The 144,179-nt window shown below is 38.2% G+C and overlaps 1 protein-coding gene across 5 annotated transcripts; it reads right to left on the bottom strand.

The window, feature by feature from the left end:
* Window positions 1-7,175: 7,175 nt before the first annotated feature.
* Window positions 7,176-100,679, bottom strand: LOC136871855 (U6 snRNA-associated Sm-like protein LSm6). Of its 5 annotated transcripts, none has more exons than XM_068227227.1 (4): window positions 100,593-100,679; window positions 87,876-87,979; window positions 57,512-57,613; window positions 7,176-7,709 (listed from the first exon to the last, which is right to left on the bottom strand). In XM_068227227.1, the coding sequence occupies exons 3-4, from the start codon at window positions 57,600-57,602 to the stop codon at window positions 7,561-7,563; spliced, it is 240 nt and encodes a 79-aa protein (XP_068083328.1). In that variant the 5' UTR covers window positions 57,603-57,613; window positions 87,876-87,979; window positions 100,593-100,679; the 3' UTR covers window positions 7,176-7,560. The 5 variants fall into 5 exon arrangements, with proteins under 5 accessions (XP_068083328.1, XP_067001596.1, XP_067001597.1 ...); XM_067145495.2 differs by lacking the exon at window positions 100,593-100,679 and adding an exon at window positions 70,938-71,070 and having other exon boundaries at window positions 87,876-87,992; XM_067145496.2 differs by lacking the exon at window positions 100,593-100,679 and adding an exon at window positions 80,803-80,943 and having other exon boundaries at window positions 87,876-87,992.
* Between the last annotated feature and the right edge of the window lie 43,500 nt (window positions 100,680-144,179).

Genomic DNA, 144,179 nt, shown 5'->3' on the forward strand with positions numbered 1-144,179 from the left:
TTTCCTTTTCAGTGAGCAGGAATCACAAAAGTTAGTAAATATGAACCCAGGACTCCCTACGGCAAGAGCCATGCCCAAGTTGCATAAAAACGATATACCTATCAGACCAGCAATCAATTTCCGTAAGAGCCCCACATATAAAACATCACAATACATCCACAGATTCTTAATACAAAACTATGTTTTCTATTCTAACACAACCGTAAAAAACTCTAGCGATTTTTGCAAGAAGATTAAGGACTTAAAACTCAAATCCTCTCATGTAACATGCCCATTCGATATAAAAGATGTATACTAATATTCCCATAGAGAAGACAATTAAAATCATAAAAACTAACTTATTAGAACACAAACGGAAAAGCTTACCCGAAATAGAAGAGTTTATGCAATCCTTAAATTCGTACTTAACCAGAACTACTTTTTATTTAACAAGATATATCAACAAGATGGCCTCCCCATGGGTGCCCCAGCCTCAGGCATACTGGCTGATATATATTTGGATCACCTGGAACATTCTTATATCGTAGACCATATCAAAGGGCTTGATTTGTGGGTACGCTATGTGGATGACACATGCCATAACTGACAAGGATCTCAATGAGTCTTAGTATTTTACACACTCTGAACACCTTAGATCCCAATATACAGTTTACTGTTGAAGAAAAAAATGGTTTCATAAATTTTTTAGACATTACTACAACTAAAAAAGACAACCAATTTTACTTTGGAATCTATAGAAAACCTACATTCACTCCAACTACGATTCATAACAATTCTCTACACCCCGATTCACAGAAAAAATCCACGTATCACAGCTTTATTAAGAGAGCCTTTGAAATCCTGTTAACCAATAGAGAGAGGAATAAAGAACTAACCTTCATCCGACAACAGGCCCTCATTAACGGTTTTAGTTTAAAAACTATTAACGGATTAATCACCAAACGTAAACTACAAACAAATTTATCAAAACAGTCAGAGCAAACAAAAAAGTACGTGAGGCTCACCTTCAACAACCCTAATATTTATGCGATTACTAATTTATTTAAGAAACATGACATCAAAGTAGCGTTCTAAACAAACAACACGAGACATAAGTTTTTCAACCATAATATGGTTAATAAGAACAGTGAAGAGTGCTTCCAGGATTCAGGTGTTTATAAACTGATATGCAACCAGTGCAGGGCCGCATACATAGGGCAATCAGGACGCAATTTCACAAGTTACCTAGAACACGTCAATGCAGAAAAACATAGAAGATTCTGCGCAATGGGAGTACATATGAGCGAGACAGGCCATAGATTTACAGATATTAAACAAGACCTGGTAATTCTCAATAGACTGAACAAGGGAAGACTAATGAACAGTCCAGAAAGTATTCACATATTTCTAGACAAGTCAACTAATAGGGACAAGAACTTAATAAATGAGCAGAGAAACCCCTTATTTGAACACATATTGAGATACATGGAGTTACTAAGAAAGAATTAAACACTCCCAGTGAACGCATTAACCAATCACGAGGCAGATACGTCACAGACAGAAGCCAGATCCCTGCCCGGAACAGCAAATGACGACACGTCCTCGCCCCCCCTCCCTCCTAACCAAGTTAGCTCACAGACTACAGCACACCGCTACAACACAAGGTCGAAGACAGCCGAACCAAACCTACACCCGTAGTACAGGAAGTAAAGCAATCAAACAGGACAATGGTAAGTTTACATTTCCATACCTTCCTATACTAAATAGCCTCCCTAGCCAATTCGTTTCTAGGCGAGCGAAACTAATTCACGCAATCTTTTTCTGCCGGTTACAGGTCGTAATACAGACCATCTAACTTAACAAGTTCTTGAACACCAAATAGCAGACTTCATTCAACAACGGGCCACACTTTTCCACCTAATAAGGGACAAGTGACGGGGAAGAAAACCAGAAGCCGTTTTAAGAAGACAAACTCTTTATAATCAATTCAACAGGAGCAAGTGATTTTATTGAAAAGCTCTCAAGACTTATAGTGAACCTAAGACATTTTAACCCAATAAGTGATTTTAATAAGTTTATTGTCCAACTAACAACCACCCTCAATGCACTCTACCCCCCCCCCCCTCCTCCACCTATACAACATCTACTAACACCTGTTTTTAATATTTTATTGTAAATCATGACATTGATTTTATGCTATTTTTACCTAAGCTCCATGTAAAACAGCTGATGATGATTGCTAAGCAATCGAAACATGTTCTGTGATTATTAATGTTTATATAAATAGCCCAAGGCTAAATAAAAAAGAGAAAGTATCGATTAGGTGGAACCTATTTTCATTTATTGATTGGATATACAGGTTTTACGGGGAACAATTATTTCCAGAGATATTGGATGTTTGTGAATAAAGTAATAATATAGAATATCTCAGTTTTTAGTAATCATATGCTAAAATTGCACAAAACATTAATTCACATATTTTACAACTTTTTATAATGTACAGTTTCTGGATACATGTAATATTAATGGAGATATTTGACATTTACTGTTTTTTCTCCCTTAATATTGCTATACCATTGTAAATTAATGAAAATATATATATTCTAGTGCACTCTCCAGATATCCTTGAACTTAAATGCCAAGTTTCAAGATATTCTGTCATGTTTTCCCATGATGTTCACACATACATCCAAATAGACAAAAAATGAACAGAATCCACTTTTGTCTTTTCTATAACTTACCTAATCCAAAATAAATGCCAAGTATGAGCAAGAAATTTGAAGTGTACATACAAAACTGTAAGGTTATGGATATAGATTGTTTTGGCTGTTTGGAAAGGTTTCTCAGATTGTCATTGTTAACAAGCTGACACTAAAACACACTCCTAGGATTTAAAATTGATCACTGATTAGGATAGATAAGTATATATTTATTAACGAAAATATTTTGAATGACAATAAATAATGCAGTTTTACAAAATATGCAACTTTCTGTTTGCATACTCCTTCCAAATGCATAACTTTTAATAGATAAAAAAAGAAGAAGAAATAGAAGCATACCGCTTAAAGAAAGAATTCAGGATGAGATAATGATTACATAGTTTATAAACAAAGAAGATGCAACAATACTTTTCCCTCATATCATTATAGCAAAATGCATCCCATATCATTATTATTTAATAACTGAATTTTGAGTATTCTGTGTGAGGACTCCACAAAAATACACAAAACTATCTTAGCCAGAAAGTAAATGAATGACAGGGTTATAAGATTATGTTATGAAACTTCAAATTTTCCCTGATATAAGTTAATAGAGTAGGAAGTAAAGATGTTTGACAGTGCTATGGGTTAAATTAACATTCTAATGCTTAACTGCTTAAATTTTTATTCTCAACTAATTATACAAGAAGAATATTTGCTTATGGCAGGAGAAGCTCACTGCCATCTGGCAGATGCCATCAAACTTCTTGGACTCTCTTGCATAATTTCCCATCCTCCAGTGTGCTGTTCATTTAGTCTGGAGTTGGAAGTTATCTATAGTAGCTGTGCTGTAAGTGATGTTTTTTCTTACTAGTTATAAACTAGGAAAACATACATTCTTGTAAAATTATAATGGAGCTCACCAGATTTACTTTGGAACTGCATATTTACCTATAAAATTGTCTGTAAAATAAGTGTAAAACTGATCATGAAAAAAAAAAAAAACATGTGAATTTCCAGGTGTTCGAATTCCACAGAAACACAATTCATCACCTTGTATAAAAAACAGAAAACTGGGTCTTTATAAAGAATGTAAATAGGAAACCAGTTTAAACGTCAAATTGGTGTATGGCTCAGCAAACAAGAGTAAGTCCATCTTCCTGAACCACCTCAAAATTGTTGAAGCTGAAACCAGAAGTGTCAGGAATGCATACCAACCGAGAGGAACAAACTATACTTCCAACATTTACTGTAAGAAGCAAGTATTGTACACTTAATAATAGCCTTTCTTTCTCACCCATCAACTTGCTCAAAGCTGGTAAAATACAGCAAGTAGCTCGTAGCTGGACTACAGTGATATCGACAGCTGGTTATCAAGACCCATAAACTCTCACATCATGCCACTATTCACCTTCACAGAGGAAGGTGTCAGTTGATTAACTATAAAGACATTTTTTACTGTGGCTCACATTTTCATTCATATAAAAATCGTACTACTGGCTAATGACACTGAGGAGCTCCAGTCCTTAGGCAGAGACTTCACATCGACATGCTGAGAACTGAGCCTGGCTATTAACGTTTCAAAAATAAAGATTATGGGTAGTAGATGGGTCCCAGCAACAGCTGTATGTGTTGAAAATATCAAAGTAGAACACGTCAGCGAATACACCTATCTTGGTCAACTTGTCAACATGAAGGGGAATCGCCGAACGAGTTAGTCATGTGGTTAGGGTCGCATAGCTGTGAGCTCACATTTAAAGATAAAAATTTCATGATATTCCGTATTGAACTGTATCACAATTAAAGTGAAATAAGAAATAATGTAGTTCAACCTATTCAATACAAATAAATAAGAAATGTAGTGTTACATTTCTATTTAATTATAAGCGGAATTGGTACCGGTTTCGACCCCAATCTGGGTCATCAGCTGAATAAAATGCAAAAAACAATGCATAGGTAAATAAGAAATTAAAGAGTGAGTCTTTCACAAAAACAGTTCAAGAGGCAAAATATGTTAATGGGGGTTGGCAATGTGCAATTTTAAATTGTAAAATCTAGAAAAAGTAGAAAGTCACTTATAAGAAGTCAGGCGCGATCTTCTGAATAGTAGCACAACACACACAAAGTTCAGCACTGTCTCATAATGTTTACAAGAAGAGGTGAAAAGTTAAATGAACCAGCAAGCATATATTATCAGGCGCGAAGTCACCATATAATTTAATGAATATGAAGTCCCAAAACTGTCTAGAAGTCGAAGACGAGTCGCTTGATGGAAGTGAATTGCTAGCTCCTGAAGATCAGAACAACACACTCAATGTCCGGCACTGTGCTTTCAAATGCCGACGGAACTCTGTGAATAGCTTGATGAACCAGTCTGTAATTGTTTCGGTTGCAAAAATGTGTGTGTGTGTGTATATATATATATATATATATAAATAATACAATTTAATTCAACTGAAGTACGTAAACAGGATCTTGTAGATTCTTGAGAACAGTTGACGTAAAAAACAATTGTGAAGAGAAAAATGGTAAAAAGCGCAATACCGGAAACAAATGAAAAGCGCTACGATCTAGGGTACTTCTCTGCCAATAAACACTAGTAATTTTCCATAAGTCCTCATCCCATCGATCTGGTAGTCTTCCTCTTGGCCTCTGATATTCTCTACGTCTCCACTACTCAAGAACAAGTTATCTTCAAGAAGTAACGCACTGTGCATATATGCTTTTCATTTGTTTCCGGTATTGCGCTTTTTACCATTTTTCTCTTCACAATTGTTTTTAAGAATCTATAAGATCCTGTTTATGTACTTCAATTATATTAAATTGTATTATTTATTTACACACACACACATTTTCGCAACCAAAACAATTACAGACTGGTTCATCAAGCTATTCACCGAGTTCCGTCGGCGTTTGAAAGCACAGTGCCGGACATTGAGCGTGTTGCACTGATCTTCAGGAGCTAGCAATTCGCTTCCATCAAGCGACTCGTCTTTGACTTCTAGACAATTTTGGGACTTCATATTCATTAAATTATATTGTAACTTCGCGCCTGATAACATACGCATGCTGGCTCATTTAACTTTTCACCTCTTCTTGTAAACATTATGAGACAGTGCTGAACTTTGTGTGTGTTGTGCTACAATTCAGAAGATCGCGCCTTACTTCTTATAAGTGACTGACTTTCTACTTTTTCTAGATTTTACAATTTAAAATTGCACATTGCCAATCCCCATTAACATATTTTGCCTCTTGAACTGTTTTTGTGAAAGACTCACTCCTTAATTTCTTATTTACCTATGCATTGTTTTTTGCATTTTATTCGGCTGATGATGACCCACATTGGGGTCGAAACCAGTACCGATTCCGCTTATAATTAGAAATGTAACACTACATTTCTTATTTATTTGTATTGAATAGGTTGAACTACATTATTTCTTATTTCAATTTAATTGTGAGCTCGCATTCGGGAGATAGTGGGTTCAAACCCCACTGTCGGCAGCCCTGAAGATGGTCTTCCATGTTTTATCATTTTCACATCAGGCAAATGCTGGGGCTGTACCTTAATTAAGGCCACGGCCGCTTCCTTCCCACTCCTAGTCCTTTCCTATACCACAATCGTTGTAAGACCTATCGGTGTCTGCGTGACAAAGCAAAAGTAAAAGGCAGAAAGGACTGTCAAAGGACAAAACTTGTTCTTGAGTAGTGGAGCCCTAGAGAATATCAGAGGCCAAGAGGAAGACTACCAGATCAATGGGACAAGGACTTATGGAAGACTACTAGTGTTTATTGGCAGAGAACTGCCCTAGATCATAGCGCTTGGAAAGAACTATTACATAATTATCTTGTTCACAGACTTTAGGAGACCACATCATATAATGACTGAATTGGCTGATGATGATTATGATGATGAAGAAAAGACACTATACAGTGGTTTATGAGTAATGAGTAACAGTGGTTCTATACAAAACAGCAGTTGCACAGTTTGAAAGTGTTTACCATTTTTCAACCTGCCTAACGCACATGCATCCATATAGGCCATCTTCTTATATACACAGAATATTCAGTAATGTTGCCATCATTCTATTTCAGCTCATTGCCCTTATCTTATTGGTTGTGTTTCCCTCTGCACTGTGCGAATGGTAGTGTGTATGACATTCAACACCACACAACACTGAATTGTTTATTGAGGATGAAGAAAACTGCACACAGATTGTGCCACACTAGTAGTGATCAAGGACAGTATACATGTATTATTCAATGCATACAGACAGTCTAATGAGTCGATTTATTCCATGAGAGAACTGGCTGACCTGGTACTCTGCTACCGCTACACCTTAACATAGCTCACATCACATCTCTTTCCAGACACATGCTCACTGGAACTTCTTTCCAGTTATGACCAGTGCTACCTACTGTGTAAACAAATTATACTTTTTAAAACTTGTATAAATACAATGGAAAACGTGTGGGTAAAAATGTAACAAACATTGTAGATATGTTGCAAATTATGTAAAATTTCTGAGTTATCAAGCACTACATATTGTACTTTTAAACATAAAACAATACAGTATCTCCAGGACAGATGAATGAATGGACATACTGTATAACTTGTACTTGAATGGTTTGGGATAGATTGGAGAAACTGTGGAGGAGTTATCAATAGCATACTCTCTTCATTCACCTGCCTTTACATTGCACACACACAAGAGAGACAATTCATGTTTGTTAAGACATTATAATATGGCATGAATTTGTACTAAACAGTAACTTCAATACACAAGCTTACTCCAATTATGAACCACATTTACAAACAAGAATATTTATCAATTAGCTTGAATCCTACCCTAGCAAGGGGTAATGGACAAATTCATCCTTGCAATTAAACTCTTCTCTTCTGGGTACTGATATATAACACATTGTTGCCTCTGATGAAAGCATCTCCATACTTATTCTTAAGCTGTCCGTTCACATATTCTTCAGTCTGTTCCAGAGCAATATTCATGTAGCCATCCAAACACGCTAAAACACCTGGAAAAATTGCAAGCTATATTTTAGAAAATTGTGCAGTAACCTAGTTACAAAAATGGAAAATGATAATAAGAGCAGAGTGTGAGATAAAACTGGACAGATTCTCTAAGCTTATTTGATTAACTATTTCAATTTTTGGCAGTCCATATCTAAATGAAGCAATACACAGTACTAAAAAAATCTAAAATAGAGATAGTGACTCAAAAAAGATCATAAGAGTGTCTGTTTATTTACTTACTGATTAATTAGTTAATTAACTAATTTCATGAGCCAGTTCAATGTATGTAAATTGAGTGCTGGTTAACAAAGCATAAAGCAACCATGTAGTTTGCTTAATGACTATTGACATTCTGATCATAGGTATGAGACCTCTAGTTCTACACGGGATCTGGAACCACAGGGATATGATTTTTCATAATGAAAAATTTCACATGCAGCAACCAGGATGTAACATTGGTTCTCAGCTATCTTACCCCTGAATGCTGGTTCATTCTAGAAATGGTTGGTTGTACCATATCCAGAACAATGCTAAGATCAGTCCTTCCCTTTTCATAAACCATTGCCTGGAAATTTGTATGTTCAAGATCAGTTAGCTCAACAAGTCACCATTTTCTTCTGATATCTGGGGATCAATTCTTATTTTATTTTATTTATTTCTATGGTACAACCATTTACAATAAATTTACATTAAATTATTGTCATACAGAAAATGACTATGTTCCAGATAGAATAAAAAATAGACAGAAGAAAAGATTTAAAAATATACATGAAACATACAAGCAATGTATTTTAGTTAGATATTTAATCAAAATGGGAAAGCCAGTTATTCATTCACAGTTTTATCTGTGGTTACAGACACGTCACAATGGGAACAAATAATATTCTCCTCGCACAGAAATCTTGGTAGAGGCCTATGAAATACCGTAGGTAATTATGGCTATGGTGTTTTATCTTAAAGATGTGTTGAGCGCGAGTGCCTACAGATGCGAATCTGTCGCAAAGAGATTAGGACGGTCAAATGAGCCTTGGAGGAATTTACATTAAAAATGATAGATCAGCAGTCATTATCCCATCAGACAACTCATGAAGGCTAAAATTTGCCTCAAACTCAGAAACAGGAACATCCTTGTAAGTATAGCCAGCTTTTAACTCAAGAATTCTGATATAATGAATGCGACCGATTGCTGAAATCTGGGCATTTATCACACAGAACCAATGAGGTTATCTTAAAAATGAACTTTTTATAGTTATCCTAACACTACTATTTCAGTAGATTAAAAATAAAAAAAATATTGAACACCGCAGGTCTGAAAAACTGATTTTAAGAAAAGCCTCATAGGAGGCTAATCGTTTGTGTGTAATGTACCTATGTTTTTATTCTGCAAATATAAGTAAGTTTGTCTCATATTTTAAGTTCTTGTAATGGTCTGCATTTGGTCTCCAAAAGATCATTGAAAATGTGATTATAAAACTGCTCTTTGAGTGGGATTATTCTGAAAGAAAGAAAAGAAAAAAATCCATTGTGAAGTCAACAAATGAACAAACAACATGTGAGGAATGAGATGAAGGGGTGGTTAGTATTATAATAGCAGAAGCTGTTTGAGGAATTTCAGTGCCATTTTTTTATTTTTCAGTGAAGGGCCATCACCCATCTAGAGAGGTCTCTCTAAGAACTTGAGGCCTAGCAAGGAGTTGATATCTGCAAACATTTCCGAAGTCCTAAATATTTTTAGATTCAGGACATGAAACCTTAGTGAAATTGCCATCACTGGGTTCTCACTAAAGCAGCTGCACTTGAATCCCTGTCAACACATCTGGAATTATTGAAACCTGTAATATGAATTCCACCATTGCATACTGTATTCATATAACAAATTCCAACTTGTAAGTTTGAGAAGTTCCACCTTTGCACCACTTTAAAATCTTACGATTTTTCTTAGATTAAAATAACATTAATTTATTTTAAAATTGGTCTGTTCATGTTTCATTTTTCATAGAAAACATCTTTAGTCATGATCTTGATTTACAATTGAAATATACACAAAAACACAGGTTACATTTTAAGTAAAACACAATTAACAACTTATATTAAAAACAACTTGTCACTGACAAGATGAAAGATCTAAATATCTAAAGAGTCTGAATGGACAAAAGCAGTAATTGCACCTATCTACAAGCAAGGGAACAGAAAGGATTGCAACAACTATCGAGGTAACTCACTGATCAGTGTACGAGGCAAGGTGTTCACTGCTATCTTCCAAGGGAGGGAGCGATCAGTGATTGAGAGTAAACTGGATGAAAACCAGTGTGGTTTCAGACCACAGAGGGGCCATCAGGATCAGATTTTCAGTATGCGCCAAGTAATTGAAAAATGCTACAAGAGGAATAGACAGTTATATTTATGTTTCGTAGATCTAGAGAAGGCATATGACAGAGTACCGAGGGTAAAGATGTTCGCTGTACTGGGGGACTATGGGATTAAGGTTAGATTATTAAAATCAATCAAAGGCATTTATGTTGACAATTCACAGTTTACATGGATCATCTAATGAAAGGTATTAAGTGGCGGGGAGGGATTCTGTTCGGTGAAAATGTAGTAAGCAGTCTGGCCCGTGCTGATGACTTGGTCTTAATAGCAGATTGTTCCGAAAACTTGCAGTCTAATGTCTAGGAATTTGAAAATAGGTGCAATGAGTATGGTATAAAAATCAGCCTATCTAAGAGTAAACTGATATCGAACGAGACCACAGAACTAGTTACAAATACAGGATTGTGGTGACAATGACTTCCAAAAGTGAGGAAAAGGCTTTTGTCTATACAGATCAAAACTGAAAGCTGGTTCTATTCCAACAACTGTTGATGGATTGCCTTTCTATCTTCCAAAGAAATTACCAGTAAATTGAAAAAAACTGACAGAGACTTTGAAAAAGGCTGTTACAGACAACAATGTCGGAAATTTTGAACAGTGTGTATGGGAAATTTCTGGTAAGTTGACGAATATTCAAACTGAAAGTAAAGTGTTTAATTTTAAATTGTTCGATGACAAAAAGAAAATAGTATTATCGACTATGTATGTTCAATTTTATATAGATAGGAATATCTGAACATTTAAATGAAAATGAGGTTAGATATTCAAGAGTTAAGTGAAATTGTAGGGCCATTGCTATTATTAAAGAAGTAGACCCCTCTATGACAATGATTCAATTTAGTGATGAAAACCATAATCCCGTACCTGTAAATACATTACCGAAAACTGAGAAAGCTAACCTTCAGAACCTTTAAGACACTCTTATAAGCAATGCCAGAGAAATTCTAGCTGACCAAGTTGACTTCTTATCAGAACAATTTTCCTTAAATCTCACTTCTAAAAGAAGTTATACCCAAACGATGGTTTCGACAGCATTCCTTATTTATCTACAGTCTAAGTTTTATGAGGCAATTAGGGCCCACAAAATTCTCAAATATTCTTCCTCTGGAGCCAGTTCTTCTGACAAAGTCTATTCACTTTGTTCTTTCCTTAACCAATGTGGCCCTCCCTATCAATGACTTTCTTTTAACGTTTCTGCAATATAGCGTCTGGATTGAATGTCTGCAGGATTCAGATCCACGGACATGATACCAGTCATTAGGACAATTATGCAGTTTAATCTCTCAGACCCGGTTGCCAATGAATGTGTTTCATTTCCCTTCCTTTTGTAAACATGCCACCACCACTATAGGCTGTTCCAGTAGTAGGCCTTGCAGTTTAAGAGATCAAATTATTTTAACGTGGCTATAACTGCTGCTAATAACTCCACCTACAAAATTTCAGGTGCTTTACAGGCACAATCCTTACTTTGCATTTCACAGGATGAACTGAAGTTTCCCCAGCAAACTCTGCCCGAAAGAATGGCAGCAAATGATAATTTACTCACATCACTGAATACATGCAGTCTTTCACATGCAAGGGCCCTATAGAAAGTCTTCTGGAAATCTGACAATTACTAAGATGATTTAGATATGTCAACCAGATCAAAAACTGCAGAGTTATATCTACAGGTAACTCAACATCCCAACCACATTTCAGTTTACAAGTTTGCTGGTGTATCAATTTGATTGATTGATGCTTGTTGTTTTAACGGGCCTAACATCTAGGTCATCGGCCCCTAATGGTACGAAATGAAATTACAAATTAAAAACCCAAAATCCTCCACTGACCACAATTCAAAACGCGAGGACGAAGAATGAATGAATGGATGGATATGAATTTAAAACGATCAGTGGAACCGACCCACAGTGCCTCACATGCACAGAAGCTGGGGTAAAACAATAGTATTACTGACCAAGGAACTGCTTCTATAGCACGATACTGAATCGATGATGCTTGTAGTCGAAAGGAGTCCAAAATCCAAGTCATCGGCCCCTCATAATGGTACTTATCGCTAGAAAAGTAGGACCATGGTATTTGTCATGTTGCGGTACTAACCAAGAGTAGTGTAGACTCGCGGTATTCCACACATTATGGTACTACTCACAGGTAATGAAATTTGCACATGTATTACCACTGACAGGCAACGCAAACCTATGGTGTTCATCACCTAAGTGTACTAACCACAGGGACTCGTACTATCCCGTGATGTTCCTCATATAGTGATTACTAATCACAGGCAAGCCAGAACCATGGATTCTGTCATCCCATGGTGTCGCTCATATAGTGCTACTAATCACCGGTACTGTAAAAGCCATCGCGCTCTCGTTTGCTACTAATCACAAACCTATTTGGTACCTAACATAGTGGTACTACGCACAAAGAAAAGTGACCCATGGTGTTCCCCGCGTGGTGGTACTAATCACAAGGAGTATCATGGTTCTAATATAATCATCCCTTGGTCACCCCTATTAGTCGCCTCTTATGACAGGCAGGGGATACCGTGAGTGTATTCTTTGTCTGCGTCCCCCACCCGCAGGGGGTGCTGGATCAATTTCGGAATAAGAGTAGTCAGACAGGTATATTACACAGGGTAAAATATCCTCTTGAGTCATTGATAGTAGGACTCTCTTCGCGTCACGTTAACCAGGTATTGTAAATCTGCTGTAGCCAGTCTTGAAACAAAAGCTACCAGATTATCACACAAATGAACAAATGACCCAGTTAAAAGGTATTCTGAAATGTTAGCTCCTAACAGTAATCCTATGTTTGGCAGATTCTTCGCTAGACAGAATGATGCATTTCTCAATGAACTCGGGACACAGGATTTGACATTCAACACTTGGAACATGACTACAAATTTTAGCCTGATCTAGCACACTTACAGAGCCTTGAACTTTGACATTTAAACTTCTTAAAATTATGTCATACACATTGTGTTGTTTTTGTCTGGTTTCAATTTTCCCAAAAAGACTGTGGCTCAACACTCCTTCCCAGACAGTTTAATAAGCATCTCTTTCACAACATCTGTAGAAATATAGGACCTTTGTGCTGTACTGCTGAAAAGCGCACACACTACTTTACCATTATGCACAACATTAACCATCACTGTTTGCAAAACATTAGGACATGACTTTTGAAACAAGAGAGCTTGCAACTCCCAACTCTTTTCTTCTTACCCTTAACCCATATATGCCCACAGGGTTGAAAATGACCCACAAGAGTCATTTGCCATCATTTATCCCCATGCATTCACATTTTCGACTTAAAATCATGATTATGTATTTGTCAGCATGTTGGTTATTATTGTGAATATGTGATTGTTGATTTGAAGCTGTATTGCTGTATTACATCGTTCAGCATAGTATTAATGTAGTGTGGCAGAAAATGTAAGTTGACACTTTTGCTGTTTATTATTTTAGCTTGGTTCTTGTGCTGTTACTTACAGTAAAGAATATAGTTAATGACTACATGTCACAAGATTTTTAATTTTACTATATGCTCATGTAATAAAGCGAGATATTTGATATGCATTTCATCAAATATGATCATAATTGCATTATTGCTCAATGATAAGATATAGCTTAGTTTCTTTCCATTATTACTGCAACTTTTTAATATTTGGGGAGAGGGAAGTATCACGGGAATCTATTACCGACTCTGTACTGAAACTTAAAAGTTCTTCTAATATTTCAGGGCTAGTTTCCCAAACAGTCTTACAACTTTTGAGATTTTAGAAGAGCTTGAAAGGTTATATTCCAAACAAGAGGTTTCAACTATTGATGTGGCTATACTACCTCCCGTTGATGAAGGGAATGATAATGACGGTGATTCGGGGGACGAAGACTGTAATGATCCGGACCGTCACAGCCGTTGCCAACTCGAGGCTCTAGCTGAATTGTTTATCAATAAGGAGTGTATAGATCTCGGTAAAGTGTTTCACAATACATGCGAAACTGAAAGCGGGGAAGAAATACAACCTCCTTCTGGGTCTTCCTCTGTTGGAGTTGTAGGTTCTATGCAAGTAGAACCCAGCATTTCTTATAGTGGTAGAAATATGTGCAAAAGTACGTCAAGGAACCGAGAATACTTTGAATGGGAACCTGGGAGCTTGGAAGCCACTCAGATAGCATGGTGTGAACCACATCCTCAAACTATTCTCTCTCTCAACGAGCGTAGTACGCCTCTTTATGCATACTGTAGAATATGCTGCTTCCCAGAACAATAATTTTAGATCCCGCCGTCTTCTGATGATATGTCTTAGGAACTATGTGACAATTGTCATTATGTTAGGGTCGCAAATGCCATATGACGCAACAGGTTTAAGGAGATTATGCATTTCTTTCACGTTATTGATAACGATAATTTGGTCCCCACTGACAGAATGGCTAAAGTCAATCCTCTTGTAAAGGCTTTGAATGAATTATTTTTGTTGTATACCCCTATTGAGAAAAATCTGAGTGTTGATGAAGGAATGAATCCATACTTCGGGAGATAAGGGTGCAAGCAGCACCTCCATGGGAAACCTATACGCTTCGGATTCAAAGCATGGATTATTGCCACAAAACTAGGTTACTGCTTGCAAACAGAGTTATAACTGCTTTCAAACAGAGTTATACCAGGGTAAAAGACACATGAAAGAAAATCCAGAACTCCTACTTGGTGAATCAGTTGTTATGGATCTGGTCTCAAAAGTGCAAACTATGTATCCCAATTCTTCATTTTCAGTCTACTGTGACAATTTCTTTACTTCTCCTCATTTGCTATCATTGCTTCAGACAAAATGTGTAAAGGCAACAGGAACTGTTAGAAAGGACCGTACAGGACACTGCCCACTAAAGGGGTTTGATGTTATGGGCAAGGAGCCTAGAGGAGCATTTGACACCATGATAAACAAGAAACACGGTATCAATGCAATTAGGTGGCATGACAACGTTGTTACTAGAGGCTGTATTTTTTGGTAATAGCGATACGCGCAAATTTTTTTCATATCCTCTTTCTTACCAATATATGAAGTTCTCGAAGTATAACGAAATCTGATTTATTGAGCAAATAATCACGAAATATACCCCATCTGGTACAAAAAATGCAAAATATTATTGAAAAAGAACATCAGAAACGTTTAAATGCTTTCAATTTCAGTTGCTTGATAGTGCTGTATATTCTCTACATGCAAATCAATGCGCACTGTGTATCGGAAGTACGTGTATTCAGTTCCACGATCTTTAAGACAATCGATAAAAATAGATATCTGTTATCAATTACAGCAACAACGATCATGTAGCAAGACCTGTCTTCGATAAAACACTGCGCGTTATATTCTTTGGCAGTGTGAGTTCGCTACTGATGAAACTTAACCAGCAAATGCCCAGCATTTAATTATTAAAATGCCAAAAACTAAAGTCACAACAGTTTTTTTGAGGGCCGAGGAATACAAGAGTGAGGGGTTCCATGTATTTGATGATGCAAAAAGAATACTAATGTGTAAATACTGTAATGTTCGTATTAAGTGGGAACATAAGGACAAGTGCGATAAACACTGCAGGGAATCAGAAACGCATAAAAAGAAGAAGAATGAAGCAAATGAACATAATTCTAAGCGGCAAATAACAATCGACAATACTCTACACATTGCAAAGAAGTTGAAGTGATAGAGAACAATCTGTAGTAGACACAACAAAAGCATTCATGCAAGCTAACATTCCTCTTGAGAAATTGGATAATCCTGGCATGAGGGAGTATATGAACAAGTACATAAAAGGTAAGATAAATAATTCTGTCTTTATTGTAAAACATGACCGTATTTGTAGGCGTATTGTAAACAAATCATGAGGTTGACAGTAATGTTATTTTTACGTCACACTGACTACTTTTATGGTTTTCGGAGACGCGGAGATGTCGGAATGTTGTCCTGCAGGAGTTTTTACGTATCGGTAAATCTACTGACACGGGGCTGACGTATATGAGCCTTTTCAAATAACACCGGACTGAGCCAGGATCGAACCTGTCAACTTGGGTTCAGAAAGCCAGTGCCTTAACCGTCTGAGCTACTCAAACCTGGCCGGGGTATTTGAAGGTAATCAACTATGACAGGCACATGTCGATAGATTTACCAGCATGTAAGAGAACTTCCGCGGGACAAAATTTTGGCAATTCGGTAACTCTGAAAACCGTAAAAGTTGTGAGTGGACGTAAAACCAAACAATTAGCAATTTACTGGTATTCCTGTATTCATTTCTATGCTTTTTTTCTACACGTGCTGGTGATCTTCCACAGGCAAATACTTGCCGCCAAAATTACATTCCACTTGTTAAAGCAGAATATGAAGAGGAAGTGAAAGAAGCTGCGAGAAATAGAAAACTGATAATTCGCTGTGATGAAACTACCAATCAGAAAGGGGAAGTGGTTTCCATAATTCTGTTCCGTATACTTCCTGTAGATGCCCTGCCTTCAAAGTTATACGTTGCTTCAATGAAAATTTTGCAGGATGTTGATTCGCAAGAGTGTTGTCAATCTATAAACAATGCAATTGTGAAGTACTCTGTAGACTACAATGATGTTGTCGGCATATCCTCTGACAGTGCTCCACATGACAATGTGTGTACGTACTCCCAAAGGCTTAATTTCAGATGACTTAGTTCACGTGCAGTGTTGGGCCCACAAACTAGATATCATAACCAAGCTTGTGCCCAGCTACTTCACCAGTCTGAATAAGTGCATAAGTATGACTAAGAAAGCATTCAAAAATATCCGGAAGCGCAAGCATAGGTATTTCAAATTCCTTCGGGAGAAATACAGTTGCGGTGAGAAGACGGTCAAACTTTTCCCAATGCCCGTATTAACCCACTGGGGATCCTGGCTCGATTCAGCTGTCTATTTACAAGAATATCTCTGCGATGTGGTTGAGTACTTTAAAGCGTAAGATGATGTCAGTGACGCTGTAAAATATTTCAAGGATCTAATCAGCAATGAGCGGAAGGCTATATTGTGTGAAGCTACTTGTGCTAAGGAATATTGGTCCTCTGTCTCTCAGTTTGTAACAGTGCTAGAAGGATCACACTATCCCACTGCCCACAAACTCAGAAAGTTAGTTTTAGATGACTACTGTTGCCCTGAACCAGCTTTCAGGAGAAAGAAAAGATAGAGAAGAGAGAAAAATCAAGAATCCGGCAAAAAAATGCACAGGAAAGCTGAAAAAATGATCGAACAGGATCCAGCTAGAAAAATATTTCAAGCCACTGCGGCACTATTTTATCTTCCGAATGTGTTCAGCAATGAAGTGAACTCTACTCTCATGGACAGTGTGAAGAGCATTCCTATTCTTGGTAGCATATCCACGAACAGTTTCAGGGCTATATGGCTTTGCAAAATGCTGCAAAAGCACAACTGGGGGGAGGAGAAAAAAGAAGACCTCGTTAGTGAAGTTTTAGGAGGCTTGATAGAAGACCACAGTGAATTTGCATCCAAGTGCTTGCAAACATTATGGTTTCCGACGTCTAATGTGGACAGCGAGAGGGGCTTCTCTGCTTACACAAAGATACTTCCTGACTGTCGTACAACTTTGCATGCTGAAAATGTTGAAACAATGCTTAGTTTGTACTTTGGGGACAAGTAATTGAACATGTAAAAAAAAATGTAACTATGTATAAATTCATATTACAGGGCAGATTACCTAACGCGTCCCTGTATGTTTGACATAATTTCCCTCACTTTACGCTGTGACTGCAAAGCGTGTTAGACGCATAATAGTTGTGATAATAGATACATGGGAAAAGCCCAGTTGATAAGAGAGGTAAAAATTTTAGTTTTTCCTTGCTTCCGGAAACAAAAATGAAATCCATGAACACATAAATTTCCATTGAAAGAAACACACTACACTGGAAGAGTAGATCACTAAGTGTAGATCTGAATGTCGAAGTAATGTATAACTTGTTCAGAGAAAGGTACCCCGGTATGAAGGTCAGTTATAGTGGCTTCTCTAAAATTCCAAGGAGAATGTTTATAAATTCGGTCAGCCAAACACTGATTGCTGTTGCACATGCGAAAAGCTGAAGCTTAAAATAAAATCACCATATATTAATGATGCTGCTAAACACTGTGCTGTAACAGAGCTTGCTGTACATAATAGAAGAAATAAGAAGTTCTATGCTACATTGAAAGAAGAATACCTGGATGAACTAAAAGGGCATAATAACAATTTACTTTCTTTGTCCTTTGATTACATGATGAACATTTCACTTCCAAAAGTTCCGGTCCTAGAACTTTTTTTTTTTATCGGAGGCAACCGACTGTTAATTTGTTCTGTATTCATGATATAAAGGAAAACAAAGCTGTACTTATATCGTGAGGGACAAACTAGGAAAGGTCACGACAAAGTCTGTTCTTTTTTGTGGGACTATTACAAAATTATGTGCCCGCTCGTATTGAAGAAGTCCATTTGTTCAGTGATAATTGTGCTGGACAAAAATATCACCCTCTTTCCAGGCTGCTTCTGGCATTAACTGACACAAAAAAGATTTTTAAAATTTCAACATTTCTTTCCCACAAGAGAGCGTAGTTTCCTCTCTTCCAATTGTGATTTTAGCATTGTAAAGAGAAAGTCAAGGAAAAGAGATAGAATTTATTCTATGCAACAATTAACAGAGTTGATGATATTCAAAGTAGCACCACACACAAATTCATAGTGACAGAAGTAGATAGTCAATGAAATGTTTAATTTCAAAGAGTTTTGGCATCACCTCTCTATCTCACTTTGTATATGACTCAATGTTACCTGGTTATGTTGTAGCCATGCCATTCATCAACAGTCTAGTGAAAAATACATTAATTGTTGGCCTAAAAAGAAATGTAAGACTACCAAATAAAGTAAGCTATCTGATAAGGTACCCTTAAAAAGGTATAAATAGAACACCTTCACAAAATTAACCAATATGTGGAAAACAGTCACCAGCAATTTTATAAAGACATACTGCAGAGTCCTGGTCTCATCAGTGAAGAGACAGCTGCTAGAGAATCTGCTGAAAATGATTGAAATTCGGGAAACAATACCTTTATTATGCATATTTTCAGCTCGTAAGCTTCATCTTTGAGTAATTAAAATAGAATGGTTGTTATCAAGTTCATAGGAAACAAATGAATACTATTAAAACTTTTGTGACTTGAAATATTTTCCAACATTTGTTAAAACGGCAGAAGTCCAGTGTTTTGAATTGGCAATAAAATTTCAATTTACGAGGTTTTAAGTCACTGGTCATAGCCAGCAAGAAGAAGTACTTCATTCTGAATTAGAAAACAAAATATAAACTCTTAATATATTCATAAAAATCAGTTTTTTGTTAATACTGAAAAGTTTAGTTACTTGGACATCTGCCCTTTTAACAAATGACCATTCAATTGTGTATTTAAAAAAAAATTAAATGCTATTACCAATATATTTTTCATATGTCTGCACAGTACATAATACAAATAATATGTAACACAAGCATGTTTCTGTATAGGCTTTTGGGCTTATGCCGTGTCAAGAAAATAGGGTGAAATTATTAATGTTTCGCAGAAAACTGTGCTCTGCGTCCTCAGAGGAAATCTTGACTGACCACGAGAAAGGCTTCTTAAACAATAACACTTTGAAATTTGGACGTTATAATAGAAGTGGAAATGGTACGTTCATTCGCCACCAGATGGCCCCCAGGACGTGGCACAATGCTAGCGTTCGAAGCGGACGCTGACCGAACCATTACCACCATCACAATCAGATTATGGACACTGACGAGTACAAGAATAAGATCTCGGCTATATTGTCAGAGCCTGTTTACAGACTGAGCTCACGTGACCCCACCACTCTTGTGTCCAACGCCATCGTGAAGCTCTTAAGGCAATCTTCAATCCCAAAATTGGAGGCTAAACATCTGTCCCCAGGGGATGCATTGCCACCTAGATTATATGGACTGCCTAAGATCCATAAAAAAGATGTCCCCACAGACCTATTGTTAGTGCGATAGATTCTCCTACGTATGCTCTGGCTAAATACCTAAGCAAATTGCTTCAGCCACACACAGGATGTACTGAATCATACGTCAGGGACTTTCGGTATTTCGTCAACAAGCTGTCAACCATAACCCTTCAACCTAATGCACTTTTGGAGAGTTTCGATGTGGAGTCCTTGTTCACTACAGTGCCGATTGACTCGGTCATGTCTCTCATCTATAATCACAAAGAATGGGTACTGTCCACCTAATCAATACTTTATTATATCTTGTTACTAAGCAGTACCGGTTTCGACCTTCACAGAGGTCATCTTCAGCTGGTCATAAGATCTAAAGTTAACTTAAAATAATTTTAAAAACATTACTAAATCTAATGAAGAATGTCACATGATGTGAGTGATAAGATTAAAATATACAATATATAAAATATACAATGATATGATGTATCTTCTGGTTTAAAAACAAGCGTCAAAATTCTATGACATGTATGTGTTACATAAATTTCTAGTGTACCGGTACTGTTTGTGAGTAGTAGATAATTTGGTGAAATACAATTTCAACAAGTAAAATGTTTATGGCGTTCTTGAAGTACACTTTGAAGTTCAGTCCATATTGGTGAATCGTTCTATACATTCATTTGTATGTTTATACTAAACATACTGGAACATTCTATGATATGGATGTAATAAAATTTATCAAATAATACATTAAAATACGAAAAAATGTTCACATGATTCTTGTGGTACGTTTTGGAATTATATTAATTTTGTACATTCACAGATATGTTTGTACCAAGCATTCTAGAATATTCAACTATGTATGTTGTTTTTCTTTTAAGTTCATATGATTAAGAATGTTGAATAATGAACATGAAAATATTATGGTGTATCATTAGTTTTCTTGGTACTAATCTCGTTAAAAGATATTGAGTAGGTGTAGATGCTCCCTCTCTGTAGTTTTGTTGTTGGACATTCAGTAATCTGCGAGAACAGAGAAGAATGAAGTATAAGAATTTTCTAAGTGGAATGTCTAATGAACGTGTGGAATAAGTGTTTACTTACATAATCCTGTTGACTGGTCGAATGTGTACTGTTAGGGAGCACGTCGTGTACTGCTCCGTGTACGTCTAGGGCTAGTACTTGCGGTAACGGAGAGGGGAAGTGGAGGGGCATGAGGGGTATTGATTGGGGAAGGTGAGGTAGAGTTGGTAGAGAGGGGAAGTGGAGGTTCAATAGGGGTAGCGATTGGGAGAGGTGGAGCATGGCTGGGCGTGTCTTCGGGAGGTTCCTTGATATATATTGGATTGTTTTTTAACTATTTTTATGTAGGTGTTTTATAGAATCGGGATGACTGTATTAAAGAGGATATTAACTTTATCTGTAATTTCGTTCAAGTTATAATTTGGGTTTGCGTATTGATCTATAGTAATGTAAAATTCTTCGGTTATATTGAGCAGAGGGCCCTTGGGGATCATACTTAAAATCTGCATGTCGTTCTCAATATTTGTAAAATTATGTTTATAATCCTCGTTATGTTGAGCTATAGCCGAAGAGTGATTATGCTTTAAGGCGTTGATGTGTTCTTTGTAACGAATAAAGAAGTTTCTGCCAGTACGTCCGACATAGCTAGCCTCACAACTGTCGCATTTCATTCGATACACTCCTGAACAACTGTACCTATTATTATCATTGACAGATTTGGCGTTATGTAAGATTTTAGCACTGTTGTGTGTGGTTTTGTATGCTATTTTTAGATTGCGTTTTTTGAAAATATTGGTTATGGAATGAACATGGGTATTATTAAATGTAAAAAGTACGTACTCCTTCTTGGAGTCGTTAGTTCTGGTTAGTCTTGATTTGGGTTGATATTTTATCTTTTGAATGATTCTATTGACCATTTCTCTATTAAATCCATTTTGATGGGCTATATCGTAAATCGTGTTTAATTCTTTTTTCAGCTCTTCTTGAGATAGAGGTATATTGAATGCTCTGTGTATCATACTGTGATAAGCTGCCTTTTTGTGAGTGTTAGGGTGGATGGAATCTTTCCTTATTGTATTGGAGGTTTGAGTAGGTTTTCTATATACTTGATATATCAAGTGATCGTGGTGTCTAGTGACAGATATATCTAAATAATTCAAGGTGCAATCATTTTCTTTTTCTACTGTGAATTTTATATGTGGGTCTATTTTAACTGTTCTAAAATATTTGTCTCATTGGTGAATCTATTGTCTATAACAACAAAAACGTCATCTACAAATCTGCACCAGAAAAATCTGTTCTCAATTTTGCTTATTTCTTGGTGCTCTAAATGATCAATGTAGATTTCTGCCAGTATACCTGAAGCACGAGATCCCATAGGAAGACCTTGTTGTTGGTAAACAGTGTTATGGAATTTGAAATAATTATTGTTAATGGCGAATTCGAGTAAAATCATGAACTCTTCTATTTCTAGGATGCTTAAGTTACTGTGCTTTTTAAAATTATTTTCGATTAATTTTATTGTTTTTTGTGTAGGTATGTTAGGGTACATGTTCGTTATATCGTATGATGCTAGACTATGGTACTGCTTGATTTCTAGTTTTTTGGTAATGTTGCAAAATTCTACAGAATTTCGTATTGTTTTCTTGGCTAAAAATGTGTAATGCCTTTTCAGGAATGTTTGAATAAACTGCGACAGTTGTAAGTTGGGCTAGATCTATAGTTTATGATAGGTCTCATAGGTACATTTTCTTTATGAATTTTCGGGAATGCTTTTGCGGTTGGTAGTTTAGGGCTCATTATAGTTAACTTTGCAATTTCTTGTTGGTTTAAAAGAAAGTGAGTATTCTTCAACAAAATTTTCAGATTTTTTTGGATATTAGTGGTGGGGTCTTTATGTTTAATTTGAAAAGTACTATCTTGGAAACACTGTTTGGTTTTGGTTATGTACTCATTTTTGTCTATTATGACAGTAGTGTTGCCTTTATCTGCTTTTGTTACTATTAAATTGTTTTGCTTGATCTTGTCTTTCAGTTTTTTTATATGTGCGGTACTGACGGTATTTCCGTTATTGTTATTATTATTAATCTTGTCAATGTATTGTGGAAGTTTTTTCTTTATTTTGTATCGGACTTCGTCTCGTAAGTCATGCGGGATTTTGTTCAGAGCGTTTTCAGTTTCCGTGACGACGGTCGCGATGTTTTGAAAGGTTGAAGTATTCCCCCAATTATGTTTGGGTCCTCTACTCAATATATCAGTTTCTATTTCATTGAAGTTCGTGTTAGTTAAGTTTATTATAGGCGGGTGAAATATGTGTTTGTCTGCTTTGTTAAGTTCATGAGAGACATTTTCAACGTGAGGATTGTCCTGTGATCTTTGACCATGTGATCGTCTAAGTGCATTTAATTTCTTGTCTAATGCATTTTGTTTCTGGAATGCTATGTCTGCTATTTTTTCTTGTGTCGTTGTTAGGAAGTTATCCCAATAACTCCGCGGTACATCTTGTGAGGCTCTTAAATGTGCTTCATAAAGTTGCGTGTTGAGGAAATGTTTTTTCTGTATAGAAATTTTATTTCGTCTTTTATCCAAATTTTGGTAGTTTTTCTTTGTGTGTTGTGTGTCTGTGTGGTATTCCTATGTTTGTTGTTGTATTTCATGAGAAATTTTGGAGTTAGTTCGTTCGCTAGACATTCCTTCAAGAAAGTAATGCTTTTAATTACACTCGTTACTTTGATCTTTAGATTTTGGTATCTGTATGCATTTCGTTTTGCCTGGTTGGCTTCAATATTGTAATCTATCAGTTTCATGTCCGTAAAGATACTTAGTATCTATAATCACAAAGAATGGGTACTGTCCACCTAATCAATACTTTATTATATCTTGTTACTAAGCAGTACCGGTTTCGACCTTCACAGAGGTCATCTCCAGCTGGTCATAAGATCTAAAGTTAAGTTAAAATAATTTTAAAAACATTACTAAATCTAATGAAGAATGTCACATGATGTGAGTGATAAGATTAAAATATACAATATATAAAATATACAATGATATGATGTATCTTCTGGTTTAAAAACAAGCGTCAAAATTCTATGACATGTATGTGTTACATAAATTTCTAGTGTACCGGTACTGTTTGCGAGTAGTAGATAATTTGGTGAAATACAATTTCAACAAGTAAAATGTTTATGGCGTTCTTGAAGTACACTTTGAAGTTCAGTCCATATTGGTGAATCGTTCTATACATTCATTGGTATGTTTATACTAAACATTCTGGAACATTCTATGATATGGATGTAATAAAATTTATCAAATAATACATTAAAATACGAAAAAATGTTCACATGATTCTTGTGGTACGTTTTGGAATTATATTAATTTTGTACATTCACAGATATGTTTGTACCAAGCATTCTAGAATATTCAACTATGTATGTTTTTCTTTTAAGTTCATATGATTAAGAATGTTGAATAATGAACATGAAAATATTATGGTGTATCATTAGTTTTCTTGGTACTAATCTCGTTAAAAGATATTGAGTAGGTGCAGATGCTCCCTCTTTGTAGTTTTGTTGCTGGACATTCAGTAATCTGCGAGAACAGAGAAGAATGAAGTATAAGAATTTTCTCAGTGGAATGTCTAATGAACGTGTGGAATAAGTGTTTACTTACATAATCCTGTTGACTGGTCGAATGTGTACTGTTAGGGAGCACGTCGTGTACTGCTCCGTGTACGTCTAGGGCTAGTACTTGCAGTAACGGAGAGGGGAAGTGGAGGGGCATGAGGGGTATTGATTGGGGAAGGTGAGGTAGAGTTGGTAGAGAGGGGAAGTGTAGGTTCAAAAGGGGTAGCGATTGGGAGAGGTGGAGCATGGCTGGGCGTGTCTTCGGGAGGTTCCTTGATATATATTGGATTCTGTTTTTTAACTATTTTTATGTAGGTGTTTTTTAGAATCGGGATGACTGTATTAAAGAGGATATTAACTTTATCTGTAATTTCGTTCAAGTTATAATTTGGGTTTGCGTATTGATCTATAGTAATGTAAAATTCTTCCGTTATATTGAGCAGAGGGACCTTGGGGATCATACTTAAAATCTGCATGTCGTTCTCAATATTTGTAAAATTATGTTTATAATCCTCGTTATGTTGAGCTATAGCCGAAAAGTGATTATGCTTTAAGGCGTTGATGTGTTCTTTGTAACGAATAAAGAAGTTTCTGCCAGTACGTCCGACATAGCTAGCCTCACATAAAGAAAATGTACCTATGAGAGCTATCATAAACTATAGATCTAGCCCAACTTACAAACTGTCGCAATTTATTCAAACATTCCTGAAAAGGCATTACACATTTTTAGCCAAGAAAACAATACAAAATTCTATAGAATTTTGCAACAATACCAAAAAACTAGAAATCAAGCAGTACCATAGTCTAGCATCATACGATATAACGAACATGTACCCTAACATACCTACACAAAAAACAATAAAATTAATCGAAAATAATTTAAAAAAGCACAGTAACTTAAGCATCCTAGAAATAGAAGAGTTCATGATTTTACTCGAATTCGCCATTAACAATAATTATTTCAAATTCCATAACACTGTTTACCAACAACAAGGTCTTCCTATGGGATCTCATGCTTCAGGTATACTGACAGAAATCTACATTGATCATTTAGAGCACCAAGAAATAAGCAAAATTGAGAACAGATTTTTCTGGTGCAGATTTGCAGATGACGTTTTTGTTGTTATAGACAATAGATTCACCAATGAGACAAATATTTTAGAACAGTTAAAATAGACCCACATATAAAATTCACAGTAGAAAAAGAAAATGATTGCACCTTGAATTATTTAGATATATCTGTCACTAGACACCACGATCACTTGATATATCAAGTATATAGAAAACCTACTCAAACCTCCAATACAATAAGGAAAGATTCCATCCACCCTAACACTCACAAAAAGGCAGCTTATCACAGTATGATACACAGAGCATTCAATATACCTCTATCTCAAGAAAAGCTGAAAAAAGAATCAAACACGATTTACGATATAGCCCATCAAAAAAGATTTAATAGAGAAATGGTCAATACAATCATTCAAAAGATAAAATATCAACCCAAATCAAGACTAACCAGAACTAACGACTCCAAGAAGGAATACGTACTTTTTACATTTAATAATACCCATGTTCATTCCATAACCAATATTTTCAAAAAACGCAATCTAAAAATAGCATACAAAACCACACACAACAGTGCTAAAATCTTACATAACGCCAAATCTGTCAATGATAATAATAGGTACAGTTGTTCAGGAGTGTATCGAATGAAATGCGACAGTTGTGAGGCTAGCTATGTCGGACGTACTGGCAGAAACTTCTTTATTCGTTACAAAGAACACATCAACGCCTTAAAGCATAATCACTTTTCGGCTATAGCTCAACATAACGAGGATTATAAACATAATTTTACAAATATTGAGAACGACATGCAGATTTTAAGTATGATCCCCAAGGGCCCTCTGCTCAATATAACCGAAGAATTTTACATTACTATAGATCAATACGCAAACCCAAATTATAACTTGAACGAAATTACAGATAAAGTTAATATCCTCTTTAATACAGTCATCCCGATTCTAAAAAACACCTACATAAAAATAGTTAAAAAACAGAATCCAATATATATCAAGGAACCTCCCGAAGACACGCCCAGCCATGCTCCACCTCTCCCAATCGCTACCCCTATTGAACCTCCACTTCCCCCCTCTACCAACTCTACCTCACCTTCCCCAATCAATACCCCTCATGCCCCTCCACTTCCCCTCTCCGTTACCGCAAGTACTAGCCCTAGACGTACACGGAGCAGTACACGACGTGCTCCCTAACAGTACACATTCGACCAGTCAACAGGATTATGTAAGTAAACACTTATTCCACACGTTCATTAGACATTCCACTGAGAAAATTCTTATACTTCATTCTTCTCTGTTCTCGCAGATTACTGAATGTCCAACAACAAAACTACAAAGAGGAAGCATCTGCACCTACTCAATATCTTTTAACGAGATTAGTACCAAGAAAACTAATGATACACTATAATATTGTCATGTTCATTATTCAACATTCTTAATCATATGAACTTAAAAGAAAAACAACATACATAGTTGAATATTCTAGAATGCTTGGTACAAACATATCTGTGAATGTACAAAATTAATATAATTCCAAAACGTACCACAAGAATCATGTGAACATTTTTTCGTATTTTAATGTATTATTTGATAAATTTTATTACATCCATATCATAGAATGTTCCAGAATGTTTAGTATAAACATACCAATGAATGTATAGAACGATTCACCAATATGGACTGAACTTCAAAGTGTACTTCAAGAACGCCATAAACATTTTACTTGTTGAAATTGTATTTCACCAAATTATCTACTACTCATAAACAGTACCGGTACACTAGAAATTTATGTAATAAATACATGTCATAGAATTTTGACGCTTGTTTTTAAACCAGAAGATACATCATATCATTGTATAATTTATATATTGTATATTTTAATCTTATCACTCACATCATGTGACATTCTTCATTAGATTTAGTAATGTTTTTAAAATTATTTTAAGTTAACTTTAGATCTTATGACCAGCTGAAGATGACCTCTGTGAAGGTCGAAACCGGTACTGCTTAGTAACAAGATATAATGAAGTATTGATTAGGTGCACAGTACCCATTCTTGGTGATTATAGATACTAAGTATCAATACGGACATGAAACTGATAGATAGCAATGTCTCTCATTGAACACCTGTACCCTGAGGACATTACTAAGCTATTTTACCACTGCATGATGTCCAGCTATTTCTTGTGGGGTGAGAATTTTTAAGAAGAGACGGACGGAGTGGGTATGGAAAGTTCACTTTCGCCCATAGTGGCTAATTTCTTTATGGAGCATTTTGAGGAAGAGGCTATTGCTTTGGCGCCCATCAAGCCTATGATATGGAGGTATGGTGATGATGCATTTGTGGCCACTAAAATCGCTCACAGTCTGAGTAAAACCAAGGACAACTTGCCCCCCCTTTTACATCCTGGAGTATACGAAATTCCCTGTACATCGGCCAAACATGCCGGTCCATTGGTACCCTATCACAGAACATGAACGTAATATTCGTTTCAACCAACCAGACAAATCGGCAATAGCTGAGCACGCTCTATCATCGGGTCATGATCTCATGTTCCAAGATGCTCAAGCTCTTACTCACACTAGACACTGAAGGTCCAGTATTATACGGGAAGCTGCGGAAATACGTAGAAATCCTAACAATTTCAACAGGGACACTGGCTATCAATTAGGTATTGCCAGCCATTAGGAATTCATGTAGGAAGTTCCCTTCCCTGCCCCCTTCACTCTTGTTATTTCGTCTCGGTGTTTTCCAAATTTGTACGTTCCTCGTCGCCAGATGTTTCATGCCAAGCTTGTGTCTATATCATACACCTGTCTACGTCATATGTTACGCAAACACATTATGTGAACTGCTAAGTCTGATTGTGATGGTTCGGTCAGCTTCCGCTTCTAAGACTAGCATTGTGCCACGTCCTGGGGGCCAACTGATGGCGAATGAACGTACTATTTCCACTTCTATTATAACGTCCAAATTTCAAAGTGTCATTGTTTAAGAAGCCTTTCTCGTGGTCAGTCGAGATTTCTTCTGAGGAGGCAGAGCACAGTTTTCTGCGAAATGTTAAGAATTTCACTTTATTTTCTTGACACGGCATAAGCCCAAAAGTCTATACAGTATCATGTCCATAAGTACGGGCCGTGAAAGCATTAATTGCAACAAGCATGTTTGCTGTGCAATACAATGTAACATTTTGTAAGGTGATAATATGCTTAAGAAAAGACGGCATGACAGTCAACGAGTAAAATTACTTTATACTTTTTTCAACAAACCTCATAATAGTACTGTGTATTATTTCCATTTCTTATGTAATTATGTACTGACTTGTTATCATCAAAACTTTTATAATTATTTTTTAAATACACTGGGACAGTTAAATTAAAAGGGATATGACAGGCATATTTGTCTTCAAAAAGAGACTAAAAATGATCTTTACTCAAAATCTGAACAGCTGTTTTTGAAGAGTGATTACCATAAATAAAAGTACAGTGAGTTAAACAGCTATGAATGTGGGCACAATAAACAGACAACACAGGGATTCAACCAGTACTACAATCTCCTAAACAAAAATATACCTTTGGCTATTCCCTTTGCTAGGAAATGTCTCACTGAAAACTACAAAATTTACAGTAATCAATTTTAACATTAACACATACTGAAATAGTTAAGTGCCAGTTCCATAGTGGAGGGGTAACATGCCTACCTCTAAACCAGAGGCCCTTGGGTTTCATTCACAGACAGTCCAAGGATTTTGATTCTGGACTGAGGATTGAAATGGGTTTGATTCAGCCTCATGAGACTAACTGAGGAGCTGTCTGATATGAGGAGCAGCAGACCAGGTTGCAGACGACAAGCAATATGTCTGAGGCTGTCAACGTGGTGACCACAAGACAATCCAGCACCTGCAGGCCACCTGGCTCAATGGCCCATAAACAACACAGGCAGGGTTGCTTGCTGAAATGGCTGAACACCAGCTTCTATTTTCAACATATTTCAGCCAGCACATCATTATCACAAACAATGGCTATTGCAAAATCTACAAGCAATTACAGTCTAACATATTATTTTCTCAATTAGCTGGCATATCATTAACAGTGAAATACAGAATGCACTGTGTCTCATGGTATGGGCTACGTCAAGTTTGTTACTTTCATTTTTCAGTCATAGTTTCATCCTTGGCTTTGACAATATGAAAGTGACAGATACCCAAGCATTATTAGTAACACCATTCCATAAACAAGCAGTGCCTGCTGTGAATGATGTGAAAATGTTGCCCATTGTGTATGCATTTGAGCGGACTTGGCAGACGGCACTTTCCGGCTCGGAGAGGAAAGTAATCAGAAACCATCTATTACAGTGATGCTGAGGATCCGTCCCATCAATCCATGTAGATATTAAATAATGAAGGTACTAAAACATATCCTTGTGGAACTCCATAAGTGATAACCATATGCCTATAAAAACAGCAATTATGAGGAAGACACTGATATCTACATTCATGTCTACAGATATCTAAAACACAGAATTTCAGTTTACTTATCAGATCAACATGTGACTACAAAGTACCTTAGATAAAAGTGATACAACAAAGACTGCCCTGCATCAGTACCTTTAATAAACTCTTGAACAAACCATGTCAGTCTTACATGTATCTTTTTATCCCTGTAGCAAAGCCAACAAGCAGAAAAAATATCATTAGTTAAAGAATGTATATTAACTGCTCACTTACCAAAGATTCAAAAACTTCGGATTTCAGGGTTTTAATAGAAACAGGGGCCTGATTCATAAAAAAAATACTCTCATAAATACTAGTGCATCTTAGTTCTTTACTGGAGTAATTTACTGGCTTGTGGTTCATAAAACTGCCCAAGTAAAAAAAAAAACCCTACTATAGTAAACATGTTTTACCATGTCTAACTCTTACTCAAATCTTAACTTGAGGAGAACTAGTTTTTACCCTCTCAAACATAGGTCTTATAGCGATGTTGGGATAGGGCAAGGCTAGGATTGGGAAAGAAATTACCACGGTCTTCTTAATTACGGTACAGAGGAGAGTTCTGATCTGTGGATCATGAGCTTGTAAAGAAGAGAGCTTGCTCATTGTGCTGCATGCTCATAGTTGGAATGTGTTGCGCTGGTCTCATAAAGCACTATCAAAATATTCAAATCCCTTTTTCTCAGAAATGAGTGGGAATTACGCCTTAAAATTTGTAATGGTGAAAGTTCTTGCCATGCCCTTCATGTACACTGAAAACTGATCAAATCTGTGGGGACACGCTGGCAACATCTCTTAGTGAAAACATACCTCAATATGATATATGCTTTACTGCAAATACTGTAATCCTAACATCATTAAAACTTGTGAGAAAAAAAAAAGATTTGTCACAATAGATTTTAAGTATTGACTTGATTGTGCATTACTCAATAGATGTTAATTTCTTTTATGACTCGCTATGTAACAGACTTTCGACATTATACCTTGTGCAGGACACGCCACTACACCGGTCGATCAACATCACTAAGGAGGAGCAGGTACCATCAAAGGAAGAACACCAAGTGAACAAACTACGCTGCAACCCAACTCAAAATTATTAGTACATCAATCACGAGGAAGATTAGTTGAAAGGAGGTACAATTTAAGAGTTAAAAGATGTTAATACAGAATCTGAATGAATATTATTGATACTCTAATATTATATATGGGAAAGCAGGTGGGACATTACCCAAACAAAGTGGTGTGCATAACCACAGTCGAGTGTGTTAGAGAGAGGGTAAGGTGACTCATGCATTCAACTAGCACACGTTTGGGACATGCCTCACCTGCTGACCTATACCAAAAGAGCACATATGGAAAATGTTGTAACTAATAAATAAAAATATTTTTTAAAAATCTAGGAAAATAAACATTGCATTTTCCCCAATGATCCTATAATAATCACACTTGCAATCTAAAATACTTGTATCCGAACAGTTTCCTTCCCCGTCTTCCTCTATTCACCACGAGTTCATTTAAACAAGATAAGATTATATTATTTTTCCCATTCCCTTTATGAAAGGATAAAGAAATTACATGCTAACTCCCTTTTCCAAAGAAAGAGATTCCCTTAATTTCTTTATAAAATTACATTTTTAATAAACAAATTTAAAAAAATTCCTTTAAAGTTTCTTAGGAAAACCCGCGAGGTTATCGAAATCAAGAAACATCCGAACAACATAAATTTAGAAGAAGGATATAAAATCAGTAATTCATGGATGCCTATCATTCATAGTTTAAGACATACAGACCACAACATAAACACATGGGCCGCAATCCCATTACATAACAGCGCAGGCAAGCCCCCCCACTACCTGGCTGTGACAGATACTTTCCAGAATACTCACGAGACAGCCAGGGCTTACGTCAGCCAGAAAGGCTAGGATATAAAAGGCCAAGATCAGGGCCACTCTAGTAGTGTAATTTCTGCCTGGGAGACTGATTACCTCAGATTGAGTAGGGGTATTTCAGTCGCCTTGACAAAGAATACTGCAATGTATTCGAAACGTCGGCAAACTGTACGTGATGTGCAGACAAGTACAACACGGTTCAACCCGGAAATTGAATTAAATAAAACTGTTGACAACCTCTGAGAAGTTTGTTTTCAGTGTTCTCTATCTTTCTCAGAACACAATTAACACACCCTGTTCTGCTTTGCAGTTAGAACAGATAAAGGAAGAAAAGTCTAATACACATTCCAAGTTGGGGAAATTATGTCTAATCAAAGAAAACGATTCTGGTAATATTTTCAGTATCTCTAGCTTCATGCAGGTACTGATATATCTTGAAATGACAGCAACTGATCCTAATATCAGTATTAATGTATTCTGAATACTACAACAATCAATCATCTGCATTTAAGGCTGTTGCCCAGATGGCAGATTCCCTATCAATTATTTGCCTACTTGGAAATTTATCGAACATTTCCCTTGATAAATTATTCCAATCCTATATTCCTCATCCTATAAATGAATAATTACCCCAAACTGTACTATTGAATTCCAACTGTATATCCTATGATCTTTCCCGTTTTTAAAAGCCCCACTCAAGCTTAGTCACCAACTAATGTCATCCCATGCCATCTCTCCACTGACAGCTCATATATACTGCTTAGTCGAGCAGCTCTTCTCCTTACTCCTAATTCTTCCAAGCCCAGAATTTGCAACATTATCATAATACTATTTTCTCGGAAATCATCAAGAACAAACTGTATTGCTTTCGTTTGGGTCCTTTCCAGATCTCAGATCAAATAATCCTGGTGTGGGTCTAATACAATGGAACCATACTCTGGCTGGGGTCTTACCAGAGACTTATATGTCCTCTCCTTTACATCCTTACTACCCTTGAATACGCTCATAACCATGTGACGAGATCTGTATCCTTTCTTTACAACCTCAATGATATGCTAACCCCAATAAAGATCATTCTTTATATTAACACCTAGGTACTTACAGTGATCCCATGAGATTCTATCACCGCATCAACACAGTAATTAAAACTGAAAGGACTTTTCCTCTGGTGAAACTTACAACCTGACTTTTCATCTTGTTTACCATCATAACATTGACTGCTGTCCATCTTATAACACTGACGAGGTCTTTTTGCAGTCACTCATAATCCTACAATTTATTTACTACTCCATACATATTAACACCATCTGCAAATAGCTTTATTTGTGATTCCAGTTCTTTACACACATTATTTGTATTTAAGAAAACAAAGATCGAATAATAATAATTTTTCTTATTTTTACAATTTGCTTCACGTCACACTGATATAAATAGGTCTTATGGCAGCGATGGGATAGGGAAGAGCTAGGAGTGAGAAGGAAGCAGCTGTGGCCTTAATTAAGGTGTACAGCTCCAGCATATGCCTGGAGTGAAACTGGGAAACCATGGAAAAACAAGCTTCAGGGCTGCAGTTTGAACCCATTATCTCCCGAATATAAGTCACAGTTGCGGGATCTTAACAGCATGGCCACTTGCTCGGTTCATTTATACATATTGGAGAAAAGTTACCTTGTTATAAAATTCTGACATTTTAAAATTATTTATAAGTACCAATCAATTCACCTTTATTGTTCAACAGGTGATGAACACATTTGCCAATTTTCTTCTTAATGATATAAGGTCCTTGATATAACTTTTTAAAAATTATGAATTTCTTTATTTTCTGTTGAAGAAATATACTTCTTGGCGCTACAGCCCCTGTAGGGCCTTGGGCTTCTGGACAATCCCCAGCCATTCTATTCTGTTGACTGCTTTGGTTCTCCATCTTCTAACTTCAATCCTTCTCAAATCCTCCTCCACAATGTCCAACCATCTGATCCTCTGTCCTCCCCTTATTGTTTCCCATCAAAGACCTTCTTTACGTCCTGTTCTCTGCCATTCTTTCTAGATGTCCCAACCATTGCAGTCTACTACTTTTTATCTCTGCTACTACATCGGTTTATTCTACAGCTCTCTGATTTCCTTATTCCTGACTAGCTGATGTACCTGTGCTTTGCTACGGGATTCTCAGAAATAATGACTCTCTGGTTTTCCTAACTGAAGTCAACATAGGTCATTACCAAAATGTCAGTGAGAATGCAGCGATTAAAAGCAATGTTGTCATATAAAGTACTCGATCAAATGAAAAACCGCACATTTTCTCACTTTTAACGAACAGTACTACACTATAAATAACACTAGTATGTTTTTATTATTCTCCCACCTATTCAATACAATACAATCTTAAAAGTAAGGACTTTTACCTTATCATCTTAACATAAAATTAATATATTGGATGGTACATGTTTCGCCTATCAATAGTAGGCATCAGCCATTTTTTACCTTAGGAATATATCAAGTATCTGATTGGGAATGACTTATGAATTGAGTCTAAAAACATACAACCTTGGTGGTTGGTTCTTAATATTAAAAGATGTTGCAATAAAGATAAAAATAAGAAAGTACATTCCATATAATTGTCAAATGATGTGTTAAAAACTTGAGGAAAGTTGAGCATTGGTAATGGTCGTTGGTTCTTGAAATTAATAAAGTATTGATTTTCATTCATATGCTTATGAATTTGAAGAATTTTCATATGGCCTGGTTCTTTTTAAGATTAATATTAGTTGGAATGCTGGTTCCGTAGTGTACCATTACGTTACATTAGCGGCCGTAAATGTCATGGAAACAGTGGACAAATATGGCGCACAATAGCTTCAGGCAATGTGCAAATACACAGAGTAGAGATCTAGTAAATCGATATCGTCCGGCCGCAAGGAAAAGGAATCTCAAGATTAAATAATGATGGACTAAAAAATTTGAATGAAACTGATTCTTGACTACCTTGGGAAGAAAAAGTTACAAGTTGAAGAGGAGCAGCACGACTTACGGAAGGATATAAAAGGGTCAACGCAACGTTAAATACTAAAGTATTAATATACAAACAGCAGTGAAGATTACATCTGCAAAAATATCGGCAGAAAAGGAGTAGATTTGAAGGAAAATATTTGTTACTGTAACACCTAAACTCAGAAGCAAAAGGAAACTACAGCCGAGTCATACATTGCCAAAATTAGTATTATAGCGGCAAATCCTTGCTAAGGAAGGCATAATTTATTGTTTCCAGGAGGGAGACAATATCTGTTTAAGCGAAAGAAATAGCAAAAAGTAGGCCGAATTAGAGAAATCTCTAAATTTAAAAAAAATATTTTCGACCAATACGAGATTCTGAAGACAAATATTACGTATTGAGTAGCCTACTATTCACCAGTATAATATGAATTCTACTATGTATTTGTTCTTTTATGATTTCATGAGAACTGGTGACAAGATGGAGTCAGCTTAAACAGATGGAAATGGTCGCTCAAGACGAAATAGCTCAAGCCAAGATCCCCAGCCGGAGCCGCAGATGACGTAATCTTTGGACTGCAGGAGCTGCCTACTCCAAGATGTCCTAGACCAGGAGAGATCCAGCAGCAAAATCCCGTTACGAGATAAGTATTATGAGTTGCATCGTAATGAATTTGAAATCAATTGATGAAAAATATTTATATGTGTGCAGGAGTGCTAGAAGTAAGAGATTTAGTGCCAATGAACGGATATTAGAATATAAATGCCAATTATTAGCCGATGATGTGTGCCAATTTCTGCAATATAACTATGGTGCTAATGTAATAATTTTAAGGTGAATGGAAACTAGATCTGATTGAGTATTCGTGCATGTTTAGTGCCAATCCATACATGTAGACCGTGAAACGTTTAACCAGTTGTGGTTGTAGAAAATGCAGGCGAGATACGAGACGTAACCTAAAACTTCAGGTCAATATGTGTTACAATCATGGCCAGTACGATAATTGTATTGTAAGTAAATGTTTGAAATATTACGAAGTTGCAGTGTATGAGAGAATAATCAGATTATTAAGTATTGCTACCGTAACACAGAGGTTATTTAAGTGGAGTTGAATGTACAAATTTTTTTAATATGGAGGTATATATATATATGAAGGAAATGGAATAATAGTGTGGCAAGATGTAATTAGCGTGAGGAGATATGTTTCTGTTCGTTGCTTGAGAAAGGGATAGATGATTGAATTGCGAATTCCTGTGTTACATATGATATTTATGTTAGAATTAGCACTGCAAGTGAAGGATTTAGGCCATGTTAAGTTGAATGTATGTCTTGAGCCAAGCATAATGTGTCTCGTAGTAACTTTCAGCGGAAGATATTGATAGGTTACGTGTTTGTTATACATTACGTAATATGAATATACAAGAATAGAATGGAGTCTCGCATATTTATATATTTGAAGGTCAGCGCGTAAATACTAATATGAAGTACGGTTTCTTTGACAAAATCTTGGCACAGCGAAGAGATATTTGAGAATAAGTAAATATATTGGCATATGATTAGGAATGCATGGCACGATTTTCGCAGGTTAGACTAACGTACTACTATATGTATGGCACTCTGTCGTAAGATTATTTGGTTTATTTTGTACATACGGTGATGTACTGTTTTAATTTATTCATTTTGGGTTATGATAGGAATATTAGTAACTGCATGGGTGTTTTGAACCCAGATTTAAACATGGTAATGCTTATCTCGTAACGTGATGAGTCACAAGTGAAAATCCAAACAAGAATCCAAACATGTATCCAAGTAAATTTGGTCAAACAGACCGAAATGAAAGATGAAACCTAAATGATGCCCCAAAGAAAATCCCAAACAATATTAAAAGGAAGATATTCCACTCCTCCTTGGATTAATAAAGTTTTGGTCCCTATTCTTCCCCTTGTATCTATTTAAACATGGAAGATATGATATATCTTTGAAACTTAACGAAAATGTAAGCAAATATGATGACAATTTAAAGATTTTTCAAATATGTTTATCTCGGAAGTCAAGCATTTGAGAATGATATTTGTAATTTCACACGATTTTCCTTTCTTTATTGCCGATGGATGCATATTATTCAATTTTATAATACATTAGCATGCTAATAAACTAGATATAGTTTTGATTTTGCGTTTCTATTCCTTAAGTAACTTGTAGTACATAGTAGTATGATAATATACGGATCTATTGAATTAATTTATGCTAGATATTAGGTGATGATCAGATAATTTCCTTGATGTATGGATACGGAATGACTGGTTGAACGGACAGATACTCTTCAACGGAATCTACGATTTGTCTAAAGCGTATGGGAATATAATGAAGCGAATTTACCCTGAGAAACGAATATGCACCATGTTGTGGTAGCTTGTGATCATAAATTATATTCCAGTTCAAAATCTAGGTATGATTTACGACCCGATGCTTTGAATTTTGTAGCCGGAGCAATATTTAAACAGGTGTATATTCAGCTAATGCTCCAACGCGGCGCAATAGAGGAAGTCACCGCGGGAACATTAATAGACGAAAGGTGCAGTAGGCTATATTGAAGTTTGTGTAGACTCATTAGGCCATCTTCTAAAATGCAGTATTTGTGGGTGGGAAGAGTTTGTTGTTGAGGTGAGTGTACTAGTCGAAAGGGAAAGGGAAAGGGAACTACAATCTCAGAGCAACACGTATCAGATCTCAACAGGCAGCTACAAAGAATGCACGGTTCCAACACCTTACATACTGTACCTTGTTTTTACAACATATACGCTTCCATGATAAAATCAACGTGCATCAAGACGCATAATTTCAACACGTTCTGACAAATGTCACCAACTTAAAACATCACGACATACGGGTGGAAAAACATGCTCCATTAATATATTCAAGATTTTTAATAACTCCAACATTAGTAGCTGCCTGAAATATCTCCAGATATATAACTAAGTATTACCTGATCTGCAAGCGGATTATTCAAATACTTACCTAACCGTTTTTTACATATAAATATTTTTACGGACCCATTTTATCGGAACACTATATCTAAGACTGTTGTGAAAAATTCGTCAACCCCATTTATTCCAAAACAATGTACATGTAGCACCACATATCAATAACATTAATGTAATGTGTTTTTAACCAGGCATATATGGCATACATATACCACTGTTTTAGTTATATGTCCATTTTAACAGCATTATTTAATGCCTATACTAAGCAATAGTTTTTATTTAAAAAATTTTAACCCTATTCCAAGACTCAATCAAGAATAACAGGCTTTATAAACTGATTTTAGCATCTAAGATACAGTGGCGGTCAAAATAATAGAGCCACCTCTATTGACGAGATGAAGAACTAGGATATCTAATAGTTCGCAAAATCTCCACGAGTGCCGTGTTGTCAGTCCCTTTTAGACAATATCAGGGAAGACGTCGCTGCTGTCTGTAGTCGTGCGAAAGGAAGCGTTTGAGCTAGACGTTCGAAAAGAGGCATAAAGGTAAGAATCTTATGGGTCAAAATAATAGAGCCGTTTTACAGAAGTCCCGTTCAAATTGATTTTTTGCAGTTGGTTTGGGGGCTAGCGATATTATTTGTCAACAAACCTCCACTCAATATTATTTTGTAGGTAAACTGACGTTGGGTTTTGTGTACATTCTTCTAGATGGGCAGAGCAGAGCATGCAAGTTATGATGGTCGTATAGTAATGTTCCGGATGTTCAAAAGTGGGATATCCATTAATCAAATAGCCAAAGATTTACACGTTTCGCGAAAACGAGTCCAGAACGCCATTAGACTGGCAAAACAAACAAAGCCGCAGGTGGGGAACAGGGGGCGACCTCGTGTAACTACTCCTCGAGTAGACAGACTTATCACTAGGAAAGTAAAGAAACCCATTTTTGTCACCACCACGACTGAAAGCCATTTTGTTTAGCGACAAAAATGATGTTCAACCATCAACTTCAACGATTCAAAGACGACTGAGATCCGCAAAATTGAATGGGCGCGTTGCGAGACAGGAGCCACATGTTTCAAAAGCTAATGTTCAGAAAAGGTTGGCCTTCGCCCGGAGAAATGAACACAAACCCAATATTTGGTGGAGGAACATCCTTTGGTCCGATGAATCCAAGTATAATAGGTTTGCCTCAGACGGAAAAGTCTATGTGCGCCGCCCACCAAACCAGGAATTTAATCCCAAGCACACTTTAAAAACTGTGAAATACGGTGGCGGAAGTGTTACGGTATGGGGATGTTTTTCATGGTATGGCCTTTGTTCAATACACCGTATCAACGGCATAATGAACGCAGAAATGTACAACGACATCTTAGCAAATGTGATGCTGCCTTATGCTGAAGAGGAAATGCCGCTGAAATGGAAATTTCAGCACGATAACGATCCAAAGCATACTGCAAGGATCATAAGGCAGTTTTTTCAATATCACCATATCGAAGTATTAGAGTGGCCACCTCAATCCCCTGACGCATCATCCATCGAGAACTTATGGGAGATCGTAGACAAGAGAATTGACCGCTCAAAAGCTGCGTCTTTAGATAAACTTTGGGAAGAAATCCAGAGAGCCTGGTATGCGATCAGCAGCGACGAGTGCAGGCGCTTAGTCGACTCTATGGGTAAGAGGTACAGGGAAATCCTAAAAAATAAGGGTTACACCACGAAGTACTAATGCACTCCTATGCAAAAACGACTGTTCCTGTAAATTTCATGAGACTTAGATCAAGTACATAATATTTGTGTCAATTGGCTCTATTTTTTTGACCCTGTGGTCTGGTATTATTTTGAATATTATTGATTAGTTTCAGCTGTGTTATCTATATAACTGACTGTGGTACAATGTGACTCTATAGTAATGGTTCCTGTACAACGTAAAATTTTGTTTCCATCATAGTACAAACATGTCTAGTAATAAATTTGCACTTTATTCTAAACCTTTGCCAGGTGGCTCTATTATTTTGACCACCACTGTATATGCCAGTAAGGTGTTACATTGATATTTCAGTCAAAAGTGTTCAAACCAATGTCCTACTTTTTCATATGACTAATCAATAGCCAATTTGTGTAATTTATGAACCAACTTTAAATGTATATTGTTAAACTTGCCACTGTTTATTTGCACAAATGTATGTATATTCCACATTGTACAACCCAAAAAAATTGGATGGTAGTAGCATAAAAAATAACATGTGACTTCATGGATGATGCACACTAGTTAATCAACTACCTTCACACTGTGTGCTAAAAACTCAAAATTGGACACATACAATAGCCAAAATGTACCAGACATACCAACATTTATGATCGGTTCAAATTAATTTAAGCTTTTACCACTACATGTGATATTTTTGTAAAAAATACATTTTTAATGCATGTCAACTGAAGATGACCCCCTAGGGGTCGAAACTAGTCTTGACTATATTTACCAGCTTAATGTAAATTAATTTTGTATTGATAAGGTGGAGACCATATTTATATTGTTTTTTGTAAAGTAATATCTATCAATACGGAAATGAAACTTGTAAACAACAGAGGGAAAGTTGTTGTCAATTGGTGGGTAGCCAAGTTGCTCTAGATCAACTCTAAAGCCCTCAACCTAAGTTAACATCTCAGCGGTCAAAGGGAATTTCATCACACACTTATCTAGTTTTCCCAATCTCTCCTCCAGATCCAGTTTCCTCCTAGATAGCAAATCAATATAATATGCATATGCAAGGTCTTGTCACTAAATTAAACATTTCCTCCTAGACAGCAAATCAATATCATCTGCGTATGCAAGGTCTTGTGTCATTCAATTAAACTATGTTCCACCTGGTTGCTCTCTTGGATTACCATATTTACTTGCGTGCTAGACCCCTTTTTTAACCACTTTTACAGCCAAAAAAAGTAAAAGGGGGTCAAATATGCGATAATCTAAAATTTTGTTCAGTGAACACATGACTTGAAGGCTATAAGAGCTATAAATCATACATGTAAACATTCTACACTGTTCTTTAACAAACTTATGAATGTATTTGATTTATACTGGCTATTTTCGTTGGAAGGCAGTATTTCTAAATGTGAAAAGTCAATAAATGGTGAACACGACTTTTAGGCCCACCGTACATATAAAGTAAATATAATCTGTTTTAGTTACTCATTCCATGTCAATCGTTTCATCTCATTAATTCCTCTGAAGAGGTCAACGTCAGGAAGCGCATATGGTCGTAGAAACTCGCTACGAAGATTCGTCTCACTTCATACTCGACCCCATACAGAAAAGGGATAAGGGTATCATATTATGCAAATATTGATACAAAATAACTCAATGGTCAGTCATTTGTCTCTGTCAGTTGAGCAGTAGGCCTACCACACAGTAAACCTGATCACTGCTTTCATTTTAATTGTCTTGCACCGTTAACTTCCCTGCTACCGGCGTGTCGTCATTCCAAGTGACATCTTCACTGCCATCTTGTCAGCCATGCACTGAAATCGAGACCGAGAGCATTCGAGGTCCCGTCTTTTGGAAACTTTTAAAAATAGTTTCTTTTTCGACTATAGAGTCCAAACCTATTCCCAAATGGTTTCTGAGATGATCTCTGATATTCCCAGCTGGTGTATGTGTAGCAGAAGCCACTCCTGAATAAAGCCGTGTTGTTGAAAGCATGCCAAACCACCAGCTGATAACTAGCGTATGTTACGAGATGTATTTCCGAATGTAATACATAGTGACTGGAAGTATTCTTTTGATAACTGCGGCTGTTGAAAGCCAGACCCTTATTTTTAAGTATATTTCATGCTTGTTCTCTACATATAATTTTGTACGTTCGTTGTCTCCCATTTTTTATTAACGCATACTGTAGTATGTTTTGTTTGGCAACTCCGAAAATCGTTGAAAATAGTGGGGACATAAAAATCCTGTTATTGTTTGTTAGGTATGTTGGCGAGTAAAACAATTGTGACTGGATTGTTTTTGTCATGTTTTAAACTTGCTTCTCTCCCAGAAAACCCTATATTGGCCCGAGTTAAGAGATACTAAACAATCACTTTATTAATGATCTCGCCTGCCTATATTAATAGGCCTAGAAACAACCGTGAATATTTCTTAACAAAAGTAAGCTCGTTTCCTTATCTCGATGTGGTGCAGCTCTTTTGCAGACAGGCCCCCAGTGGAAGGGAGTTGCACGTACCATTTTTACAGCAAATCAACCATCCTGCCATTCATAAATCTCTGGCAATACGGTACCGGGAAATGAACTCAGGCTTGTCATAGGTCAGATATCTTAATTATGGCAAAACCTTCAATAATCATATTTAATATAATAGATAAAATAATATCCCTGCACATATGAATAAGGTACCAGTGGACAGGATTTGTTTTTAAAGACTTGTAACATAGCAACAGACGTACTAACACAGACTTCCAATATGGCGCCAAGAAACATCACCAATAAGTTATTGGTGTGAAACATGTATATATTCTTTATAGACTGTTTGAAAAAAAGCGATTGTTTTTTAAGGGAATAAAAAAGATAACGCAAGTGGAGAGTAAAAAAAGAGCGACCGATGAGAACAGTATATGTATCGTAGTGACAAAGTTGTTCAGACAGATGTAAACATGTTCTCGTGTAATATTCCTCTTTCGTAAAATAAAAAATCGCATGTTGAGAATGATAAATTGGCGACCGCGACAGGTTTTTCGAAACTCAGCGATGAAGATTGATCAAATGACCGTGGTGATTTTACAGAAGGCCCTGGCATCCCGAGGTTTACCGACAGCTGGAAGCAAGACAGAATTACAAGAGAGGCTATGCCAGGATTTGATGGAAAACGAGGAGGACCCAGGCAGTTTCGACTTCGAAGTCACCTCGGAGAAGGAAACTAACGACCGGGTAAGCATTATGCCTGCACAACTAACTACTTTGATCGAGGCCAAGTTTAAAAACATCGAGACCCAATCTGAAAAACTCTAAGGGAAAATCAACGCCCAGTCTCAAGAAATAAAGGGCCAAATCAATTCCAGGATCAAAGATCTGAATGAAGAAATTTAAAAAATTAAGATCAAAATTCAGCAGCGTAGAATTAGACGTAGATAAAGCAGTAACTGATATGCACACTTTGGAAAACAAAACCGCGGAAATGATTGGAGAAATCGAGCGGGAATCCAACAGTTTTAAGACTGAAGTAGGCCTGAAATTTAAGAAGTTTGAATCCGAGGTTAATAGAAAAATTTCAACCCCAGAAAAAAAAACATTTCTATAGACAGCGGTCAACCTAGGAGAGGTATGGACCTCCCCCTTGAGATACCGGTCGATCCCACAGTAATTAAAGACAGCCTACCGGAACTTCATGGGAGACTCGAGAGTGTCCTAAAGCATTTCTAAAGACATCGGAGTCTTTACCAGGTAGGACAAATATACCCACAGAAATACAGTTGCAAATTGTCAGCCAACAGCTAAAAGCGTCAGCAGGAACTTAGTGGCAGAACATTAAAGGGCTCAGCCTCGACTGGAAGGAATTTACGAAAGAATTCGTCCAGAGATTTGACTCGGTCTGTCCAAACTTCGGTACAAAAACAGTTCCTAACGGAAGCACAACCCAGTGGAATGAGAGCAAGAGCTTTTGTAATTCAAAAACTCCAGCTCTTTAAGCAAGTCCACGAAAGGGAAAATATTGATACGAGTGTCCCTTATATAATTGAACTGGTACATGACACGGTTCAATCGCTTGTTAAGGTGGCGCAACCAAAAACCTTAGAAGAGCTCTGTCATAGCGTAAAAAAATTAGACGAAGAAACGAGTTACCATACCTCAAAAACGAAAACCTCAACAGCAGAGGAACCCCAGAAATGCTACCGATGCAGGCAGACCGGGCATTTTAAAGGCCAATGCCCGGAAAAACTAGCTTGAGACCGTTTGAGTTGGAGTACGGAGGGTTCTGGAAGAATGAAGAAGCCCCAGATACACGACACCTGGCTAGAAGGTCAAATCTGTCGTGATGATGAATCTAATCCACCCCACTCTGCTATTAACTTGACGACTGATAAGCCTTCAATCGTTATCCTTGACACTCAAGCTTCACACTCGTTTGTGAGCATGAATGTGGCAAAATGATAAAAACCTGTTCATCCTAAGGTGGTAACAGTCAGGGGTGCAACTCATCACATGCATTACCAGACTGAGGGTTGAACCTTTCTTCAAGCCAAGTGCTCTACTGAAGTCATAGATATATCGGTGAGGGTTGTCAAGGATTTGATACCTTACGTAATATTATGACACGACTTCTTAGCTAAATATGGGGTTGTGATAGATTATACAGCCAATGAAATATTCTTTGGTAATAGAAAAAAATTGGGTTGGCATGGGTTGAAAATAACGCCTTTGAGTCGGAAACTTTAGAAACCAATGTACTGGCCGAACAGAAAACAGGGCTGCTGAGGGTGGAAGAGAAGGAAGACCTTGAACATTTGCTGAATCTGTATAGTTCCCTGAGGTCATTACTGATAGAATTGGATTTACCACAACGGTAAAACGTAAAATAATTTGTAAAGATAATACCCCAGTTAAAGGCCCTATCCATTTAACCCAGATAAATGATAACAATAATAATGTTATTTGATTTACGTCCCACTAACTACTTTTATGGTCTTCGGAGACGCCGAGGTGCCAGAATTTAGTCCCGCAGGAGTTCTTTTATGTGCCAGTAAATCTACCAACATGAGGCTGTCGTATTTGAGCACCTTCAAATACCACCAGACTGAGCCAGGATCGAACCTGCCAAGTTGGGGCCCAGATAAATGAAAATATATAATAAAATAAAAAAGTCAAGGAAATGGAGAACCAAGGATTGATTGAACCATCAGTATCAGGATGGGCTTCAACAGTACTACCTAAGAAAAAAATTGGTGATTACCGACTTTGTGTAGACCTACGTCAGGTAAATAACAAGACTATATTAGATGCCGGATCTTCTCCATCTGATAAAGCGAGTGGGGCAAAAGTCTTCAGTAGCCTCGATTTGAACTCTGGCTAATGGCAAGTAGAAGTCGAAGAAGTTTCTCGACCGATGACTGCCTTTTCCACCCCAAGAGGACTATCAATTCAGAGTCATGCCATTTGGTCTTAAGAATGCTCCAGCCACCTTTATGCGTCTGATGGACGAAGTCTTGTCCGGATACACAGGAGAATTCTGCCAGGTCTGTCTGGACGACATCCTCGTGTACAGCAAGACGTTTTCGGACCTTTTGGAACACCTAGCTAGAATATTAGAGAGGTTGAGGATTCATGGACTTACCTGCCAAGTCAAGAAGTGTCAGTTCACATCAAACTCGGTTGAGTACCTAGGCCATGTATTGACGGACCAGGGCTTGGAGAGAGAAACTGAGAAGAATAGGGCCGTTCAGGAACAGGAAAGGCCTTGAACGAAATCTGCTCCCCTAACAGACATCCTCAATAAGAAATTAGCATTTAAATGGACCCAAAGGGAAGAAATAGCCTTCCAGGAGATTAGAAGATCTATTTGTGACCTGCAAGTCTAGTCTATCTGGATACAAGTCGTAAGGTCTGCTTGCAGACAGATGCGAATGATATCGGTCTTGGGGCTGTACTGTTCCACGAGAGAGGAGGAGGCAAGGAGATATGCTAGTATGCCAGTAGGAAACTTTCTGCCCCTGAGAGAAACTATATTGTACAGCCGAGAAGGAGGCAGTAGCAGCTGTATGGGCTGTCGGAAAGTTCAGAGGTTATCTAGAAGGAAGGAAGTCCAGACTCTTTACAGACAATTCTTCACTTCAGTGGTTGAACCAAGTTTCTGGAATTAAGTCCAAATTGATGCGATGGGCCTTGATCCTTGCAGATTTTTACTTCGAGATTTGTCATGTCCCTGGTGTAGCCAATCAAGCTGCGGACAGCCTATTGAGAAATCCTAAGGACGGGCAGAAATCGCCACAAATTTATTAGAGAGAAATTCCTGGGCCAATTAAGAGGTCTCAAACTGACCCTGTGCTCCTTGCTATCCGGCGAGGAAATAATTAGATCGATTTAGATTTAATAAGGACGTGGCAGACTGAGGACATGTCCTGTAACAGAATGGCATCCTGGATCAGCAAACGCAGCACTGATTGTCGATCTGTCCTAGTTCAGTTTAAGATGTGCTACAAGAACTTTACACTCAAAGACAGCATAGTTAAATATACAGTGAAACTCTGTTAAGAAGTTCCTGCATAAGAAGTGTGATATTCTTGGTCCCTTGATCGGTTGAATGAAGATATATGTATATTTTTCCCATTTAAAGTGTTCTGTTGTAAATATATTTTCAGGTTAAACAGTTCAAATTTTAGAGCCCCTCAAGATAGAAAACGTCCGCTCAAAGCAGCTCATGGTTAGAACCCTCCAGTCTCAGCGCAAGTCGAATCGCTTGTGCCTGTCATGGAGCCTCTCTGGGCTTGCCAAGGCCATATGACGTCACGCTATGACAACACGAACACCAGATGCTCACTGTCACCTTGTGGAATTGCATCGAACCCATTAGTCAAAATTTCCACTCCACCGTTCACATCAAGCGGAATAGAATTGAATGGGATTCTATGTGGGAAACACAAAGCACACATTGGATGGTTTGATAAAATTTTTATGCAGTAAGTTGCGTGCCGCAACAGGGTTAAGTCATTAATTAAGGTGGCCTCAACATTAATTAAAAACCAAAAAAAGTATTTGTCCACAACACAGCAGCTTCTTATGCATTACCGTACTGTTTGTTAGGAATACATGTACAACAACCGTAGGGAATGCCACTTATAAAATTGTTCACGGTAAATACCGTACATTCCAAGCCATGTCAATTATCGTACTGACATACCGTACTGTATATGGACTCCAACATGATAATATGATTCTGAAATAAGGTCAACAATAATTGCAAAATAAACAAAGTACCATATAGGCCTAATCTACCACAAAATTGAATATTCTAACCTGTTTGATTTTTCATTCCCTTGCTTATTTCCTTCCAGGCATTCTCTCTTACGTTGTTGCAATAATACTTATGGGTCTTGTTGTAGAGGAAATTACGTATTGGAACTAAACTCATAAGATTTTCCATATCCATTATTAGTTATGTGAATAAACTATTGCAAAACAAAGAAACCTCCCGACTCTATGCAGGAAACAGCCGACTTGCCAGCTAATACATATTATGGCGCCAAACAGCATGCCAAAAGATCCCGATAGTCTACGAAGTTGAACAAATGTTGATAACCAGCTGGGTGTTGGTGGGAACGGGCCTGACACGCACACAGAGGCATTGCAATACCACATGTTGGCATAACATTGAAAGTTATTTTTATTTTTACCTTTATACGAGCTAAACATTGTATTATCGTGTCACTCTTAATTATTACATCACATTATTAAAACATAGCACAAGGATGAGAAGACATGAAATAAAATTCTTGCAGGGAAAGAAACTGTTTACGTTTACATGTGCTAGCGTTGCTACTGCGCCTTTATCACTCGCACGTAATACCCCGCTACTTTCTCATGCACTCATTTCTGCAACTTCGAACCATGGTTTCTTTTCTTCATTACCTATAGCACGAAGAGGATTAAAGCAGGAAAATAAACTCATGCTCGCTTGTCAAACTTGCGAAATGGCCAGAAACTACGTCTGTTGCCGTGACAACCAGTAGGAATGCAGGGGAGATATAGGCCTATGAATAGGTTCTAAGAATCTCTAAGAATAAGTTGCTGGATTTCCCATTTGCTGCCGTTAACTTGAAGCAGGTGTCCAGGGGTGTGAGGAAGATAGCTAACGAACTGTAGCACACGTCTTGTAAGCCTAAGCTACGGATTGCTAAGCGTAGTGTAGCATCGTAATTAGTGTGAATAGGAGTCAGTGAAGTTAGCTGAACTTGTAATATCAACATACGAACGTTTTAAGTGAAACTGTGTGGAACTCTGAGGAAAGTGATCAAGCGAAAGGCACTAACAATTAAAGACAAAATGGAGATTATAAGGAAAGTAGAGTAATCTACACTTTCCCGTGTTGCTTTGGCGAAGGAGCTGGGGATGCCGCTGTCTACTTTGAACGGCATTATAGCGAAGAAAGAAGAGATCTTTGCTTCTGCAGGGAATAGTTCAGCAAATTCCAAGAAAGTTAAATCTGGAAAGTACAATGAAGTAGAACAAGCTCTGCTATTATGGATTAAAGAGCAGCAAAGTTTAAACATACCTTTGAGCAGGACTATTGTGAAGGAGAAAGCCGAAGAAATTGCGTGCAAATTAAAGCTATCTTTTACCGCGTCGAACAGGTGGCTAGACCTCTTTAAAAATTGAGCCGGTATCGTTTACAAAACAATTTGTGGCGAAGCAGAAAGTGTAAGTGCAGAGGAAGGGGGAGCGTGGAAGGAAACAGTTCTGTCTTCTAAAATAAGCAGTTACAAAACTTGCAACATTTTAAATCTTAATGAATTTGCACTTTTTTACCAGCTTGTCCCAGATAAATCTCTAGTTTTGAAGGGAGAATCTTGCCACGGGGGAAAATTAGTAAATTGCGAGTTACGGTATTGGTTGGTACTAATGTGGAAGGAACTGAAAAACTACCTCTACTGATGATAGGGAAGTCTAGGAAGCCACATTGTTTCAAAAATTTCAGAACTTTATACCATGCATGTACACCAGACACAAGTCAGCTTGGATGACAAGTTCCCTGTCTGAAGAGTATATGCAGGCATTAGATGCCAAAATGGGGAGCCAGAACAGGAAGATTGTGGTGTTTATGGACCACTGCCCTGCTCATCCCAAGCAGTGGCCCCATTTAAGGAACATCAAGGTAGAATTTTTTCCACCGAATACTACATCCTCCCAGGTACAAATAAACGAAGAAGCGAAAGAAAATCTTTTGATTGCAAATTACAACACACCACCTGCAGGCAAAGACAAATTTTATTTTAGTTACCTCTCACCCGTGCAAGTAAAAGCGGCTACCTTGCGAATTAAAACTAAAACCACAGGGGTGGACAATATATGTATTTAATGCTAAAGAAAATTATCGATGCTATTATTCCAGTATTGACATTCATATAAAACTTCTCCCTTCAAAACAGTGTATTTCCAACTGTCTGGAAAATGACCCTGGTACATCTTTTCTTTTCTTTTTTTTTTGCTTTACGTCGCACCGACACAGATAGATCTTATGGCGACAATGGGACAGGAAAGGCCTAGGAATGGGAAGGAAGCGGCCGTAGCCTTAAGGTACAACCCCAGCATTTGCCTGGTGTGAAAATGGGAAACCACAGAAAACCATCTTCAGGGCTGCCGACAGTGGGATTCGAACCCACTATCTCCCGGATGCGAGCTCATAGCTGCGCGATCCTAACCGCACGGCTAACTCGCCCGGTGGTACATCCTTTACTGATGACAAAATCTCCTAGACTAAACAGTGACTAAGACCTATAAATATGTATTAAGTAGTAGCCACAGGACTCAAACACCTTGTGCATAATCAAATCACGAACTATCTCAACGACCACGACATACTAGACCCATACCAGTCAGGTTTCCGATGCAATCACAGCACATGTACTGCCTTACTTAGCGTGACTGCTGATATAAGACAGGCTGCTGATGAGCAAAAACTGTATTATTGGACTTCAGCAAAGCATTTGACTCTGTAGACCATGAGTTGCTCCTATCCAAATTTTATCATCTAGAGTTCTCCTACAGTAGTCTGAGATGGATGGAACTTATTTACACGAACATCAACAACATGTTGTCAATCAAGGTACATTTTCTTCGTGGCAATATGTAAAAAGCAGGTGTCCCACAAGGGTCAACCACAGCTCCTTTGCTATTTTCTGTCTAGCTAAACAGCTGACACAATGCAAACGTCACATTTATGCCGACAACGTAAAATTTTACATCCATGCAAAACCAAAAGATGTTTCGACAGCAATCAAGCAAACTAACATGGATCTAGAAGCTATAAGTAAATGGTCTTCCCAGCCGGGACTTATTTTAAACCCGAAAAAATCCAAACCATAGCAATTGCCCACCAAAGACTTATTTCCAGTAATTACCGCATGTCCATCCCTGACATACAACTTCAAAATAAAAACTTTGCCCTTTTGCAAGAGTGTAAAAAATCTCGGAGTAATCACTGACCAGGACCTCTCGTGGACAGATCAGACAATATCTGTGAGTAGACAAGTTTTTGCCATGTTGCACACATTAAACAATTTCAAATTTACTTTCCCGTTCAGTTTAAAGAAGAAACTAGTTGAAACCCTCGTTCTTCCAATATTCAATTATTGTGACAGTTTACAAAGACGCAAAAACCGAGCGTCCAGATCAACTACAACGTACAAAGAATGCCTGTGTAAGATTTATATGTAATCTGAAATTTTCAGATCATGTTACCCAGTCTAACGTCGACCTCGGGTGGCCATGTCTTGAAGACAGACGCAAGCTGCATACCCTGACTTCACTGCACCGAATACTTACATTACAATCACCAACTTACCTGTATGAACGATTTCATAGCCTTTCTGAGCACCATGATAAAAAAACACCAGAGTGTAGAGCTCGACACTGCTCGCTATTCCTAAGCACAAATCCTCAACCTATAACAATTCCTTCACTGTTGTGGCCAGCCGTGAATGAACATTCCACAGAAGGTCAGGGGGATATCAAACCACATAAGATTTAAAAGTAGGTGCTCAAAATATCTCTATGAAACGAGCTCATAGTGCAAGAGTCATCAGCTTCTTCTGCACTTTCTTCTCATGGTCATTATTATTATTATTATGGAACCGATTTATATGTAAATGCATATCTCTTTAGGAAGCTAAAATTAATTATATTTTGCATTATCTTTATGAATCATGACGTGTAGAGTTGAAAAATGGAGTATTCATTTTCCATATTTTTCCATACTTTGGAGTTTAACACATATATTCCATATTCTTCGTCATTAAAATCAATATAGTCCATATTTCAGCTAGAAAGTATTAAATTGCATTAAATTAGCAGTCCTCTCAATAATGGAGAAATAAATTAAAAATCTATATTCGAAAAAATAATATTTTAACTGGTGGGCAGGTCAATATCACGCCTGTCCATGTCTGGGCTGATAAAATAAGCTGATAAGCGGTGCGAAGAAAGAGACAGGTTGAGCCCGGAAGGGATGGAAATCAGCCGGTTAGTACAGTGACTATCTGAATCATACTTACAGCACTGATAAGCTGCATTACATAACATCGACTGTGTCTGTGCCATAATTTCGTAACTAGGGAAATCTCATTCATCGACTATGTGCTAGTGGTTTCCGGATTAGTTCGTAATTTGGGCATTCCCTTGGATTGCTTCATAACACCATCTAGTTCACTACCAGTCATTCACAGTTTGAATTAGCAGTGAGACGGATCATAGTGTTCTTGTACATTCAGTGTGTGCAGTTGTACATTGATATTCATTGAAGACATTAACGTTGTTACAATATGCCTAAAATAGCTCAGTTAACCAGTTTGAAATTGAAAAGTTACGTACCAGAATTTAAAGATGGTTTATCAACTGACAGTAAGATATTATTTTGTAATTTGTCATTGTACAGTGACATCTACTCAAAGGTTCCTTGTGCAACAGCACGTTTCAAACAGTAAACACCAGGCTAATAAACGAGATTCCAAGCAGAGACAGTTGATTCTGACAACCAGCAACTTCCAGTGTAACGTCCGAGTTCAACACCGGTCTCTACCTTGCTCTCATCTCTGCTGACATACCTCTCTTCAAACTGAATAATCAATGCTTCAGGGTATTCCTCGAGAAATATACTAAACGATCCATCCCAGATGAGTCAACGTTCAGAAAAAAGTACTGTTCAGCCATATACGATGAAACTGTTCAGAAGATAAGGCAAGCGATTAAAGATGGTCCTATCTGGGTTTCCATTGATGAGACAGACAAAAGAGGCAGGGTAAAGGGAACGTAATCATTGGTTTGTTAGGCGAAGATTATTGTAAACGGATTCTCTTACACTGTGATGTTCTAGAAAAGTGCAATAACAAAACTACAGCAAAACTGTTCAATGAGGCTATGGGTATCCTCTGGCCACAGGGCATTAAGTATAATAAAGTGTTACTTTTTATTAGCAATACCGCACCTTGTATGATAAAAGCCGGAGAAGCATTATGTGCTGTATATCCTAAGATGACTCATTTAACATGTGTAGCACATGCCTTTCATCGTGCGGCAGAAGTGGTAAGAGGCAGATACCCCAAAGTAGATTTATTGATTTCCTCAGTGAAAAAAGTTTTTTTTTCTCAAAGCCCACAGAAGAGTTCATCTTTTGAAAGAAATGTACCCAGAGATTCCATTGCCGCCTAAGCAGACTAGGTGGGGTACGTGGCTGCAAGTGGTTGAATATTATGTTGAATATATAGACTGTATTAAGAACGTTCTGCATGCCATGGACTCTGAAGATGCAGCCTCAATTGAAGCCGCAAAAACAGTTGTCTGCGATACAAGTGTGAAAAATTACTCAGGTTACATTCAGCATAATTTTTCATGCATCACAAAAACACTGAAAAGGCTCCAAAACTCGCACCTCTCACTTTCTGAAAGTTGTGAAATTGTGAATAAAACTGTGGAACAACTAAATCGTGGTACAGTTAAAGTTGCAGATGTAGCAAACATAAAGAAGGCCACTGTACTTTCAAAGAACCCTGGATATGAAGAAATGACAAAGGTTGCTGCAATGCTGTGTGGAGATTTAAGTGTAAAATTAACACTGAATTTAACACCAGCAGATATTGTGAAGTTGAATTATGCCCCCATTACCTCTTCCGATGATGAACGCAGTTTCAGTCAATATAAATCTGTCCTTAGAGATTAATTTCGTGTGGCTATTTCTAGCCGAGTGCAGCCCTTGTAAGGCAGACACTCCGACGAGGGTGTCCTTAGAGATAATAGGAGAAGATTCACTTTCCAGCACTTAAAAGAACATTTTGTAATCCATTGTTTTGGTAACAGAGAATAAAAGATTGTGTGTTCTTCAAATATATTAAAATGAGAAGTGCAACATTATGTTGCATGTAGATCTACTTTGTTCTTCTTTGAACTTTGATATTAAATAGAAATTAATGTTATATGTGTAATTTTAACTCCATATATAATTCCATATTTCAATAAAAATAACTAAATATATATGTACATATTTTAATAATTATTAGTACATATAAACCCATTCCCTGATTAATATTCATTAACAGTGTTAGGGAGTACGCAGCTGTGGTTTCCAGCGTAGTTATCCTTATCCCGATCCCCATTTTGTAATGTTTTTCACCCACAGTAAACACACGAAAACTGTAACATTCGTCAATGTGATATATTTCTGGAATTGGACAAATTAATTTTAAATATTCATAGGTTTATCTATATTATTTATTATTATTATTGTAATTCATTGTATGTTAATTTCTTCGTAGGTTTTATAATATTGTAGGCCTACTTAGGAAGCAAAATGTTAATTTATATTATAGACATTTTTATGTACATTAGGATAGCATAGTAATTTGTTTCCATCTCCTTTTTTCATTTATTCAGTATTTATATTTTTATTTTATGTTATTTATGTATTTTACTGGTTAAGTGTAAGACAGGGACACGTGTCCTTAACTTTGCCAGTTAAAATAAACCATATCAATCTATCTATCTATCTATATTGGTACTACAGCCCAGGGACCAAGGAATCATTAAGGTATTGAAGCAGAGGTACCAAAAATCAGTTGTGCGCCGTATGCTGCTACGCATGGAAGCAGGCAAACCCATCTACAAACCATCTCTTTTGGACACAATGCATTTCATTGCCTCATCATGGGATTCAGTGGAGCCTGTAATAATAGCAAATTGCTTCAAGAAAGCAGGCTTCGGTGGTGGTACCAACAGCATTGTTATGGAAGTTGGTGATGTAGAGCCAGGGTGCTGGAAAACTATACAAGAGAAGATGGAGATTACCAGTAGTTTTGACGACTTCACTGCCATTGATATGGTAATTAATCGCTTGCAAGGAGCAGACCATCAACGAGATCTGCAAGGAAATTCAGGCAGGAGATGAGGACATTGAAGAAGAAGACGTGAAGAAGAAGAGGAGGAGGTTGAGAAAGAGAATACTCCAAGACCATCTTGCAGGGAGGCAAGCATCTGCCTTGAAAAACTGAGACGGCTTATGAAAGGTTCAGTCAGTGTGCCTCAGAACTCATGGAAGGCAACGTGGGAAATGGAGAGGTTTATACTTCAAGAAAGCAGTAAAGACCTAAAACAATCAACCCTGGACGATATCTTTTCCAAGTAGGAGCCTAGGCTTTTGTGTTTGGAAATGTATTTAATATTTAATGCAGTATGGAATTTACATAATGTACAGTTACCATCAACCGTTTTAATGTTCTTAGTATTTCTTCTTATCTCTTGTGCAAGGTTTTATATAATATGTTCCCTTCTCTTATCAAGTATTTTTATAATTATTTTACTTTATCTCTAAGAATACATTGCATGATAATCTAATATTTATATTGTGGCTTTCTTTTAGCAGCTCTTATATATCAGCCTATTTCGGTATTGTTCACAAACAAGGAAATCTGTTGGCTGTGTGTTTCACATGTATTTCAAAGTACAGAATAATTTTTTGGGCATTACCCCCTTTTAAGAAGTTTCCTGCTTAAGGTTTTTTTTTGTGGTCCCTTGAAGAACTCCTTAATATTCACTGTACTTCCAACCTGCCTGGATCTTCTCCGGTCATCGGCATTCCGAAGTCGCAAACCGCGAGGATTTTGAACAAATACCATGATAATCCAGAAGCAGGTCATCCTGGTCAAGAGGAAACCTATTCTTCGATTTGGCGATGTTTCTTCTGGGTACACATGCATCAGGAAATAAAGAACTACGTCCAAACCTGTGCAATCTGTACTCTCACTAAGGTGAACAACCAGAAGGCAAGTACCACCATGTGAGGACACCGACCACATCAACCTTCGGAGGTCCATGCCCTTGACATTATAGGACTCTACCCTAGGACATCTCGGGGAAAAATGGGGATCCTCATATGGTGACTGACCTATTCACCAGATGGGTGGAAGCACTCGCCATCCCTGAAGCTACATCGGGACGTATCGTACAACTCTTAAAGACGGAAGTCTACAGTCGGTATGGGTATCATCGGTGTTTACTCACAGACATTGGCAGTCAATTCACTTCGAGACAGTGGTTGCAAACTTTGTCGGAGTGGGGGATTGAACACTGGACTACACCGATCTACCATCCATTGGCGAATCCCACCGAGCAGAGAAACCAGGAGCTAAAGAAGATGTTTCGGATTCACTTGGTCGACAGAGAACATAAGTGGGACCAACACCTACACGAGTCACTTCTGGCCATCAGACAGCGGGTTAATCGTGTCACGGGTTTCTCACCTGCAGAACTTTTCCTTGGACGTCCAATCAAGAGAACCGGTGACTGGAACTTCATCCATGGACAAGGAGAGGAACCGGAGGATCCTGATACATGGCATGTGCAGAACCAGCAGCAGATTCAACGGGCACATCGCCAAGCCAAAGAGAAGCCAAGAACAACGATGCACAGAGGAAAGGTAGTTCAGACTTGGAACACTAGTTCTTCGTCAAAACCATCCCCTCAGCAACAAGCTTCAAAAGTTCCATGCTGGGATGGCTCCAAAGTGGCTCAGACCTTTCGAGTTGGGTAAAAAGTTGGGTAATGGTATGTATCTTCTGAAGACTACACCGCCGACAAAGGTGCATGTGTAAGAATTGAAGGTGTTACCTCGAACCCTACAAGAAGGCGGAGAGACTGGAGAGTGGACACTCTCTAAGGGGCCCCAGAAGAATGCGGACTCCAGAGAGGATCAACACACACCAATACGTACCTTGGAGGATAAGAGAGATGAAGACATAGATATCAGGACACCTAAATATAATTTAAGACCTAGAGAAAAGAAGATCCAGGATAGATATTGAAGGTTCAACAATGATATCTACAAGTTAACCAACATCTTTAAGAAACAAGGCGTTAAAATAGCCTTCAAAACCAACAATAAGAACATGAACGTTTTATACAATACTTCACACAACAAGACCAGCAGTTTTTTAAAATCAGGAGTTTATAGGATCAAATGTACCACCTGTAAAAAAACCTACATCGGGCAAACCGGGAGAAACTTCATTATCAGATACCACGAGCACACTAACGCAATAAAATACAACAAGTTTTCAGCCATCGGCCAACACATGCAAGATTATAACCATAATTTCACCAATATTGAACAAGACATGGACATCCTCGTATTAGCAAACAAGGGCCCTTTACTCAACATAATGGAAAATTACTACATACACCTAGACCAATACTTTAATACCAGTCACAATCTCAATGAAATCTCAGAGAAACCCAACATACTCTTCGATCTATTTATCACTTTCCTCAGAAACAATAATGCAGCCAACCTAAACTCAATCCTAAATTTAATCAAAGGTACTTTTCCAAGACAGTTACACTTTCTCCTGCACCCTTCAGCCCCACCTTAAGCCCTCTTCCTAAGCCATATTTCATTTCAATACAAGAACTTACTGATTTCCATGATTATAATTTTTACAACACCCCGTTTATACTCTATTCTTTGTTAAAAACCTCTTAGTATGTATATTCCTTGTATTATTAACTATTACCATAATAACATCTCATTTCACTTGTTATTCTTTAAAATAACATTTTCTTAGGATTTCGCCTGATCTTTGCTCCAATACGGCTGATGATGACCCCTAGATGGGTCGAAACTAGTACCGTGTAATTTATAATTTTGTGAATATATTTTAGTATTGAAAAGGTGGAAACGTTTACGTTATTATTACTTATATATTGAAGGTGGCAGTTTGAGCCAATTTCTGATTGGTCAGATAATAATGTTGATAACTGTTTTGCATGTAACAGTCAATTTCATCAAGTTATGTGATCTATTTAATAAGCAAGGCACATACTAATATTCCATAAAGTATTGAAGGAACATGAAAGCAGCTAATTTCTTTCCTTCAAAATCAATCAAAAACAATGTCTCTTCTGCCTCCTGTAATTACACTATTTTTGACAAAAAGATCCAACATCTAAAAATCACAATAATGTAAAATTTGTTATGAATCTGACTCAAGAATAGGGAAGAACATTCATTCCCAGTCAAAAACAGCAGATCTCAAAGCCCAATCATACCGTATAACAGAGTTAATCGACTGTAGTACAAGCTAACCATAAGCAGCTGCAGCACAAACATTTTAAAGGAAGGATACTCACCTCGGTAATCAACTCCACTGTTCAATTTCACCACAACAGGTCTTCCATGGATCTGCTGAATGAATTGTGATAAAGCTTCTTTCCGACTCATGTTGAAGTTACCTTTATAAGCAGAGAAAAATATTTTAAAATTCAAGAAATTTCTACAGATAATACAGGTTTAGTTACATACTTAAGAGAGAAAGGCAAGATGGAAATGGCAAGAGAATAGATTCTTTTTTTGCTAGTGGCTTTACGTCGCAGCGACACAGATAGGTCCTATGGCGACGATGGGATAGGAAAAGGCTAGGAGTTGGAAGGATGCGGCCGTGGCCTTAATTACGGTATAGCCCGAGCATTTTCCTGGTGCGAAAATGGGAAACCATGGAAAACAATATTCAGGGGTGCCAACAGTGGGATTCAAACTCACTATATCCTGGATGCAAGCTCACAGCTGTGCGCCCCTAACCGCACAGCTAACTCAGCCGGTAAAAGAGAATAGAAAGAAGGAAAATGAGGTAACAAAAAAAAGTAAATAGAAAACTTGCAGGATGTCTACACTGGCAATAGGAAATTTAGTCAGAAAGAACTGTGGCATCGGAGAGATCCTGAAGAACCACCTGCTGAATGGATCAGAGGAAAAAACAGAACCAGATAAGGAAGCCTGCTCAAAAGAGCCCCCAATCACCTGGACAAAAACAGAGCAGCATTAATAACTACTCCTAAAGGAAGATCGCCATGAGTAGTACATGAAGTGAATGAAGACATTATCAAAGCAGCAGAAATATAGTCTGGCATCGCTACTCAAGAGTGCTTAATGCAGTGAGGAAAAACAAGATACTTTGCAGACCAGAACATGGGTGTTATCATTCCTCCTGCTCAAGAAAGAAAATTGGCGATAATCCATTAACTATAGCATTTTCAGCCCCAAGTGCATCATTCTGATACACACTACGTTCAGATATAAGGCTTTTCAGGCGTTTGCTCTATTAACCAGCATTTTGTCTTAGGTCTGACACTAGAATCATCAGAGTGGGATGTGTCAGACCCTACCCACTGATGCTGGGGTGTATGCAGGTGAACTTATCAGAAGCCCATTATAAGAGGCACAGTCTGATAACTGCATACGGGAGATAAATCTCCACAATGGAATTACTGCCCGCCTAGCAATTCCGAATGGAAAATTCCAAGTTCCCATGGAGGAAATTAGATATTTTTCACCAATAGAGCAATAGACGCTCAGCCCCATGTGCATCATATTGACACACAACATAGCTTTGTTCTTCAAAGAGTGTACATTTTAGATGCACACATACATTGAAATAGCATAGTGTCATCATCTCCCTGGGGCCGTGGTGGTTCATATATTGGTCGAATATTGGCAGAACTGCATAGTTTTCACCACTGCCTGTTCTTGTCTGCCAGTGTTGCCCTCAAATCATATTGTTTTTTTCCAGTGCTTGTGTATTATTGCACAAACATGGATTCTGATGAGATAAGAGAAAAATCTAAATGTATTCAGACAGTAGTGAACTTAGAATTTTTAGAAATATGAGTGATGCAAAATATCCAACAGTGTATTTGTCAGACCTTGATTGCAACAGTAGTGACAGCGATAATACTGTGATGGACCCACTTAACCTCAACGACATGGAAGTATTACAAGAGGAAAAGAATCAAGGATTCTTTTTGGAAAATGATGACAAAATATCGGTAACAGAAGAAGATGTAGTCGGCAGAACAGTGAAGGTAACTTTAATACCTTTGATTACACTCCTAGACGGCAACCAGCTCAATCAATCAATCAATCAATCAATCAATCAATCAATCAATCAATCAATCAATCAATCAATCAATCAATCCTGATCTGCATTTCGGGGAGTCGCCCAGGTGGCAGATTCCCTATCTGTTGCTTTCCTAGCGTTTTCCTAAATGATTTCAAAGAAATTGGAAATTTATTGAACACCTCCCTTGGTAAGTTATTCCAATCCCTAACTCCCCTTCCTATAAATGAATATTTGCCACAGTTTGTCCTCTTGAATTCCAACTTTATCTTCATATTGTGATCTTTCCTACTTTTATAAACGCCATTCAAACTTATTCGTCTACTAATGTCATTCCACGCCATCTCTCCGCTGACAGCTCGGAACATACCACTTAGTCAAGCAGCTCTTCTTCTTTCTCTTAATTCTTCCCAACCCAAACATTGCAACATTTTTGTAATGCTACTCTTTTGTCGGAAATCACCCAGAACAAATCGAGCTGCTTTTCTTTGGATTTTTTCCAGTTCTTGAATCAGGTAATCCTGGTGAGGGTCCCATACACTGGAACCATACTCTAGTTGGGGTCATACCAGAGACTTATATGCACTCTCCTTTACATCCTTACTACAACCCCTAAACACCCTCATAACCATGTGCAGAGATCTGTACCCTTTATTTACAATCCCATTTATGTGATTACCCCAATGAAGATCTTTCCTATCCGAGGCTGCTAATAATAACCTAGCTACAAATTCGCCTTTTGAATTTTATTCTCTGTTTGTTAATGATGACATTTTAGATCTGTTGATAAATGAAACTAATACGTATGCTAAACAGAGTATTGTTGATGCCATACTGAAAGAAAAAAAATAGTCCTATTTTAGATGAATGGTATGATGTTACAAAGGAGACATGCTAACTTTTTTAGGTCTAGTGTTATGGATGGGTCTAGATAAAAAACCTAAACTAAGGAACTACTGGTCCACAAATGCAATTTACAACAGCACATTATCCAATGCTATGAGTCGTAATAGATTTGAAGTGATTCTTAGTTATAGGCCCTGCCATGTAAGCTTATCCCACCTTACTCTTTCTTCCCTGTTAATACTGAAGGTAGTGATTTAGAGTTAATTTCTAACAATTGGATTTAATTCAGTGTCGTTAACCAGACAGTTTAACCCTTAAACACACGTGCCAAACTATAGGATTCAAACACGCGTGGGGTCTTAAACAACCCAGCATTTAAAAGAACACATTTCAAAAATTATGATAGTGATTTGGATTTCTGTCATTTATTGGCATAAAACAACTCTTTGGCTAATCTTCTATCACTACCTTATTATACAATTGGTCAATGGACATCACTACGAAGCATAATTTGATATATGCATTTTTCCCGACTGATTTTCCTAAGTTTACACTAATTACAGAAAAAACTGTTAAATTCTTTGAGAACATAGTCTATTTTATTTATGTTAAGCAAAAGGAGTAATAAATAATGAAAACTGTAAAGTTTCAACACACACTTACTCGAGAAAATATTTAGAAATAACAGCAAATAATGTGGCTTGTAAAATTCCTTCAACACAGAGAAAATAGTGAGTCATACAAGGAATGGAATGCAAAATATAAGGTTAACTGTCAGAAACACGTAGTTAACACTAAAAATATGCAGTATCAATCAGCTGTTGCACCCACATAATTCACTAGGAAGTTCTGGGGGAAATGGGAGGGGGGCACTTGTCTTTATCTGGAGCGCACCCTTCGCAGTAAGTGAAGCTGTGTTCCATAGCCACGCATCATGAGGAGTATTCGCCTCTTTAGCTGCAGTTTTCAGAGTAGGGAGATATATGGAAACTATGTTTCTTGCCCTAGCTCTTACATTTCCTGGCGGAGGATTCTTTTTCCAAACGGTGCCATCCTTTCATTTGTGTCTAATCTATGTGCTAACGGCAAATCGTCATCTCCGTCACTTTCAATACCTAATTTGTCACTTTCACCCTCCTGTTCAGTTTCCGAGTTATGCTCACTTTCATTTAAATTATACTCTTCACCGTCGCTGAAGTCGCTGCCAAGAGAATCTTAATCTTCATCACTGTCAATGGAGTCAAATAAACGTTTTAGTCTGTCCTCTTCCGTGGTGAAATTATCCATTTTCTTGTCAGTTAAGTTTCTCCCTATGGGAAACAAAAAAGGAATATGAAATTCATACAATATGCGTAACACAGCTGTGTTGAAACAAATAAGGGGACATATCTCGACAATACACTGAAACAAAAAAGGTGTTATGCTAGCACACATGCGGGGTGTATTTCACCCCAGTCCAACTTTGAAGGTGTACCCTCCTTGACAACTGTGCGGGAACTGCCTGCACTTGGCTGAGTGTTTGGAGTGGGAGGTGCTAGGAAGGTACCTAAAAGAAGAAACAGCTGAAAAACAAATTCCACACTGCATCAAAGTATTTAACTCAGCTGGGGTGGATTTCACATCGGCGCGTGTGTTTGAGGGTTAAGGACCCTACGTTCCTATACAACATATTACAGTTATTGTTAATCTCCCAGGTTGGCACTATGCAGTCATGATATTTTTGTGATTTGCAAGATTATACATACCGATACGTACTGCCACTGTCGTATTGTGAAAATCACTAGTGTTACATTTGCAGGAGTAAGTAAAGCATATTTTCTTTCTCTGTAGGATTGTAAATCTGTTTGGGTAATACTAGGTAAATAGAATTTTGACATGTTCAAATACAGTAGAGACTCAATAATCCAAGGTAACTGGGGGGGGGGGGGGGGAAGGTACCTCAGATTTGGAAAACTGACTGCACAGAGCAACGCAACGAAAACACAAAACAAATTGGCAACGATTGAAGATAAGGTCCTGTATCGTCATTTCTTAGTGTTATGACATGGATAAGGTCTTTTTTTTTTTAAAAAACCTTAACAGACTTCTAATTTTGAATGTTGTATCGTTTCTGTGTAGCACTGTCAAGCCATCACTTGAAGAGCAGGGTGTCTGTGGGAGTTACCTCTGGTAGTTATTCTACAAAGCGCAGCACCACCTCCAACGTAGTAAGACTCTGGCTGTGAGACAACATTGGCTTCTGTCGGTTCATTCAACATTTCAATGATTGACACGTCTCTAAGTTCATACTATTCGTCACTCTTCATCCGTTCCTTAACTTCGATTTCACTAGCAACTTTACATCCGGGTATCTGTGAGATTAGATCTGACAAGTTTGGTGTATCATCAACTTCATCATCATTGCTGTCAGCATATGCAGCACTTCTTAAAATCTTCCCCATGAATTTGTGAGTGTGTCTGGCTTCACTTCATCCCATAATTCTGCTAACCAATACACTACATCTCCCATGCTTCCGTTTAAGAAAGTTGTTTTCATTATGTTCTGTTTCCAGAAATGAATGTAGCAGGCAGTGCCGATACTTTTTCTTTTATACATTCCAAAACTCCCTGATCCATAGGTTGTATCGAACTTGTTACGTTAAGGGGCAAAAATAAAGCACGAATTCCATCAAATACTAGTTCCTGTTTATCTGAATGTGATCCTGCATTATCCAGCAATAAAACTGCTTTAACAGGCACACCCTAGTTCCTGTTTATCTGAATGTGATCCTGCATTATCCAGCAATAAAACTGCTTTAACAGGCACACCCTTCTTTCTCAAAACTGTTTTAGTTTCATGCACGACAACATACATACGTGTCATGTCAGTAGAGGGGAGGCACAGTACAATGACATGGCAGGAATAAGCAGAGAGTGAAATACTGTAGAAAACTCATATTAAATTTGCAAAAACAAAAATTGAAATAACGCTCAGATTTCCAAGACTCTCTTATAATGCATTTAATAACACAGTTGATGTTAAATGATGAAAGGAGCATTTTATTAATACGGTCTTATTTCATCCATTTTGTACGTATAGAATTCAACTAGAATGTATAAGAAGCAAGAAAAATCTGCAAGAACTCTTCCGAAAAGGAAAGCAACGTTACCAAAGATCAGTTCAGTTATAATGGTAGGAAATTTCGTTATCAACTCAACCTACTCTTGGCATGACTTTGGTACAGTTTGCAGAGTTAGCCCTTGTGTATGCTTGTTGACTTACAGCAAATGTACATGTAATATACTGTATTTGCTTATGTGTATTATTACAGCGCAGTTTCACTTCAGTCCGGCAAGTAATAGCAAATTTCAAGAAGGGAGGTGAATTATTTACACAAGGCAAACACTAAAGAATACAATTATAGTAATGGGTATATTTTTAAAAATGGCAGAAATATATAACATTAAACTGAGTGAGGGAGACCGAGATGATGATGATGCTTGTTGTTTAAAGCGGCCTAACATCTAGGTCATCGGTCCGGGTGAGAGAGACTGTGTATTTCCTTCATTCCTCACTGAGCTTGAAACCCAACTTAATTATGAATATCTTAATAGATCATTTACTTGGGTAAGGGAACCGCCATTATTGATACTTATATTGAGATTATTTTGTTGATATTTATGTCTTGTGATTTCAATATGTAAACTAGTCAATTTGGCAGCATTAAAGAAAAGAGAATAGGGCGGCAATATTTGCATTTTATTGTATAGCCTTATGTGCCGAGTACTATACTTACACATTTCCAACAATAAGATTGCCCTACTAAATTACCGACTGGCAAAAAATAAGATCACTAGTCAGCGCATTAAATGTTCAATTTCAAAATGCAATGAACCCACATGAGGAAATATGTACTGATGAATCAATGATTCCATTTCGTGGTAGGGTCAAATTCCACCAATATATCCCAAGCAAAGTTATAAAGTTATACAAGTTATATCTAAAAGGTGTGTACATCTGGCACTTGAAAGTACATGCTGGAAAAGAATACATCCCACGCGATCAGTTACCTTCTGCTAATTACGGAATTAGTGCATCCATTGTTAGGAGGACGACACACTTTATACGCTGACAATTTTTATACAAGTGTCCCACTGGCCCACCAGCTAAATGAAAACTAGACACATGTAGTTGAACACTACATTAATAAAAAATTAAAAAAAAGAATGAACTCTAAAACAATTGAGAAAAGTACACTTGGCAAAGAACAGATGATATCAAGGAAAGCAACACAAGAGTAATAATGGGAAAATGGAAAGACAAAAGTGATGTGATGTTCTTAACAACAAAACATGTAACTGAATTGATTTAAACTACTGACAAACGGGGTGCTACAAGGAAACCATCCATAATTTGGCAATACAATAAAGAAAAATCATTCATTGATGTTTCAGATCAGCTATCATCTTATGGTCTATCTGTATGTCGAGGTGTAAAATGGTACAGAAAAGTTATGTTTGAGTTCTTGACTAATACAGCTGTTGTTAATGCACACTCAGTTTATAAGTCTAATGTTTTTGCACCAAAAGACATTGTACCATTACGAGAAGAACATGTAACTTACCTGATTTTGGAATGTCTTCACAACAATGAGGAGGATGACCTACCTTCGAATCACACACTCAAAACCATTGTTTCTCAAGTAGCTTTACGATTCAACAAATTTGACCATTTTTAGTCCTTAGTTGGTCCACATTGACTAAGTTCATATAAATATGCTAAGGGTGATAGTTTGGTCCGACAAACATAATTAACAGTAGCAAGAAACATTTTAACTTTGATTTTTCCAAGGAAAACAACCAGCTGACATTTTAATACGTGTTTTAAAGTGTTTTGTAAGAACAACCAGCTGAACGTTTATGTTTTAAAGCATTCTATTACATATCATTATCATATATAAGTAATAATAATAACAACGTAAACGTTTCCACCTTTTCAATACTAAAATATATTCACAAAATTATAAATTACACAGTACTAGTTTCGACCCATCTACGGGTCATCATCAGCCGTATTGGAGCAAAGATCACTTTTGGCGAAATCATTATCAAGAAATATTCATTTTGTGTGTGTTTTTTTAATAAGGTTATATACTGACGATGTTTTATATATAGCTGAACGTTGTTAGATCTTAAGATATGGGGAATCCTGCTTCATGAGATAGAAATTGCTGATGAAGGGAGTGGGGGCTCCCGAAACATGTACGAGTTGAAATAATTGTACAAAATTAGGAACTTGATAATATATTGACAGGGAAGACCCAACTATCACCCATTTAGTATATTTATATGAATTGGCTTAATGTCGCATCAACACAGATAATGCAAGCATGAAGGTCTTATGGTGACGATGGGATAGGAAACTGCTAGGACTGGGAAGGAAGCGGCTGTGACCTTAATTAAGGTACAGCTCCAGCATTTGCCTGGTGTGATCAAAACCATTGAAGCTAGGCAGAGGTAGATGCACTTCTTGCTACCAACTTTTATCAACACATGAGGACCAGAAACTAGCTGCCTTAGCTGCTGCCAAGTAAGAACAGTCAAGTAAGAACAATGTGCTTTGGTTGCCCAGAATTCAAGTACATGTGTATGGACTTCTTTTTTTTTCAAGAAAAGTGCATGTGTAAAAATGTGGCCTTGGCTGCCCTGAATTCAAGTACATGGACTGTTTTTTCAAGAAACAAATGTGTAAAAGAGTAGCTTAAAGAAAAATATTCTATTATTGACAGAAAAATGTAAAATAAATTAGTTGAAGGCATCTACTGAATATTGTATTTATTTATGCCTAACAATGATTCCTAATGTGTCTTTTATTTTCATAATTATGGATATTACGAACAGCATGACTAAACAGTTTATCCGTGGTAAGCCCATTCCCTTCGGTTACAACGTTTGGATTCTTAGTTCGGTCCGAGGCTACATGATAAATTTTGAGGTTTATCAAGGAAAAATGCCTTTCAGTGAAGAAGAGGAAAAATAGCTATGGTAAGCCTTCAGTACCATTATTGCAGTTCTTGAGGGAATTTCCAGCAGATTTTTAAAAAACTTGCCCTATTCAGTTTATTGTAACTATATGTTTACTTCTGTGCAGCTTATGAAGACACTTCAGTGACATGGGATATTTAGGAGCTGGTACTGTACGAGAGAAGAGTGTTCCACCAACACCTAGCAAACAATTCAATAAGATAAATGGTGGGTCATTTGAGGCGCGGTAAGCAACAATGAAATGAAGACTGTGATTAGCAGGTGGAAGGATAATGCAGTAGTAACAGTGGGTTCCTCGGCTTACAGTGTAATGCCCACAAATTGTGTTTTTCGTTGCAGTCAGTCTCAGAATTTCAATACCACTTGCCCCTCGTGCTTGCGAGGTATAGCAAGATCGTGGACAGGATAGACAGAGGTGATGAAAACGTCATGAGTACCGTGCTTGCGTTCGAGAAAAGAAATGGTGGTAGTGCATCTTCATGTGGCTATTGAACACAACAGTCCATAATGCATGGCTCATATACAGGCAATACCACAGACACAATACGTCAGATTGATTTCCGCAGGCAGATTGTATAAAGTTACATGTTGGAGTTTGGGGTTGCACCAAAGGGTGCAGGAAGGCCAGCGTTGCTGACTGCTTGTGACTTACAGCATGTTGATGGTTTAGGGCACTGGCCAAGGGTATACAACCATTGACTATGTATGTACCTACGTACGAGAGATGCACCTCGTGAACGAGGACAGGATGTTCAAAGTGTTATGTTGGTCTGTGTGTGGCTTGCTTCCAAATGTATCGCATGAAATGAACAGCCTGGAAAAACAACATGTGGGTACAAAATGCATAACTAACAAATGATGAGAAAACTCCCCATGTGTGATGTTAGTCCTTTGTTACTTGCGTTCAAACATGTCAGATAGAAGGAACCAACAAAATTTCCATCAACTGTATGTGAGGTTTGTGATCTTATTCTGCTTCTATCTAGAACACAATTTAGTACATTTGTTTATTGGTATCTTTGTTGATAAAAACTGCTACAATACATCTCTGTAAATAAGCTTACCTGCTTGCCAGTATGATTAAGTGCTTTAGCAAAATATATACATGGTTTTTTTTTCACGCCTGGAGAACAGATATCAAAACCAAGGCTTCACAGGACAAGAACAATACAGTTAAAAGATATAGTACATGATGAGGTTGAAGTCTAATATTTAAATTAGGATGAAAATATGAAGTCGAATTGGAGGCGTTATAGATAAAGACATCTTGGAATGTTGGATAAAAATCGTAATATGTCGAGAAGCGTTAAACACATAGAAGAATTTGTGGAAAATGCTGCTAAAATTATCCAAATAAAAGAAGGTAGGTCAAATGACAATTTCGTGTAACCAGAAAATGCCTCTTGTAGACGTAGATGTCCAAAGTAGACAATGTTGTCATTCTCGAATGAAACAGAAAGTAACTTGACGGCGGGTAATTAGGTTGAGAGTATATCACTGAAAACTATATGTTGAATAATGTGTAACTTACTCATTCTCAAGATGTAACGTATGTCCTAATATATCTGCAGCATTAGTCTGAAGTTCCTACTTCTAGTGTTGTATCGATACGGTAGAGGTGTTGGGGAATGCTGAGGGGAAGAAGGGGTACCGGTAGGCGGAGCTTCACACGTTGTCATTATACGAAGGAGCAAGTATGGGGTCGGTATTTAGCGAAATAGAGGGAGTTTTTAATTCTAAGGATTTAAATATCTGAGGGACTTTACTATGGTTTGGTTTGACCGTATTTAATAACTTAGGCGTTAAAATATGTGTTATTATTTATAAGTTTCATATTCCGTATTGATTGTATTCCATGTAATAGACAAGAAAAATGTTCCACCGATCAATACTATTTATTGTGAATGAATTATTGCACTAGTACCAGTTTCGGCCTTTCTTGGCCATCATCAGCTAGCACACAAATTTACAGTCATTAGACAAAATTACAAAGATGTTACGTTAGAGCATCCGGATGTATACAGAAAAATGAAAGTAAAATATATTGCAGTATGTTGCGTTAAAATATCTCTGATTAAAAGTGGTGATGGTTATAATAAACTAAAACCTACTGATTGAGCATGGACATGAGTACATAAACACATTAAAATATATAGGCCACATCATAAGACACTAAAAAATATAGCACATTAAACACATTAAAACATGGAATATTTTAAAAACGTCTATTAAAATTTGAGTTCATGTTGCGTTGCATTCATTCTTCAATCTACTTGTAGTTCTTGTGTGTATTAGATGATCATCGAGAATGTTCTATGGCTGATATACTTTGTATTGGTATGTTATAAGAACTCTTGTCATTAAAATTTGAAAACTGAGTACTGTGCAATTCAACTGTTGATGTAGTCCAGTAAGATTTATATATACAGCGAGGTAGGGTTTGATTTTAGAGCAGTTGGTGGCGACACCTCTCTCGTCTATGCACATTATATGGTTGTTATCTGTAAAGAAAATCTGATATGAGTATAGCGTGTGTATGAAGGAATGCCTGGATGTATGTGTGAAATGAAAAGAGTACTTACTGTTGTTGCTGTGGAGCTTGTGTACCGATATGTTTGGAGATTTGTTGTGTTCTGCTACGAGTACGTCTGGGGCTCATGTTAGCTGTGTGGAGGGATGTTGGTGGAGGGGACGGAGGAGTGACTATTGTGGAGGTAGGGGCGGGGTTAGGTTTGTGATTCGTCGGCTTGTTATGACGTGTGTTTACTAATTTGAGATAGTCATTTTTTATTGCAGGAATAGCTTTGTCAAAGATGATACTGGTTTTCTCTGTAATGTCGTTAATGTTATGATTGGGGTTAGCGTATTGTTTAATGTGCTATATTTTTTAGTGTCTTATGATGTGGCCTATATATTTTAATGTGTTTATGTACTCATGTCCATGCTCAATCAATAGGTTTTAGTTTATTATAACCATCACCACTTTTAATCAGAGATATTTTAACGCAACATACTGCAATATATTTTACTTCCATTTTTCATTAGACATCCGGATGCTCTAACGTAACATCTTTGTAATTTTGTCTAATGACTAAGTTTGTGTGCTAGCTGATGATGGCCAAGAAAGGCCGAAACCAGTACTAGTGCAATAATTCATTCACAATAAGTAGTATTGATCGGTGGAACATTTTTCTTGTCTATTACACGTTAAAATATGTAGCGGACTTCTGACTTCCGTGTTGTCATTAAGATTACGATCCTGTCCAAGAAAATATACATACTCTCTAATTCATTCAAAAGTTTACCTTCGACTGTATTCCTGATTATTGTGAGGTTTTTTTCTATTGAAGTGAAACGGTGTCCAGTTTCCTTCATGTGGCTGCTCATTGCCGAGTATTTATTATGTTTTTCGGCATTGAAATGTTCCATGCACCTTACATAAAAGCTTCGCCCAGTCTGTCCAACATATGATTTTCCACACTGAGAATATGTTAATCTGTAAACTCCTAAACCTGAATATCTATTAATGTCGTAAATGATCTTATGATTAAAAAATATGTTTTGAGTTGTGTTAATCGCTCGAAAGGCTATGTTCATACTTGCTCCTTCATATAATGCCCCTCCTATAATGACAACACGTGAAGCTCTGCCTACCAGTACCCCCCCTTCCCCTCAACACTTCTACTGTATCGATACAACACTAGAAGTAGGAACTTCAAACAGACTAACGCTGCAGATACATTAGGACATACGTTACATCTTGAGAATGAGTAAGTACACATTATTCAACATATAGTTTTCAGTGATATACTCTCGACCTAATTACCCGCCGTCAAGTTACTTTCTGTTTCATTCGAGAATGACAACATTGTTTATTACGGACATCCACGTCTACATAAGGCATTTTCTGGTTACAGAAATTGTCATTTGACCTACCTTCTTTTATTTGGATAATTTTAACAGAGTTTTTGACAAATTCTTTGATGTTTTTTAGCGCTTCTCGACATATTATGATTTTTATCCAACATTCCAAGATGTCTTAATCTATACCGCCTCCAATTCGACTTCATATTTTCATCCTAATTTAAATATTAGACTTCAACCTCATCATATACTATATCTTTTAACTATATTGTTCTTGTCCTGTGAAGCCTTGGTTTTGATACCTGTTCTCCAGGCATGGTACACATTGTTCAAGCTTCTTTTAAAAAGATCCATTTCAGTGTCAGACATGGATTATTTTTAAAAAATAAACTTTTAGATGAACGTTTTAATTTTTCAAAGTGATTTTAGTATATGTATCTATTTTATTCAAATTTTGTGTGCTGTAATCATTATCTAACCACAGTATCAACACCTGTAAGCGTTCATCAATACGTTCTACGTAAATTGTTAAGATTCCTCAGACCAGTGTGTGTTTTAAGATTGAACGAGGCTGATGATGCCCAATAAATAGTGGGCAAAACACGTACCTTTAAAATTCTGGTAATTTCTATGTGTATTTGACCACACAATAGTGGAATAGATTGTATTGAATAGGTGGTATTAAAATTACTCCTTGTGTAAACTTTGTGATTAGCTATTTTTTCAATACGGAATAATGAGAATAAGTGGTATGTTCCAAGCTGTCAGTGGAGAGATGGCATGGGAGGACATCAGTAGACGAATAAGTTTGAGTGGTGTCTTTAAAAGTAGGGAAGATCACAATATGAAGATAAAGTTGGAATTCAAGAGGACAAATTGGGGCAAATAATCGTTTATAGGAAGGGGAGTTAGGGATTGGAATAACTTACCAAGGGAGATGTTCAATAAATTTCCAATTTCTTTGCAATCATTTTAGAAAAGGCTAGGAAAACAACAGATAGGGAATCTGCCACCTGGGTGACTGCCCTAAATGCATGTCAGTAGTGATTGAGAAACCAAACTCTGAAAGAAGAAAAAAAAATCAGATAGTTAAGGGATAATAAAATTCTGAAAGCATTACCTTCAAAACGAACAAAAAACATCCAAGTTACATAAATAAAATGGAAGTTATTACGTAGAATTTACTGAGGTTAAAATAGTGGATTACCCCTTGGTGATAAGGACACGGCCACCGCGTATGACAATGGCAGTTAAAGGGTTAATAGCAGCAAGGCAATGAATTGTGGAGGGAAGAGTAGAGGGGAAGAGAAGGAAAAAAAAAAAAGCAATAAAAATTGGAGAAAAGATACTAAAGTGCTGGAGAATAAAGGTTCCATTATTAAAGAAGTGAAATAATGGACTGATCAAGACGGGATACAAAAATAAGCACAAGTTTCAACTTGAGTGTGCTTTCTGTCAGAGAGTTTGTTTGCAATCTATTAGTAAAGATTTATTAATAACAAAAAGCAACGTACAAGACATTCACATGCTAATGACTAGGGCCCGGATTTTTAGGTCTTAACCTATTCTTTTCCTCACGATTTAATTCACAAATTTCCATATATTCGTTCGCTTCACACTTCCTGGAGCAGAATATGTGAATTTCATTGCACCAAATGAGGGGTTGACACCTAAAATAACCTAAATAGCTGTTTTACCTTCTTGAAGTAAAGAATGTTATTTTCCCATTGAAATGCATTGTAAAATTATTTCCACCGCGATTACAAGCAGGACGGAGATAGTTCAGGTTACTACCGTTAAATGCAGCACTTCTTCCCTCTACACATGTGACACCTGGTGGCTCCTTGGTGCACCTGATAGGTCAGGAGGAACGTAGATATTTATATCACTGGTGTATTTACTTAAGTACGTAGAAATTATTTGTCACGTTTGGAATTATAGTGTATCATCATCTTTTCTTCATGGGGGCCTCTAAATATTAGTTCCTAATTAGCGTCGACCTCCAAGATCTTTTGCTACCATGTTTTTCCTTCATTCCCACCTAGATATACCTGCTCCCTGCATATATTAAGACATATTTTTGTTTTATACCGAAAACTATTCTCCAGTTGGAAAGTGCAACATTGCCACTCAAAGATTCCCTGGATATCATTGACAATGTTTCCAGAAGAGAAATACCTGGGCCATTGGGAGTGGCATGTTCTTCGAAGCTGCAGAAGATTCAACGCATTTCTGGTTTTGAAGATATGAAAGTCAACACTTCAGTATTACAGGGACAAAAGTATTCAGGAAAATTACCCCTACAGCTTGCCGCATTGGCATCTATGTGCTACGCTCCAATGACGTCATGTTCCGTGACAACAGGAAATCATTTACGCCAGACAATTTGGGTATGTGTGTTGTTATTTACTGCAATACCAAAAAATAACTTACAAAGGAAACAGTAAAGTGTAATCTCTGTGTGTTTTTATGAATATGACAATGTAAACTTTTATGAAGTACTAGCAGAAGTACCCGTTCTTTATACGGTTTATCAGAAACTGGCTTTAGTTACTCATACTATCGGTGTGACTGACTTCATTAGATAAGTACGTAGAAATTATTTGTCATGTTTGGAATTATAGTGCATCATCGTCTTTTCTTCATGGGGGCCTCTAAATATTTGTTCCTAATTAGCGCCGACCTCCAAGATCTTTTGCTACCATATTTTTCCTTCATTCCCACCTAAATATACCTGCTCCCTTCACAAAGCTGCAGGTTTAGTGTAAGTATACTTCCGCTAGATAGTACCACAAATATAAATATATTGAATGAATTTGTTTGATTCAACATTTCGTAACTATTACAAATGATCAAGGAAATATGCGATGCATAAAAAAAACCTATAATTATCAAAAATTATAATTCTTAGGGTTTGTCACTCATGTCACACATCATATAATGGATCTGAGTGCAAATATTGAGAAACTTTTCCAAGTCATGAGGTTGGTTTTAGGGCCTTAAAACATGGTTTTCAGGCCCGAAGGGTTTACCGAATTTTGTTCTTTGCATCAAGGGGTTTAAGATGAGCTTTGTCTCGTCCTTGTACGACAAATTCGATTTTGCCTATATTAGCCTATTATTTTAATATTTTTATATCTATCCCGTAGCCCTCCCCCACCCCCTTGAATTGTTTTGAAAATAAAATACAGCCCATGTTACTCACTGGCAATGTAGCTTTCTATAGGTGAGGAATTTTTAAAATCGGTTCAGTAGTTTTTGAGTCTATCTGTTACAAACAAATATACAAATTTTTCCTCTTTATAATATTAGTATAGAAGTATAGATTACATCCCTACACATACGTTTGCCGTCAGGAAGGGCATCCGGCCGTAAAACAGGGTCAAATTCACATACATACATACATACATACATACATACATACATACATACATACATACATACATATATATATATGTGTGACAGTTCGCACCCGCAACTCCACAGGTGTGGGCAAAGCGATAAAAGAAGAAGATACTCATTTTTAAAATTCACCCATTTTTTTGTTCTTTTCACCCCCTTATATGGATTTTCCAAAAAGAGTGTGTTCATTTTTAAAGGAGATTCCAAATACCAATTTTAATGTCTGTAACATCTTCATTTTTTTTAGATATATGTATCCTTATATAAATGTTGAATTGATTACTTCTTTTCACCCCCCACCCCCTTAAGTGGATTTTCTGAAAACGAATATTTGTGTTTTTATTTTTAAGGGAGATTCCAAATATCAATTTTCATGTCTGCAACATGTTAGGTTTTTGTGATTTATTGTAGATAATTTCGCTGCTGTAGAATCCTGGAGCTGACGTTGCCATGGTTACAGCAGTTCATTACTTTATCCGATTCCTAGAGCAGGGGTAGTGTGGTGCCAATATCTCCGTAACGGTTGGTATTAGGGCCCGTAGGGCTTACCAAGTTTTGTTCTTTGCATCAATAGAATTAAATTGAGCTTTGTCTCGTCCTTATACGACAATTTTGATATTTTGCCTATATTAGCGTATTATTTAGAATTTTAATTGTTCCACACTGTAAAATAGAATATCTGATCATGTGTACATATTCTTCCCTAAACTGTGTGCAGAGCCATCTCAAAATTTCAGAAGGTTCGGTGCCCTTTTTTTTGCAAGAAATTTTATAATAATGCGTTGTGCAACAGATGTGTGCACCTCTTGCTCACTCGTGGCGTACTGAAGCAGCCCAGCTCTCTACCGCCGTTCACGTGCACAAACCTCTTCTCCAGACACCCCCACAGCATCCTGGCAAAACCCTGCCTCAGAATTATTTCTAACAGCAGCGGTAAATTCAAATTCCCGTTTATATTTGATCTGACCTCGTACAAATACAAGAAAGGCTAAGGAGGACCAAGATTATGTAAGGAATTAGTTATGAACAATATTCAAGACAATGAGACCTAAAATGGGACGTGATTATGTATAAAGAGTGAAGGGAAAATAAAAGCAAAATAAAGGGGATCTATTAGCCACAACCTGCTAAATTTGGATGGACATTCCTGCCTAAAAACTTGCCTAGCTCCATGGCTAAATAGTTAGCAAGCTGACCTTACGGGTCTGTGTGTGTGTGTGCACGCGCACGCTTTTTTGTTTTAGGGGAGGGGCCGTCTTCTACTCTAAAATATCAGACGCTACGTAGAACACCATCCTCACAGATGCACAGGTCACCCATGGTCTCTCCGCAGGCCATACACAGTTATGAAATGAGTCGGATTACTGTAAATACATGTATTTTGAGATGATCAGACAACTTGACAGTCCTACAAGTTTAATGTTGTTCAATTACAGTCTTAAAGAGATGTGCAAGTTCCAGTATATGCCAGAGAAATTTATAAACATGGATCCCTTCTATTTAAATAATCTTTAAAGCCAACAGCCTGTGATGGGATTAAACATGCCATGATTGAGGATAGAAGGTGAGCATGTAACCAAATATATACTACAGCTATCGCTGAACATATTAAACGTAGCCTAATTATCTTTGATAGAAACTATTTAATGCAGACAATAAAACACCAAAATAAGGCATTATAACACAGTAATTAAGCCGGAAGCACTCGAAGCAGCAGAGACACTAGTCATGGGGAGGAAATGGCAAATGGAGAAATTGGAAATCAAGGAGAGGAAAATATTGAGGAAGATCATGGGCCCAAATTCCAAAATAACAAACAAGTATTTTACAGAAACAAATCCCTCTACGTAAAGTCGTAGAGACTCTCAGATTACAACAATTGAAATTAAGAGGGTTCCTCCTATTCAATACAAAGATATTTATTAACGTGAATGAGTCACGTATCGTTCACATGAGGTACTAGTTTCGGCACTAAACTTGTGCCACCATCAGCCAACAAGTCAAATCGGGCAAACACAATACAACCTTAAAACAACTTTAAAACACACTATCCCTTTCAGACCTGAAAGAAAACTGGTGGTGAGAATTTTTGTTTATACGTCAAAAACCGACTAAAATGCACTTATATACATATATTTTTAGTTTATTCTACAAAATGAAAATTAACATCTGAGAGAAAGCACCCACACAATTGTGCATGTCAGGACTTAATTCACTACTTACGAAAAAGAAGAATTACCTCAGTGCATGTGAATATACACATGATCAGATATTCTATTTTACAGTGTGGAACAATTAAAATCTTTGTTCAAACATAAGTATACATTATCGTTTCTACAATGAGGATGAGTTTTGCTTTTACAGCCCTTTTGGTGGCAGCACCTTGTTGTCAGACCTGAAAGAAAATTGGAGATGTGAATTTATGTTTGTATGTCAAAAATTTACTAAAATGCTCTCAAATATGTGTGTTTATGGTTTATTTTACAAAAAAAGAACTATCGTCTGAAAAACAGCACCCACACAATTGTGCATGTTGGGACTTAATTCACTACTTACAAAAAAGAGAAAAATAAATTAAAATTCAGCTCAGCACATGTGAATATACACATGTACATGATCAGATGTTCTATTTTACAGTGTGGAACATTTTAAAACAATTAAAAATTCTACATTATATTTCTCATGTAGAATACGAATTCTGCTCTCACAGTGCTTTTTGTGGCAGCACCCAGCAATTCTGCATGCGTTGCCTGTAGGAAAACCTAGCCCCCACAACTGTGCATGTCAACATTCAAAACCTCATATTATGTATGATATAAGTTCACAATTTATGTTTGCTAAACAATTTACACACTTCATAGATTACATACTGATATGCAGTGAAGCTTCTAGATTAATATGAATGAAGTAAATAAATATTTACTTTAGGCTTTACTGCTTCCTGCCATTTTGCCAGTGAACTGCATTTTTAAACTCTTCTTCCTGCCTCCTGGTGGCCAAGCACTAAATAAAAACAACTGAACTACATGCTACGTGTCTCGGACAATCACTTCAGTCCGGTCTAGTGCCAAGAAAATGTCAAAAAAGCTCAGACATAAATAAAATACGAACCTGCACAATTGTGCGTAAACGGTCTGAAAGGGATAAAACACCTGCACAAATGAATATGAAATAAAAATATGGTACCTACATGATGTTGCATTTCAGTTTAAAATCCATTAAAATGACGATGCCTCCGTTGTATACACAGGGTGGTTTGTCCAGCTTGTATATGTCTTTAGTTTTTTTTTAAATCTATTAAAGTTATGCTGCAGAGTTTAATGTCATATGAAGTTAACACTATGTGTGTTCTGTAGTTTGGTTCCACGAAATAAACATGCATATGATCTTGGTTAGATCCTAAGAATTAATTCCCACTTCAATATGGGTTTTGAAACCTGGGGAAGAAATTAGAAGTCGAATTAGGCAAAAGATAGGAAGGATAGATTAAAAAGAAAAGTCTAGGAAAGACGAGAGAACGACTAGAAACAAACTCACCTTGAGCATCCTGAGTGATTGGCGGACGGAACTCGACTGATGGATGCGATCATGAGGTTAAGGGGCGAGGCGGAGGGGGAGAGGGAAGGGGTGGAGGCGGAGCAACTGTCACGGTGCTAAGGTGGAGCAGAAGGATGTGGTTGTGTTGTTTGAGTCATCAGTCCATAGACTGGTTTGATGCACCTCTCCATGCCACCCTATCCTGCGCTAACCTTTTCATTTCTACGTAACTATTGCATCCTACATCTGCTCTAATCTGCTTGTCATATTCATACCTTGGTCTACCCCTACCGTTCTGACCACCTACACTTCCTTCAAAAACCAACTGAACAAGTCCTGGGTGTCTCAAGATGTGTCCTATCATTCTATCTCTTCTTTTCGTCAAATTTAGCCAAATCGATCTCCTCTCAACAATTCGATTCAGTATCTCTTCATTCGTGATTCGATCTATCCATCTCACCTTCAGCATTCTTCTGTAACATCACATTTCAAAAGCTTCTATTCTCTTTCTTTCTGAACTAGTTATCGTCCATGTTTCACTTCCATACAATGCCACGCTCCACATGAAAGTCTTCAAAAACATCTTTCTAATTCCTATATCAATGTTTGAAGTAAGCAAATTTCTTTTCTTAAGAAACCTCTTCCTTGCTTGTGCTAGTCTGCATTTTATGTCCTCCTTACTTCTGCCATCGTTAGTTATTTTACTACCCAAGTAACAATATTCATCCACTTCCTTTAAGACTTCATTTCCTAATCTAATATTTCCTACATCACCAGCCTTCGTTCGACTGCAGTCCATTACTTTTGTTTTGGACTTAGTTATTTTCATCTTGTACTCCTTACCCAAGACTTCATCCATACCATTCAGCAACTTCGAGATCTTCTGCAGTCTCAGATAAAATAACAATATCATCGGCAAATCTCAAGGTTTTGATTTCCTCTCTTAGGACTGTGATTCCCTTTCCATATTTCTCTTTGATTTCCTTTACTGCCTGTTCTATATAAACATTGAAAAGGAGAGGGGACAAACTGCAGCCTTGCCACACTCCTGTCTGGATTGCTGCTTCTTTTTCAAAGCCCACGATGCTTATCACTGCAGACTGATTTTTATTATACAGATTGTAGATGATTCTTCGTTCTCGGTATCTGATCCCTATCATCTTCAGAATCATAAATAGCTTGGTCCAATCAACATTATTGAATGCCTTTTCTAGATCTACGAATGCTATGTACGTGGGCTTTTCCTTCTTCATTCGATCCTCTAAGATCAGACGTAAAGTCAGGATTGCTTCACGTGTTCCTACATTTCTTCTGAAGCCAAACTGATCTCCCAACTCAGCTTCAACTTGTTTTTCCATTCTTCTGTAAATAACACGTGTTAAAATTTTGCAGGCATGAGATACTAAACTAATGGTGCGGTAGTTTTCACACCTGTCAGCACCGGCTTTCTTGAGAATAGGTATAACAACATTCTGCCGAAAATCGGATGGGACTTCACCTGACTCATACATCTTGCACACTAAATGAAATAACCTTGCCATGCTGGTTTCTCCTAAGGCAGTCAGTAATTCAGAGGGAATGTCATCAATTCCAGGTGCCTTGTTCCTATTTAGGTCACTCACAGCTCTGTCAAACTCTGACCTCAAAATTGGGTCTCCCATTTCATCAGCATCAACAAGCCTCTTCATGTTCCAGAACCAAATTATCTACATCTTTTCCTTGATACAACTGTTGGATATGTTCCTGCCATCTTTCCCTAGAAGTGGCTTTCCATCTGAGCTCTTAATGTTCATACACCTAGATTTCTTTTCTCCAAAGGTTTCCTTGATTTTCCTGTATGCAGCATCTACCTTTCCCAGGACCATACAGCCTTAGACATCCTTGCACTTCTCCTTCAACCATTCTTCCTTAGCTACCTTGCACTTTCTATCCACTCCATTCTTTAATCGCCTGTATTCTTTTCTGCCCTCTTCATTTCTAGCATTATATTAAAATATTAAACAGAATAAAATAGGATGTTCTTTCAGGAACGAAACATTTCGTTCTTTGTTTAATAGTGTGTATTTCAATTCCTAGTTTAATAATGTGTTTTTTCTACAAGTATGTTATAGTGTAATACTTAACTTGTGTGTTTGACAGACTGAAAGGCTTTTAAGTGATATTTTACAGTTAAAAACTCAATTCTTGCAATGACAAATACAGTAGCCACACGATGGCCTACAGGCAACACTTATACCTTGTAAAAACTTACGTGTTTTGGTCTTAAGCCTGTTAAAATGGGCCCTTAAAGTCAGATGGCTGTCAAGCATAATCCTCAAGTATAGGAGATTAAATGAAGCCCAACAAGGAAATGAATTAAATTGAAGAATGGAAGCTCCAAACAGTAAGTATTTTTAAGAAAAGCCCTGGAATATAGGCTCTCCAGTCCCCCTAGCAGATCTGTAAAAATCATGGTAACAGAAGCCATGAAATAATGTACTAGAAAGAAACAGCCCGAGATGTACAGTGTGTTTCAAAATAAATATTGGCTTTTTAAGGCTCTGCAGTGCTTATTAAGGCCTTAATGTGAATGCCTGGTGTGAAAATAGAAAAAAATGGCAAACCATCTTCAGGGCTGCCGACAGTGGGATTTGAACCCACTATCACCCGAATGCAAGATCACAGAAAAAGAAGCTATAATTTCTCTGGCTTTTGGCCATATTAAGAACAGTTATATTTAAAATGTAACTGATTAATAACCGAATAATTGAAAGTTTAAACAGTAATGAGAAAAATCACAAAATACCTGCTGAATGTACAACTTTTCACAACACAAGACATTCAAAACGTATTCCATAAATTCACAAGTAATGCTGAATGTTCGTCTGAAAGCAAGGAACTTGGAACATTCATGTTGCAAGACTATTATAAATCATATGCTCACTGTTTGTGGCACAACTTCTGCTGGTTTAAAGTTATTTTGACCGTTGCCATAAGACCTATCTGTGTCTGTGTGATGTAAAGCCACAAGCAAAAAAAGAGTTATTTTGGTGGCAAATTGGGTGTCCCATTGTTGCCCTAATGAAATTCTGTCATGGCAGGTAGTTTATGGCACTGCAATAAAGTTAACTTTGAAGAAGCCGTCCTGTTTTGCAGAATAAAAGTGTCAGTAAACTTGACTCCATGAGTAGGGTGCCTTATGCCTGGCACCAGTGCAGCAGTCTTACAAAATACAGTTTGAATCCCTTTCTGTCACTGTCAAAAATCACTGGCCACAGTGGGAATGCCACTTGCCATGTGGCAAGGAACTTTGTATGTATGTATGTATGTATGTATGTATGTATGTATGTATGTATATTGGGATCTCGACTCCAATTTGTGACCACCAAATTAAAGAATACCGGAGCAAAACAATGTTAAAAAAAACAAATCTACATTAGCTTGTCGGTCAATGTGTGTCTATTAGCACCTGAAATGTACAACTGAACAATAAAAAAATTGACATGTGAAAAATTTTAAAGACCTGTATCGGGTATCACCATCGCCTAAGGGGTACAGCTACAACTCACTTATTGTTAAGATTAAAATGTAACAAGACTGGCCATTGAGAATATTCCTATTATGTATTTAAAATTTATTTTTTATGGTAAATTTTTCTTCATCCCTAGAGAAAAGTCCTTCTCATTTAATTATACCTTTAAAAAAAACAATGCTGACCATATACTGTATATACACGAGTACATCATAACCTGAAGGATTTCAGAAACACACTTAGTTCATCTGTGGGAAACAGGACTACTGCAGTATGCATAAACCGGTTTCAATTAATGTTATTTGCTTTACACCCCACTAACTACTAACTCTGATAATACAAACTGTTATTTTTTTGCTGTAGCCTTATCACAAACTGTACGGAAGACCGGATTCCAAGGTGTATTGTAAACCAATACGGAACTAGTATGCCATACCGCTGCTGCAGCGGCCAACAAGTCGGGGCAAGTCACTTAAGGTAGTCAGCTGTAGAAAGGAAGAGAGAAACTTATGAATAACTCTGAATACTATATATCTACTGAGATATTTGAAATGGTATACCAAGCCGAAATATGCACTTTTATACACAATAAAAATGGTCACATTCTGTTCAGATATTAGTGATTTGCGTAAATAATTTACCAGCCCATTCATACAATGGTGGGGAAAATACAGGGACATTCTTTTATGTATGCAGGGGATTGCCACTCAACCGGTCACCTGCGCTTCGAGCCTGTCTCCCGCCAAGCACTTGCCGTAATGCGCTTCACGGCGCCACAAGTTCCCCTTCTTTGCAATCTGCCGAGAGCTTATCTACGTAAGGTTCAGTTTAGTCAAGTATTCACATGTTTAGTGCTCAGTGTGTTGATCCAATGCCATTTTCATTACATTAGCTTGTGTATATACATAATACCTTCATAAAGTACAGAAAATCTTGTGCGAAAACACTGACTCTGTGGCGGGTGAGCGCTGGACTATTACAGCAAAGTGTTTGGCAGGAGAGACTCTCAGCTCAGGCAACCCCTGCATTGATAGAAGAATATCCCTGTATATATAAATGCATGAACTTCCGTTCCCTAGTGATGTCTGTAGGGTAAAAACCTAAGAGAACTGAATGTCTGATTGGAAATACAAAACTAGAACAGATAGCTTATTTCAAGTAGGTCATATAAGATGTGTATTCTCCCAGGATTGTAACACAGTAAGTGTGATTAAATACAGTGAGCTCAGTAACGATCAACAGTATTCCATAACAAAGAAGTTTGCTCCTGGACACCGGTCTATTTCCAGGCCAACTTTGATGTACAGGAGTGAAAGTTAGAAATAACAGACATTAAAATAGCAAGAATGATCACTGGTGCAAACCGGTAGAAACAATGACAGAAGGGTTCTTGGAATGAGGATATACAGGCTAAGTTAGAAAAGAACTCCATGGACGAATCAATATGCATAAACCGGTTTCAATTAACGCTAGGCCTATTTGTTTTATGCCCCACCGACTACTGTTATGGTTTTCGTAGACGCTGAGGTGCCGGAATTTTGTCCCGCTAGAGTTCTTTTACAAGCCAGTAAATCTACCGACATGAGGCTAATGTATATGAGCACCTTCAAATCCCACCGGACTGAGCCAGGATCAAACCTGCCAAGATGGGGTCAGAAGGCCAGCGCCTCGACAGTCTGAGCCACTCAGCCCGGCTAAACCGGTTTCAGCAGTGGGATCATGTGAGGCGAATGGAGGAGGTTAGGCTACCTAGGAGAATAATGGACTTGGTCATGGAGGGCACGAAAAGTAGAGGGAGACCAAGCAGACGGTTTGACTCAGTTTCTAATAATTTAAAGATAAAAGGTATGGAGCTAAATGAAGCCTCAGAGCTAGCTGCAGATAGAGGATTACTGAGGTACACAGATTGATCAATGAAAGGCATAATAGTCTACAGTGAAGGCACATGTGTCATAACCAGAACTAGAATTTATACATAAATGCATACTTCATCATCACACAATCATTTTTTACACTTGACTTTACAAATTGTTATTTTTAACATGAATGATACAAATGTAATTTAAATATTTTCATATGCTTTTCCATATTTCTAGGTTTAGCACATGGTGATATGAAAATTAATATTTCAGTTATAATACAGTATCAGTATAACTCCGCCAGTGCCGGTCCCAAGCCCGGGGCTTCATCTCGCAAGTGATGAGGAAGGAGGAGGGGGAGGAGTAACACCTCGTAAAAAAAACCAGGGTTCATCTGGCTCCGGATGATAGCCCTCTGTAAGGGCCCCTGTCTGGGTTACAGACGAAGAAGGCGACCAACAGCTTTCACAGAAACAGAATACATAACCTCAACGGTGTTGAAGGTGAAGAATAACCTATCCCCGACAACTGAGCTACAATCCAGACACATCTGCTGGAAAGGAGCAACCCTAAGGCTTACAACTTTAGTGGTATCTTGAGCTGACCCCGGTCGGTTCCCCCAACAACTCCCATTAACTTGCATGATGGAAACATTTCTTACGGAAACTACTCCAGGTGACAGCCTCAAGAGGAAATCCACCACTGCTACAAGCAGTGCACTTGGGCCATCAGATTCTGGAGAGCCCAAACCACCATGCATAGATGAGTCAGAGCATCTAGGAAACCCATTGCCATCACACGCATCCAAACTGCATACACTAAAATTAAGACCTAAACGGAAACACTTTTTTGGCACGCTGAATATAAATTCACTCCTAAAAACAGGAAAACTTAAACAACTTACAGACGTAATGGACCAGCAAAATATTCTGATCATGGCACTTCAAGAAACAAGATTCACGGATGACATCGCGATGGAATCAAGCAACTATAGAATCCTGAAAGGCAAGGTTGGTATAAGGATCATGAAGAATATGCCACACTTAGGAACAGCATTTGTAATCAATAAAAAGATTCTAAATTCGGTTATAGACTTCCAGTCTCCAAATGGAAGGCTCTCACTACTAACCATTAAGTGTGTAAAGAAAATATACACCCTCATTAATGCTCATGCACCAATTAATGATGACAATCGACAGCGTTCCAGTTTTCAAATACTTGGGTAGCGTTATATCAAATAACAACCTAGCAAAACATGAGGTGAACAATCGAATCAATAAGGCAACACAATTCTACCACCAGGTAAGACACCTGCTGTGGGATGAGCAAATACCCATGAAAACAAAAATGACATTGTACAAGTCCTATTATACACCAATTCTTACATACAGTCTCGAAACCACAACACTGACCAATAGAGATAATTCCAAACTTCAGGCAGCTGAAATGAAATTCTTACGCACTATGATCCAGAAAACCAGGAAAGACAAGATTAGGAATGAGAAAATTAGAGAAGAAGTAGGAATAGACAATTCTCTCCTAAATAAGATTCAGATATCAAGACTGAAGTGGTTTGGTCACATGAAGAGGATGCCAGTAAACAGAACTGCAAGGAAGGAATTTGACAGAAAGGTAGAAGGAAGACGACCCGTGGGAAGGCCACAAAGGAAATGGATAGATTTAATTAAGAGCGATGTAATGCTGAGAGGTCATGATTGGGACAAGTTGGTGGAGGAAGAATGGTACAAGGATAGGATGAGATGGAGGAGGCTCATATACCACACCCGGGAAACTGGAGATGGTTTAGGATGATGAATCGAACTAACCCACAAAAAGTAGACGACTTTTGGGAAGAATTAGAATTGGTGACATCAAAAATTCCTGATAATCATGTGAAAATACTACTTGGGGATTTCAACGCACAGGTAGGACGAGAAAAAGTCTACAAGAGAATAGTGGGGGATTTCCCAGCTCATAGAAGAACCAACAGAAATGGGCAAAGACTTATAGAGTTCTGTAGGAACTTTAATTTGAAACTGATGTCCACTCATTTCAAGAAGCTTCCTAGGAAACAAACGACGTGGGCATCACCAAACAAACTATTAGGAGAATATCAAATTGATCACGTTGCAATCTCCCATAGAAGTCAAAAAGAAATCATGAATGTTAAAGTTAAGAAAGGAGCCAACATAGAAACAGATCACTATTTAACAATCATAAAGATAAAGTTTATTCCCAGCAGCAAGAATAAACGCACAAACAACAGAGTACTAAGATTCGACACTCAAAAGCGAAAACAGAACAGCAACAAGTACCAAGAACTGACGAACATTGAAACTGAATGGAAGCAAATGCAGCAGACCATGATAGGAGCAGCCAAAGAAACAGCATTACTCAAGAAATCACAAAAACATCCATGGTGAAATGAAAGATGTGAACAGGCAATATCACTCAGACTACAAAGATGGAAGAAGTGGTACTCATCACAGAAAGAGGAAGATTAGAACAGCTTCAAAGAACAAAGAAAATCAACTGCAAAAATCATACGAGGAGAAAAAAGAAAATTTGAGAAAGAACAACTGGCTGCAATAGAACAAAACTTCCAAAAGAATAACACGAGGGACTTTTACAAGACATTTAAGAGGAGCCTTTCTAAATACCAACCACCGAGCTTGTGTTTCAAGAAAGAGGATGGCACCATCGCAACAAACAATGAAGAAAATTGGCAACTGTTAGCAGAATACTTTAAACAGCTACTTAACTGCCCAGTTCCAGAGGAGAAGCTCGCCACAGAACACACACAACAGAACCAAGACTCCACACTGCCAGATGAAACAGAAATCACAAATCTAATCAAGAAGCTGAAGAACAATAAAGCAGCTGGTGAAGACTCAATAACAAGTGAACTATGGAAACATGTGAGCCCCCAAATGATCAAGAACCTATGTCAGTTAATGCAAGAAATCTGGAACACTTGTAAGATTCCTGATGATTGGAAATTAGCCTTAATACACCCACTACACAAGAAAGGGGACAGAACAGATGTCAGCAATTACAGACACATCTCTCTCCTTCAAGAGACATACAAGATACTATCTATGGCACTGCTATCAAGATTAGAACAACAAGTTGAACACAAAATCGGCGAATACTAGGGAGGCTTTTGGAAGGGACGATCATGTGTGGAACAAATTTGGAACCTCAAGACAATACTGAAGGACAGAGTAGCCAGGGGCAAGAAGTACGTAGCAGTTTTTGTTGACTTTCGAAAAGCATATGATTCAGCTGATAGGAGCACATTGTTTAATATCCTTAGAGAAATGGGTACAGATAACAAGACATTACAGCTAATAAAGGAGACCTTAACAAACACATACTCAAAGGTTAAGTTTATGTGAGAGATATCTGAACCCTTTGAAATCTTTTTTTTTCTTTGCTAGTTGCTTTACGTCGCAACGACACAGATAGGCCTTATGGCGACGATGGGACAGGGAAGGGCTGGGAGTGGGAAGGAAGCGGCCGTGGCCTTAAGGTACAGCCCCAGCATTTGCCTGGTGTGAAAATGGGAAACCATAGAAAACCATCTTCAGGGCTGCCGACAGTGGGGTTCGAACCGACTATCTCCCGAATACTGGATACTGGCCGCACTTAAGTGACTGCAGCTATCGAGCTCGGTCCCTTTGAAATCAAGACAGACATTAGGCAAGGAGATTGCCTATCCCACTGCTGTTCAATTGTGTCCTGGATAAAGTCATCAAAGAGTGGGAAAAAGAACTCGCAGAAAAAGGCATTAAAGACCAAATAAGGATAGGATACAAGAAAGAAAACATCACTATCAACTGCTTAACATTTGCTGACGATCTTGTACTGCTATCAGAAAATATTGAATCGGTGATAATACAAGTTACCACTTTAAAAGAGGTAGCAATGAAAACTGGCCTGCAGATATCATTTGAAAAGACACATTAAGCCCCAAGATACATAGTAACAACAAACAATAAGATAAAGTTGTTAAATTCAAATACCTCGGTGAGATCATACAACCTAATGGGCTTGATAAAGAAGCAAACCGCGCGAGAGCCAGAAAAATGGAGCTTGCATTCCACCTTACAAAAAAAACACATACAACAAGAAAGCGATCTCTATTAGGACAAAACTAACCACTATCAGGCAGTAATTCAACCCAAGTGCTTGTATGCTTCAGAATGCCTGGGATTAACCACCAGGAAAGACATTGAAGAAATTGAGAAGGAAAAGAAGATTCTAAGAAAAATCCTCGGTCCGAAGAAACGTACCGACACATATCGATTACGCAGTAACAAAGAAATATATAAAACATGCAGTAGGATTTCAGATGTCATTCGAAAGCAAGAGTTAAATTATTTGGACATATTTCAAGAATGCCTGATGACAGACTTGCCAAGAAAATCTTTAACCACTTCAATAAGCCCAATAGGAAAGGCAGCTCTTATGAAAAATGGTTTGTTAACACGAAGAAGGATTTGCAAAAAATGAACATCACACATCCAGACATCCGCAATAGAACCACCTTCAGAAAAAAGCTACACTCATTTAAGGGTTTCCTAGAGCCAGAAACAGCGACAAAGAAGAAACAATGGACGGCTGAAAGAAAAGAAGCAGCAAGCAGGAGGATGAAGGAGTACTGGCGCCAAAGAAAGTTTAAATCGTGAGGAGTTATTTACATGGTCCACAGCTGGCCAAAATCGATAAAAGAAGAAGACAGTATCAGTGTATGTTTTTCATTTGTAGTAAAAACAAGCAGAATTAATTTTTTGTGGGAAAAAATATGGCAATGACTGTAAAGTTTACAGTTATAGCCTACACAAAAAAGCACCATTTGTGAGCTTAAAAGCATATGTGGTTGGTAAGTCAGCTGATGTCACTGAATCTTAGGTGGAACTAAAGTAAAATTCATGGTTTGATGAAATATGTAAAATTAGTGCGATACCAAGTGGCACATCAAATTTACGACTAGAATCGGATGAAACTTCTGCCAATATAGAGACGTACCAATCACCTCATGTATGTCAAAAGTTGTTACAGCAGTGTTGCACATTGTCTCAATTAGACTCGCCACAGCAAACTCACGCTTGCATTAAGAGTTTCAACCTGCCGGCTACAAAAACCAGTAAAACCCAACATAAAGGCCTCGGTTTCCATTAACCTTAAAGAATCGATCTGAGGGTTTCGGCAGGACTTTGACAGTCTCCTCAACTTTTAAAATCAACATAGCGGAAATAACTCTACCCTGATCAAAGATCAGTAGGCCCTACTGTAAATAGCCTTAATATTATACATATAACTGTACGATCAGCTGGATGAAATAAAGTGAAATAATAATAGTTTTATTACAGCCAAATGGCCAAGTGAAATACAATACTTATAATTCGTCACTTTGAAATGACGGACACTCTTTCAACTGCTCGACTACAGCAACTCCAAGAGGAACTTAATGAAAGAAAACCCGAAACCTAACCAATACAAATACGGGTTAAAACAACCACACAAGGAAATGTCCTTGTTCGTTATAACGTTACCTCGACAAATCTACACCAGGAGGACAGAACTTTTACAGCAGTTATTGCACCTCAAGCGCGTAGAATTCGAAAATTTCTTTTTTCTCCCTTCTTGCTGATGTTGATTGGGCTTTAGCAGGGGGGTGACACTTCATAGGGAGCGTCCGAAGCAGTTCCGAGATGGGCCATTCGATCTCCGCCAACTAGTGAAAACTAAAATTCCCTTTTGGAGGATTAATTTAGAGAGCAATGATTGGCAATACACATGCAGTTGCACGCGGTACAGAAAATTCATAACATGACACCGTTATCGTTGCGCGCGAAGAGAACTTGGTCGTACGGCGAGTGATAGTGCTTGTTGAACGAAAATTTGTTGAGATTCTTTCGCATTAAGCGAGGTTTTTATCCAATATGCCGCATCTTAGACGGTGTGCTGCGCCAGGATGTCAGGAATACGCTGACGAGTTACAAAGTCCAGCACTTTTTACATTTCCGAAGGACTTTGCTAGGTAAGTGAGTTTTATTTAAGATACAATTTAAGATGAATTTTAAAGTCGATTACAACATTCAGGGGTCAAGTTATTTCGTGCATTGAATTGAAAATAATTCTAATAAATTGTCTGAAGTAAATATGTACTATCTTGAAGTCTACTTTGCTTAGGTGCCGCACATGGGTCCAAAATTGTGGAAATAGGCAATTATTACAGCTCTCTGTGAAGAAGCTTTATGGCATAAGATATATCTGTGGAAGGCATTTCGAGCCACAGCATTTCTTTGATAAATTTCATCGAAGGCTGCACAGAAATGCTGTACCTACTGTATTCAGTGGAAGTGCTATTAGTGCAGAGGAAATGCTTGTGTTTGACCGCATGGCATATGAGTGTGTTGATGCTGGACAGGGATCACCTGTCGACACTGGTAAGTGTTCTCGTGTATGTAGTTGCCTGATAAGGTTGAATGGTGAAAGCATGACAGACGAAGATGAAGATAAATTCTCTGTACATTTCAGGAAAGCAATCGCCACATGGGATAGAACCATTCAGTGAAGTGGTTTCTTCCACTCCTGGATCCTCTAGTATGATTCAAAGCCAGCAGGGTGAGGAATTTTAATCAGCAGTATATTGTAATTGCATTTTAATTCTTTTTCTACCAGATCTTGGTTGATGTGATGTAACTTTTATTCAGTAGACTGAAGAAAATGTATGGTAAGCTATTTTATTCAACAAGGCAATTAAATTTGTATTTTTTTGTTTGATGTCATGTTACTTTAAATTTTATAGGACATCTATCTACTGTCGTGGATGCCAGTTTGATTGATATTGAACATTGTTATCATCGTCGACTTACTACTGAGAGTACAGAGAAACCATTCAACGAAGTGGTTTTTTCACCTCCACGACCCTCCAATCTGCAGAAAAAACTGCAGGGTAAGTATTTCTAACTCCTTTAATCAGGAATGTAATTCATTTCCCTTCCTTTTATTTTGAATTTTGTGTTATGTGATGTTACCTTTATTTTATAGGACATTCAGCTTCCTCACACCTTCCGGGATTTGCTGTCCTTGATGTCAGTGTGAGTGAGGGAGAACATTGTCATCTTCAGCTTTCTTCTGAATGTAGTGAGAAATCATTCAATGAAGTGGTTTCATCGACTCCAGGACTCTCCGATATGCAGAAAAGGCTGCAGGGTATGTGTGATTCAGCAGTGTAATTACATCTAGATTCTTTGTTTTTGTACTGAAGTTCGTTTGATATGATGTTATCTTTATAGGACATCTATCTGCCTCACATCTTACTGGATTTGCTGTCCTCGATGCCAGTTTCACACAGGGAGAAGATTCCCGGCTATCTCCCACTGAGTGTAAGTTTCATTGTACATTAGAAAGAGCAGGAACTATCGTCATTTCATTGTTATCCATACTGTGATTTCCTTTATTAAATTCAATGGACTTCTTTTTATTAAGGGTGAGAGAATGTAATGTAGCCTTGACTAAAAATGTTGGAATGACTAGTGGGTTATTGACACTTGTATTATTGCTCTGGATGTTTTGTTTTAACAGGATTAGCTTTCTCATTCCTGAATATATTTTTGATTCAAATGAACTGTTGGAGAGGTAGCAATAGGCTTCTCTCCAAAGTAAATCCACTCAGTTCTTTGCTTTAACGTCAGACATTGAATTCAGCATCCAGTGGTCCATCGGGGTATTTAAGAGTAACTTTTTTGTCAGAAGAGGAAAATTGGAATTAATACTGGGTTTCAAATACTTAATGGGCAGTTGTTGTATAACTTATATACCTATAGGGCAAAAATATAATATCCCTGCTGGGCTCAGTGGCTCAGACACTAGAGTGCTGGCCTTCTGAGCCCTACTTGACAAGTTTGGTCCTGGCTCAGTCTGGTGGTATTTGAATGTGCTCAAATATGTCAGCCTTGTGTCACTGGCACATAAAAGAACTCCTGTGGGACAAAATTCTGACCTCTCAGTGTCTCCGAAAATCAAGCCCAAAAAGTACTTAGTGGGACGTAAAAACAATAACATTATTATAATATCCCTCTATCTCTCTAGCATAATTGTTACTAACCAGACCTCGCCAATCCAGACCAACAGTCTTTTCACTGGCCTCGTCTTGTAAGGATAGTCTTGGCAGCTTTGTAAAATGCTGTGACATCATCCGAGCCGTGCTATGTTTGTATGTCTAGCCTCTCTGATGTCTTAGCTGCACCACATTGGATCTGCAACCTATGTTTTTTGAAGGCTTAGCAGAAGCATAATCTTGTAGAGTTCACTAGAGTCTACACATAACGCTGGTGAAAGTTACGATATTTTAAAAACCGCATTTCAGTTGTAAATATCTATTTTCACAGGAAATTAATCACAGTTCAAAATACTGACTTTTAATTTTCATCCACTCTGTGACAAGAAACCACTGGCGTTCAAACTCCTCATTTAGTAAAAAATTATTTACATTTTAGCATTATAAATTATTGAAAGTTCACAACTAATACAGCACTGCGACAAAACAGCTTGCTCCAATACATAAATTAATGGCCTATAAATGCTACAATGAAATGCGATTGCAGTTTTCAATCACTAAAAGGAACAAAGGAATTTACCTCCTTACAGCAAGCTTGGCAGAAGACTACCCTTCCTGGGATACCCTGTGAGGGCATTAGGGGAGCCTACAGCCACCTAGGGGACGTTGTGATTAACAGTAATATTTGACTACACCATGGTTATTGCTCTATGCACTTGTCTTACTGCCAACCATGTTGAACCATTGTCAGTTAACGCCCGGGGTAGAGAATGGTACAGTGGGAAGATAGCATGACATCACTATTGCTGTGACAATACCCTGCTCTTAAATTCATATTACTCAAATTATCTGGGCTAATTATCATGAATTTCATATGTTAGAAATAGAAAAATCCTATTAAGTTGTTAAGCTTTATTTATATGTATATCTCTCTTACAGCTGATTGCAGCGCAATACTGGCTATGGGGAAAAGGAAGCGAAGCTGCGATGGACATCCGGATGAACAAGGTTATTTATTTCTCTGCTATAATGTGTCATTTCTAGATATATTTTTAAGTATTTCATTGCATTTCCTATTCTCTTGCACATTAAAGACTGCTATGACAAAATCTGATTTGTCTTGTTAGTCAGCTTTTAGATTAGTAATGAGCTTGTTTCTGAAATCAAGTCAAACAGTTACTTGGATTTATTTCATCAGCTGAGAACATTCTAACAAGTGGTCTGCAATAGAATACTTGAAATGGAGATATATGTAATGAAATTTTGTTGTGGATGAGTATGGACATACACATAGGCCTACTTGAATTCCAAGTCTCAGCTCCGTGCTCATAGAATAGAGGCACGTGGTGGTTGGTAGTGGTGATATCTTCAGCTCAATGCTTTGTGTGTTTCACCTCTAGTAGTGTTTCTAAAGATTTAGGGTCCGGTACACAAGCTGACTATCTGCAAGTAGGGTCTCAGAAACTTTTTTAACTGAAGGGAGAATCCTACTATGTCCAAAGAAGGAACATAAATGTGAAAATTGTGATTTTTTGCCATTTGTAACTAGTTATTAATTGCAAATATTTGCCAAGCGCTACTCTCCAGGTACTCCAGTTTTCCCTGTCATATTTAATTCCAGCATCACTCTCCAATATCATTTCATCTTTCATTCTTTTATCATTGTCCCAAAGGAGTACGACAGGCTTCGGCAGCTGGCACAATTCCTATCCTCGCCGCTAGATGGGGACTTCATTCATTCCATTCCTGATCCGGCTGAATAACTGGAAACGGGCTGTGGACTTTTTTACGACTCTTTTGCCATACTAGCCATATTCATGACATCATAGTTCACCCCTTCAACATCTGCCATTTAATTTACATAAAATCACAAAGTAAGCACAACATGGGCTACAGCAGAAAATGATCACTTCACATCACACAATGCATACTGATGATATAAAGTTACCATAGTAATCACAATGATCCATTAAAATACTGTAAATTAAAAACAAAGGAAGAAAACCACAGAGATCGCTTGAGCGCCCAATCATTATGGAGCAATTTACGCTTCCGAATTTACAAACGTGGGTGCATGTTTAGGAATCAGAAAAGCATGTATTCAAACAATTCTAAACGGAATAACCAAAGGATCATCCATGCACTAACATTTCTAGGCTTACTTCATGACTACGAAATGAATGCATTTTTTTAAATATTTGTTTTCTTGGGTTGGTACACTGAACATTAATTCTTATTCCTTGGTTTCCATTACAGATGATAAAGTCAAGAGACGGATGAAGCAGAATAAGGTCTCGCCAGTGCTGCAAAAATCAGGCCTTGACCATGCAGACATAGATACTCCCCGCAAGGAAGCTCTTCTGAAGACTGCAGAGGAGTACTGCGAACAGGCCAGGAGAATGGCACTGAAGGTCGATAAACTGAAGGGTAATTGCAAGGGTCTTCGGGAGATGATAAGAAAGAAGAAGAACGTTGAGGACATGGAGGAATTAGTGTCGCCTGGAGTGTGGTTATTAATACAGGGCGAGCTCCAGAACTTTTCACGCCAGCCAAGTGGAAGGAGATGGTCTTCTCTACTGAAAACTTTTGCTTTGGCTGCGTACAAGAGGAGTCCGAAAATGTACCGTTTCCTTCAGTGCATAATGACTCTACCCAGTGAGAGGACTCTGCAGAGACTGTTAATGAACATCCCATTGCAGCCAGGTTTCAGTGAAGTTCTTCTTCAACACTTACAGACTCTCATGGAGAAGCTCCCAGAAGATGATAGAAAGTGTATCCTGATGTTTGATGAGATGGCTCTGCAGCCTGGGTTGTATTACGACGACAACAAGGGATACATTGTAGGGTATGAGGATTATGGGTCAGGACTTGAGGAGTATGGTATACCTGATAGGAGCAACCAGATTGCTGACCATGCTCTTGTTTTCATGATTCAGGGTCTCAAACAGAAATGGAAGCAACCTATTGCTTTCTTCTTCTCTAAAGGAAGCACAAGGGCAGAAGTGCTTGTAAACCTAGTACAGTATGCTGTGAGAGCCTTATTTCACCACAAAGTTCTGGTTGTTGCTACTGTCTGTGATCAGGCTTCCTGTAATCAGCGGGCAGTGAAGATTTTACGGCAGTCATGTGAAGAAGGTACCTATGAACCGGTCTTCAAGAGTGATGGACGTCTGATTGTGTGCCTCTTTGATGTGCCTCACATTCTGAAAAATGTGAGGAATAACTTCTTAACAGCTGACCTGGTTGTAGGTAAAGAAGTTTCTTCTTGGGAACATATTCTGTCTGTTTACAAGCACGATCGGGAAATGTATCGTCTAATGGACAAGTTAACGGAGAAGCATATGTACCCTCGAGGGAAAGGAAAGATGCGTGTGAAATATGCTGCTCAAGTGTTTAGTGACAAGACACACAATGTTATGATGACATTCCATAAGCTGACTCAAGGCCAAATGGTTCCAGGTGCCGACATTACTGCAAGACGCGTTAAAGATATCAATCACTTCTTTGACCTGACGAACGGCCCCAGTGGACCCAAGGACAAGAGAAGGTTTCGATGTAATGTATCTAAGGACTCGCCGCACGTAGATGAATGGCGGAAAATGAAAGGAGCTCTTCACAGCTGGCGATTCCAGAAGAAAAGTGATGGATCTAGCAGTGTGCCTCCCTGTATTAAAGGTTGGATAAGCACTGTTACAGGAATGGAGAGACTATGGTCTTCATTGAAGGTTTCTTTCAAGTACATGAACCTTCGGCAGTTGAATCAAGACTCTCTGGAGAATTTGTTTGCGGTGGTGAGAGATACATGTGGAAGCAATGATTCTCCAACCTGCATTCACTTCATAGCCGCACTGAAGACAGCAGTGGTAAATGGTTTGGTATCACGGCAACTGAAGGGGAAGAACTGTGAAGACGATAATGGTTCATTATTGAGCAACCTTCAGACTTTCTTGGATGCGTCTACATTCAGCATTGGAGGGGAATTTGAGCAGTCCATGGAAGAAACCAACGATTTCTGCAATGAAGTTGATTCGTTATTGGAAAATTCAAATGGTCTGAAAAGTCCACCTTCTGTACACAAGAGTTACAACATCATGAAACTCCACAGACAGTCACCTGCGTATGTATGTGGTTTTCTTGTTAAACAGGTACTGAAGGACTTTGATTGCGCTCTCTGTCAAGGTCAGTTAACCTGTAGCATGGAGGAGAGGAGCTCAGACCACATGTTTATTGAGCAGTGTGAGATGGACAATGGACAGAAGCATCTCACTTACCCAAGTAAGGAGTGCATCACTGCTTTCATGATGTGCAAGAGAGAATTTCAGGAAATGTGGGAAAGGATCAGCCATAAGAGAAACGTGCGGGATTTAGTGAGGAAGATCTGCAGAGATACTGGAGGTGCGGATTATGATTGGCTTTCGTGCATGGACCATAAGGATTCCTTGGTGACAAGACTTGTTAATCTGTTTGCGAGGAATTTAATCACAACAAAAGTGAAGAGACTCCATGAAGAAAGTCAACTTTCTGGCTAACTGGGCCTTTGAATTAACATCTTTTTTCATAACGTGTTGACTGGTGCAGGACTAAGTTCCCTGTGTACCATTTTTGTATAACGTGTGGTCACTGGCGCGGGATTAAGTTCTCCATAAACTGTTTCTATGTAACCTGTTCCATCATAATCATCGTCACCATTATCATCCATTTCCCTCATCCAGCTACTCTCTGTGGGTGGGGAGGTAGGATACACCCATGGTGTCTCCTGCATGTCGTAAGAGGCGCGAAGAGTGACCCCTGCATTTTTTCTCTATGATTAGTGTTATGTAGAGGGTGGTTGCCTAGTTGTACTTCCTCTTAAAACAATCATCAGCACCACCTCATTCAGCTCCTTCCATATTGGGATGTTTATGGCAGTGGTGGTGGTGATGATTATTGTTTTAAGCAGAAGTAATATCTGCAATCGTCCTCTATCCAGGATCTCTCATATAAACTCACACCGAACACACATTGTTTGTATTCTGCGCTATGGCAGCTGCCTCGGCCTAACTTACGTCGCGTGGTCACCCTGCTTTAAGCGTGTATATAATCTTGTATCAAATGTTACCTTACAAAAGATGCTGGAAGTGTCTTCTTTCCTGGGTGTATCTGGTAACCACATTCTGGCTGACGCGAGTGAGTTCAATAACTGTAATGTTTCTGATTTCATTCGTAATGCTTTCTTTCAGTTCCTCCAATGCATGAGGATTTGTTCGGTACACTTTTTCTTTCAGTTTACCCTACAAGTAAAATTCACACACTGTTACATCTGGAGAACGAGGGGGACATTGATCAGCTCTGATCACCTGTCTGCAGACACTTCCGAGATTGTTAGAAAGGAATCTTCTGCTATATGAGCAGGGGCTGAATCTTGTTGAAACCACCCCTTGCGAATTTTCTTTTTACGTTAACTGATGGAAGAATGTCGTCATTTACCGTTGTTAAAAAAAAATAGGCCCAATTATTCGTTTTGCACTAACAGCACACCAATCAGCATGAACATAATTAGGATTTTCTGCACACCAATAGTAAGAGTTATGACTTCACACGACCATTAAGATGAAACCAGAATTTTACATACGAATATACAGTGTTGCAATATTAACTGTGCCAGGCTGAGTGGCTCAGACAGTTGAGGTGCTGGCCTTCTGACCCCAACTTGGTAGGTTCGATCCTGGCTCAGTCCGGTGATATTTGAAGGTGCTCAAATATGTCAGCCTCGTGTCGGTAGATTTACTGGCACATAAAAGAACTCCTGCGGGACAAAATTCCGGCACCTCTGCGTCTCCGAAAACCGTAAAAGTAGTTAGTGGGACGTAAAGCAAGTATTATTATTATTATTATTATTATTATTATTATTATTATTATTATTAACTGTCTCACCATTTTAACAGCTGAGATTCAGCAATTCAGGCTTGCCAGGTCAAACTCATGCAGGCTGTTTACCAGGTCAAGAACTATGTGTGCGTCTGTCGTACAACAGATGCCGTAGCGCAGAGTACAAACACCAGACGTTTGGTCTGGGTTTTCAGCACCCCTATATACAGTAATACTAATCTGTGAGGAAAAAATGGAAGGGATCCACCACTTTGAAAAATGAAAATATCGGCCAAAGAAAGACAAGGCCACGAAGAGCGTTAAAATGAAAGACTCCCTAGCCTTCGAATGCTCTAACAGCCTTGGGATCGGGAAAGAAGAAGAGTGGACCAAAGTCGGACAGGGTAGATGAAGGTGAGGAGCTTAGCCCAAGTAAGTGGAAGAAATGCCAGGACTCAGGGCCCCGTGGTTGCCAACCCACACTCTCAAGATGAGAGCCCCTGGGGCAGGTGATACCGTTGGTTTATTACTACCATCCGCACCCACAGGGGGGTGATTACGGCACCTTTCCATCTTCCTCTATCCAGCTGCCATTGTTCTTCCTTAACTGTGTTCCAATCCAGGTTTCAGCCATCTTATTCTGGGTCTCCATCATCCATCTTTGCATCCTTCCCTTTTCCATCCTGTAAACATGTCCAAACCATTTTTGTCCATACTGTCATAAAGCCTTTTCTCTCCAATTTCCTTCCTGACTTCTTCATTTCATACTCTGTCCTTCTTTCTCCTATCATACTTTCTTAAAATTTCCTTCAGTTGGTCTGGATTTTATTCTCTCCTTTTGTCATTGTCCAGGTCTGTGCTGCATGTATGTCTTGGACAAAATTTTCCGTAATTTCACCTCACATGCCCAGTTGCCCTTGTACTTTCTCTCTGCTCTCCGCACCACAAAATCATCTTCAAACATCATTACGTCCAGCTCCCTGTCCCCAAATTTTACCTTTGTCTCCTTCACAATTTTGTCCATAACAGTGGTCATGAAAAAAGACTATTGGAGGTAAACAAAAATGTAACAAGGGTCTCTTATAGAATTCCATCAGTGAAACCTTAATGTAAAAATTGAACACTGTAGCAGTACCAAACAGCTTCTTATGTCCGCTTGAACTGCTGACAGATTGTGATTACAAGAGACCAATTTTAGGAATTAAAAACTGCAAAATAGGCTGGCGAAAATCCCCGAAAGTATCTATATAGGCTCTATATATTTGCAAAATGGGCAGTTAAAATAAAAATATTAATTTTGTTCAAAGGTAATTTCTTTCATTCCAGGTTTAGTTTTTTCAAATTTTACTTGTTTTTTGAGACTATGCAGTGAAATTAGAATTATACGCATTCTTAGTGTAAAGAAATATATGATCATGAACTTGCATTGAACTAGCTGTTGCGAGTAAATGATACTAGATGGATTTATTTGCAGTGTTAAAAAGGTAGTCGAAAAATAATTCCAAAGTACATTGCTTGTAAGTAGGTAGTCTATTATGTTATTCTCTTTACCGTATTTGTTTAATCAATCAGTATTTTTAGAACTTGTTGACATTCGACAGTTAATTAAACTCAACTCTATAGCCTGCCCGCCTGGATGAGTGGCTCAGACCAGGCCTGAGGCCTGGCCTTCTGACCTCAACTTGACAGGTTCGATCCTGGCTCAGTCCGGTGGTATTTGAAGGTGCTCAAATACGTCAGCCTCATGTCGGTAGATTTATTGGCACGTAAAAGAATTCCTGCGGGATTAAATTCTGGTACCTTGGCGTCTCCGAAAACCGTAAAAGTAGTTAGTGGGACGTAAAGCCAATAACATTATTATCTAGCCTACCCTATGACTATGAGTCATACTCATGACCACTCGAAATTGTCTGTTTTTTATTGGAAAGAACCGCTCTGTATTCTCTCAGTTTGTATGTCGCATCATTGCACAATACTTCAATAATCGAATCACAAGGTCACCTGTGTACGTGGACAGTGAACAGCGAATGAGTGAGTCGACTGATTCAATAGCTTAAATAAAAAGATGTTCAATCAGAAAACCAGTGGGCTGCTGTACATCTCAGGAAGCCTATACAAAACATGATGATTTTAAAAAATCGTCTGCTGATAGAAAGATACATTTTCAAAGACGACAGAGCTTGTTGGCCATGCATTTACGGTCGCATACCTATGAGCTTGCATTTGGGGGATGGTGGGTTCGAATCCTACCATCGTCAGCCGTTAAGATGGTTTTCTGTGGTTTCCAATTTTCACACCAAGCAAATGCTGGTGCTGTACCTTAATTAAGGCCATGGCCACTCCCTTTCCACTTCTAGCCCTTTCCTGTCTCATTGTCGCCATAAGACCCGTTTGTGTTGGTCCGACATAAAGCAACTTAATTTTATTTATAATTAATATGTAGGCTACTTGCTGTGGACACAGGTATTCTTACATGTAATTCATATATAGAGAGAGTTGCGACTTTCAGAGAACTGTGGAAAACTATAAGGTGGTGTTTTAAAGGGAGAGTTATATATATATATTAACTATGTATGTTTTGTGTTGTAATAAGTGTGTACAGTATTGCACAAGTATCTATTTTTTTTCTGCAGTTCAATTTTGAACTTATTTTGTGTTATGAACTTATTAAGAATATAATGAAATTTCCAAGATATTTGAAATAATTTAAGAAAAGAAAAGACTAGGCAAACAATTGATAGGCAATCTCTCATCTGCGCAACAGTTCTAAATGCAGATCATTGATGATTGTGTGTACAAATATTTTTCATCTAACTCTATATAGTTATTTAATGGAGTTGTCACTGTCGGGAAAAGGCAAAGATGCAAGGAAGTGGCTGCAGTTGGGTCCACGAGAGTTGAAGTCTGACGTTTAGTGCAAGAGAATTATCTGTTGCTATGGCAACGATAACAGAGATGCCTCATTTAAGGGAGCTATCGCCATGTGGGTGGTTGGCTTGCTGTCAGTCGCTTTTGTGATATTATTTGGAGTTGTACTGTGTTCGATGTGTTAGTTGGTGCTGGTTTATGTACCATACTTATTATTTTCATGTTTCTTTCCTCAATATTATTTTTATTAGGTTTTTTTTTTTTTTTTTTTTTTAAGTTAATCAGTGGGCTAGTTGCACAGTTCTATTCTCTACTTAACATGTGGATTTGTTGAGGTTAGGCATTTTGTCAAACAGCTGGTATCTAGTGGTAACGATCAGCCTGTAACATGACCCAGTGGAGACTGACATGATGTTTAGGAATTAACTGAACCCTCTTTTCACATTCTTCCACACAATACTTAAAACAATATAACATTCACCAAAAAATTCAGGTCTTACCATGTGTTCCAATATTTGGTAACTCGATCGAGTACCGGGTACTATATATTTCAGTTTTCATGTATCATTTCCTTGATTACATTTGTTGAGCCTTCCACTTTGTCGAGTGCAAACATTTGCTTTTGGTGCTGTTTTATTTTACATATTTTGAGTTATTTATGTAAATGTAACAAATTATTTATGTAAGTAGCCTAGGCCTATTTGATGTTTGTGCAAGATTAATTTCTTTCATTCCAGGTTTAGTTTTTTTCAAGGTTTACTTGTTTTTTTTTTTTTTGAGAATATGGAGTGAAATTAGAATTATACATGTTATCAGTTTGAAGAAATAGTATTGATCATGAACTTACTTTGTGTTGGAACTACCTAGCTGTTGAGTAAAGGTGTGTGTGTGTTTGTGATTTTTGCCTGTTGTTTGGAATAAATTAATTAAAAATATAAACTGTGTGCTTTATATGCTGCGTTTTACTGCTTCCTTGCCTTCTGTTTTCCATACCTATGTATCAAAGTCGTGGGAAGGGTTCAACGAACGAGGGAAAGAATGAGGTTATGTCAGATCGTGATTTAGGTAAGTACGGGCGTTTTGGGGTTTTATATGAATTGCATTAACATTTTCAGCAATCACTGTTGCATTTATTATTTAATAGATAAAAATTTACAATAAAATGCGAACGGTGAAACAACGATACAAGCTAGCATAACACAAGGGTTGCCAACATACAAGTACGGCAATTTCAATTTACTTTTTCAAGTAAAAGAGACAAGAGAAGCTTGTGATACAACTTTCCTGCCGAAATGCCATCATTATCTCTATTGCAATTAAAATTTTAACAAAATAACAACTATCATCATCGTGTGTATTACGAGGTAGTATCGTGGGATTTATTTCCTTATGTTGGCAGAGAGAGGATGGCCATTTTAGATTCCATGACCTGTTTTCTCAGCCAACTTTATTATACAGGAGTGACGGATCTATTTCTCTTACATGATCCTTGGGCTTTAGCAATACGAGAATTTAAAACAGACTGACAGAGACATAAGTGTCAGTGGTGCCAACTGGTGCCAACAACATTTTCATTCAACACCGTACACCATCGCAAATACAGTGTTCTGTGTGCTCTTTGGTCAAATAGGAAGTAGAAGCAAATACAGTAGAGACAATACACGACACTAGGCCGCGTGCACACCGAGCGCGCTTCGCATAGTGTGTCGCGTGTTGCTCAACGCTAAGCGTCACACTAAGCATAACCAGTGCTTTGTTCGTAATCCAGGTGTTCACACCGTCCGCGCTCTGCTGCGCTGAACGCCTATCTTACAGCTAAGCGAAGCGCCAGACAACGCGCAGTGTTGGTTAATTGCTTAGCGTTACCTAGCTGGTTCTGAATCCATGGAGGAAGAAATTGTTCACGCAGTGTTTCAAAGAGAAGAAATATCGAACCCAAGCCGCAAAAACTATAAAAATGTAACTGTTTTGCAAAATAAGTGGACTTAAGTATCTACAACAGTTGTATCGCATTCCTACAATAAACATATACAGTAATATTACTTCTACTGTCACACTTTACTGGGCTTAACATTGTGACAGAATGAAATTGGGTATGGATTTTAGTGTCGGAAGTGTCCGAGGAGAAGTTTGGCTTACCACGTGCAGGTCTTTTGAATTGACGCCCGTAGATGACCTGCATCATGATGAGGATGAAATGATTATAAATACACACAAACACCCAGCCACCGTGCCAATGCAATTCACTAATTATGATCCCGACTCTGCCGGGAATCGAACCCGGGACTCTGTGACCAAAGGCCAGTACGGTAACCATTTAGCCATGTAGCCGGACACTTTGTGACAAAGTGCATAGAATCTCCCAGACTCTGCCATATCGGTTTATAATTTTGCCAATGGAGGGTGGTAACATGAAGAATATCACTCTGCAGGCTAGTAGTGGGCTTGGAAGTAAATATTTCTGTTTATTAATTATATTTGTCACACATTTACTCCATTTTTGTTACGATGATTAATTGTGTATGCTAATTGTAACAATATTGCAAAATACTATTTATAATTATTATATAAAGAGCGTGATTTAGCCAGAAATTTAATTTCCACATGTTTGCTGCACGGTGCTCCTAGATAATTCGGAAAATTGAATTTCTCCCAATACTTCTCTGCTACTTGACGCCACATTTCAGTTGCAGGGTTTGGAAGGTCAAAGGTATTTTTTTGTCATTCTTAAGTAATCATAAAATTTATCGCGATAAAGTCTTGCATCTCTGTGCAAACGATGGAATTCTCTGAAAGTACCGTAATTCGTTCTTCATTAAATTCATGAACCCACTTTCGATTCTTTTTCCTAATTTTCAATTTTAGGTAACTGTTATCCATCAGTAAACTTTTTCTAGTTTTTAACGGCATTAGTTTGTGACCACCCTAAAACGCCTCGCACCAAACTAAGCTGAGAGCACGGCGTAGAGTTTTCGGTGTGAACAGCAAGCACGCCTTGCGCTATGCATAGCATTTCACGCTACACGCGACACACTATGCGAAGCGCGCTCGGTGTGCACGCGGCCTTACGGATTTCGCCTTGCTAAAATGGGAGACAATTCGACGGTGGCGCTCCTAGTGACTTGACCTGAACAAATCGCGCTAAATTCAAATATCAATGGAAATGTATATACGGAAATGGATAAATAAATTACGTCTAGAAAGAAAGTGGTATTGAGATATTAACTTCGAAGTTGCTAAAGCAATTATGGATAAATGAATGAAGAATTATTTAAAAGGTTATTATTCAAAGACTGAAATTAGACATATAAACAAGGTGTGAAATGGACTGTTGTGAAATGGCTTGATCTTTCATTTATGCATTACTTTTTTAGCTTTAGCATACCTGCCTGAAATCTTACGGTTGGATTTGTCTTTTTTCCTCATTTAAAAACAATGTATCATCATATTAAGACATTTGTCAATAAAAATATCGGCACATTCCTTACACATATGATGCAATGAATTAACATTTAATAGCTGGACAATTTTCCTCTTAACATGAAGCCTACTAACAGAAAGAAAATCTATAAAATCCCGGCTTTAATCTGAGAAGAGGGATAAAAGAAAGAAAAGTTTGCAAATGTTGTCGATAGTGATGCTTTGAGGAATATTTACGTACAATTAGAGTAAAAATGTAACATACCCTTGGCTGTACAGTCGAGGATTTTTAAAGTCGCTGGCCTGGAAATGATCTGAACAGATCTTATAATTCTTATACAAGCGTAACGTCCCTTCTTTCTTGTACACTTCATCCAAATCGCTTCTGTGACATTTCAAAACCCACAGATCACACCTACAACAACACATCGGTATTGAAGGTTAACTGCTGCACTATACAATAAAATATGCGTATTATATTTTAAGCTCGTTAAAACATGGGTCGAGCAGGTCAGAAGATTATGAAGTACGGTACTATAAAAATCTCTGTCACTGGAAGAATATATATGCAAACACAATATTACTTACATGTTCTTGTCACGAGGGAACCTGAAGAACGAGCGCGCATTTTTCTCTACTTCGTAATTATTGCAGCCAAACACAGCACATACCTTTCCCCTCATGTTGACAGGAGATATCAAGGAATGGCACACGCTACTATTTAATTATGTCAACTCACTGAAAACGCACAATTAACACCAAAAACTTCACACAAAAATACACGTGCTCATATGACAGAATCAGTACCGTTCAGATCTATCCGCTAGAGTGGGCTCCAATAACTGTCCCTCGATATCTCGCTCAGTGTCGTGTATTGTCTCTACTGTATTTGACCATCGTCTCGTTGGTCTCGAACCACCTGTGCCGCGTGCACTGCCTGGCAGCCATCGGATGCAGATCGAGCAGCAATGCAGCCATCGGATGCAGATCGAGCAGGAAGCAGCTATCGGATGCAGATCGAGCAGACAGTGGCCGCATGCTGGCTATATGCCAGGTTTATTGCGACTAGGCAGCGAAAATATTTCTCCGCTAGAAGGCAGGCATAGACGGTCGAAGTTCCAAACTTTTTCTAATGACGACAGCCTGCAAACGACTATGCAGTATGGTCATATATATACTGAACCTCGTAAATTACACCAGTAATATTAAATATCGGCAATATTACCTGTATGAAGTTACAGTTGGCCTCTTCATGCACGATTTAAAGATTTTCCTGGACGAAGGCTTGGAGTGGTGACGTACCGTACTTTTTGTGTTCTTGCCAACGCAATATCAGTTAATAGAGGTCTTACGAACTTGGTTAGGATAATATCGCTAACAGCTTACTAATGTTCTTTGACCTCACACTGTAACAAAACGCATTCTGAAAGAGAGGAAGTGGCAAGTCCTCGTATTACGCTCCTGCGTTTGAAGGACTTCGACAATAGGGCACAGCAGCTGAAACGAACTCCTGCAGATACTTCACCAGAACAACAAAACAAGGTTTTGGTTATCGAACTCCTCCTCTATCCTGATGCATAAACAGTTCCGGTGTTGAAGCTCTAGGCAGTGAGATAATGCTGACGCAAATGTCACACTCCATTCTCTACTCAAAAGAACGAACCAAGTACCGGAACCCGCAAATTAGGATTTGATTTACTGCTTCTAGTTTGATTGGGATATTATCGTCTGGATTATTTGAGGTTGTCCAAAATGTCTAACATTAAGACGTTTGTTTTGTGATTGTCCGTCACAATTTTTATCACAAGGAATCCACTATCTTCTACAGCTTTAATCACCTTCTGAAAAAATCCGCAGCCTGCCTCCAGGCATTCGACCTAGTCAGGAATGTAATTAATGAAGCCCCGTCTAGCGGCGAGGATAGGAATTGTGACGGCTGCCGAAGCCTGTCGCGCTCCTCTGGGGCAATGATTAACGAATGACATATGTAATGAAATGATATTCAACAGTGTTGGTGGAATGAACTATGAATGGGAAAACCGGAGTACCCGGAGAAAAACTGTCCCGCCTCCGCTTTGTCCAGCACAAATATCACAAGGAGTGACCGGGATTTGAACCACTGAACCCAGCGGTGAGAGGCCGCTACGCTGCCGTCTGAGCCACTGATGTTCCAGCACCTTCTGAAATAAGGTGTAAAGGCACAGATGCGAGAGTAATATCAGGATATCCAATTACATCTTTCACTAGACCCTTGCCTAGATAAAGCCGACAGCCGCTTTTCTCTTAATTCCCTTCTAGACGGTATTTCATGGAGTTGTATATTTTTTAGCTGCGAACCACCTTGTCGAGATCGGAAAAATAGTACTCAACAGTTGAATATTGCGGGGAAAGAATCTGAAGTTACAGTTCTACAAAAAAATATACCTTGCACAAAGGAAAAGGAACAAGTACACTTTAAATTCACTTTTGAAATATCTATAAGCATACCATGATTTATTCATTTCACAGTTCTATACAAAATACCTCTTGTACGAACGGAAGTGGCCAGACACGGTTACTCGTTGTACGAAAAAACTCAGCTTTTCACACACATTCATGCACCAATAACCCAGTACTACACCCACATTGACAGCGAAGATTGTGCTTCTACTACTGCACTCTTACGGCGACTAGAAGAAATATTGATAGTCGCACCCAAGGTAGATAGAGTATATTAGGTAGGCCATTCCCGCTCACAGCGCTCTCATTGGTTGATCGCGCGTGACGTAGCCGGGAGGGCTAGAAGCGCGCGCCTGCATGCAGCATAAACCTCGATAATTAGGAAAAATAAGTTCAGTGTGTTATTAATAATTAAAAGGTTGGTTTTATTATAATAAAGTGGTACTTTACATACCACCTGCAATCAGTGATATAATACTGTTGATAGAAAATAGAAGGACCTCTGCGTAATTACATCTTAAAAGCCGGCTGTAAGAACAATACACACATAGAAACACTGGAATAGTTATTGGTTTAATTGTATTTAAAACTCACGTTTTGATGACTTAGGAAATTATTGAAGAAGCTGCCCGCAGTCGACTCTTTTTCACTGAATACTTCTTCATACCATCTATATGATTTTTGTTGAGGTGACGTGTTCTAAAGAAAGTCCTAGTTCTGACGTACAGCGATATAATATTTTCGTCAAGTTCTGGAAATTTTGATTTTATTATAGAAGTCAAAGAGCCTCCGTGGCACAGGTGGCAGCGCGCCGGCCTCTCACCGCTGGTTTCCGTGGTTCAAATCCCGGTCACTCCATGTGAGATTTGTGTTGGACAAAGCAGAGGCGGGACAGGTTTTTCCCCGGGTACTCCGGTTTTCCGGTTTTCCCTGTCATATTTCATTCCAGCAACACTCTCCAGTATCATTTAATGTCATTTGTCAGACATTAATCATTGCCCTAGAGGATTGCGACAGGCTTCGGCAGCCAGCACAATTGATATCCTCGCCGCTAGATGGGCTTCATTCATTCCATTCCTGACCCGGTCGAATGACTGGAAACAGGCTGTGGATTTTCATTATACAAGTCAAAGCCTGCATTACTCTTTCATATTTAGAAATATGAAGGCCGTGAAAACTGCATATTTTGATACCATTCTTCGGTTTGAAATGACTGATAACCAGTCGTGCAACACTTCCTATGGCAAGGCAAACATTTCACCTTTATCACCCAAGCTGTCATCAACAGAGCGAAATTTGAATGCCAAGTAGCCTGCAAGGTATTTAAGTGCATCCTGGTTTACGTCTTCAGTTTCGAAGTCCTAACTCGTCTTCCATCCTTAACAATTCGAACGTTTCTTCCTGTTCATCTACGGGTAGAGGTGTTAACAGCCACTCAGAAACCTCTATACATAGTTCATTGCTTACGAAGCTCAAGAAATCTTCCTCATTATCAGCATCAAGATGAAAAATACCCGTATCATTCGGCGATGAATTATTTTCGGCTTCCACTGACACATTACAGGAGAGAGAGATTTCATTACTCCTTGTAATAGAAGTCGAATTCTGTTACGAACTTCAAAAGGGGACGGATTGCTATAAAAAATCCCCTAGGCCATGGACACGTAAAAAAAAAATCTTCAAGCAGTCTTGATTTAATAAGGCAGTTAAAATGTAGGACATATTTGCATGTTTCATGTCTTCAAAAAGTCCTAAGAGAGAGTTTATAGATATTTATGGACCCCTTCTGAAACGTAAGTAAAGTTTTCCGTTTACCAAATCTCATTTGTGTAATCACCTCCAGAAAGCGCTTCAGAATATTTCCCTGTCTCCTTAAGTTTAATCCGTATCCAATCCTAAGGCGAGTCTTTTCGTCTTTAGGCGCCCTGGAGTTCAACACGTCGAAGGTGTCATTGACCAGCTCGATGAATTTGCTTTCAGCGTCCTTGTTTAAAAAAGTATACCGCACTGCCAGAGCTGTGCGTCTGCAAAATAACTAGCCATTCTCGCATTCTGACGGGATCTGCCTGTTATATTCAGATGGACCTCATTAATATGTGTGTAGTTGATAGGTCCCCTGTTTGAGTTTGTAATAGGTGTTCTATTGTCCTATTGTCTTCCGAAATTCTGACCCAGCTAACTTCAGACCTTCATCTAAAAAGTGGTTTCTCAATAATTTCCAGAGGTGGGGTACATCACAGAACACCCACACCTTCCTTTTATCATCGACTGGACTGGCAAAAAAGCTCTTGTCCCTGTGTATGTTTAGTTCCTTCCATACTTTGGCATTTTTGCCCCCCCCTTCTCATCACAAGTTACTGCGACAATATGAATGTCACAAGCCTCAAGTTTACTAATTATGTTTCTTAACAACTCTGACGTCATTGTCACGTCGAAATGTAAAAAAATGGGTTGTTTCCATGCAGCAAAGGGCCCTCGAACCATCGCTACCTGGACGTTGCTGTGAGGCCCTAGTACGCGGTCATCAATGTATCGTTTGAAATACGTCCGTTGTTTTCGATCCCCAATTAGTACATTGTGCCATAGCACAATTAACTTTATAGAAACATTACTCATCTTTAACACAACAATCAACACAATACGGAGAATGTTACAAGACTGCGTACCGCAAAATAGACCTATACTAAAAGCGAGTTCCTTATCGTTCACCGCAACAGCTGTCGACAGGAGACCTCCACGTGACGTCAGCATGAGGCGATGTTACGCTGGAAGCAAAGCGCGGGAGTCGGGAATGAGCCCTCCTGAGGTGTTCTATTGTCCTATTGTCTTCTGAAATTCTGACCCAGCTAACTTCAGACCTTCATCTAAAAAGTGGTTTCTCAATAATTTCCAGAGGTGGGATACATCACAGAACACCCACACCTTCCTTTTATCATCGACTGGACTGGCAAAAAAGCTCTTGTCCCTGTGTATGTTTAGTTCCTTCCATACTTTGGCATTTTTGCCCCCCCCCCCTTCTCATCACAAGTTACTGCGACAATATGAATGTCACAAGCCTCAAGTTTACTAATTATGTTTCTTAACAACTCTGACGTCATTGTCACGTCGAAATGTAAAAAAATGGGTTGTTTCCATGCAGCAAAGGGCCCTCGAACCATCGCTACCTGGACGTTGCTGTGAGGCCCTAGTACGCGGTCATCAATGTATCGTTTGAAATACGTCCGTTGTTTTCGATCCCCAATTAGTACATTGTGCCATAGCACAATTAACTTTATAGAAACATTACTCATCTTTAACACAACAATCAACACAATACGGAGAATGTTACAAGACTGCGTACCGCAAAATAGACCTATACTAAAAGCGAGTTCCTTATCGTTCACCGCAACAGCTGTCGACAGGAGACCTCCACGTGACGTCAGCATGAGGCGATGTTACGCTGGAAGCAAAGCGCGGGAGTCGGGAATGAGCCCTCCTGGTCGCGCCTTCCTGTGTTATGCTGATGACACACGGAGCGGTTTTTGCCGAGTCGGCAGCCGCGTCGGCCGCCGCTTGGAATGATACACAGAGCGGTTTTTGCCGACTCTGACGAAACCACTGCCTGCACGATCTGCACCTAAAATGACGGCTTATCAGCAATCATCGAGGTGCGTACCGAGCTGGCAGTGGACAAAACACATTAGCGAGCGCGACGTTAGGTGAGGAAGTTAGCTAACATTATATAAAAATAAATTATTGCTCTTATTCCAACAGTCTACTTACTCTATATGTCCTTTTACGTGTATATTATTGAATTTCAAAGATACTTCATGATATCTAATACGGGAACCTACCAATGATGAAATCGCCGCGTAAATTCAGCCACGGCCGACTGGATCTATCGCTAGAGCGACGCATCAATTCGGCCGTGATTCAGCTGAATGTATTAAATCAATGGAGCTAGAGCGCACAAAGTCTTCAAAACGCTCGCTGCACCGCCAGCTAAACGACAGGCCGAGTCGGCTAATTTACCGCCTGTCGGCGAGCACCGCTCTGTCTGTTTCATCCCATCTGATACAATAGAAACAAGCACCGACTTGGCGGCCGATTCGGCTGCCGACTCGGCGAAAACCGCTCCGTGTGTCATCAGCCTTAAACTAGTGGCATAGAACAGGCCAAGACCGACTCCAATCAAGACCGACTCCAATCCTCAGACCTTAATGCTACTCTCGATCGTTCAAAGATGGTGAATCGAGTAGCCGAAATTGTTGGAAATCTGGGTTTGTTTTGGTTTGTTGTTACCGTAAGTAGTCTGTGTAATTTTATGAAAGTTGACGATAAATGTTAGTTTCTTTGTAGAATTTAAGTGTGCGAGTGTATTTATATGAGTCAGTGGACACATACGATCTGTAATTATACGCAGTAATGTGAGAATATGCTTGTTTTGATCGTGTTTTTACCCATGAAGGAACATGCGGGCACTAGGTGGACCAGGTTTTAGTCAAACTATGGAAATGCCTCTCATACAACTATTCTTAAGTTTCCTGCGGAATAGAACATTAAGATAGAAATGGATTAGGAAAATACATCGTGATTATTTTGAAGTCCATGACAAAACTGTAGCGTGCATACAACATTTTGAGAATAAGTCTGAGGTTAAGGAAGCCATTTCTCTACTTCCAAACTATTCGTGTTCCTCGAAAAATATTAATTTAGATAGAATATAACTGATATTGTGTTATTCCGTTAGTGTCTATGTGCTTCAAAGTGTCGAGTGATTTAGATGCAAGTTTATTTTACAATATTCTGTCGTTTGCCTGCGGAAATGTTTGGCTGGATCTTGGAGTATAACAAAACATATAAGTGTGACAGATGGAGCAATCTGTATACTGTTACACAGAAGAAATAGTGACTTTGAGGGATTAGCTGGGTTTGTAACGTAGGGTTTTACACTAACTACACCTTCCGATTCATGCTGTGGTTATCTATTATCAAGCAGACTGCGACGAACTGAAGCTCTTGCATGTGGTTAAATATCAATGTTTAGTCAATAGAGTTTTTGCACTCATGTTCTTTAATGTGTAAAAACCTATTATATCTTTAGTGTCTGAACGTTTCATTACTAAGGTCACTATCATTGTGTGAAGTGCTGTTATGTCATATGTCAACATTATGTTAACATTCCCAGGGCCGTTCATTGGGTTAACATAATCATTTCGGGTGTACTTGGGCTGAGAGACTGAGACGGTTAAGGCGCTGGCCTTCTGACACCAAGTTGACAGATTCGATCCTGGCTCAGTCCGGTGGTATTTGAAGGTGCTCAAATACTTCAGCCTCGTATAGGTAGATTTACTGGCATGTAAAAGAACTAATGCAGAACTAAGTTTCGGCATTTCGACGTCTCCGAAAACCATAACAAATGTAGTTAGTGGGACGCAAAGCCAATAACATTATTATTTCGGATGTACTTCCTATTCGTTGGGTGCTGAATTTAAGAAATTGTCAACCACTTCAAAACTAAGGCAACAAATTGTGTTTCACAGTTCTCATGAGAGCGAATAAATCGAGGAATTTCGTACCTTAATTTATTTTGAAACATTCAAAATTTTGTTAGAAGTATCATTTTAACAGTTTTAACATGTATTTTTATCTATCCAGCGAAGTTAAATCTAAGAAAAAGCGTTATTTGACGAATTGAAATTTCTAAATAATCAGCTTGTTGGTCCTTTTTCTAGTAGAATATATGTGATTCTTGTTGGCGAAGGGTTTTCATACGTGTAAAAGTGATTTTCCCTATGATGTTACATTTATCATGTTAATTTACTGCCGTTTATATAATATGTTCGTGATATTTCCGTGTTAGCCAATACCAGTAATACGGCTACTTCGGCCGCCAAGTTTTTTTTTTGTATTACGGTCTGAGGATTGGAGTCGGTCATGCTCCAATCCTCAGACATTAATGCTACTCTCGATCGTTCAAATATGGCGAATCGAGTAGCCGGAATTGTTGGAAATCTTGGTTTGTTTTGGTTTGTTGTTATCGTATGCAGTCTGTGTAATTTTATGAAAGTTGACGATAAATATTCGTTTCTTTATGGAATATAAGTGTGCGAGTGCATTTATATGAGTCAGTGGAAACATACAATCTGTAATTATACTCAGTAATGTGAGAGTATGCTTGTTCTGATCGTGTTTTTACCCATAAACGAACATGAGTGTACTAGGTGGACCAGGTTTTCGTTTAACTATGGCAATGCATCTCATGCAACTATTCTTAAGTTTCCTACGTAATAGAACTTTAACATAGAAATGAATTAGGAATATATATCGTGATTATTTTGAAGTCCATGACAAAACTATAGCGTACATACAGCATTTTGAGAATAAGTCTGAGGTTAGGGATGCCATTTCGCTACTTCCAAACTGTTCATGTTCCTCAAAAAATATTAATTTAGACAGAATATCATTGATATTGTGTTATTCCGTCAGTGTCTACGTGTTTCAAAGTGGCGACTGATTTAGATGCAAGTTTATTTTACAATAATCTGTGCTTTGCCTCTGGAAATGTTTGGATGGATCTTGGAGTATAACAAAACTTGTAAGTGCGACAGTTGGAGCAATCTGTATACTGTTACACAGAAGAAATAGTAACTTAGAGGGATTAGCTGGCTTTGTAACGTAGGGTTTTACACTACCAACACCTTTAGATTCATGGTGTGAGAATTTGTTATCAAGTAGACTACGCCGAAATGAAGCTCGTGCATGTGGTTAAATATCAATGTTTAATCAACAGAGTTCTTCCACTCATGTTCTTTAATGGGTAAAAACCTATTATATATTTAGTGTCTAAACGTTAGTAGTATAATTGGATGGTTCGGTGGTCGCCACCGCCACCGGGCTCCCAGAGGCCTCCTCCGCCACCGCCAAAGCCAGAGGCCTTCCCAGGGGCCTCCTCCGCCACAGCCAGAGGCTTCTTCCAGTGCTGCCAACTTAACCTAACTAGCGCGAAATTTGATTTGGTAAACAAAGCCACGTGCATTTTTTGACAGCCACGTGCTTTTTGACAGACAACAACGCATCGCTAACCTCAGTACTGCCATCTTGACGGGCCTAAACCTCAGTAGTACCAACTTAACCTAACTAGCGCGAGATTTGAATCGGTAAACAAAGCCACGTGCTTTTTTGACAACCACGTGCTTTTTGACAGCTATCATCGACAACAACGCATCGCTAACTTCAGCGTCACCATCTTGACGGGCGTAAACCTTAGTGGTACCAACTTAAACTAACAAGAGCGAGATTTGAATCGGTAAACAAATCCAGGTGCTTTTTGACAGCTGACATCCGCCATCTTTTATCAACAGAGCACAGGGCTGCCCTCTTTAGCTACTTACCTTTGAAATGTGGTGGCGGATAATTTGAACAATGCTTTTTGATAGCAGCCATCTTTAATCGACAGAGCACCGTGCTGCACTCTGGTGACAGGCAATTCCACGTGACAGCAGCCATCCTTAATCAAGAGAGCACAGGGCTGCACTCTATGTGGTGGCGGCAATTTGAAAAATTTCACATGATCTTGTTTGGAAACAAAGCCACGTGCTTTTTTGACAGCTACCATCCGCCATCTTTAATCAAGAGAGCATCGTGCTGCACTCTCTAGTTGAAATGTGGTGGCGGCAATTTGAAAAATTCCACGTGCTCTTGTTTGGAAACAATGCGTCATGCTTATTTGACAGCTACCATCCGCCATGTTTAATCAAGAGAGCACCGTGCTGCACTCTCTAGTTGAAATGTGGTGGCGGCAATTTGAAAAATTCCACGTGTTGTTTGGAAACAATGCCACTTGCTTATTTGACAGCTGCCATCCGCCATCTTTAATCTATAGAGCACAGTGCTGCCCTCTTTAGCTGAAATGTGGTGGCGGATAATTTGAAAAATGCTTTTTGACAGCAGCCATCCTTAATCCAGAGAGCACCGTGCTGCCCTCTTTAGCTAGATACCTTTGAAATGTGGTGGCAGGCAATTCCACGTGACAGCAGCTATCTTTAATCAAGAGAGCACCGTGCTGCCCTCTTTGTGGCGGTGGCAACTTCCACGTGCTCTTGTTGGGAAACAAGCTCACGTGCTTTTCTCTGACAGATTTCATCCGCCATCTTGCATCACAAACCTGTGCTGCACTTTTTAGCTAGATACCTTTGAAATGTGGTGGCGGCAATTTGAAAAATTGTATGTGCTCTTGTTTGGAAACAAAGCTACATGCTTTTTTGACAGCTGTCATCCACCATCTTTAATCAAGAGAGCACCGTGCTGCCATCTTTAGCTAGATACCTTTGAAATGTGGTGGCGGCAAATTGAAAATTTCACGTGCTCTTGTTTAGTAAACAAACTCACGCGCTTTTTGTCAGCTGTCATCCGCCATCTTACATCGCAAACCTCAGTGCTACACTCTTTAGGTACATACCTTTGAAATATGGTGGCGGATAATTTAAAAAGAAAAATTCTACAGCAGTCATCTCTCGACGCTAATTGCACAAGATGGTGGCTATACATGACTCCTTAAAGGTGCTTATGCAAGATGGCCGCTATACATAGGTTCTTATGAGACGCCCTTGGGATGCTTGCGCAAGATGGCGGTTATACAACCCTCCTTATGAGACGTCCTAGGGATGCTTGCGCAAGATGGCGGTTGCTCTTATGAGGCGGCTTAAGGGTCCTTGCACAAGATGGCTAGAGACGCCCTAAGGATGCTTGCGCAAGATGGCGGACGCAAGATGGCGGCTATACACGACTCCTTATGAGACGCCTTAAGGGTGCTTGCGCAAGATGGCTGCTGCTCTTATGAAGAAAGCTAGCTTAGAGGCTAACGTGTCATGCTAGTTCGATTCATTAAATTTGGGGCTTAAATATAAAATGTTAAATATCTCGAAAACGGTGCATCGTAGAGCAAAACGGACAAAAATTTTCTGCCCAATACCTCGGTTCGCAGTATGAGGAACATGATAGCATAAGAAAAACATTGTCTAATGATGAGATCAACGGTTCGGCTCCTACTTAGGCCCTTTGGCATTCGCTCTGTTTTAGCTTGTATTGAAGCAAGTCTTCGTAACATGATCAGGTCTAGCTATAGTAGAGAGTATAATGAGCCGTGCAGGTTCGATTCATTAAATTTGAGGCTTAAATATAAAATGTTAAATATCTCGAAAACGGTGCATCGTAGAGCAAAACGGACAAAAATTTTCTGCCCAATACCTCGGTTCGCAGTGTAAGGAACATGGTAGCATAAGAAAATATAGTCTAATGATGAGATCAACTGTTCGGCTCCTACTTAGGCCCTTTGGTATTCGCTCTGTTTTAGCTTGTATTGAAGCAAGTCTTCGTAACATGATCAGGTCTAGCTATAGTAGAGAGTATAATGAGCCGTGCAGGTTCGATTCATTAAATTTGAGGCTTAAATGCAAAATGTTAAATATCTCGAAAACGGTGCATCGTAGAGCAAAACGTACAAACATTGTTTGCCCAATACCTCGGTTCGAAGTATGAGGAACATGATAGCATAAGAAAAACATAGTCTAATGATGAGATCGACGGTTCGATTCCTACTTAGGCCCTTCGGCATTGGCAGCTATCTAATTCTACAAGGTGGCGGCTATACATAGCTTCTCATGAGACAGCTTAAGAGCGCTTGCACAAGATGGCTGCTGCTGTTATGAGACTCCCTAGGGGTGCTTGCGCAAGGTAGCAGCGACAAGACGGTGACTATACACAGCTCCTTATGATACGGCCTAGAGGTGCTCACACAAGATGGTGGCTGCTCTGATGAAGAAAGCTAGCTTTGCATCGTGCAGGTATCTTTACAGCACTAAACCTCATACCTTTGAAATGTGGTGGCGGGTAATTTGAAAAATTCGACGTGCTTTTTCTTAACAGCAGCTATCTTTAAACAATAGCAGCTATACATAAGCTGTTAAGGCCTCCTCTTATGTCAAGATATAGCTCTATCGAACAAGTTTAACCCTGCATCGGGATAGCTAGAGTAAGCACGTGCTGCAGTAATGACGTCATTATGCATGTTTAGACTTGCAAATCACAAAAGAAATATAACAAGACTAGAATCGAACACTGCACTCTATGCCGTTAACTTTATCATTTGATCGGAACATTGATTGAAGTGTTTACAACACTAAATAAGTGATCAAGACTAAAATAGAACACTGTACTCGATACAACATGTGTTTAGAACATGTAAGGGGATACCTTTGTTCTAAGAAGATTAGATTACCGCACTGTCCTTTTAGGGCTAATAGGCTAAAGGGCTAATGGGCAAAAGGGCAAAAGGACTAAAGGGCTAATGGGCAAAAGGGCTAAAAGGCTAATGGGCTAAAGGGCTAGGGTGCCTCTCCTCTCTTTATCCGGGCTTGTGACCGGCTCTACAACTAGAGGCGGAGTTAACACCCTATGGAAGGGAGAATGTTGGGAAATAATCTATACGAATATAGCTACTCGATCGACTATATACTACAGATGGATGACTTAGGCGAGGGTAAGCGCTTACTTAATAATATTTACACGTCGTAATTCATGCCCTATTTCAAAAATATCCTCTTTGTACTGTGTGTAACTAGCATCATGATAGGCTCTTAGCAGTTGTAAACGTTTTACGAGTACGTTGAGGTCTTTACAGTATCTTATATCTACATAGGGTAACAGAGGCTTGTTGTGAACTTTGAGTCTATATGCAGATAGTTGATGTGTAGTCACTTGTTTTGATGTAATACGTGCTTCAGCAGTAGCGTTTCTAGGTACAAACTTAACTTGTTTCGATAGCGATGAAGCGTTGAAATTTCCTTCTTATTTACCTTGCATCTCTTCTTGAGATGTTTGCACTGCGACAGAACGTGTAGTAGGCTTAGGAAATGAAGTAAAATCATCAAGCTGTAATGACAATGAAACATTTAGATTTTCTTCTTCTACTACTTTCCCATTACTACTGTTTTGATCAACATCATTATCTTATTATCATAATCATGATCTTGCCTCCCTTTACCTTGAAGTTTGTGATTAGTAACAGAACTTGTAACAGGCCTAGACAACAAGGGAGAATTAAAAATCTCTCCCAGAGGTGTACTTTTTAAACATAAATCAGTGTTCGCTTGAATATGGTTGAGCTCTTTGTATTTTGTTCCCGATGAAGCTACATTACACGCGGCATGCTTCATTCCCTCCCGGCCGGGAGGGACCATCACGATGTGGCCACGATATTATGGTTCCTATCAGTGTGGTATTCCCTGGACGCGGCGCAGAAGAAGTATGCCTTCAACAGGGCGAATTTGCTGTATATCGCCCTGTCCCGGGTTTGGAACTCGGCCATCCAATTCGACCAAGCCACCGGCGACGAAATCGCCATGCTTCCGGCCGGGTTCCAATTCCAGCCTCAACCTGCAAGGTCGGTCAGCCGCCCCTTGGCATCACGAGGAAGAGGGTGCGGCGCTCGCCGAGGGAGAGACCAAGAAGCCGCAGCAGCACCAGCAGCAGCGGCTCAACAGCAGTGGGGACGACCATTCCGACTCCAAGCACCACACTTCCTCTGCGTGTGAGGAGCCCCTTGCCACAACCTACAGAAGAGGATCGGCTTCACCCAGCTACGAAGTTTCGCAGGATGACCCGAGGACCAGTTCGCAGGAGTCCCAGACGCAAGAAGCCACCCGACAGTTTTCAGTGAAGGATACTTGTGTCTTTATATGTTTTCCTTTAGTGTTTTATGTACCTTCTCAGCCTTTGTATTATTTGTATTTCAATCATGTCGTTCCGCTACTGTCTAATGTATTTTATAATAAAGCATTGGTGGTGCAACGTCCTTCCGAGGGACATCACAGTTCTATAGCCTCTTGTCCCGGCACGGCTGCGCCAGTGCTGACTTCTCCCATACACGCGCCGCGCCAAGCGGCTATAAAAGCGAGGGGGAAGTTGGCTCTGGAGCAGTCGTACAGCGGGTATAGGAGGCAGAACCAATTCAAAAAGGTGGCTAGGTAGTCGGGCGTTAGAATACGCCGGATCCAGAATGCCTCGCCCGTGAGGGCTTGTTTGGCGATGAAGAAGGGCCATGCCATGACCCAGGCACACCAGGAGAGGTATCCCGCAATCTGTTGTCTCTCTTCCTCGTCGGTCGTAGGGATGAGGGCGATGAGTTGTTGAACACGTCTCTGGGTGGCGGAGTGGAGGGATACCTCTCCGAGGGAGATATCGATGGTTCAATTACAAGAGATATTATAAGTATTACTTTTAAACGATATAAATTTAATAAGGATGAGCTGTGTGTTTAATAGAAAAAATATTAATGTAAATTGTATAATATTGTATTGTAGGAAAATTTCCACCTTCTCTTGTTAATTTAAAATGTGGTGCTTGACAATAATGTATTTTAGTGTACTGTTTGCCACCGAGGTAGACATCTCATTTGCAAATAAAGAGATTTTGATTTGATTTGATAGACTGTATACCCTTCTGGAAATACTTCTCTATTACCCACCCATCCAATATAAGCTAGAAAAATGTAAATCAGAACTAGAAAATGTTTTAAAAGCCAAATATTTATAGCACTGCTCACCGGATAGAGAATGAAATTGTTCTTTGTTCTGTTAAATTAGCAAACTACTACATTTCGGCCAACGAGCGTTGAAATCAGACATTTGAGCGGCAAAAGCAGTAACGACGAAACACTCTGCGTTGTCACAGTTACCTCAGTCTGCGGCAAATCAACCTTCCATACGGGCTGAATATTTAATCAACTATGTTGGCCTAGTGCAATTCAAAAATATTTGACCGGTTCCTAGGCTCGTGCTAATAATTCCGGCATTAGAATATAAGATGTCATTGCCGACAAATATGAGATTTCATATTCACTAAACTGGCCATAACCTCAACAAATGCACATGTTAAATATAGAATATAACTGTACAAGTAGCCACTGATTACCTTACAACAAGAAACAAACAACGAAAATAACATTCAGGAAACCAATACTTAAATTGATACATTAACCAGCACCAACTAACACAGCTAACAAAGTACCACTCCGAATAGCATCACAAAAGCGACTGAGGGCTAACCCACCGACGTGGAGATAGCTTCCTTAAATATGGCATCTCTGTTATCGTTTTCATAGCAACAGACCATTTTCGAGCAGCGTTAGTCAATTTTTCTCGCCGGTGGCGCTAAACGTCAGACTACATATCTAGTGGGCCCAACTATAGGCATATAACAGCAAAACATGTATATTTAATTATGTATACCAAATACAGTAGAGACAATACGCGACAGTCTGCGAGATATCGAGGGACAGCAATTAGAGTTCTGTCTAGCGGAGTGACCTTGAGTCACTGAATCTGTCATAAGAGCACGTGTATGTGTTTGTGAAATTTTTGGCGTTATTTATGCGTTTGCATTAAGCTGACATAAGTAAGTAGTAACATGTGTCATTCCTTTATATCCCCTCTCAATATGAGTGGAATGTGCTGTGTTTGGCTGCAATAACAACTAAGTGCAAAAGGATTCGCGGTCTTTCTTCCATTTCCGTCGTGACAAGAAAATGTAAGTAAATATTGTGTTTGCATATATATATTCTTCCAGTTACAAAGAGATTTTATAGTACTTCCAAAATTTGTGACCTGCGCGACCCGTATTTTAACTTGCTTAAAATATAATAAGCTTATTTTATTGTATAGTGCAGCAGTTAACCTTCAACACTGATGTGTTGTTATAGGTGTGATCTGTGGGTTTTGACGTAAATCGGGAAAATATATGTGCATATGTGGGTGGTTGGTTGTGTTCCAAGTTACCCCATTTGGAATGCCGTATGCGTTGTCAAGCACTGAAAAAATATGTGTGACTTAAGAGATATACATATTTTGCTGAAACAATATGATGATGAAAATTAGCCTTACCCTAATGTAATGGCAACTAATCCTTATAGGGAAATTTTGAATGATTTGAGGCTAAATTTATAGATTTTCTTTCTGTTCGTAGGCTTCAAGTTAAGAGGAAAATTGTCCAGCTCAATGTTAATTCATTGAATCATATGTGTAAGGAATGTGCCGATAATTTTATTGACAAGTGTCTTAATGTGATGATATAATGTTTTTAAAATGAGAAAAATACAAATCTAGCCGTGAAAGTTCAGACAGGAATGCTAAAGCAAAAAAAGTAATGCATAAATGAATTATGAAGCCCTTTCACAGCAGTCCATTTCACATCTTGGTTATATGTCTAATTTCAGTCTTAACACAATGACCTGTTATATAATTCTTCATTCATTAATCTAGAACTGATTTAGCAACTTGGAAGTTAAATAACATTCTTTCTAGACATAATTTATCTATCCATTTCCGTACATGCATTTCCATTTATATTTGAATTTAGCGTAAATTTCCAGGTCATGCCACTAGAAGCGCCACTTGCGACTTGTCTCCCATTTTAACAAGGCTAAATCCGGGAGTGTCGTGTATTGTTCTTTGTTTTGTTCAATTAGCAAACTACTAGGCATTTATGTTTAATTATGTATACTAAGCTAGTCCTGACAGGTGGAGGTGGTGGCAATTATTGTTTTAAGAAAAAGTACAACTGGGTAACCATCCTCCAAAAAATACAATACTCATCTAAGACCAACAATAACCTATTAAAAAATAAGAACAAATGTTCGCCGGAATGGGCAATAAATTATAAACTAGTTTTTACAGTAGTCACTCAACGATTTTGTTCTCGCTCGGAACATCAATCAATCAATCAATCAATCAATCAATCAATCAATCAATCAATCAATCAATCAATCAATCAATCAATCAATCAATCAATCAATCAATCAATCAATCAATCAATCAATCAATCAATCAATCAATCAATCAATCATTCAATATTGATCTTAATTTAGGGCAGTCGTGCAGGTGGCAGATTCCCTATCTGTTGTTTTACTAGCCTTTTAAAAAAAATTTCAAAGAAATAGGAAATATATTGAACATCTCCCTTGATAAGTTATTCCAATCCCTAACTCCCCTTCCTATAAATGAATATTTGCCCCAATTTATCCTCTTGAATTCCAACTTTATCTTCATATTGTGATCTTTCCTATTTTAAAGACGCCACTCAAATTTATTCGCCTACAAATGTCATTCCACGCCACCTCTCCGCTGACAGCTCGGAACATACCACTTAGTCGAGCAGCTCGTCTTCTTTCTACCAATTCCTCCCAGCCGAAACTTTGCAATATTTTTGTAACGCTACTCTTTTGTCGGAAATCACCCAGAACAAATCAAGCTGCTTTTCTTTGGATTTTTTCCAGTTCTTGAATCAGGTAATCCTGGTGAGGGTCCCGTACACTGGAATCATACTCTAGTTGGGGTCTTACCAGAGACTTACATGCCCTCTCCTTTACATACTTACTACATCCCCTAAACACCCTCATAACCATGTGCAGAGATCTGTACCCTTTATTTACAATCCCATTTATGTGATTACCCCAATGAAGATCTTTCCATATATTAACACCTAGATACTTACAATGATCCCCGAAAGAAGCTTTCACCCCATCAATGCAGTAATTAAAACTGAGAGGACTTTTCCTATATGTGAAACTCACAACCTGACTTTTAACCCCGTTTATTAACATACTATTGCCTGCTGTCTATCTCACAACATTATCGAGGTCGCGTTGCCTGGCTATATGATATCTATCACACTTTTTACTGTACAGAATACGCACACAACTTCGTTAGAATTGTGGTAGGTTTTGTTCACACAAATCTTATGGTGAAAGGCATGAATAGCAAGTCGCGTTTTAATATGTCTTTGCTTTTGGTTTTCTCTGGTCCATTACCTGTCGAGAATGCACTCTGTGATGTAGAAATCTAAATCGATTTCACTCCTCTTGGCTATTCTTCCTTCTATATGCTCGGTATAGCTTCTTGCGGAAGGCAGTGATAGTTTTAACCTCATATCTTCTACACAGAAGGACTCCTTAGCTAGTTCATAAACCAGCCTTGTCGCTGCAAATTCCCCACTCTCAATACATGCTTTAAAAATCGTCTCTTTACACTCTCAATTTTTGCCAGGCACTTAAGCGACAAGTGTTCCCAAAATACCTGTAAGTTGCTCTTGGAGATATGGTCACTGCTGTGGCCAGGTAAGGTCCGTTATATACTTGATATTATAAATTGCTCTTATGGCGGCTACTGTTCTCTTTTAGACATGATGTCGGAATGATTTCGCTGTGGTTTCCAGGATTATTCCTAAATACCTAAATTTATATATTACTTTATTAATTAATTCAATATTGATCTTAATTTAGGGCAGTCGTGCAGGTGGCAGATTCCCTATCTGTTGTTTTACTAGCCTTTTAAAAAAATTTTCAAAGAAATAGGAAATGTGAGTCAGCTTACCTAGTGTACATTTAAGTTCAGAAATGACATCCTTAACGTCGTTGTGAGCTACGTCGTTCGTCCCGCCGATGATCACTGTGAAACAAGCAAGAAACGGGAAGGCAGCTGGCCCCGACCAGATATATTATGAACATCTCAAACAGTCCATTGAAATGCTACTACCACTTTGGAACAGCATATTCAACTACTGCCGTAGAATACGATTAATTCCGGACAGATGGAGACAGTCCACAATAAAAGTTCTTTATAAAGGTAAGGGAGAAACAAACGACCTCACTCATACAGAAGAGTGGCGCTGGAGAATATTCCCCTCAAGATCTACACGAAGATAATAGCAAACAGACTGGAAGAAGAGGCAAATATACCGGACTGCCAGTTTGGAATTAACACGAGGGAGAAGCACTAAATAGGCAGTTAGTGGCTGACTCACACTAAATTCTTTGTAGTGAACGTACCCCACAGGCATGGTTTGATTAGCGACTCGTGTGTGAAGATTGAAGTGGACAAAGTTAATACAGATATGGTTAAAATATGTTTAGCGTCTAAAATTAATATGATACATATAATTTATTTACCGTTTCTAGTGGTTGACCATTCAAGTAGAGTGTGTCTCTCACAGAGGTTTTTCCTCCCTTCCTAAAAGTCATCTGAACTGTCTTATGCAGGTTGAATGATTGATTGATTGATTGATGTTCCGAGCGAGAACAAAATCGTTGAGTGACTACTGTAAAAACTAGTTTATAATTTATTGCCCATTCCGGCGAACATTTGTTCTTATTTTTTAATAGGTTATTGTTGGTCTTAGATGAGTATTGTATTTTTTTGGAGGATGGTTACCCAGTCGTACTTTTTCTTAAAACAATAATTGCCACCACCTCCACCTGTCAGGACTAGCTTAGTATACATAATTAAACATAAATGCCTAGTAGTTTGTTAATTGAACAAAACAAAGAACAATACACGACACTCCCGGATTTAGCCTTGTTAAAATGGGAGACAAGTCGCAAGTGGCGCTTCTAGTGGCATGACCTGGAAATTTACGCTAAATTCAAATATAAATGGAAATGCATGTACGGAAATGGATAGATAAATTATGTCTAGAAAGAATGTTATTTAACTTCCAAGTTGCTAAATCAGTTCTAGATTAATGAATGAAGAATTATATAACAGGTCATTGTGTAAAGACTGAAATTAGACATATAACCAAGATGTGAAATGGACTGCTGTGAAAGGGCTTCATAATTCATTTATGCATTACTTTTTTTGCTTTAGCATTCCTGTCTGAACTTTCACGGCTAGATTTGTATTTTTCTCATTTTAAAAACATTATATCATCACATTAAGACACTTGTCAATAAAATTATCGGCACATTCCTTACACATATGATTCAATGAATTAACATTGAGCTGGACAATTTTCCTCTTAACTTGAAGCCTACGAACAGAAAGAAAATCTATAAATTTAGCCTCAAATCATTCAAAATTTCCCTATAAGGATTAGTTGCCATTACATTAGGGTAAGGCTAATTTTCATCATATTGTTTCAGCAAAATATGTATATCTCTTAAGTCACACATATTTTTTCAGTGCTTGACAACGCATACGGCATTCCAAATGGGGTAACTTGGAACACAACCAACCACCCACATATGCACATATATTTTCCCGATTTACGTCAAAACCCACAGATCACACCTATAACAACACATCAGTCTGACCAGTATAGTTTGTAAAATACTGGAGAGCTTAATATCAAAGTACATCAGAGGGATATGTGATGATAAAAAATGGTTCATGAGGAACCAGTATGGATTTAGAAAGAAATTTTCTTGTGAGGCACAACTGGTGGGATTTCAGCAGGACATATCAGACCAATTGGATTCAGGAGGCCAGTTAGATTGCATAGCCATAGATCTTTCCAAAGCCTTTGATAGAGTGGAACATGGATATTATTAAAGAAATTGGAGGGAATAGGATTAGACGTAAGGGTTACACGTTGGGTAAAAACATATCTAAATTCAAGGGTTCAGAAAGTCAAAGTAGGAAATAATGTATCTCAGGAAGAGAAAGTTTGGAAGGGAATTGCACAGGGTAGTATAATCGGTCCATTACTTTTCTTAATATACGTAAATGATTTAGGGAATAATATAACATCAAAAATAAGATTGTATGCAGATGACATAATTGTTTATAGGGAAATAAATACCGTTGAGGATTGTTCAGAATTACAAAGGGACCTTGAGAGTATCCAAAAATGGGTTGAAGAGAATAATATGAAGGTTAATGGAGGCAAATCAACTGTTACAACATTTACAAACAGGAGTTTTAAAACTGAATTTGAATATACTTTGGATGGGGTAGTTATCCCAAAAGATGGCAAGTGCAAATACTTAGGTGTGAGATTTGAAAGTAATTTGCACTGGAAGGGTCATGTGGATGACATTGTTGGGAAAGCATACAGATCGTTACATGTCATAATGAGGCTACTTAAAGAATGGAACAAAGAATTAAAAGAGAAAAGTTACCTAAGTATGGTTCGTCCATTATTGGAATGTGCAAACAGTGTTTGGGATACTCACCAAGAATACCTAATAAAAGAAATAGATAGTGTGCAGAGGAAAGCAGCAAGATTTGTAACAGGGGATTTCAGGAGAAACAGTTGTGTATCAGAAATGTTAAATTAACTAGGGTGCGAAACTTTAAGTAGGGAGAAAACTAGACTTATAGGATTATATAGAGCCTATACAGGAGAAGCAGCATGGGGATATATCCGTGAGAGGCTTCAATTGGAAAATAATTATATCGGCAGGACTGACCACAAATATAAAATTAGAAGGAATTTTAGCAGAAGCGATTGGAGTAAATTTTCATTCATTGGGAAGGGTGTGAAGGAGTGGAACAGTTTACCAGGGGTAGTGTTTGATCCTTTTCCAAAATCTGTACAGATATTCAAGAAGAGAATAAACAGCAACAGAGAAAATAAATGAAATGTTAGAGGGCATTCGACCAGTGCAGGTTAATATAAATAAAAAAATGTGTGCGAATAAATTAATTCCATCCCCTGGTCTAAGGAGTTGGACAGCCAAAGTAGGGGACTGCCTGTAGGGGTGAAGTACAGTGGGGACTTCGAGGGCCCTGGGACCGCTACGGTAGCTGTGAAGGCCCTTCAGGAACTCTGAAAAGTGGTAGCAAAAAGGTCTGTTATTAAGACGCAGCAGGTCGTTATGCTACTTTGGTTCCAGAATGGGTAAAGGAAAAAAAGTAACTAAATGCAATGTAAATTTTAATCTTATACCAGTTGTACGGTATCATTGGAAGTAATTCCACATACTGTATATCAGTTGACTATATTTGTAAGTAGTAAAGGAGATATTATAAGTAGAATTTTGTAAACAATATAAATTTATTAAGGATGAGCTGTGTGTTTAATAGAAAAATTTGTTAGCGTAAATTGTATAATATTGTATTATAGGAAAATTTTCTTCTATTGTTAATTTAATATTTAGTGCTTGACAATAATGTATTTTAGTGTACCATTTGCCACCGAGGTAGACACCTCATTTGGAAATAAGGAGATTTTGATTTGATTTTGATTTGACATCTGTTTCCTTTATGGGTCATGATGTAGTTGTAATGTCTGTCTCTGAAGGGTGATTCGTTGAATTTTGTACGTAATCAAAGTTTCGGCTCTTCAATATTTTCCCAAAGTGAGTCTCCCATGTACTCATAGGTACTTCCTTGCCCTTTGGTGTTGCTTTTTTTCCATAGGGCGATGATGGGGTCTAATTGTGCTTTTTTTCACAATTTGCTAGCCTCTGCTACAACCTATCAGACCTTAATCCAGAATCAAACATGGAGGAAAAATTGGTCTGACTGTCTGCTGAGGGACAGAACTGGGTATTAATTCCTAACTAATATAATTAACGCCGATAACGTTCATAATATTCGTAAAGAAGAATTAGTACCCTGAAATATAAATCATATTTCCACTATTAGTAACATGAAACGGTTTAAAATAATATACCAAAATCGAAAAATATTATTCCACCAACATACATAATCCTACAATGACAAAATGTAAGTACCGTAATTAATATTCGTTGGTGAATCAACCACGCACAACACATTACAAAAAACACACACAACATCCATAAGAGTGAAATGACACACTTCGCATAGTAAATAAGATATTCAGCAACCAGTCCTACTTTAAATATCACATGACGCAGTAAGATAACCCTGCAACACTTGAAATTGACGAAACGTAATCAATATTTGTTGGTAAAACACAACAGTGCACACGCAACACATTACAAGAAAAGAAAACTCACAGCACGGAAATAGCTTACCGTACTCAGTAAATAACAAATTCAGCAACCAAGTCTACTTTAAATATGCACATGACTCACTAACATAACTCTACAGCCAGGAAACTTGAAAATCACAATATTAAAGCAATATTTGTTGGTAAACAACACATACGTATGTTAAGTGCTCAGCCCGGAGGCTGGTTTGATCCTCAACAGTTCAACCATCAGCTGTCATAGGTGGCCTAGGTGTCACTGAAGAGGCGTACTAGGGAAATGAGAAGTGAGGTAGTTCCCCGTTGCTTTCCTCGCTGAGCCAGAAGTTGCTATTATATATCAGTCTGCCAAGCCCACTAAAATGAACGCACCGACTGACACTATGAGCAATATTTTCACACCGTCCATGACAGAGACTGGCTGCATTCGGCATGGCATTACTAGCATCACTCATACCTCGGCCACTTTCATGTTAATGCCAATATTCTTGGTTATTGGACATTATAAATTTTCCAGGTAACTCATTCCTGGTTGACAGCGTTTCACCCCAGTGCGCATAGTTGGGCTCATCAGTTCGTAAACAGCACACCTACCAAGACGCATGGCTCGTGCATACCGTGGAGATCACTGCGTAGGCTAGAGGATCCACCGGTAGTGCCAATGTACTATGAGACACAATGTCTCATTTTCAAAAATTGATGCCGTCCAAGCCATCAAGTTCCCTATGGGAATCGACATCTAGATCACTTTCATGTTGTCAAAGCCAAGGATGAGACTGAGACAGGTTAATGAACGTAATAAAATTGTTCTAGCCCATACCAGACAACATAGTGCACTGTGAACACTAGGTCTTGCCAGCAAAGGCATATTACATGAAAAATACAAATTACCCAGGACAGAGAAATACCATGTTCTACAAACACACATTCACCAGCCACATCGTACTTTAATTATACAATTGCCGGGCTGAGTGGCTCAGACGGTTGAGGCGCTGGCCTTCTGACCCCAACTTGGCAGGTTCGATCCTGGCTCAGTCCGGTGGTATTTGATGGTGCTCAAATACGTCAGCCTCGTGTCGGTAGATTTACTGGCACCTCCTGCGGGACTAAATTCCGGCACCTCGGCGTCTCAGAAGACCGTAGAAGTAGTTAGTGGGACGTAAAGCAAATAACATTATATAAAAATATACAATTAAAATAAAGGTGTATTTACAAGAACATCAGGTTATTTTAGATTACACTACTCATGATTAGAGACAAATTAAACTGACACATTCTTCAATCTGTCGAACACACAAGTTAAATATAGGCTAAATATTACACTATAAGATACCTGTAAAAGACCGTTTCCTACGAGATATATAAGGCCGGGAAGTGGACCGATAGAAATGCGGGTCGAAAATAGTTGTACGAACGTCCGCTAGAGGTCTCGACATTGTGCTATGCTGTTCGCGCGAAATAAATTCTATTAATAGTACATGTTGGTTTTTAAAGACGTAAAACACTACACACAATTAAGTTAGGACAACCTGAATGTGATTTAGAGTAAAGAGAGCACATTTAAGTGATATTTGGTATTATTTTAGGTGAAGTCAAGTGCAATAAATAATAAAAGCAATACATTAAAATGACCTACCATGATCGCTGCTCGTATCACTCACATTTTTAAGATCTTCCAACTTAAATGCTTTGTCCTGAATTTCTTTCCCAAGTCAAGAGCATCTGTAATTTTATAAGCTTCATTGTCGAGTATTGGTTTTAATTTTCTTTTAATTGAGAGTTACAGTCAGTGCTGTCTGATCACACTCCTCACATTTGAATTCCTCAATGAACATTGGAACAACAAACACGTTATGGTTTTTAAACTAAAATCCTATTTCCCAGATAATGTAAGGAGTGACGTGTAAAAGTCAACATATTTTGCAGAAAGTAAACAAGGCTCCACGATTTTTCATCCTAATGAGGCACATCTGCGGACTGTCAGTAGTGGCCGAGGATATGTCCAAAGCATGATTCACAGTTGGAATTTTCTTCCGCAACTCGAACAAGATAACCAACCACCTATTATGGCCAAGGAATACAACTCCAGAGTGACAGGTTTCTCTGAAAAGGCATGGTGTCATTCTTAATATCAATAGCATCTAAGATAATATAACACTTGCAGATAGCTTAGGCCTATTAAAATAGTAGACCAACCGTTACATCTGAAATAAAATACAATAATCGCGAATTGATTGATTAGCTTACCTTCGAGCGTCTCATCTATTAATTCCAAAACCGTTTGTGGTCAAGATTACGATTAAAGTGTACCCTGGGCTTGACAGCCATTTCATCTATGATAAGGGATTCTAACGTTTTCTCCACGCATGTCAAATTCATGGTTTAGTAAAGGAGCCTTTCTTTCATGAGGGATGATATTCTAGTTTCTCCACTCGGAAAGCCGACATAATTCTTAAGTGTGTAAGCCGACATAATTCTTAAGTATGCTTTGATATGGAAGTAGGCGGCAGTGAAATGATCTGATCTGTAGCCCATAAACTAAAGTCTCGATATTTAAAATGTTAATTACACACTCTGGATGACGTTCCAGACGACCAAACGGAACATAATTTGCCCCGTGACTGGATATAGCAATTCCACTTCTCCTTTAAAACTGGATCGACAGGAAACGATTGGAAACTCCAATATTCTCCTCTGACGAATTAGACTTACAGTACGATACCGGTATACCATATTTTATAATGTATATGAAATCTACTTGGAGTTCATTTGATCACTAACAATAAGGGAAATATATACGTAAACGAATTAAAACAGTTTTCTCTGTATGTTAATACACTACAGCAAATGCAAATTATAGCACGATGTCGAGACATCTGGCGGCTGTACTGCGAAACTGGTTGGGGACATGCTCAGAACTAGCGCACACTTCCCGGCCTTGTAATTTCGTAGGCAACGAAAAAACAAACTATTAAACTAAGAATGACATTCTTCATTCTTAAAAGTACATCTGATTCTAACAAGTCACGTTCAATATTATTAAATATTTGTTTACTTTGGCCAAACAACTATGAATTTGAAATTTGGAACTTACATTAATAAAGTCCTACCTTCTCCAACTCCACCATACATTTTGAGGCGTTTGCAAAACTGCTACTCCTTCATTGGTTTGAATCCCAACAGCTGTAGGCCTAAGTCCTTTATTACATCACTCCCCCAACCTGCTCAGGTCAATGACATGCTGCAATCCTCCTTCAGGTGCTTTACCTCCAGTGTGTTCTTAGTAATACTGTTCATTGTAGTTCCTATCATTATTATTTCTCATATTACAATATTTTTTAAAACTACGCAAGAGTTCTTAATGGACATTTAATGGTCTGTATATTATACCGGAATATTTTTAATTAAAGAGTCCTTGTAAGACGATATGTTAGTGATAAATGATAATCAGTTCAAAGATCGTCTCGAGTGCCGAGGACGGTGCGTAAGTTCAGAACACCTACTAGGTACATATAAGAATCTCCTAACCCACATTCCAGGCGTTTAAGTCAGAGATTTCTTCCTGTGGGGTTCATTAAGCGCTAATATAACAAGTGTGAACGAGTCAATACTGGAAAATAGGGCTTCTTTCTTAACAAATTAAACTGACACGTTATCGTTTGAAGAGATTAATTTACTGCTAAATTTCAACACTTTGCGTTGCTTTGCTTTTTGCGTTGGATATGTATTTGCAGCATCACAGGTACTTCTCTTGAAGTTTTTAGATTGACGTTTCTTCGCCAGTTCTTTTGAGACATTTCTTTCCTCAAGGGCTTTACCATAATTATTGATGAAAACATTTGCTATCACACTAATGCATTTTTAATCATTGTTTTCAACTTCATACCACACTGACACACACTATCAAGGTTGCACACACTACTCTCAATTAACTGAAATCCTAACCCTAACAGTGCCTCCCTTTGATTGTGTAACTTAAGAAATTCTGGTTCGTAACTGTCACTAATTAATGCCTGGAAAAGTCTGAAAATGTCACAACACAAGCACATGACCATAGACGGTGGACACTTCAAACCACCTCTATTCACTAGATTAATATACATCATCACTTCCCTGTCACTATCCACAAACAATTCATTTTCACCCTGCAACATTTTAATGCAGTCATCACGCTTTTTACACAATATTTCAAACAGTTGCAATTCATCTCGCGAGGTGAACGGACGTAGTGCTGAACGTGTGAAAAGTATAGGAATATGCTAACATGGGAGTTTCAATTGAACAATTCAGGTGTACTGTAGCAGATGGCAGGGCAAATGGAAGGTGAAAACATCTCAAATGGTGAAAAAAGTTTCAACATTACACAAATAGTGTTTTCATTAGTGGTGGTGATGGTGCTACGAGTGATCGGTGGAGTGGAGCTAAATCCTGGCCCTGGGCTGTCAGGGGAAGATATTGATAAGATCAAAGAGGCCATGCAAGAATGCCAAGTGGAGAAGACCAAGGAAATGTTTACGGAACAAAAAATGAATTCAAGGGTTTGAAGACATTCATACAATCAGAACTCAAGGTTATCAAAGAGAGCGTACTTCAGAATAAAAACGAAATATATGCAATGAGGACGAAAGTACTGGAGCTAGAAGAAAGGTTAAGGAACCTCCAAGAAAAGGAAAAGACACGAGCGAAGGAAGATAGGAAGAAAAACATAATAATAAAAGGTACAGATCTCTGCACATGGTTATAAGGGTGTTTAGCGGTTGTAGTAAGGACGTAAAGGAGAGGGCATATAAGTCTCTGGTAAGACCCCAACGAGAGTACGGTTCTAGTGTATGGGACCCTCACCAGGACTACCTGATTCAAGAACTGGAAAAAATCCAAAGAAAAGCAGCTTGATTTGTTCTGGGTGATTTCCGACAAAAGAGTAGCGTTACAAAAATGTTGTAAAGTTTGGGCTGGGAAGAATTTGGAGAAAGAAGGAGAACTGCTCGACTAAGTGGTATGTTCCGAGTATTACATAGAGTTATTATTAATTGCAGTATGGAACTCTAAACAATGCAATGCTTGTGTGGACACAGTGATGGTACATCGTACCAGATTGAGTAAGTGGAACAATGTCATTAAGAAATTTAAATATTAGAAGACTGTCCTATGTAAACATAAAAGCCAGCGCACTAAGCAGTAAAGGTGATCTTGCCAGGGTTTGCTAAGAGTGGAATTGTCTTCCAGACTAGCTTACTCAGGCAGGCAAATCTGGGACACGGTCAATGTTGCATAATCTCAGCGGGTACGCAATTGTCAAGTCAACCGACTATCAGCTTCTGTCGATCATTTTAATTTAATTTTGCATCTTTCAGTGGCGCAATTCATTTCACGTTATTTTTTTGTTTTATTCTATTGAACCTTGCCATTATTTTTAATTTGCCTGTTTGTAATATGTGTGCCGTTAATGCCGCAGTGCCAGGGTCATCGGATCTCCGGTAAGGAGTTGTGCATGGCCATTTATCAATATCTGTTGTTCATATAATTGTAGTTTAAATCTGGCTATAGGCTGGACATTGTTATTTTTCTCATTTAACAGATCAATTTGGTATTTGTATAATGTAGGTCTGGAGAAAAATAATTATAAATGTCAATAATAATAATAATAATAATAATAATAATAATAATAATAATAATAATAATAATAATAATAATAATAATAATAATAATACGGTATGTTCCGAGCTGTCAGCGGAGAGATGGCGTGGAATGACATTAGTAGACGAATAAGTTTGAGTGGCGTTTATAAAAGTAGGAAAGATCACAACATGAAGATAAAGTTGGAATTCAAGAGGACAAACTGGGGCAAATATTCATTTATAGAAAGGGCAGTTAGGGATTGGAATAACTTACCAAGGGAGATGTTTAATAAATTTGCAATTTCTTTGAAATCATTTAGGAAAAGGCTAGGAAAACAACAGATAGGGAATCTGCCACCTGGTCGACTGCCCTAAATGCAGATCAGTATTTATTGATATTGATTGTATTGATTGATTGAATCTACGGGCTGGTAGAAACAGAAAGAGAGAACTTTAACGATATGTGAGACAGAATACTTTCCCTAATCAGGGAGAGTTAGAAGGTCGAGTGCAACGAGAGTGATATCGATAGTGCCCTTAGATTAGGGAGGAATATGGGAAAAAGACCAGTAAACGTATGTATGGTATCTAGTTTGAAGAGTAGAAAAATTTTGGAAAATACGAAAAATGTGAAGGGCACAAAAATGTGGATTAAAATATAATTGTTCCGTGGTTTCCCATTTCCACACCAGGCAAATGCTGGGGCTGTACCTTAATTAAGGCCACGGCCGCTTCCTTCCAACTCCTAGGCCTTTCCCATCCCATCGTCGCTACAAGACCTATCTGTGTCGGCGTGACGTAAAGCAACTAGCAATAATAAAATTGGACCAAGATGAATGGAATGTGAGGAAATGATTTGGCTAAAAGTAAAGAAAGGAAACCAGAGTGGGAGATTTTCATTGGTTTTGGTAACAACCACCAATCGGTGTCCCCGTTTGAGAAGAGAAACTTCTTTGAAGAGCTTATTGATGTTGTAAACCAGATTTAATTAGGAAATGAAGAAACGGGTATAATTATAATGGGTGATTTCAACGCAAGGGTTTGCTTAAATAATCCAATATACGATAAAGAAACTGATGAAATATTAATAGAAAAAAAGAGAAGAAAAGAGAAAGTGTGTAACAAAATGGAGAGAAATTACTGGAAATGTGTGTGATAGAGGAATTGTACATCTTGAATGGGGGCTGGCCGTGGGACGAATCAGGTAATCTAACATACATAGTCGAGTCAGGAGGAAGTGTTATAGACTTTCTGTTGGCATCTAGAAGGACTTTAACATCTATTAAGGACATTCAGGTAAAAGAATTGGACAGCGTCTCATCATTTCCCAGTTGCTATTCGATTACTGAGTGATGAAGGCAAACAAAGTGGTAAACAATATTTCAACTACGAACAGAGAAAATTAATAAGAAACAGGTGGATTGAGGAACAGTGAGACGAACTTAGGGACTTCTATAGGGGCAAAATATGTGAAATTTTGAAGATAGGTATTGAGTATATGAGAGAGGATAATAACATAGATGAAGCAATAAGAATGTTTGAAAGATCAATAGAAGTAGCTCTTTAAAAATGGTTGTGAGTAAGAGAAGACAAAATAAATGTATGGTATACTGAGCAGTGTAAAGAAAAGAAAAATCAAATGATCAAGGCATTGAAAATGTACAGAAATGAGGGATCTCAGGATTTACGAGTAGATTTTTGTAAAAAAGGAAGGAACACAAATATTTAATAAGCGAAAGAAAGGAATGGCAGGAAAAAGAGGCAAAATTATTACATAAGTAAATTAAACTAAGAAAGTATCGAAAAAATTAGCACAATATGCAAAGATTTAAAAGCTGTAATCAAGTAAGCATATCCAATGAGGAGTGGTTAACGTATTTTAAGGGGTTATCAGGGGGTAAAGACACATGGGAAAGGAAGAAAAATGAGACTGTTATACTGAGACATGTGGAGTTTACTCTGTCTGTACTAGACGATATAATAAACTTAGATGAGGTACTAGATACGTTGAAAAAAGGGAAGGGCGGGAAATCAGGTGCTGCTAATGGAACTACGTATGAATTTTAGAAAGAGAGAGGAAATAACTGCCAGATGCTAGAAATAATAACTGAAACAATTAACAAAATCTATCATGGCAGAAAAATTCCCAGATTTTGGCAGGAAGGAGTAATTTGCCCGATATATAAAAGAAAGGGGGAAAGATCGAGCACGAACAACGATAGGGGTATTACCTTATTGGATACACTCAGTAAGATTTACACCGGTATTTTAGTTAAAAGAATTATGAAATGGGCAGAAGATTACTCTATACTCTCAGTGTACCAATCAGGATTCAGGAAAGGAATGGGAACTACAGACAATATATTTATAATTAAAACATTAATAGATAAATACATAAGGAGGAAAGGTGGTAAATTATATATTGCAGCAATAGACCTACAAGAAGCTTATGATTCGGCCGTTGTGGAGCTGTCTGGAATAGGGATATCAAATAAAATGATCAAAGCCATAGAAGAATTATACGCAGAAGTGATATGCTCGATTAAAGTTAAGGAAGATCTAATGGTAGGCAGGATGCACTCGAATATTGGACTAAAGCAGGAATGTAAACCAATTCTGTTTTAGCTTTTTATTAATGATGTAATGGAATGTTCAGGGGAAGGAGGATAGGACAAGCCCTTACTCAAACAACAAAGAAATACTTGGCCTAGTCTTCGTAGACGACATCCTTTTGCTCTCACGAACGACAGTCGGTATGCAAAATAGTCTTAAGAAAACACCCGAATACTGTAGTACATGGAACTTGAAAATAAATATCAAGGAAACAAAATTAATGGTTTGTAAACGAGGAAATTAAAGAGAAACGAAAGGCTCTGGTGGTTAGAAGGTGTTGAATTAGAAGTTATAAATAAATTAGAATATCTAGGAATCATAATAACATCGAACGGGATGTGGAAGGAACAAATAAGACGTGCCAAATTGAAAGGATTGGCCGCCCTATCAAGTATAAGGTCTTTAGAAAGGAAGATGCCAAATGTGTAATATAAGCTACACAAAAATGTTTTTAATGCTCTTGTGACATCAAGATCACTGTATTGTGTAGAAATATGGGGTATCGAACTAGACAAAAAAGAACTAGATGTAATAAGTAATAAATTCTGTAAAATAATAATGGATCTACCAGAATGCACAGCAAATAGTGGAGCTAGAAGTATATGTGGAGATATTAGTATCCAAGCAGATATAATCAGGAAAGTAGTAAAATATTGGTTAAGATTAAGAAGGGGAGATGGAGGGATATATTGAACCTAGCATACCAAGACCAGATGAAACACTTAGACGATGATAATTGGCTATCGAAAGTGAAAAGTGTTGTTGTTTGAGTCATCAGTCCATAGACTGGTTTGATGCAACTGTCCAGGCCACCCTATCCTGTGCTAACCTTTTCATTTCTACGTAACTACTGCATGCTACATCTGCTCTAATCTGCTCGTCATATTCATACCTTGGTCTACCCCTACCGTTATTGCCACCTACACTACCTTCAAAAACTAACTGAACAAGTCCTGGGTGTCTTAAGATGTGTCCTATCATTCTATAGCATCCTCTCGTCGAAATTAGCCAAATCGATCTTCTCTCAACAATTTGACTCAGTATCCCCTTATTTGTGATTCAATCTATCCATATCACCTTCAGCATTCTTCCGTAACACCACATTTCAAACGCTTCATTTCTATTTCTGAGCTAGTTATCGTCCATGTTTCACTGCCATACAATGCCACGCTCCACACAAAAGTCTTCAAAAACATCTTTCTAATTCCTATATCAATGTTCGAAGTGAGCAAATTTCTTTCCTTAAGAAACCTCTTCCTTGCTTGTGCTGATCTGCATTTTATGTCCTTACTTCTGCCATCGTTAGTTATTTTACTACCCAAGTAACAGTATTCATCTACTTCCTTTAAGACTTCATTTCCTAATTTATTATTTCCTGCATCACCTGCCTTCATTCGACTGCAATCCATTACTTTCCTTTTGGACTTATTTATTTTCATTTTGTACTCCTTACCCAAGACTTCGTCCATACCATTCAGCAGCTTCTCGAGATCTTCTGCAGTCTCAGATAAAATAACAATATCATCGGCAAATCTCAAGGATTTGGTTTCCTCTCTTCGGATTGTTATTCTCTTTCCAAATTCTTCTTTGATTTCCTTTACTGCCTCTTCTATGTAAACATTGAAAAGGATGGGAGACAAACTGCAGCCTTGCCTCACTCCTTTCTGGATTGGTGCTTCTCTTTCAAAGCCCTCAATTCTTAACACTGCAGACTGATTTTTATACAGATTGTAGATAATTCTTCGTTCTCGGTGTTTGATCCCAATCACCTTCAGAATCTTAAATAGCTTGGTCTAATCAACATTGTCGAATGCCTTTTCTAGATCTACGAATGCCATGTACGTGGGCTTGTCCTCCTTGATTCGATCCTCTAAGATCAGACGTAAAGTCAGGATTGTTTCAAGTGTTCATACATTTCTTCTGAAGCCAAACTGATCTTCTCCCAACTCAGCTTCAACTTGTTTTTCCATTCTTCTGTAAATAACACGTGTTAAAATTTTGCAGGCATGAGATACTAAACTAATGGTGCGGTAGCTTTCTCACCTCTCAGCACCGAATTTCTTGGGAATAGCTATAACAACATTCTGCCGAAAATCGGATAAGGCTTCTCCTGTCTCGTACATCTTACACACTAAATGGAATAGCCTTGCCATGCTGGTTTCCCCTAAGACAGTTAGTAATTCAAAGGGAATCTCATAAATTCCAGGTGCCTTGTTCCTATTGAGGTCGCTCACAGCTCTGTCAAACTCTGACCTCAAAACTGGGGCTCCCATTTCATCAACATCAACAGCCTCTTCTTGTTCCAGAACCATATCATCTACATCTTCATCTTGATACAACTGTTGAATATGTTCCTGCCATCTATCTGCATTGTCTTCTTTCCCAAGAAGTGGCTTTCCATCTGAGCTCTTAATATACATACACCTAGATTTCCTTTCTCCAAAGGCTTCCTTCATTTTCCTTTATGCAGCATCTACCTTTCCTAGGACCATACAACCTTCGACATCCTTACATTTCTCCTTCAGCCAGTCTTCCTTAGCTACCTTGCACTTTCTATCCACTTCATTCTTTAATCGCCTGTATTCTTTTCTGTCCTCTTCATTTCTAGCATTCTTGTATTTTCGTCGTTCATCAATCACGTCAAGTATCTGCTGAGTTATCCATTGATTCTTAGTTGAACTTTTCTTCCTTCCTAACATTTCTTCAGCTGCCTGCTGACTTCATTTTTCATGACTATCCACACTTCCTCTATTGTGTTTCCTTCAGCCTTTTCATTTAGTCCTTTTGCAACATGTTCCTTGAAACAATCCCTCACGCTCTTTTCTTCAACTTGTCTAGATCCAATCTTTTTGCATTCTTTCCTACCTTCAATTTCGTCAGCTTCAGATGGCATTGGATGACCATCAAGTTGTGGTCAGAATCCACGTCTGCTCCTTGGGAGATTTTGCAACCCAACACCTGGTTTCTGAATCTTTGCCTAATCAGAATGAAGTCTACTTGATACCTTTCAGGGTCTCCAGGTCCGTCCACGTATACAGCCGTCGTTTGTGGTGTTTGAACAAAGTATTAGCAAGGACTAAATTATGATCAGTGCAAAATTCAACCAGCCGACTTCCTCTTTCGTTCCTTTGTCCCAATCCGAATTCTCCTACTGTATTACCTTCTCTTCCTTGGCCTACCACTGCATTCCAGTCTCCCGTCACAATTAGATTCTCGTCACATTTTACGTATTGTATTAAAACTTCTATCCCTTTATATGTTCTTTCGATTTCCTCATCATCCGCTGAGCTAGTAGGCATATAGACCTGCACTATTGTGTTTAGCATTGGCTTGGTGTCTATCTTGACGACAATAATTCTTTCACTATGCTGGTCGTAGTAGCTTACCCGCTGCCCTGTTTTCTTATTCAATATTAAACCAACTCCTGCATTTCCTCTGTATGATTTTGTGTTGATAATTCGGTAGTCGCCTGACCAAAAATCCTGTTCTTCCCGCCAACGTACTTAACTTATACCAACTACATCTAACTTTAGTCTATCCATCTCCCTTTTCAGATTCTCTAACCTACCACAACGATTCAAACTTCTAACATTCCACGCTCCGACTCGCAGAATGTCAGTATCCGTCTTCCTGATGATCGACTCCTCTCGTGTAGTCCCCACCCGGAGATCCGAATGGGGGACTAGTTTACCTCCGGAATATTTTTCCCGGGGGGAAGCCATCATCTGTACATCATTCATACAGAGAGAGCTGCATGTCTTCGGGAGTTAATTACGGCTGTACTTTCCCGTTGCTTTCAACCGTGTAGCAGTATCTACACAACTAAGCCATGTTGAGTATTATTACAAGGCCATATCAGTCAATCATCTAGACTGCCGCCCTTGCAACTTCCGAAAGGCTGCTACCCCCGTTCGATGGACCATTCCTTAGTCTGGTCTCTCAAGATATACCCATCCGATATGGTTGCATCTGCGACTCAGCTATCTGCATCATTGGGACACGCAAGCCTCTCCACCGCGGCAAGGCCACGTGGTCCGCAGGAGAGGAAGTGAGAAGTATGCTAGATAAAAAAGGAATGAGAGAATATTGGGACAAAGAGATGAATAGTAAAGGGAAGAGATCCATTAAAAATTAACGCTTAGAGTGAGGGACATAGAGAAACAGATTATTAGGGCAGAATGTGAAACCAAAAGGACACTAGCAGAATTTGGCGGAATTATTCAAAACATGTCACTAAGAAAAGAATGAATCCCAAATAGTGATCTAAGAAGTGCAGTGTGGTGGCTAATGGGGTTATATAAAAATAAGGGGATGAGTGAGAACCATAATTAAAATAATTGTTTATTCCGTGGAGAAATAATGGAAGATGCTCATTTATTGAGAACATGTAAGGCTACAAATGCACTGAGAACTAAATATGTTGGTGATGAATATAAATTAAAATAGAAAGAGAGCAACTGCAACATGACCTCGAAAATGTTGTGAGATGGACCGCAGGCAATGGTATGTTGATAAACGGGGTTAAAAGTCAGGTTGTGAGTTTCACAAATAGGAAAAGTCCTCTCAGTTTTAATTACTGCGTTGATGGGGTGAGAGTTCCTTTTGGGGATCATTGTAAGTATCTAGGTGTTGATATAAGGAAAGATCTTCATTGGGGTAATCACATAAATGGGATTGTAAATAAAGGGTACAGATCTCTGCACATGCTTATGAGGGTGTTTAGGGGTTGTAGTAAGGATGTAAAGGAGAGGGCATATAAGTCTCTGGTAAGACCCCAACTAGAGTATAGTTCCAGTGTATGGGACCCTCACCAGGATTACCTGATTCAAGAACTGGAAAAAATCCAAAGAAAAGCAGCTCGATTTGTTCTGGGTGATTTCCGACAAAAGAGTAGCGTTACAAAAATGTTGCAATGTTTGGGTTGGGAAGAATTGAGAGAAAGAAGAAGAGCTGCTCGACTCAGTGGTATGTTCCGAGCTGTCAGCGGAGAGATGGCGTGGAATGACATTAGTAGACGAATAAGTTTGAATGGCGTTTATAAAAGTAGGAAAGATCACAATATGAAGATAAAGTTGGAATTCAAGAGGACAAACTGGGACAAATATTCATTTATAGAAAGGGGAGTTAGGGACTGGAATAACTTACCAAGGGAGATGTTCAATGAATTTGCAATTTCTTTGAAATCATTTAGGAAAAGGCTAGGAAAGCAACAGATAGGGAATCTGCCACTTGGGCGACTGCCCTAAATGCAGATCAGTATTGATTGTATTGTATATATAGAAGGAATTTTATACAATAGCTAAATTGTTAAATAAAGAATGGATCACTCCAGGAAGAACAGTTCATTTTTTTGTATTTTAAGAAGTATGTGGCAGAAAGAAATTAAAAGAGATTAGAAGTAACTAAAAGTCCTGCTATTGTTAGTATGTAGGGGAACTGACGTACGGAGAAATAATTAATTTGAGTGCACTTAGTGGTATATATGATGGTATGCGCTGCTTTCTCCCTATTTATGTATAGGAAATGGATAAAGGAAAGGAAGGAATGCTCGTAACGGGGTGGGGTAGGACGAGCCTACCCCAAAGGAGGATGGAGATATATGATGAGGAATGTGAGAGGCGGGGAACAGGACGAGAGCGGGTCCAGCCCCCAAGTGGCTGGCCACAAATGGAATAGTGAAAGAGCTGTACTGTTCTGTAGAGGAAGCGGGGGTCCTCTTTTGGACCCCAGGGGTAGGGCCGGTCGTGCCATCGCAGGGATGGGGCCTTTTCCTCACCAGGGGTAATGGCGCGGCCGGACAGCAGTAGTAGGTAGCTAGTTTATATTAAATGGAGACGATGGATGTTTAAATAATGAAAGAGTTTAGCACCACTAGTAAGTTTAATTAATATTAAATGTAGTAATATAGAAATTGTGGTATTAAATAAGCAAAGGAAGGGGAGGATACTATATATTATTGTTAACGTCTAGGGCAAAATAAATTATATTTAATATAGTAATAGTCAAATAACTGTGAGAGGAAAATATAATTCATGTATCAAACGTAATGAATTGCAATAAACGAATGCTTTCTCCCTAGTTTCAGGCGATCCGGAACTGGGAGACGGGAGTATTCTATTCTATATTTCAATCACTTTCAAACTGGTGTAGCTAGCAATGCACAACAAAAGCCGTAGTGTTTCAAGGGGAACCGTGATGTGAACTACTTGTTTTAATGCAGACTCTAATGCATCTAAATTATCAGTATTTCCATCATGGCTAATATTATGGACATTATGGGCAAAGTCTTTCAAAGGAAATTCACTCCATGTTTTGCAGACCTCATATTCAATACTCCTAACACTTTGAGCTTTCTTTCAGACTAAAGAATTTGTTCCACACAAACATTATAAGTGCAATCAATCAATCAATCAATCAATCAATCAATCAATCAATCAATCAATCAATCAATCAATCAATCAATCAATACTGATCTGCATTTAGGGCAGTCGCCCAGGTGGCAGATTCCCTATCTGTTGTTTTCCTAGCCTTTTCCTAAATATTTCAAAGAAATTGCAAATTTATTGATCATCACCAGTGGTACTTACTGAAAATATATTTACACAGTGAAACATGCTCGTTTAGCATGTTCATAACATGTAGGTTTATCTGTGACTGCTAAGAGCTTGCATTAGCTCTCGTTTGACTTCACTAAACTGTCCATTTACTATTACCCAAACTGTACCGCAGAGGGCAGCGCCCCTGCTTTCTAAACGGATGGTCCTTCCTTCCGCGAGTCTTTGACTTTTATCTCATTGACATGATGTCTTTGTTGTTGTTATGACCTAAAAGAAAGAAAGATGAAGTCGCCTCTACTCGGAGTAGCATTTTTGAATTATCGATGAGTTTTTATCAGGTTTAAACTCTGCCTGTATTCATATTCTGATTTTTAATTGATCAGCTTCAACCTCAGGTAATGTGATCTGTGTTTTCGCTTTTATTTTATGTTTATCTTGTGGCTGTTTCAAGTGCCTTGTAATCGCGACTGACTGGTATACGTCTTTGCCCCGCGATATGAATGGGTGTGTGTTTGCGGGCATTATTGTGGTGGTGGTGACGAGGTAACTGGGTCTCTACGAGAATTGTCATTATGTACACGACATTATACTTCTTTATTGCCACCAAATGTTAGTAGGCTCTGGGTGTCGACACGGAGATACGTCGTACCCAGCGCCTGTGTTGGTGGGCTTGTACGTGGGCAGTGGGTCCATATCGTCCTGCTTATAACATATTTGCAGTGTGCACGTTTCTATGTCGTGTGTTGGAACTTACTTATGGCCAGGTGAGTCATACTACATGTGTTTACGATCTGTTTTGAAAAGAGGTTATTGACCCTATTGTTACCCGATGTCGACAATGCCTGAATGTTTGTGTGTATGTGTGAGAGCGAGCGAGGGGCTAAAGGGATGTCGTATCGGTCACTTCATTTTGTTTCCTTTTTTTATTTATCCTAGTACTCTTGTTTTTTCACTTCGAGTGCGGCATTTATTATTTTGTCTTGGTCTGTTTTATGACCGTTTTGTTCGTTCTTATGGCCGCCATTTTTGTTTCATTTTAATTCGGGTGATGCGCACACCCGCTTTATTTTCTTTGCCTTTTGTGTGCTCTTTGGTACAGAGATGCTGCATTCCTGGCCATCTCGATACCTTCATTGCCTTCATGTAACTATTGTTCGCTCTACTCCGAGAGGCTGCGTGATCTTTTATCCTTGTGATGGTCATTGTTGATGCTGTAATAATGATGGAGGCTTGAATAACGTTTAGTAAATAAAATGTGAACTACTTCGCGGAAAGAAATGACCAATATAAGTCCGTGAGGATCATTTCTGTCAATGATTTTTCAGTATGTTGTGAATATATATATTAAGCAGTGACCACATCGTAAGGTATTGTTTATCCATATATATATATGGTATGTTGTGCTCGAACGGTTACGATGCTAGCTTCTACTAACCTGAAGGACAAAAGCACGTATGTAAAAATGTTTAATTTTTTCTTTGGTGGCTTCTTTTTCTTGCATTTACGTTTTATCTTAATAAACCCTCATTTAATTTTATTTGATTTTTATTGCTGGTAGTTGTTTCTTTTCCTTGTCATGAATTATTATTAATCAACGTCTTCAGTTCGAGGCTGTTATCTGCATCTCCTGATCGGAGTCCACGTCCTCGAATCTCCCGTCGTGTTTTTACGTATTGGGTTCGGTGCAACAGTTCTACCAGTGTGGCAAGAGTGTGTGTCAAAGCAGTATATGTTTCACTTGCTAATCTTCCTTCTCTTTGTGACATGTGCCATATGTCTGTGTACGTTTTTAAACATGTACGGAATGAAAGATTCTTGTCATCAGACCCAGTAATTGGACTAGCCTCTTCATTCCTTGTATATTTACCTTTCACGGAATGCTGTACATTACAGATTACAATTTTTTGCTAGTTGCCTGAAAGGCATAACACTCTAAAATGATAATGAATGTATGAATATATGTCTTACGTTACACCGACACATGGAGTTCTTATGGCGACGATGGGACAGGAAAGGCCTAGGAATGGGAAGGAATCGGCAGTGGCCTTAATTAAGGTACAGACCCGGCATTTTCTTGGTGTGAAAATGGGGGAAAATACGGAAAACGATTTTCAGGGGGGATGGCAGTGGAATTTGAGCGCACTATCTCACGGATGCGAGCTCACAGCTGCGCGCTCCTAACCGCAAGGCCAACTCGCCCGGTCATTACAGACTGACCACTTTTGAATTAATTTTAGAAACTGGATTGTGCCATCAGAAACATCCATGCCTTGACTTTTAAGCAATCCCAAACCAGCAATATTCTTATGATCAAAAATGTTTACTGCTAACTTTACATTTTGTCTCTCTATTGATGTTGGATACAGAGCCTTTGTAGATAAATCTGGAGCCATTTTAACAGCAATCTCTTCTCTGAGTGAAACAAATCTTTGAGGTCTGAAAATTTGGCCTCAGTAGTTGTAAATTGACAGACTGACTGTACCAACATCAACATTGAACACTTCACTTAACACAGGAAAATGCTCATCAACGTTTGGTATTATGAAGATTTCATCTAATCTGTTCAACCAATTATTTCTAATGCATTTGCGAATATGTACACTCTCAAAAAGAAGAAACAGGGGCTTACATGGATCTGCTGGATTTTGATTACAAGGTTTCAAATTATTTCTACAACATAAAATTTCAAACATTTTTCTGTGGGTGCGATGGTTATCAGCAATCAAGCAGACAACATCAAAACCTAATTCAACCATGACTTCTAAAACTTTAAGTGTGAGATCATGCAGTGCTTCCGAGTTCATAGCTAGTTTCGTTGAGGCAATCCCATCATACAAGGCATAGAAAAAGGAGTTTATACTGCAGGGACCACAACGCCACATCACATGAGGCACGTTGAGTAAAATAAACTAGATTTAGCGGGGAAATGGTTACAGCGGGAATGGGTTCTTTTGTCCCAAAATATTGGATTAAATAAGCTGGATTTAGCGCGATAAAAGCTAAAATGGCAACACTGATCCGTGTGCATCTCAATCACGAAATGTGATTTCTTTCATTCATTCATTCATTCATTCATTCATTCATTCATTCATTTCAATTAATTCCAACGAGCCTGCAGGCTCATACAGAGGAATTGTACAGGAAATTTCACACTGGCGGGCATTTACACATCAAAATATAGTTTGTGTATATAAGATTATTAGTAAACGGTTGGGCATATAAACACATACAATATATAAAGTATGTACATCATCAATATGAGGATTACAGAGAATTATTTCTGACTGTATTTACATTTACGTGACATGAAAGTTGCAGAAGTACAAAAATAGATTTCAGATTATTTACAATTACAAAACATAAAAGTTGCAGACGTACAAGAATTGATTACAGAGTATTTACAACACATATACATAACACAGAGTTGCAGAGGTACAAGAACAGATTACAGAGTATTTACATAACATAAAAGTTGCAGAAGTACAAGAATAGTTCCGGACAGTTTGCAAGGATGTTTGGGAGAATGACTTAAACGACAACTGATATTTTGATTTTAACAGCACTGTACCATTCCCAAAAATAATGCTTGACTCTTTGTTTGAATCTTGCCAAAGTTGGTGATGTTTTTACCTCCACATGGATGTTATTAAATAATTGGATCGCAGAGAACTTCAAGCTGTTTATACCATATTTATAAGAGCGAACATTGTATAAGGCAAA

Source organism: Anabrus simplex, chromosome 4 (genome assembly GCF_040414725.1).
Source record: "Anabrus simplex isolate iqAnaSimp1 chromosome 4, ASM4041472v1, whole genome shotgun sequence".
NCBI lineage: Eukaryota > Metazoa > Arthropoda > Insecta > Orthoptera > Tettigoniidae > Anabrus > Anabrus simplex.

Bases quoted from the DNA above. Each gene is read 5' to 3' on its own strand.
- LOC136871855 (XM_068227227.1), bottom strand. From the start codon at position 57,602: ATGAGTCGGAAAGAAGCTTTATCACAATTCATTCAGCAGATCCATGGA. The intron at 7,710-57,511 runs GTGAGTATCCTT...CAATTTTTCCAG, and splicing joins CAGTGGAGTTGATTACCGAG to GTGTTTTAGCGTGTTTGGAT.